Source organism: Chanodichthys erythropterus, chromosome 8, assembly GCF_024489055.1.
Source record: "Chanodichthys erythropterus isolate Z2021 chromosome 8, ASM2448905v1, whole genome shotgun sequence".
NCBI lineage: Eukaryota > Metazoa > Chordata > Actinopteri > Cypriniformes > Xenocyprididae > Chanodichthys > Chanodichthys erythropterus.
The window spans coordinates 238345-354375 of NC_090228.1; the positions used below are offsets into that span (position 1 = coordinate 238345).

Sequence of the window (116031 nt, forward strand, 5' to 3'; positions counted from 1 at the left end):
ATACAGCGTAAGCTTTTTGAAGAATACGGAGAGCGGAAGCACGTGCAAGGCGATCATTTGTGTTTATAAAGCATATACAGTTGTATTTTTTTTTTTGCGAAAATGACTGATTGTTTCGCTAGATATGACCCTTATTCCTCGTCTGGTATCGTTTAAAGCCCTTTGAAGCTGCACAAACTGTAATTTTGACCTTCAACCATTTGGAGGCCATTGAAGTCCACAATAAGGAGAATAATCCTGAAATGTTTTCATCAAAAACCTTAATTTTTTTTCGACTGAAAAAAGAAAGACATGAACATCTTGGATGACATGGGGGTGAGAAAATTATCAGGAACATTTTTTGAAAGTGAACTAATCCTTTAACACATTAATATAGAACATAAAACACCTCGTAATGGGGCATTCACCTGCATAGCACACACGTGATTTTTAGTATCCAACACATTCTTGCTTGTAACTGACCTACACTTAGTAGTATTACACAAACTGGTTATACCAGGATACTTTCTACTTTTCACATTTAATACACCACAGTAAGCTACTTGTAGCTCGCAATTCCTCTCACAAACTTTACACCACACAATGAATTTCTGTAACATAATTTTCAGACTTGATACTGTTAAATGTTTTCCTTTTATAATAATCAGTACACAGTGTGATTTTTGGCTGCATTTATTGTAATGTTTGATATTTAGAAAAAACGTCTTTAGCTACAAAAAGAATTTGACTTCTAAAACGATCATATGTCATACAGCTAGACATTACTTCAACTACTGTTTCTGTAGCTGAATAACTGGTCTACAGGTTTACATGCAAACTATGCTCATTTCAATATAGGAACACAGTGTGAGTCTACCAGAGTAAAAGATTATCTGATTGCGTAGTTCAGTACAAAAAAAATCATCTCTTTATTGTTGAAACATGTATATTTGTCAAATCATAACTGAAGACCTACTTTAATCTTTGCGTTGGAGTTCAGATGTCTCCTTCTGATTCCAAAACTCCAGGAAAATAAGAATAAACTATATCAAACATATTTCAAATGCTTTTTTTTTCAGCAACAATATCTGCCCATGAAAGATGTTCTTTCTATATAATGTACAGCCTTCGGTTTTTATAGCCGTCAAATCACTGGATGTTGCTTTTGAAGGGCTGTTGTGACAGCAGCATCATGTGGTGTGGATCAGTCACAGCGACGGAAGAACTTGAAGTGGTAGTCAGTAAATAAAATTTCTGCGTAGTTGGGATCGGTGCTACAATCAGCCAAACCCTGTGTAAAAGGAATGTCCATACTGTCAAAATAGTCATACCATCTACATTGCCTATATGTAAATAGACTTTGGTGTTTAATTAGACACTACCATAGACAGAAGTACAGTCTGTAAAATATTACATATTGTTAAAGGGTTAGTTCACCCAAAAATGAAAATTCTGTCATTAATTACTCACCCTCGTGCCGTTTTACACCCATAAGACCTTCGTTGATCGTTGGAACCCAAATTAAGATATTTTTGTTGAAATCCGATGGCTCAGTGAGGCCTCCATAGTCAGCAATGACATTTCCTCTCTCAAAATCCATTAATGTACTAAAAACATATTTAAATCAGTTCATGTGAGTACAGTGGTTCAATATTAATATTATAAAGCAACGAGAATACTTTTGGTGCACCAGAAAAAAAACAAAATAGCGACTTATTTAGTGATGGCCGATTTCAAAACACTGCTTCAGAAAGATTCGGAGGGTTATGAATCAGCGTGTCGAATCATGATTCAGATCGCGTGTCAAACCGCCAGACTGCTGAAATCATGTGACTTTGGCGCTCTGAACCGCTGATTCGACACACTGATTCAGAATGCTCAGAATCTTCCTGAAGCAGTGTTTTGACATCGGCCATCACTATATAAGTCGTTATTTTGTTTTTTTGGTGCACCAAAAATATTCTCGTTGCTTTATAATATTAATATTGAATCACTGTACTCACATGAACTGATTTAAATATGTTTTTAGTACCTTTATGGATCTTGAGAGAGGAAATGTCGTTGCTCCCTATGAAGGCCTCACGGAGCCATCGGATTTAAACTAAAATATCTTAATTTGTGTTCCGAAGATTAACGAAGGTCTTACGGGTGTGGAACGGCATGAGCGTGAGTAATAAATGATAGGATTTTCATTTTTGGGTGAACTAACCCTTAAAGCTCACCTCTGATTTTCACAAGCCTTGTGTTTTTGTGACTGTACTTCTGTCCCTCACAGTGTCATTCACATCAAATTAAATATGGTGTTTACCCTGACTAAAGTCTTTCAATAAAGACAGCATACATTCAAAGACTAACACACAAATACATAGCACAGGAACTCACAGCAACTGAAGAGCGGAAATGGTAAGAGGAACGATAGTGATTCGCCACTGCCAATGTCCACCTATGTATGTAGCCCTATCAAAAGAAGAAAGATAACCATTAACCATAACCAATAACCATTTTAATGGAAATAAATAACATTTTATCTAATGCATAGAATTTGATTCTGTTAATGAAAATGATGGATAATCATATAATGAGGAAAAATCTCTTGAGCAACACATAAACATTATTATCAAATATAATTCTTGTTATAGAATTACTAAATATATTATATATTTAAACTATTATGAATATATAATATTATTATTACATTCATAATGAAATGTTTTTCTAATGCATGTTGCTTTGAGTGTATAAGTGCTGAAGTACCTGTGTGTTGAGAGCAGTGTTTGACTCTGGGCTGCTGTAGTCGAGTACTGAAGAGCACTGTTCACTCTCATCATGTGAACACAAGTGGATCACCAGCAATTCAGGTGTGCTGCTCAATTGGGGAAAAAAAAAAAAAATTATATCAATGAGAATGTGATCCACGCAGACACAGTTTTTCACATACAGTGGGTACGGAAAGTATTCAGACCCCCTTATATTTTTCACTCTTTGTTATATTGCAGCCATTTGCTAAAATCATTTAAGTTCCTTTTTTCCACATTAATGTACACACAGCACCCCATATTGACAGAAAAACACAGAATTGTTGACATTTTTGCAGATTTATTAAAAAAGAAAAACTGAAATATCACATGGTCCTAAGTATTCAGACCCTTTGCTGTGACAATCATATATTTAACTCAGGTGCTGTCCATTTCTTCTGATCATCCTTGAGATGGTTCTACACCTTCATTTGAGTCCAGCTGTGTTTGATTATACTGATTGGACTTGATTAGGAAAGCCACACACCTGTCTATATAACACCTTACAGCTCACAGTGCATGTCAGAGCAAATGAGAATCATGAGGTCAAAGGAACTGCCTGAAGAGCTCAGAGACAGAATTGTGGCAAGGCACAGATCTGGCCAAGGTTACAAAAAAATTTCTGCTGCACTTAAGGTTCCTAAGAGCACAGTGGCCTCCATAATCCTTAAATGGAAGATGTTTGGAATGACCAGAACCCTTCCTAGAGCTGGCCGTCCGGCCAAACTGACCTGGGTAGCGTTTCCCAAAAGCATCGTTAGCCTAAGTTGATCGTAGCTCCATTGCCACCAATGGAGCTACGATCAACTTAGGCTTACGATGCTTTTGGGAAACACAGCCCTGACCAGCACAAGGCCACAGTTCTTCATATTAACATGAACATGCCCAAGGCTTTTTATTTTGAACAATATGTGACTCTGGACCACAAAACCAGTTATAAGTCGCACAGATATATTTGTAGCAATAGTCAACAATACGTTGTGTGGGTCAAAAGGATCGATTTTTCTTTTATGCCAAAAATCATTAGTATATTACAGTTTTTTACAATCACTTTGCTACTATTTTCAGAACCTTGATGTCATTTTTCACAACTCTAGACACAAAACTCACAACCAATGATCAAACTGCACATTTTTCAAAACTCTTACCCTTTTCTCAATTGCTTGGATACAATACACATAAAAGTTAGATCATTTGTTCATTCAACAAAAATCACCTGTTCAATATGACACAACTTAACATCAAAGTACTAATATTTCAAAAGGCAATTCACCCATTACATTTCAAATGAGTGTCTATTCATTTCCTTACAATGATCTAACTATCAATTGATACAACTGTTCAAAATGATAAGTAACTGTTGCATTACTCTTAATGCGTAGTTGTATGGAAACAGAAAAACAATCTTCCATATTTACTGTAAATCATGAAAGTTTCAGGTTAATGAGATTCATTGTCACCAATTAGACTACAATATCCATGGATGTAGCCTAATATTTTATCATAATGCTTCATCAGACACTGTGTCTATGGCCCCAAATACTGTACCACCTTCTCACACTGCAAAAAAATGCTGTTCTTACTTAGAGTTTTTGTCTTGTTTCTAGTCAAAATATCTTAAAGTTCTTAAATCAAGAAGCATTTTCTTAACAAGTAAAAAATATTTTCTTGTTTTCAGGAAAAATGTAATTAATTTTGACTTATTTTTCCTGAAAACAAGAAAATATTTTTTACTTGTCAAGAAAATGCTTCTTGATTTAAGAACTTTAAGATATTTTGACTAGAAACAAGACAAAAACTCTAAGTAAGAACAGCATTTTTTTTTTGCAGTGCACTCCTGTTTTGTTTCTTACAGTACAAGCAAGCAAGTTGAGGAACACTGCATTTGATGTTTTACAGTACTGTCTTTTCTTTTCTATTTCATAGCTAATTATTTTTGCTTTGATTCAAATAAACCTATGTTGTGATTGTATATTACAAACTTTGTTCAATGATTCCACTGTGTATGTAGTATTCTCTCTACTACTGCAGTACTTTTACAGATTTTGTTCTACAATATTTAATGATTGTACGAACAATGACACAGTGAAACTATCGGTTGCTTGTGTGTTGGTGATCTATAGTTATGTTTCAATGGTATTTCACAGTAAATTTGTGTTTTGAACCAATGATTGTGCAAGTGCAAGATTTCTTTAAAGATGTGAATGCACAATGCAATGTTTTGAACATTAGACAGCCTGTGTTACAAGTGATAACCGTTTTGAGTTTTGTGTCTAGAGTTTTGAAAAATTACATCAAGGTACTGAAAATAGTAGCATTGAAAATAGTGATTGTAAAAAACTAAGTAAAGATCATGTTCCATGAAGATGTTTAGTAAATGTCCTATCGTAAATATATCAAAAATGTATTTTTGTGAGTGGATATGCATAGCTAAGGACATCATTTGGCCAACTTTAAAGGCGATTTTCTCAATATTTAGATTTTCAAGTAGTTGTATCTCAGCCAAATATTATGGTATCATAACAAACCGTACATCAATGGAAAGCTTTCATCAAGAAAACATCAATTCATTCAGCTTTCAGGTAATGTATAAATCTCATTTTCAAAAAACTGATTTTGACTGGTTGTGATACAGGGTCAGATATACAGTTGCTATAAAACGTTTGATCTCCCTTGTTAAAATTACAGCTTTTTGAGTTTTCCTCCTTTAATGCAGTATTATCACAAACAAAATTCAAATAATTTTTTTTTAAAGAAAAAACAAAGAAAAATAAATAAATTAAAGGAACCTGGTTAAATAACCAAGAGACGGTATAATGAAGACAGTGTGGAATATGAACGGCCTACTTACTTCATTTGGAGGGTTATGGGCATGTTGGGTGGGGTGTTTTTACTGAGGGGAATGAGGTATGTGTAGTTTCCCTTCCTACAAAATATAGATCAATGAGTAAAATGCAAATTCATTACTATAGAACATTCTTTCATCACTTTGGTTAAGTCAAGAAATACCCATGTGCTATAAACATTGCTGTATATACCAGTATGGTTCCCTTTTATTGACTATTTTAAAATTTTTACAATAATCAGGGTTCTTGCAGTAATATGTTTACATGACATGAGCCTCTTCACTACCGTTTACAAGCAATTTTCATTATTCTGATTACTCACTAAGAATTGGTGTTATTTTTACCACCATAATTCATGCCAATGCACAGCACAAATGAACTCATATACAGTAGGTGTGTTACTGGCCAGAATTTTGAAGTAAAGTAAAACATAATTTATGGTTGCCATGATTATGAGCTTAATCAAATCAATTTTGTTGAAGTATTATTTACATGAGGTACAGTTTCATCACAGTATTACCTAAATCTCATAACAATTACATTATGAGGGTGCTAGTAAAAATAATAATTGTTGTAATGTCTTCCTTGCATCAATAAATTACTCTAGTGAATGCCACCCAGGACTGAAAATCTCTGAAGCCATATGTTTATTTTGTAATAACAATCAGCTGGCTGTACATCATCATGCTTTACATAAACCCCAACAGGGTGATCAGGACCCTGATGTGAACATGATCTTCAGAAATACCTAATTATGGAATTTATAAAGGGAAACATAATAAATGGTCACACCATGACAAGTGTTATACTAAAAGAGAATGAAAAATAAACGTCCTGTTGAATATCTATGCATATTGAAGATGTAAGTTTGATACCTACCCACAGTTCTCTTGCTGACAGTACTGCTGATCTATAATTTGTTGATTTTGCGTTATTCGGATGGAACGTATAGTTGTGTTTGTCCCTGCGGAGAAGACATAAATAAAGACGTAAAGTGTGAATCATTATTGCGGCCACACCTCCACTTCATTCTGGTTTTAGGAATAAGGAATGTTTTGACAAAATGGATTTATACTAAGCAGACATTCACAAACTATTAATTTAGCACAAAAACTATCCACACTAAGGCCATTTGTTGATAAAAGCTTAGATAGCTGAAACAAAGTGGTGAGTAATGAATGAATGAGTAATGAATGAAGCCTCTAAATAAAACAATGATGATCCAGATGACAATATTTCAGTCTCAGTGTAAAGGAGGTACAGTGATAAGAATACATTGTTTCATTTTAAAATGAAATTGGTTGTTTAATCTTGGCATGTACATGCTTTTAATCGGTTAACTTACAATCAGTAGAATTTTTGAGTTTCTCTGGCAGGTTTTCTAACCATTTCTCTGAAAGGGAACAAATAAAAAAATAAAAAAATTACATGAAGACAACCAAAAATATATCATAGTATATTTGAAGACTGAATGCTGCTACTGTCTCTGACCTTCAAGTGATTGTCTCAGATTGATGGTTGCGAGTGAAAGAAAGTCAAACGGGACGGTTGTTTCTGTCAGTTGGGTGTTATGATTATTAATTAATGTTGAAGGACAGCAGTAGACCTCATCTGAATAAAACACATTGGAGAAATCGATGTCTGGAGGCCTGGGACCAGGAAGGGTGGTGGAGAACACTGCAAACAGTCAAGATTAAATTCACCAAATAAAATAAAAAAATGATCAGAATATACAGACCAACCCAACTCACAAGCGCTTTTCACACTTTGTTTAAAGACATACTTTTTGTGGCCCATACTTTTTGTGGTGAAATTTTAATACTTTTTGTGGTGAAATGTTAATGAGTCCCAGTGACTTTCAATGGACATTCAATGTTTTCTTGCAAGGGACTTGTTAATGTTCTTAAAGTTCTTTAGATAATTCTTGAAAAGTTTGTGTTTTGCCTCAAACAAAAGGAGAGGACCTATTTTTGAAATGCATTAAAGGTAAAGTACCATGAAATGGTGTTGAGGTATTAAATGTTGATTAGTGTACACAATTCGGAAAATCTGGTGCTGCTCCTTGATTCGATGTTTAAGATATACAGTCATGCCATAACAAAACTCTTGGGAAAAACATAGTGTTGATTATTTGCCACAAGAGAAGCAGCAAATTCCAGTTTCTATTGACTTGTGGCACCACATCACCAAATATTAATGGGCTATTCTTAACAAGACACAGAGTTTGAACAGAATTCAGACCCAAGCTGTTGCTACTGTGCTCCAGGTTAACATATTGTAGGGTGGTTTTTGCATTTCAAGTAACCATAGTCAAAAGAATATATGCGAGAAAGTAAAGTTGGACATGCAGAAAACATGCACAGATGAATACAAATTAAACCCTGCGGCTTATGACGACACATTGATGTCCTAAGACACAAAACGATGAGTTTGTGTGAGAAACCGAACAGTATTTATATCATTTTTTACCTCTAATACACCACTATGTCCAACTACCCAGTGCATGAGGTGTGTACGCGCTCTGGCAAAAGTGATTTCTCGCGCATATACATCACTCCTTTAATAGGCGTGTTGATATCCAGCCGAAGAGCAGGCTCAGAAGTTGGGAATACATGGAAAGTCACCACTCCCGAATGAGTTTGCACGAGAGAACGTAATCTTTTAGTTTTAAGTTGGTTTGAACAATCTGGACAAGTGCAAGTAAGTACCATTTTGATTAGCCGTCGTACCTACAATGTTTGTGCACGGTGTAAACAATGAGTGACGTATATGTGCGAGAGATCACTTCCGGCGGTTGCGTAAACTACACCAGAGTTTGACTGTCCAACCGATCGTTTTGTGTCTTAGGATATCAATGTATTTTCATGAGCCGCGGGGTTTAATTTGGATTTGTCTGTGCATGTTTTTTTTACTCTCATAGATTTTGTTACCATTGCCATGCATTATACGGCTGACAGACGGCAACGGTTGGAGTTAAAAATCATCATTTGTGTTCTACTGAAGAAACAAAGTCACCTACATCTTGGATACCCTGGGGGTAAGCAAGATAAACATCACATTTTCATTTTTGGGTGAACTATCTGTGAAACTATGCAGTGTGAGAATATTAGCAAGATGCTTAGCAACAGACACCAAATAGAGTACCTTATATCAGTGGTTCCCAACCCTGGTCCTGAAGTACCCCCAACTCTGAACATTTTGTATGTCTCCCTAATCAAACACACCTGATTCAACTCATTAGCTTAAAGTAGAGTCTTCAAGACCTGAAATGGTCTTGATAAAAGAGACATCCACAATGTGTACAGTTGGGGGTGCTCCAGGACCAGGGTTGGGAGCCACTGCCTTATATTCACATGCTTTGTACAAAAAGTCCATTCAGGAAAAAGACGATGCTAAAGTCTTTATGTAAACAGGTTGCATGCTGCATTTATCTAATCTGTGACACTGACACCACAAATAATAACATTAACCCAGGGAATACCCAGGAATAATTGTTAATCTAGTCTAAATTATGAGCAGTGTGAAAAGTGAAGCAAGATAACCGAGGATTCCATTTTCCTGGGGTTTAGAAAGACCCAGGGTTAACCATTTAAAGTGTGAAAAGCCCTATACATTATCTCTAAATATCGACATACAGTACCTGTGGTCAGTGCTGTTGGTGTAGTGTAAGGCGGTATAGTGTTGCTGTTGTTGAGACTGTATGACAAGAAAACAAAGTTAAATCTCACTCCAAATAACAGTCAATTAAGCAGCAGTAAAAGTTACACAACAAGCTTGGCAATCAATGTAATTTAACTGAATCAATGTGCACCAAACACAATAGTCTGTAGTGATGACATTACTGATGATGGTGATGACGACATTGTACCTGTTATTGAAGCCAATGTCCTCTTGTAATGTTAACATATAGAGTGCAGTAATACAAATGACACTGCAAAACAACAGGACAAAATAAAGTCACACACAGGCTGATCTTTTTATGTTTGGTGAAATATTCGGTCAAGATCCAGTAGAATTTCATTTGGTCTCAAACTGTCCTCAAGACCTTAATTTTAAAGACATATTCCAGGTTAAATACAACAATGTTTGTTATTTTAGCTGTAAAAGTCTCTAAATTGTCCAATTGACATGGGAATGCATCTCTAGACATGCATTGACAAATTATATTTAACTTGTAATATTTCTTTTACTTGCAAGTATGGAGTTTTGCACATAACATTCAAAAACAAAAACCAAAACAAGATATTGTGGCCACTAATAAAGAATTTGTTCCCATGACTTATTAATCTTTTCCCTCATTTTAGGTAAATCATGGCCACGATGTACAGTAACTACATTAAAATGAGTGAACAAATTAGTACAGTGTGGCCACAGACTAATTATGTGTTCCCATTTTATATTAAGTGGCCTTAACTACTATGTACTTACATTTAAATTAATCATTTGATACAATGCACTTATTGTGTACATACATGTTTTTACATTGTATTTATAGTTTAAAATCACCTGCATGTAATTACATCTAATTAATTTCTGTTATTACATTTATAATTACACTGTTGACCCATCCCTTACACCTAACCCATACCCTTAAACCAACCCATACCACCAAAGATTTTCCCTAACCTTACCCGTATCCCACCTGAAAAGCAGCAAAAGTGATTTGCAATTCAATATGAACCCAATAAGTACATTGTACCTATTTTTTGGTGTAAGTTCATAGTAGTTAAGGCAACTTAATATAAAGTGGGACCAATTATGTCAAGAATTTTAACTAAAAGGGTCATGACATGAGAAATCAAATTGGCCTTGATCTTTTGAATATAAAAGGTATTTGCACCATTAAAACATTCTGAAAATTTGCATATGACTGCATGCAGTGCAAGACATCGACAAATAGATTGCATCATAGGCACTGTCCACTGGGATTCAGTCCAGGATTGCTTTGGAGGATTAAATGTTTGTTCGGAGCATTTAGTTTGTAAACGAGGCACAGTGTAATGGAGAGTTCACAAAGAAACTTTTGTTGAAAGATTAAGCAGCAAACTGTATTGGATCTGACAGTAGCTCCATTACAAACCGTAAGTAAATGATTTCATAATGATTTGTCATTAGCCAATCAGTGGACGTTTACTGACAAGCCTTAAAGGAGCCGCCCCTTAAAAACTGATAATTTCAGACTGAGGTTTTAAAATGATCAATTTTCCACATATGTATCGATTTGTTTTGTTTGTGTGCAAAAAACAATATAAGTGAACCTCAAAGAACATTAAAATATTTTTTAAAAAATCCCTTTAACTAATAGATATCACAATACTTTCCCCAGTTAATTAATCACAGTGCATTAAGACAGCTGTTTTGTATAGCAAGTTTTCTGAAATGTTTTGTTTCTATATGCAAATTAGGCATTATCTAATGAAAATATGCATAAGTATGAACATAGGATAAAACCAGGGTCAAAATTCTTGTTTCACTGCATGTCCATTTTTGAGTCAAATGTTTTTACAGGTGAGATTTTTCTTGTATATTTCTTTTTATCACTCCATAAATCAGAAAATACTGTCAACAGCCAGAAAAAAACAAAACAAAAAAAAACAACAACAACAACATATTTTTGGGAATAAAATGTTAACCCTCTACAGCACAGCATTGCCCTCATGCAACTTAAAGTTTTCTTAAGCCCTATGTTTAGTAAATTTTTCTTTAAATGATTACAACCAATTATAAAGTACCAAATAACAGTCCAGTAAGTGTTGGAGTCAACAACAAGCACCATTAAGAGGTGGGACGTCCTGTTCTGACACATGGTCACAGGAGCACAGGGTGTGAGGAGAAGGCAAGATTATTTGCTTTAGTAATCTTATTTAAAACGACATGAACTGTACATAAAAAATATGTGTGCGTGTATGAAGGTGTAGAGAAGCCTTTGATCAGGTTTTATGAAGTTGTTCAGAAATTCAGTTTTTCTTTTCGTTGCCTCAGGGCAACGTTGTGCGATAAGGGTTACTTTTCGAGGATGTTTTAGACAGTACACAAGGGGCCACAATGTATTATAAGAAAGGAAGATGCAGGGTTCCTGGGTGTGCAGGAACACCCAAAGTGATGTGCAAAAACTGGAAACATACACCACTATGTCACAGCAGAGAAGAAGTGCTTTTTGAAGTTTCGTACAGAGTGAAATCTTATTACATGAAGTACATTATATGGCATAGCACACTACATGATACAGACCTATGCATGTATCAAATTCAATATATCAATGTCTTTCAAGTGTTTTTCCCTTTTTACTTGAAATAAAAAAAATAAAAAATAAAAAATTGATTTTGATGATAATTTTCTCAATGACTCTGTACCATTGTTGCACAACGGAAAAATGTTTTGGGGTTGGGAGAGGGTGGGGGTCATTTTTTTTTTTTATCGATAAAATGTTCCAAAATGAACCAAAAAGTGACGTGGAATATTTTTTTTCATGTGCCATCAACGTGTGCAGTAGATTAAAAAGTCATTTTGAGAAAACTTTCTTTAAAAATATGTATTTTTAGTGAAAAAATCAAACAGATAAAGTGCAATAAAATAAACAATTAAAAGTATTTTCTTTCCTCTATTCTAAAAGAAATATGTGGAAGCAAAAAAATGACCAGTGCCTAAAAAAACCAATGGATTTTCCTGTATTGTTTTGCCTTAATCAAACGTGGGCAATGAATTGATAAGTTGTGGGAACAAATTCTTAATTCATGGTCAAAATATCTTAAGGTGTGTATTTAAGACCATCTCACCAAAGAGCCATGGTTGTTACTAGCATGATGATGCTAGCTTGGAATACTCGGTGTTGAAGACAATTATGATATCTCCCACAGAAGTAGTTCTGGAAGAAAAATATAATGAGCAGTCAGATTTGTCTGTGGTGACCGGGAGTGGACATGTTCAGTTCACTTCAGTTTTGTCGTGGCCATGACTTCTTTATGAATGACCTCTATTTCTCATGGCAACGAGTTAAATGCGTAAACATGACCATGGCAGCCTGGAATTATTAGAAACAGATAGGCCTATAATACTGTAATATTTATTTTTAATTAAGAATGACAAAATATGGGTAGATTGAAGAAATGTTAATACTAATATATTATAGCAGTCAGCAAGGTACAAGGAAGAAGAAAATGATCAGGAATAAAGTTCAAATGCTGAGTTCAATAACAATCCAACAAGCAAGTCTACAAACAAGTGCTAACACAAATGAGACTGGACAAACACTGACTGAAAGTGAGGAACTTATATACACATAGTGATTAACTAAATTATGAACAGCTGTTTCATGAAAATTATGAATGGTGGGAAACTCAAACAAAGGAACACATGTGAAAGATAAAAACAAAATCAAAGTCCATTAAAACAGAATCTAAGAATAAACAACTGAATGAGTGTGACAATAGCCTGTTATATTGCGCCTATAGAAAGCATTCAAATGAATTTTTTTTTTTATCTATAAGTGATAAAATAATATAGGCCTAAAAGAAAAAAAATGTCTCCATCCCATCTCACAGCCTTTTAAATCCATTCGTTGCATCTTTACTTATTATTATTATCATTATGCCTATTTAACCTAATTAAAATGGAATACATAGCCTAATATGTTAAATGCAATTACAAGTTATCTTATTGGAAGATAAACTGTAGATTAGTAGAAGTAATAAGGTAAACCTTATTCTGAATTCAACAAATAAATCGAGCGATTATTGGTTATTAACTGATATCAGCTATGCAAAATCTAATGCAAATTAGAAAATCATATACTGACAATATGACAAGGCCTCTGGAAAGAGGTTTGTTAAAATTATATTTATGTTCTGCCTGGTTACTTGCTGAATCTGAGTGGTGGCGTCTTCCACTTGCTGACCTGCGCCACATTGCAGTGGGAAGAAAGGAGTTGGAATACGTTTCACAGCCTTGAACACAAAGTACTTGTGAATGTAGAACTCCTGGAGCACAAAAAAGGTCTTTATTCTGAAATATGCAGAAGTAGGAGCCTTGAAGTTGAAGGTTCTAACGTCTGTGCAGATGATCCTTATAATCTGAAACACACAGATGAAGGATCTCTGAAGAGAAGATTCTGAAGTTGGTGCAGAAGATCCGGGCAATCTGGAACACGCAAATGAAGGATCTCTGAGAAGATTCTGAAGTCTGTACAGAACATCTGGAACATGCAGATCTGGAGGATCTCGGAAGAGATTCTGAAGTTAGTGCAGAAGATCTTGGAAATGGGGGGCACTGAGCTTATGGTTGTTGATCATGTTGCTATTTTCATAATCCCCAAATTCACTTCTTGCAGAACTTCTTTGAATCTCTCTTTCAAGAGGGAGAGAGAAAGAACTTTTTCCTTCAGCTTAGTGCATCTTGGAAATGGAAAATCTTGGGACTGGAACCAGAAACTGCAGCTGGAACACTGAACTGGTTCCTTGCAATAGAACCAGAATAACTCTTTGTCTCATAGAGAACCTTTTTAAACTCTCCTGAGAAGGAGGGATTTGCAAATTGGCAGCTTTCAGATTCAACATTTGATTGGCTGATGCCCCTCTCTGGCATAGGGTTCATATGCATGGCTTAAAGTTCATGTCTTTAAGGTTTTTTTCTATGCATAATTCACTTTCCAAACCAATTACAGATTAACCAAGACATTGTGCTGAAAACGTAAAGACATCATTGTATAATATTGAACTTTTACCCTTGCATTTATGATCTATTTTGTGTCCATTTTGTATAGAGAATACATCCTTTGTGGCTTCAAATCCCACATGGCAAGCTGGTTTGGTGAGTCTAAGGCCCTGTTTCCAACAAGTATTAAGATGCATTTTGGTCGATCTGATCACAAGTGGATGAGGGAGACACATACTTGACAGCCGCAAGACCAGCCGAAAGAAGTGAGTGCATTAGGAATGGTGAGAGAACATTGTGCTTGGTTTTTCATCTTCAAACCAAACTTGGGTTTTCATCCGACAAAGTTAAGCATGCTTTTCATAATGTTTACACGTTAGGTCAATAGGCGGAAAGTAGGTGGTCTTTAGTGGCTGTTCGAACACATTTGACCACATGAGCGTTTCCACTACAAAAGCAATCCGGTCTAATGCGTTTTCGACTACCTCTGGAAGTGGTCGAAAGTGGACAAGCTCAAAACGTTTTACACCCCATTTACACCTGTATTTAGCATCGTCCACTTGTGATCCGAACTACCAAAAAGCATCTTAATAACAGGTGTAAACAGAGCCTGAGAGTCTGTGGTCATTCACCCCTTGGTCTCAGGACTGAGGGACTGGGGTGAACAATGGTGCAAATGGGATCAGTCTGTAATCAATGACATGCTAATGTCATCATTCTTCTACAAATGGTACCTGGTAATTGTCTTTGCAGGCTTTTACCATGCCTCAGAGAAAAACTATTTTGTCAAGTAGCTAACATAGCATAATCAGATGCAGCTTTATTTTTATTAACAGTAATACATTATTTTCTCCATCATACAATATGTTTTAAAATGAATTGCATGCCATTTATCAACACAAGCCATCCATAATTTAATATAATCTAAAATCAATCTATCTTACTGCAGTGTCTCTCAAACAAGTGTCTCACAGCAGCCGCCGAGTGAACGCACAGACTAACGTTATAACATCATTTTCAACACACTCAAATGTATCTAATATGATAAACAGAACTGCGTTACCTCATACTCATGACCAGAATAGCGGAAGCGGCACCGGCGACTGTGTCATAATAAAAGTTCTGCTGCTCAATCGCTCCAGCTCCTCGTTCAGCTCCCACAACACTCGGTCCTGCTCTGCTTCATACTACAGTAACGTTAATAATCGCATCCATGAACATGATTTCTTCCTAAGTCCAATCCCTATTCTTTTTCACCGTTGTGGAGACCACATGTCCCAAGATTCAGCTCTCAGAGTTGGCGTCATCAAGCTACGCCTTTGTTTTGAATAGGCTTCTAGCGACCTCTAGCAGAGAAAATTATTACATATTGTACCTTTAAGTAACATAATGTACAGAAAGATAATTAAGTAAAGAGATACCGGAAATGAAGGGGAAAATAAAGCAAATTAAAAATGTAAACAATAATAATAATAATAATAATAATAAAATATTTTTAAAAAATTAAAAGACTGTTGAATGGGATAGATAAAAATGTATAAGCCATATTCTTTTAACATTTACTGATAAACTTCTTTTGAATGCTGTCTTTAGGAACCATCATGCGCAATACAATATAATAGGCAATATTAATGTAATTATTTCATAATTCCACATTTTTTCTTAATCAAAAATAAATATTATGATAGGCCTATCCATTTCTGATAATCCCAGGTTGCTATGGTCATGCAGTTTGTTTATGCATTTAACTCATGGCCATGAGAATCAGATGTCGTTCTCTCAACATAAATATGTCGTGGCCACAAGAAAATATATTGTTCCCTCAACATAGGATCTTGAGGCCCTTTAAATCGAATGGCCATGACATAAGGATGTTGTTGCTTCAATAAAACGATCTACGACATTCTCACTAATTAATATCGCATGGCCACGTCATATTATCACATTCCCATGACAAAACTAAGTGAAACAATCATGTCCCCTCCCAGTTACCATATTTATCACATTCATTGTAGAAAATTATAATTATGTGATTTTCATATACTTTGCTAGACTGCAGTGGCGGTGACTTTGTTGGTGGAAGTTCTGAATGAGGTGAGGTTTTTTTGTTGTTTTTCCTGTGACAAAGATTTCAATAGAACAACAAATTTCAGATGATTACATGAGAGCACATACATCATAAATCACACATATTCACAGAAACTGCAACAAATGTTAAGCAACAGTGCGAGTTCAAGTTTTCAAATTGGAATATCAGCAGGCAGCAATTATGGATCTAAAAAAATTAGAAAATATGGTTGTAAAACTATGTTCCTATGGAGTTAAATTTGGGTTGAATACAGGAAATGGATTCTAAATTTCCTGTGTATTTATTTCATCTCTGCCATCTTGTCTCCCAGGACCTCAAATTGATCTTCACTAGCTTAAAAATATTTACAAAATTAAAAATAGCTCTCAAAAATACTCACAAAATGAAATAAAAATTCCCATAAATTAATTTTACTTTAGGTTTTTTTTTTTAATACATTATAAAACTGTATAACCTGCCTGCATTAAACAATGATAATGGCGCTAACCTTAGACTAGCAATAACACTTGACTGTGCAGGGACATTTAAAATGTTTTTAAATGATACCAGTTAGTGCATTAACTTTGGCAGCCCTAAAAAAATTCCTAAACTAAACTGACAAGTTAAGAAATTCCATACCCTTTAGCAGGAGCGCCGCTGTTGGAGCGCACGCTACCCAGCGTCTTCAGTTTGGCTAGACGAGTGTTCCAGACCTCAAGCTCTTGAATACGATTCTCAAGGTTATCTGTGAGTTTACACAGCTGCTTCACAGCACCCACGTTCTCCATAAAAATCTGCTCCTTTAAGACAAACCGATCAAAATTACTTCACATACTGTCCATGTCTAGAAAAATGTACTACAATTAAGAACAAAAATCTGACAGACTCACTTTGTCCACCATAAGAAACTGATCAATATTCTCCCCGTTTATGCAAGTGATATCACCCATCTCTCTCACAGCCGAAGGCAGGAGTTCTCTGACTTCCTGTGCTATGATTCCTAATCAAAGAGAGAAAGATAATGGTGAGTATCTGTCTTCAGAACAGTTTTATATAAAGTGTATACACTAATTTAGGTTGTATACCCGTTTCATGACGTTGGTCAATCCCCATCCTTGAGGCAAACTCTGGTTTATAATCATACTCCACAATTCTCATCTGAGCTATCCTCTTAAGCTGCTCTGTTGAGTCCACCTACAACATTGCAGACACAAGATATAATTCCTTTTAAACAGACAGTCCTACTAATTGTACTTACTGTACTTACTAGTGGTATATACATGGTAACTATGTTGTATTCACCGACAAGTGTGGACACATAATGGACACTTACTTAACTACTGTGAAACAAATGTTCTTACCAAAATGATACTCTGCAGTAACTATACAGCACTTCATAGTGTTAATACTTATATCATCCAGTACTCAAGAAGTATCTTGTATCATGTTTATACCCCCCTCCCAACCTAAGTAATGTGTAACTTACGAATGAACTAACTGGTATATTCACTAGTACGTTCATAGTAAGTACATGGAAAAGGACTGTAAAATAAAGTGCACCCTTGTACATAAACATTACATAGGAATTACCAGCTCTTTAACCTTTGTAATAATAAGATTAAGCATATTAACTAGTAAGGACTGTAATAAGATGCACTGTTGTGGAGAGCAATTTACCCTTAACAGTTCATGAAACACTACATAAAGTACATACATGGTGCAGCAAAACAATTTCCTGAGAATTTGTTTTTTAAATGGCATCAGTGAGAAAACACTATTTGGTAAGCCTCTGTTTTGTACTGTTGTTAACATGAACACACTGTAAGTAAGTGTCCGTTATGTGTCCACACTTGTCGGTGAGTACAACATAGTTAGCATGTATATACCACTATTAAGTACAGTAATGTGTCTTACTAGTTACCACACATAAGTGTCTGTTATTACCCACAATTGTCTGTGAGTACTATATAGTTACTGTGTATATACCATTAGGAGTACAGTAATGTTTCTTACTAGTTACCACACATAAAGTGCCTATTACCCACACTTCATAAGTACAACATAGTTACCATGTACATACCATTAGCTAGTACAGTAATGTGTCTGTTAGTTACCATATACGGACAATATAAGTAAGCACCTGTTCCCATTCAGTCGGTCACGTTCGACGTACGTCGGACAGACCGACGAATAGGAATCTCGCTAGAGAGGCCAATCTACTTCGAGTGTAACTAAAACGAGCCAATGCACATTGGCATGCAATCATATGCATCAGCTGCTCGCCTCGCAGCATGGGTATATAATGAGCAGCAGGTGCGTTGCATCTTTAGCTTTTCGCTTCGGAGCCGAACAGTGTTTGTTCCTGTTCTCTGCAAGCAATGTCTGCTAGAAGACGAGTCAAGCTTTTTGGTTGAACTTCTCTTTTTTTCCGAGTGCAGGCAAACAGCACAGCAGCGGGGTCGAAGTCCTCTCTTTTTCTGTTTTTGTTTTGTTTGCCGTTTTTGAGCAAATAGCTGTTTGACAGCGTCAGAAGGCTGTTCTCACGGCCGGTACGGTGCGCTTTTGAGCGCTGAAAAGCCGTTTTTACGGCTGGTAAGAGTGAGCGCCTTCAAAGAGAGAGAGCACACGACAGGCTGCACACAATCCCTGTCTGTGTTGCGGTGGCCGTTCCCCTGCGTGCTTCAGCACTTCTAAAAGAGTAAAGTCCCTGAATGAGCTTACACAAGTAGATTCGCGTCTTTTTAATGATGACATCCTACTTGTGTTTCTGGATGCGGTCGTTCGTGTCCTCACTGACGGCCACGATCACCGTTTCACATGTCTGGGCGCGTGCTGAAATGATGTTCGTGGGTGTTCATGTTTTCATATGAGAACATGATCACGTCGACACGCCGGTTGTGACTCTTCTTTCTCCGGGAAGCTTGAGTCCCCTCTGTTGTTGGCCAGCTGCCGCTTGTGTGTAAAAGAACAGCCGCGGGTCTGCCCGACACTCTGGGAGACCGTGGAGATCAACGAGAGCAAACCTCTCGCTCCTCTGCGTGTCGTGTGCCGTCGAGCTGCCGGGCTGCAGCGCGGGTTGTCACAGCGCTCGCTCGGCGCTCTAGATGCGCGGACCCCTTGCATAATCTCCATTGTAGCGCCCTCTCTGGTGCACCAGAAGAGGTCTACTTTGCTGATATGGCTTGGGTGACATGAGGTTGAGGGGTTCCTTCAGGGAACCAACCCCCTAGGGCCCCTCCCTCTCTAGCGCATTGCAAGCTGTGCAGTTTCTGGATTGGATTGCTGGTCCTTCTCAGTTTACAGCCATGCTTTCCTGGGTCTTCCAGATGTGCATGGAAAACTTGGCAGTATGGGGGTATATTGATGCCATAAATATGGAATGCCAAAGGTGCCAAAATCTGCCAAAGTTTTGCCAAAAGTTTTTCCTCTCTCACTACCCTCTTGGATGGGGTGGCTGTACACAGACCACACCCACCCTGCATGTGAGGCCAAGGCACTCTTTTTGCATGAGGGTAGTTCTGTGCTGGGGTTGAGCTGCGCTTGTTGACTAACCGTGATCAAAGTCACAGCGCAGGCCCTCAGCCAGACGATGTCCACCTCAGTGGTCCAGAAGTGCCCCCTGGCTTACCTTGTGAGGTGTGAGAGGCTGTCAAGCTAAATGCTTTCTCAATGCTCGCATCTTACGAGGTGGCCTTTTCGGTGACACTGTCGAGGACTGAGCCCAGCGGTTCTCCTCAGTTAGTAGCGGATCGGGGAGCTTCCCATGACAAACCATTGAGTTCCTCTTGGGCCGCCCCTCAGTCTGCTCGTCGCCAAGGGTGTCGTCCCCTGCAAGAAACTCCGGCCCAGCAGGCTCTGCTGTGTCCATTGCGGGGAGATGACGCATTCCGTCTCTGCAGCGGTTTAAGTGGTTGGTGAGAATCACCCCTGAGACGGGCGACCCAGAGATGGGTGGGGCTGCTCTTTCACCCCTGGAGGAGGGCTAGGTGGTAAATCCTTTTATTAGGTTTGTTTCTGTTCCGCCACTGACCCAAGAGGCAGCGTTACCCAAATTTAAAAGAGCAGTTCCTCCATTTCCAGGTCTGGAGAGGGTTTGGAGAGCAGTGGGAGGAGAAAAACCTCACCACTCTCATCCCCCTCTTCTTTCGCCAGCGGACAGCAGCGAGCAGCAGGCAGCCAAAGCCATCAGGTTCGGCTTTGCGATTCAGTTCGCCCGGCATCCCCCCCAAGTTCAGGGACGTCCTCTTCACTACAATGAAAGATGCCGATGCCCCTGTCCTGCGTGTGAAGATTGCAGTCCTACTGGCGAAGGACGCGATAGAGCCGGTCCCTCATATCAGTACAGAGTCCTACCCTTCGGGCTGGCCCTGTCTCCCCGCGTCTTCACGAAAGTCGTGGAGGGAGCCCTTGTTCCCATGAAGAACAGGGTGTTCGCATTCTCAACTATCTAGACGACTGACTCATTCTAGCACAGTCTCGGGATCAGTTGTGCGAACACAGGGACTTGGTGCTCAGTCACCTCAACGGCAGGACAGCGGTCCCACTGAAGTTCTTTCAGAGGCTCCTGGGGCATATGGTGGCTGCAGTGGCTGTAACACCGCTCGGTCTGCTTCATATGACACCGCTTCAGCACTGGCTTCATGGCCGAGTTCCGAGATGGGCGTGGCAGCGCGGCACGTTCCGGGTGCCAGTCACTCAGGAGTGCCGCCAAACCTTCAGTCCGTGGTCGGACCCTTTGTTTCTCCGGGCAGGTGTGCCCCTAGAACAAGTGTCCCGGCATGCTGTGGTTTTCACAGATGCTTCTGCCACCGGCTGGGGTGCCACGTACAACGGGCATGCAGTCTCAGTGGTTTGGACGGGACCCCATCTGCATTGGCACATCAATTGCCTCGAGTTGCTGGCAGTACGCCTTGCTCTGAGCCGCCTCAAAGACCTGCTTCGGGGCAAGCATGTACTGGTCCGTTCGGACAACACTGCAACCGTTGCGTACATCAACCGTCAAGGTGGTCTACGCTCCCGTCGCATGTCGCAACTCGCCCGCCATCTCCTCCTGTGGAGTCGGAAGCATCTGAGGTCGCTTCGCGCCATTCATGTTCCCGTGTGCTCAACCGTGTGGCCGACGAGCTATCACGAGCTGCGCTGCCAGGAGAGTGGCGACTCCACCCCCAGGTGGTTCAGCTGATCTGGAGAGAATTCGGAGAGGCTCAGGTAGACCTGTTTGCCTCACCAGAAACCTACCACTGCCAGTTGTTTTACTCTCTGACCGAGGGGACACTCGGGACAGATGCACTGGCTCAAAGCTGGCCCCGGGGCCTGCGCAAATATGCGTTTCCCCCAGTGAGCCTACTTGCACAGACCCTGTGCAAAGTCAGGGAGGATGAGGAGCAGGTCTTGTTAGTTGCGCCTTACTTGCCCAACCGGACCTGGTTACCAGAACTCTCACTCCTCGCGACAGCCCCTCCCTGGCCCATCCCTCTGAGGAAAGACCTTCTTTCTCAGAGATGGGGCACTCTTTGGCACCCGCGTCCAGACCTCTGGAAACTCCATGTCTGGTTCCTTGGACGGGACGCGGAGGTTCTAGGTGACTTACCCCCTGAGGTACTTAACACCATCACTTCAGCACGTGCACTGTCTACAAGACGTGCTTACGCCTCGAAGTGGAACCTGTTCGTCGAGTGGTGTTCTTCTCGCCGGGAAGACCCCCGAAGATGCTCGATCAGAGTCGTGCATCCATACTGCTGCTATATCCGCTTACCACGACCACATAAATGGCAAATCTGTTGGTCAGCACGACCTGGTCATCAGGTTCCTTAGGGGGGCGAGACGGTTAACCCCTTTACCGCATAGTGTTGCCTTATGGCAACATACTCTTTATGTTCATTTCCTTGCCACCGTCTCTTTAAGAGAACATTCTAGTTTTTTTTATTGGTAAGAGAAGACCTTAATTTAGCCAATGATGTGCTTTGGTTAAGTCACATGACATGCAATTTTTTCTGTGACGCGATATCTGACAGACTGCCATCTCTTGTCGGTAGTTGCTGAAAGCAAACTAAAACGTCAGTAACAAACAAGGACCTGCCCATGTCACATTCACAAAAAAAAAATGTTAAAATCATCTCAGGTAAGGTATGATGACATATTCACCACTCAAAAATGTTTTTATGAAATTAGTTTTTGGTAAATCGAGAAAATGTCTGTGTTGCCATATGGCAACACTGCGCAATAATGGAATGGCATTATTATAATAGGTTAGATAGCTAGCAAAGATCAGCTGCAGTCTGTTAAGCTATAACAATAAAAACATTAATGCTAGTGATATAATGTTGATTAGTCGTATGTTAAGGACTGCCGTGGCATTTGTATTATGGATTAAATCAACATCAGAGATCTGCCATCACAGCCATGTATACTGGCCCAGACCTACCACTTTCCTATCATGGTGTCTCAAAAAGGCAGGTGCAAGTGGCTGTAAGTGTATTGTAAGTGTGAAGAGCACCAAATGTGATGTCTACATGTGTCTCACCTTTGAAAAAAAAAAAAATGCTTTTTGAAGTTTCATACAGAAAAAAGGTGAAATTTAAAGAATATAAAGCATTATTCAGCAAAAGAGAATGGAAAAACACAAGATGTTGGAAAATAAGTATAAGGTATTGTTTATAATTACTGCTAAAATTGATAATAGCACTAATTGATTCAATACAAACAACATTTCTGAGGAAAAATATGAACTATATACACTTATACTTATTCTAAGTTTTTCCACTATTGTACGTTGTTGCCATATGGCAATGTATCATAAAGTACCTTAAAATAATATTTTTTTCCAATTTTTTTTTTACAGCACTTTAAGTTAAGCCATTCTAAGAAAAGGAAAAGAGTCAAATATTTTTTTTTTATAGATTTATCATAATGCGTGCGGTAGAGGGTTAAATCCTCCTCGTCCCCCCTCCATACCCTCTTGGGACCTCACTCTGGTGCTGAGAGCACTTCAGATTGCTCCCTTTGAGCCTTTGCTGTCAGCAGACTTAAAGATTCTGTCTATGAAGACTTTGCTGCTGGTGGCATTGGCCTCTGTCAAGAGGGTAGGGGACCTGCAGTCATTTTCGGTCGACGAATCGTGCCTGGAGTTCGGGCCGGGTGATAGCCACGTGGTACTAAGACCCCGGCCTGGCTATGTGCCCAAGGTTCCTACCACTCCCTTCAGGGACCAGGTGGTAAGCCTGCAAGCGCTGCCCTCGGAGGAGGCAGACCCAGCCCTGGCTTTACTCTGTCCAGTTTGCGCTTTGCGACTGTACATAGATAGAACCCAAAGCCTCAGGACCTCAGACCAGCTCTTTGTCTGTTATGGAGGCCAGCAGAAGGGAAAGGCTGTCTCCAAGCAGAGGATGTCCCACTGGATAGTGGATGCCATCGCCCTGGCTTACTAAGCTCAGGGCGTGCCCTACCCGCTCAGGTTGCATGCTCACTCCATGAGAGGTGTCGCATCCTCCTGGGCGCTGGCTCGTGGCGCCTCGCTGACAGACATTTGTAGAGCTGCGGGCTGGGCGACACTTAACACGTTCGCTAGATACTATAGCCTTCGTGTCGAGCCGGTCTCCTCCCGTGTTCTCGCCACAAGGCAGACCCTGTCGAGTCCTCCGATATCCCTTAGGCAGCCGACGTGGCGGAGCGTCTGGCGCCAGGCCTATACTCCGTTGTATCCTTGAGAACCGGGTTTAGGCTGGGTTCCATATGTGTGACCCTACGGGGATCCCATATGCTTGGTTCCATGGTTGCTCCTAAACGAAGCCCGTGTCTTTCCCTCTGGGAGAACCTATCCTTCATCGGGTTGGAGTCACCCCAGCTCTTTCATATGTAGCACAGCCCTACAGGGTTAGTCCATATGTACTTCTCCACATAACTCCTTCGGAGAAGGATGTGGCTTCCGCAGCGTTCCTTTCCCAGCAAAAGGGTACGCTTTCCCAGCATTATCCAATAGTCTCACTGAATGGGTTTTGGGGAACAGCAGTGATAGACTCTCTCTGTGTTAGCCCTGTCCCACCATCCTCAGGCAAGGGGGTTCAGGTGGCTTACAACAGAGCGCTGGAAGGGGGCAGCTCCTGTGGCGCTTTGGTAGGGATTCCTATTTGTCGGTCTGTCCGACGTACGTCGAACGTGACCGACTGAATGGGAACGTCTCGGTTACAAAAGTAACCCTCGTTCCCTGAAGGAGGGAACGGAGACGTACGTCCCATCGCCACAGTCGCTGTACCCCGCTGATGCTGCCGCCTATCCGGTTCGGCTCCTCAGCGAAAACCTAAAGATGCAACGCACCTGCTGCTCATTATATACCCGCGCTGCGAGGCGAGCAGCTGATGCATATGATTGTATGCCAATGTGCATTGGCTCGTTTTAGTTACACTCGAAGTAGATTGGCCTCTCTAGCGAGATTCCTATTCGTCGGTCTGTCCGACGTACGTCTCCGTTCCCTCCTTCAGGGAACGAGGGTTACCTTTGTAACCGTGACGTTATTACCCAACACTTGTCTATAGGTACAAAGTAGTTACCATGTATGTACCATCGGAAAGTACAGCAGTGTTTCTTATTGGTTTCCATGTACATACCATTCCATGTCAGGTAAGTACCTTGTGTTACCACTCTTTTACTTGTATGTACAACATAATTACTATATATGTACCAGGAAAGTACACGTACTGTAAAATAAAGTGCTACCCTCTGCAGTTACTATTGAGTACTATAGTGCAGTACCTGCAGAATTTTACTATTACGCTAATTTACCTGATTGGAACTGGAATAGGGACTGATTGGATCTCTCAAGACAGAGATTAATACTGGTGTAAACATTTGGAAATTTGGATTTGAGCCCATTTGGAAAAGCCATTAACACTGCTGTCTTAACCTTTGTATAATCTTGTTCAATTTGTCTTTTTATTAACTATCAAAGACACACTCACTTCCTGAATGTTTTGTTTGGCCCTTCTGTCTGAGGGATGCATGACGTTGCCCATTATCTTGGCGTTCCCACAAACCACCAAAGCCTCATCGGGGCTGTCTGTGTTGATGCCGATCCTCCCGTGACACACCACAGACTCTGGGATCTGTCCTCTTTGCCAGAGCACGTCACTATCATTCTCAAACTGACCTGGATTGGAGGCCTTTAGATGGAGAAATGATAAAAGTTTGAGAACCACTTTTGTACACCATCAAGACACACTGACACACACACAGCTTTTAAATAAAAGGGGTATTTAGCTGTTGTTTACACTGTCATATACACATTGTCTTAATCAGCTCCCTAGCTCTGAGGCTGTGAATTAGTATATCGTGTACACAAATTCGGCCACTGGTAATGACAGCAAGGACCATAAACTGGTCCTGAGCTGGAGCTAGTTGTTTAGGACCAGCTTAAACCAGCTCATGACCAGCTAAGGATCAGCATAAACCAGCTCAAACCAGCTTCCATGCTTCAAAACACACCTAACCAGCATATGCTGTTTTTTTCAGCAGGGAGATGGATTCTACAAGGAGATTTATCGCTATATACGTAATTTAGTTGCTTTTTAATTCTTAAGGACTGCAGTCCAGCCCAGGGTTATGGTACAACAGCAGGAAGACTTACCCTGACAATGATTCTTTCAGAAACATTTGCAACCAGCAGAAAACTGTCTTCTTTCACAGTAGCGTACAGACCAACCACCATCATAAAGTACCTATCAAGCATAATAACATACAGTACAGCTAGTTACCATTAAATGGTCAAGTAGTATTGCAGTTTTCAGTCAATAAATTTAATGGATGCAAACTCATCATGAGTGAAATTGGTAACAATGATGTGATCCCCCTATTGCCAAACATGTAAAAACATGTCCCCCCAGACATGTTCGAGAGTTTGCAAATGCCTTGGTGGAAGAGTGGGGTAACATCTCACATCAAGAACTGGCAAATCTGGTGCAGTCCATGAGGATGAGATGTACTCTGGTATTTACTACTAAAGCGGCTAGTGGCCACACCAGATACTGATTTATAATTTTTATATTGGAAATTAGTTGATTTTTGTATATTTTATGTATGGACACACACTCGCACAGAAATGTTTTGTCAGCACTGCTCTGATTATTTAATCAGTAAAATAGTTTAGCAACTTAAAAGCTACATGACATTTCTCACCAGGGAGGTAATAACTGTGTGGTTCTTGAGGTAGATAAACAAATAGTTTCGCTATTAGTAGAGACACTGCTGCCATGAGAGACGCACAGACTCAGGTAGGCTAATTCACATATGCTTATTCTCTCTCATTCTCAACTGCGTTGATAACTGTATCAACTGGGTGGGGTGGGTGTAGTCGTTAATAAAAAAAGAGTTTTGCTAAATGGAAATACAAACCCAATTCCAAAAAAGTTGGGACACTGTACAAATTGTGAATAAAAAAGGAATGCAATCATTTACAGATCTCATAAACTTATATTTTATTCACAATAGAATATAGATAACATATCAAATGTTGAAAGTGAGACATTTTGAAATGTCATGCCAAATATTGGCTCATTTTGGATTTCATAAGAGCTACACATTCCAAAAGAGTTGGGACAGGTAGCAATAAGAGGCTGGAAAAGTTAAATGTACATATAAGGAACAGCTGGAGGACCAATTTGCAACTTATTAGGTCAGTTGGCAACATGATTGGGTATAAAAAGAGCCTCTCAGAGTGGCAGTGTCTCTCAGAAGTCAAGATGAGCAGAGGATCACCAAATGAAAAATAGTGGAGCAATATCAGAAAGGAGTTTCTCAGAGAAAAATTGCAAAGAGTTTGAAGTTATCATCATCTACAGTACATAATATCATCCAAAGATTCAGAGAATCTGGAACAATCTCTGTGCGTAAGGGTCAAGGCCGGAAAACCATACTGGATGCCCGTGATCTTCGGGCCCACTGCATCACATACAGGAATGCTACTGTAATGGAACACAACATGGGCTCAGGAATACTTCCAGAAAACATTGTCGCTGGCTAAAACTCTATAGGTAAAAAAAGAAGCCATATCTAAACTTGATCCAGAAACGCAGGTGTTTTCTCTGGGCCAAGGCTCATTTAAAATGGACTGTGGCAAAGTGGAAAACTGTTCTGTGGTCAGACGAATCAAAATTTGAAGTTCTTTTTGGAAAACTGGGACGCCATGTCATCCGGACTAAAGAGGACAAGGACAACCCAAGTTGTTATCAGCGCTCAGTTCAGAAGCCTGCATCTCTGATGGTATGTGGTTGCATGAGTGCATGTGGTATCTGGAAAGGCACCATCAATGCTGAAAGGTATATCCAAGTTCTAGAACAACATATGCTCCCATCCAGACGTCGTCTCTTTCAGGGAAGACCTTGTATTTTCCAACATGACAATGCCAGACCACATACTGCATCAATTACAACCTCATGGCTGCGTAGAAGAAGGATCTGGGTACTGAAATGGCCAGCCTGCAGTCCAGATATTTCACCCATAGAAAACATTTGGTGCATCATAAAGAGGAAGATGCGGCAAAGAAGACCTAAGACAGTTGAGCAACTAGAAGCCTGTATTAGACAAGAATGGGGCAACATTCCTACTCCTAAACTTGAGCAACTTGTCTCCTCAGTCCCCAGACGTTTGCAGACTGTTATATAAAGAAGAGGGGATGCCACACAGTGACAACTTTTTTGAGATGTGTGGTAAAATTTAAAATCAACTTATTTTTTCCCTTAAAATTATACATTTTCTCAGTTTAAACATTTGATATGTTATCTATGTTATCTAAACTTCCCCATCATTGCATTGTTTTTATTCACAATTTGTACAGTGTCCCGACTTTTCACATTGCATTTTGATTTGTAATGACAGTCATACGTCATTTCATGACGATAGACGTAACACGACACTGTCATTATTTTTACGCCCACCAGAGGGCGCATGACTTTAAAACGTAAATATAGGTCGTAATAAGGTGCTTGAAAAACAACCTATAGGGTCATTTTTTTGGAGGACAGTCTCTCTTTATCAGCTCTTGTAAGCTTGATTTTCTCTTAGAATCACTACAGATAACCAAACACCTGACCAGAAATCATGAAATATTAAGGATTGGCCTGCAAAAGTGAATGTTGCTTATCTAATAAAACTGTACATGAAAGTGCTAATTGTTTAGTCCAGATTTCACTGGATCTTTGTTGGTAACCTCTTGTTTCTAACTCGTAAAATGGTAAACTTTGTATGTCCAAATGTTAGACCTTTAGAAAAACTTTATTGAGCAAATTTGACTAAAATTGCATTGAGAGATGATAGCGACTGTGTAACTAACCTCTGATCAGGATTGGGTTTGCCCTTTTTCCTCATGTTATTCGCCGTAGTTTCACTAAAGTGTAAGCGTCCTAATGTCACCTTGGTGATTTTGTCTCCTGGCAAATTTACTCTAAAAGAAATGGAAAAAAACAACAACCAAAAACCAGGATAAAATACACATTATAAACAGTTTTAGTTTTTCCACATGCATAGTTTTAAGTATCCTGATACTCACCTGACCGGCAGAAAAGGCTTTTTGCTGCGATCCGACTGAGACTGCTCGATGGTGATGAAATGATTCTGTGCTTCAAGCTACAAAATGGGTTAAAGCGTCAAAAAAACATCTGCATTCAGATCATAAATGTTTCCATAAGGTTTTTCAGCCATGTTGTCACTACCTTGACCCCAAACACCTTCACATGGAAGCTCTCCACGGGCATAAGACCTGCTGGGGTTCTGACAAATCTGGGATCTCCAACCATCCCTATGTGAACCGTCACCTGGAAGTGGTTCTTCTTCTGGCAGACAAAGGCTTCATCAGCTGTGGAGTAGCTGAAGCCCTTATCAGTGTCTACATGGTAACCTGGAGGTGGTCTACACAAAAAAGGGGTATAAGATGTCTACTAATAATAAATGCATGATCACATGGGCAAGCGTGCAGTTTTTTTTGTGAATATTGTGATTTACATTTTAGGCACAGTATTGTAAATATTGTTTGCTTTTGCCAACGAAAAATATTTGTAAACAAAGCCACAGTGGAACTGTTGTGTGTGTCTGAGTAACACAGTGGTGTTTTGTTCCTGAATTAATCAGAGTTTATTAACCAATCAATGATTTAGTGATCCTTTCATAAAGACAGTCACTTGCTTCTTTCCTGAATTAATCAGTCAGATGAATAAATGACTCACTCACCACCTACTGACAGATAAAAATGTAATATTTAAGGTATCATTTCATAAATAAAAAAAATACTTTTATATCTATATAATCTCAGAATTTTTTATACAATTGTAACTGCAGTGTAAATACGTTGTTTTAGTTGCAGCATTTGGTAACATCCTATTATTATTTTTATTAGTATTATTATTATAACTGAATTTGCATGCATATGATGATGCATACATGTAATAAGAGTATAAAAAATTGCACTTATAAAGGCACTGTTACTGCTGTGAACTAACCACTGGACAAAATTAATTTAAAAGCAACGCTTTTATTATTTAGATGAGTGCAGGTTACAGCGGCTCTGTTCACAGTAAATTCGTCTCCACACAAACTTAGATCGAACTTACATTGCAATTTCTAAAAAAATTTAAAACCTCACCCTGAGTTTGAATGTTTAGATGTCCACATATTCTTATTCAAGAAATTACAGTGGTTGAAGCATTTCTATTGTAAAGAAATGGCCAAATAATAAAGATTAAGTGGGCATTTGAATTAATTGTTTTTTTTGGCCAATATTAAACAGGGATTTGATCATGCTGTAAAGTGTAACAACAACAATCACCAAGCTGTTGGTGCCCTCTTCAGGCATTTGTTATAATACATAGTATTAAGTGTGTAACATAAGTTGAATTATGTTTGTTATGTATTATTACATTATGTATTTTAACAGTGTTGTTCAATAAAACTATACAATTACTTGCTTTTGATGCTTTATTTGAACCAACTATTATTGCCTCATTGTTATTATTTATGTATTTTAAGTCATTTTAAAGGCAATTACCACAAAAAAAAGAAAGAAAGAAAGAAAGAAAGAAAGAAAGAAAGAAAGAAAGAAAGAAAGAAAGAAAGAAAGTCTTGGTAGCTACTCACAGCGTTTCAGATCTGCTGTTGTGGAGAGAGCACCACTGACTGGGCTGATACTGGTCCCATGTGAGCAGCTGGTGCACACTGCTTGCTGGACTTCCACCAGTGGCATCACTGTCATAAGACTGTGCTTCATATGATCCACTCTCTGAACCTGAAAACAACACAGACATTAAGCAAAGATATACACAAAATGATATGTTTAGGCTGGAATATACTACATGACTTAATTGCAGTCTGAATAAGTCGACGCTAGCTGCCAAGAGTCAGAAACAATGTGCAATTTAGGCACAGTCTGAGTTGACAGATTTCACAGAAAATAGCATAGTGTATGATAAGCACAGACTTCAGCTTCAGAATATGAGTCCACCCAGCAGAAGGATATAAAACATATTTAGAGATAGAGTCATTCTATAATTCAGGGTACAATTCACATCAGCAGAAAAGTGAAAAAACAATATGTTTTCTCAATAAAACAACTATTGGTGTCGGTTTACAGTGATTGCTTTAAAAAAACTCCTAAGAATGTTATGTTTTGCAGATATTTGTGTAAATTCACAGCATGGTCATTAAGGACAAGAACATTTTATCATAAATCTATAGGGGTTGTACAATGAAACTGAAACACCAGGTTTTAGACCAGTCATTCATTAGTATGGTGTAGGTCCTTCTTTTGCAGCCAATACAGGATAATTTCATCAGATAGAAATCCTTCACAATGGCCAGAGGGATTTTGAGCCATTCCTCTTCCAGAACAGTAGCTGTAGCTGAACAGTATCTTGTCAATGTGCAGGACATGGGAGATGTTCAGCTTCACTTTCATGTTCAACAAACCATTCTGTCACAAGTCTTGTGGTGTGCTTTTGGGCATTATCATCGTGATACATGGCACCTCCTTTAGGGAACAATGTTAAACCATTAGGTGCACATAGTCCTCCAGAATAGTTTGGTAGTCCTTGGCAGTGATACACCCATCAAGCACAGTAGGGAATGCCATGATATTGCATCACTGATCCACCCCTTTTCTTCACTCTGGACACACAACAGTCTGGGTGTTAAGCCTCTTTTGGGCTTCTCCAAACTGTAACTCCCACGGATGTGGGAAAGACAGAGAAGGTGGACTCATCAGAGAACAAAACATGTTTCACAATGTCCACAGCCCAAGATTTGCACTGTTGGCACCACGAGTGACCAAAAGTTTGGCTATTGCAGCTTGACAGTGAATGTTGACCCTGTGGAGCTTCCAACAAACAGTTTTGGTGGAAACAGGGGGGTATTCCAGAAAGCAGGTTATGTGACATACCTGGGTATGTTTAAGAGTAAGTAAGCGGATAACCTCAACTTTCGGTTCCAAATACGGAGGTAACTTTTAGGGTATATAAGTAGCCATAGCAACTTGCTCTCTGAACATAACCTGCTCCGGAGTAGGTTATGTTCAAGGGTTAGTTAGCTTAAGAGGATATCAGATGCATGTTATATGATCAATATGGTTATATTAATGTATCTAAATTTGTTATATAGTTACAGTTATATACACAATGTTATATTATACAATATATAAATGTTTATTCAATTCTAATATATTAATTTATTTTATTGTCACACATGGATTAATTAATTTATTTAATTTATTAATTTATTAATTTATTTTATCTCACACATGGATCTGCTTTTTATCCTTTATAACAGGACATTTTCTATGCTATAATTTCTATAATAAAATACATATCATATATGTGATATATATTAAATAATTAGCATCAAACAAACAATATTAAGATTAAAAAATTATTGCACAACCAACCAATAGGTGGTGATGTGCACCAAGTAGGTTATGTAAATCGCCATTAAACAAAAGAAGAAGAATAAAGTAGAACGGCGCGCATTTTCTTAGCGTCTGTTTCCATGGTGAATCATCGATTCGTCGCTCTGTTGAGAATGTCTTGTGTGTTAACCGGGAACATACTCTGGGTTGGCTGAACTTACTCTCGGACGCATTTTTGGAACCAGCATACCTCGAGTAAGCAAGGTTTGGGTTAATCAACCAAGAGTTCAGGGTATATGTGACAGTAAGTTAACCCTGCTTTCTGGAATACCCCCCAGGAGTGTCAAGGTACACATTTCATTCAATGAGTTTGACAACTGTGGTTTTATTTTTTTTGGAAGACTGTCCTCCAAAAAAAAACAACCCTATAGGTAGTTTTTTAAGCACCATATTACGACCTATATTTACGTTTTGAAGTCATGTGCCCTCTAGTGGGCGTAAAAATAATGACAGTGTCGTGTTACGTCTGTCGTCATGAAATGACGTATGACTGTCATTACCAATCAAAATATATGTTCATTTATTAATGACCACACATACCCCATCCCTAAACCTAACCTTAGTGATTTATAGTGCATTTAAACTTTATGAGCACATGTGTTCCCTGGGATCGAACCCACGATCGCATGATCACATGATTGCATCTTGTTATTGCAATGCTCTACCAGCTGAGCTATGCGAAAACCAAAACCTGATGCAGATAAAAGGGAACAATGCATTAAAATGAAAGCAAATGCTCCTATGGGTCGTATTTCATGAATTAAAATGAAAGTGTCCTGTTGTCGATAGGGGCGCCACTTTAGTAAACGCTCCTATGAGTCGTATTTCAGGGAAGTGACAAACGACCTATATGGTCGTATTGGTTGGAGAACATGTTGTTTTTTGGATACAATCCAGTACCTGGGCATCACTTTTAGACATCTTCTTTTTGTGTCAACATTTACTCCTGTTGGATATGTTTTTTTCTACATGGTGGTAAGCCAACATTACCCAGGATACCATATCACTTGATACACCACAAAGACTTGCTGTCCTGGTCACAGAAGAGCCAGCAGGGCTCAGATATGTCTCCCATTATGTTGTGTGGATTGCAATATTTAATGTACAATGCTATTGCTCTGATAATTTAACCTTCACACTCTACTCTTACTGATGGAATGTAAAATCAGTGAAGATTGGCCACTAGGCCATGCATTTATATAGGCGTGAAACCTCGAACACTATTTTGGCTGGTGTTACTTTACAGATCATTTTGATAGTTTTAAGAATGTCATGCAAAACTCTAGTCCATGTGGATTTAAACTATACCCTGAAGTAACTATATCCTGAAGTAAGTATTAAAGTATATATATTTAAAATGTAAAAAATCAGTCAAAACATAGTTAACAATGACAGTAACATACAGTGGCATGAAAAAGTATGTGAACCCCTTGTAGAATCTGTGAAAATGAGAATTATTTTAATAAAATAAGAGGGATAATAAAAAATGCATGTTATTTTTTGTTTAGTACTGTCCTGAGTAAGATATTTTACATAAAAGATGTTTGCATTTAGTTCACAAGACAAAACAATAGCTGAATGTATTAAAATAACCCCATTCATAAGTATGTGAACCATTGATTCTCAGCACTGTGTGTGGTTACCTGATGATCCACGACTGTTTTTATGTTTTGTGATGGTTGTTCATGAGTCTCTTGTTTGTCCTGAGCAGTTAAACTGAGCTCTGTTCTTCAGAAAAATCCTCCAGCTCCTGCAGATTCATCAGTTTTCAAGCATTTTTGCATATTTGAACCCTTTCCAGCAGTGACTGAATGATTTTGAGATTCATCTTTTCACACTGAGGACGACTGAGGGACTCAAACACAACTATTAAAAAAGGTTCAAACATTCACTGATGCTCCAGAAGGAAACACGATGCATTAAGAGCCGAGGGGTGAAAACTTTTGAACAGGATGAAGTTGTCACAATTTTTCTTATTATATTTAAATATCATTGTTTTTCATTTAGTACTGCCCTTCGGAACCAACAGAAGATACTTGCATGTTTCCCGGAAGAAAAAGTAAGTACAATTTACCTTGATATTTGAATTCAAAAGTTTACACCCCTCGGCTCTTAATGCATCGTGTTTCCTTCTGGAGCATCAGTGAATGTTTGAATGGGGTTATTTTAATACATTCAGCTATTGTTTTGTCTTGTGAACTAAATGCAAACATCTTTTATGTAAAATATCTTACTCAGGACAGTACTAAACAAAAAATAACATGCATTTTTTATTATCCCTCTTATTTTATTAAAATAATTCTCATTTTCACAGATTCTGCAAGGGGTTCACATACTTGTTCATGCCACTGTAGCTGATGAAAGTAACATAATTGACAGGTAACATAGTAGACAATTTCACTATTTTGCCTCATAATTTCAATGGCAGACCTTGTCTGGCCAACCAAATGTTATTTTCTTGATCAAGTTAACTTTTACATTGAATCGGACCAATATATTGCAAGATGTAATGCTACAAAGCAACATTTATAGACTGGAAAATAGACCATGGTCACCTCAGACAGGAGTAAAATATACTTCATATGATGTAATACTCACAGAATGACGGTTTGGCCCAAACCGTGTCGGTGCACATGCGCTGCTCTGTCTGCCCATCAAAAGAGTTTGACCTTCTTCTTTTTTTATTTTTGTGTAAGAAATTTCTGTTAAAGCAAGCACTGCAGACTGTGAATATACTGAATAAACTTAATAAGGAAGCAAAACAGCACATGCAGCACATGTATCTTACCCTATATGTTGGTCGTGTTTTGGGGGCATATAAGGGTACACAGTCTCTGGGTGGATAGCATTGGGCACACATGAGGAGGCTGCAGCAACATTAGTTGGCATATGTCCTGCTGAAAGACCCATCGGTGAGCACTGAGTATACTGCGGGATACCATGGATGTTTGCATTATGGGACGTGGTTGCCTGTATGTAACTCTCAGCTGTGTTGAGACAGTACTGAGGTACCGAAGCAGGTGAAACGGCTTTGATGTGGTTCCCAAGGGTTCTGCCAACATCATACATAAGTCCTGCACCACCACAGTGCTCTGGTTTTCTGTCTTTAAAGGAACAAGGTGGAGGGAAGGAGCCTTCTGATTGGCTATACATGTCCTGGCTGCTTTGTTCTTCTATTTGTGGTGGAGAACTACGTTCTGATCCTGAATCTGGTGGCGACTCGGGTAACATGCTAAGAAATGAGAAAAACATGTACTCAAATGGACATTAAGAAGAGATTCTGTGGACTTTACTTGAAAGTTAATTTGAATATCTGAAAAAAAAAAAAAACTCACAAAGTGGGATCTGTCTCATTGCTCAAATACTGTTCCAGAATACTGGTGTCTACTACAGCACTCTCCAACACACCACTCACATCTTGGCCTGAAAAAAAAAGAAAAAAAAAAAAAAAAAAAATGATGTTAAAATACTTTCTACTGTTGAAATTTCACCTCATGTGATAAATTTGATGAATGAAGTGCTATAGCAGCTCAGGACCGGATTTCAGACTGCAGTGAGCTCTGGAGTTATGCTACCAGTCTGCTGTTGGATTTACATATTTTCTTTATGCTGATTCACTTTTGTTTATCTTTAAAATATATAAGATGGCAACCGTAATCCATATTAATCCAGTGGTTTAATATAAGTCTTCTGAAGAGACACAATTGATTTAATTAAATGATTAACAGAATTAACTTTTATTCAGTAATTTTATTCATTGGTTCTCTCGGTAGATTTAAGGGTGGGTTAAGGTGTAAGTGAAGGGTCAATTGTGTAATTATAGATGTGATTACAAGAATTATTTACAGCTGTAATTACATGCAGGTATTTATTTATTTTAAATATAAGTACAATGTAAAATGTACACAATTAGTGTACTGTATCAAATGATTAATTTAAATGTTAGTACATAGTAGTTAAAGGCACCTAATATAAAGTGCGACTCTGCAGTTTACCATAAGTTAACCATAATTAATATTTGCAACAACATCAAGCAGCCTTACAGACTGTTGTATAGCTAAAATAACTGGAAATGGCTGGCACCATGGGCTGGTTGCACTGTAAAATGCACCTTCAGTCTTGTGTACCTGTTGCACCATCTAGTTCCATGTCTAAGACTAAATCTTATCCCTAAACAAAGGTAGGCATAAAGTGAAAAGTCATGACTTGTTTGGATGGGATTAGTTTTTAGGATTCATGTCTGCGAATGAATTGTTACTGCGGACATGAACTGTAATGTTTATGCTCAATTCACTCATTATATGTGATAGCTTATACAGTAGGGGTGTAACGGTAAACGGAAGCCACGGTTCGGTATGTACCTTGGTTTTGGGTTCGCAGTTCATTACAAGTTAGGTACAACAGGAAAAATTCAGAGATTCGTTTTTGCACTCCTGTAGTCTCTAGAGATTCCTGATACCTTAAAATAAAAAATTGTATAGCCTACACTATCATTTTCTTTGCACGTGAGAGTTCATTAACATGCAATGACAATGGAAGATGCACAAAGTTTTATATTACACTTTTTCAAGAAATCATGGAAAGATGAGTGAGAAGGAGAAAAAGAGCCTTCTTCACCTTTCCACAAAGAGACAGTGAGTGAAGCGGCACCTGAGGCTTCCCATTTCCAGGACACAAATGATGTTGTCCCATTATAACAGCATAAACAACCTAAAATACTTTCCAATTCCCATCCTTCCTTCTCCACTGAATTTGTGCAGTCACCAGGCCATGACCCCTCTTCAGCCTTCTGCTCCTCCAGCTCCCCTCAACCCTCCAGTTCCACTGACAAAAGTTTCCAAACCCATGACTCTGCTTTGGCCCTCTGATCTTGCGGCTCCACCGTGGCTCATCAATCCCTCGATTTCACCGTTGTCCATCATCCCTCTAGCTCCACTGGGCTACCTCGTTCCTCCAACTGACTTCTGACTTGTGGTGCCAAATGAAACATAATCACATTGTGCTTGTTTGTTGGCCAGAGGATAACTGGACCACAGACTGAGCCTGGTTTCTCCCAAGGTTTTTTTTCTCCATTCTGTCACCTAATGAAGTTTGGGTTTCTTGCCACTGTCATCTCTAGCTTGTTTAGGGCTGCCCCCTAATAGTTGACTAACCATTAATCGACGAGAAGAGGCTTAGTTAACCAAAATTTTATTAGTCGCTTAGACGCAGGGGAAAAAAATTGGCGAAGTTACGTAGTCTGTGACGGACAGATCGTTAACAGCTGGTCCATGTGGTAATTATAGTACATCAGACAGGACATCCAAATGCTCGTCTATCAATCATCGACCTCAAATAATGCTTATCTCAAACATGCAACTTTACATGGCCACTTGCTCTAACATTAACCTAGTAAAATGTGCAATCACTTGCACTTAAAATACTACATTTTTTGGTCATACAGATAAGAGTAATACATATTTTAAATCTGTGAAGAGTCTTATTTATGAGCACTCACAATAACAAAACATTGTGCTTTTGTAAAATAATAAAAGCAAACAGCATGCGCTTTCTGAACCGAAACTCCATATAAACTTGCCTCACAGACATAAAAAAAAATATCTATAGAAAGTGAAATGTGGCAACACTTTATTTTAGTGTCATTGTTACATGTAGTTACTATATTAATAATTATATATTATGCATAATTACATGCAACTAACCCTAAACCAAATCAAACCCTACTCCTAACCCTATGGTAAGTACATGTAGTTAATTAATATTACTCAGTACTTAAATGTATAATTACAGTGTAACAAAGACACCTTGAAATAAAGTGTAACCCAAAATGTCTGCTTTTAAATGAACAAATTTAAATGGAAAATGTAATCCATATTAAACATGCATATAGGTAAAGCTGGTAAAGCTGCTTTTAAACAATCTGTATTATAAAAAGTGCTATATAAATAAAGGTGACATGACTTAGGAATGTACAGGGAGAGAGACTGCAGATATAAAAACACTGACTCATGTTTATGCATTGAAATCAGTGTTATGTAACATGGTCCTTAAAAATGCACACAACAAGGAAGAATTCTAGAAGGCAGACTTTAATCATCAAACACAAGGTAAAAAGCAGGAGAAAAACCACATTACAATCAACGAGAACCAACCGAGACTGAGGGAGACTTTAAACATGAACAAATAAACCAAACATGTAACAATCAGATGGCACGGTGACTTTAATGAGCAATTCAGTTCTTTATTATTACTAACTAGAAGTTTGTAAACCATAACTACGTGAATGGCATCTCAACTATAAGTGGGCTAGAATGAATTATCATGGATGCACATCATCTGCACTGGGCGTAATTTCGACTTATTTAATTGGTGCAACAGATAGAAATATTTTTTGAAAAGCTGGACGCAACTAAGCCCAGCACAGGGCTTGCACCTTACTTTACATCCAGCTGGTGCAACATGCCCCAGAAGTCTTACACATTCCAATTAAAAATGGCTTTGATCGCTCTTATGTTTGAAATAGGTTGTATAGTTCTATGTTCAAGATTCCTAACACTGACTGCAACCATCTACCTCTGTAGACAAAATGCTATACAGACTTTCTGGCTTAGACACTTTTGAGAAATTTCAAATGATCATGTCTCACTGCATGTCTCACCAATCATCGAATACCTGGACATCACAATAATGTCAAAATAGGAGAGACATGAAGAACCTTTCACAATACACCTGATCGGATCCAGAGACCAGCTTCCAAAAGCCACCATCCCAGATAACTAAAGTATTGACTGACACTTCAGACAAACAACCTGATAATGGACTGCAAAACAAATCTCAGAAAAAAGCCACTCTTAGAGGATAAGAAGGTTGAACATGAGGTGCCTCGGCAAGACAAAACAGGCTGAACACACAATCATCATAATATCAGAGATACTTATATCAGGAAATGACACAAGAACTTGACAATTATTCAACTGACTTAAATTAAACACAGATGATGATGGTACAAAACTAAACAATCAGTAGAAGATTGAGAGAGCTTCATAGCAGCCAGAAACTGATCCGCCACAATATTAAAGGTGCTATAAAGGATGTTTTCGATGACTGAGAAACCAAAGACTGCTACTGAGTTTTTGAAATGAGCGCATGAGTAAGAACAACCCCCCTCCTGGAAAGTTACTGGAGTGCGCACGTCTCTCACAAGGAACGTAGTGGCAGTGATTGACAAGCCAGAGGGTCAATCATTTATGCGATGATCACACAAAAAATTGGCTGAGGTTTTTAAGGCCCTATCTCGTGCACAGATGATGTATATTGATATTATTCCTTTCAGTGCACCTAATAAATAGTCAGTAGTAAAGACAGTTTCAAGTAATATTGCAAAAATGTATAAAACAAAACATCCTCTATAGCACCTTTAAAACCACCTGCCACATAAACATGGTTATTCAGACCAGACAAACTTCTTCCATTGCTCCATAGTCATGTTCTAATGCTCACATGCCCATTGTAGGCACATTTGACGGTGGACAGGGGTCATCATCACCACTTTCTCTGATGCAGTCTATCCATCACTATTTGGCCCTTATCACTCAGATATTTGCCCATTTTTCCTGCTTCCAAAACATACAATTTAAGAACTGTTCATTGTTGCCTAATATATCCCGCCCCTTTACAGGTGCCATTGTAATGATATGAACAATGTTATTCTCTTCACATGTCAGTGGTTTTAATATTGTGGCTGTATAATAAAATACATTTAAATTCTAAAATTCCAGAAAATATATACTGTATAGCAGTGGTCACCAACCTTTTTAAGCCCAAGATCCCTGACCTCGACCTTTTTTAAAGACAAGATCTACTTCATAGAAAAAGACAGCCCAGATTGTATTTAGTATTTTTTTCGTGGTCAATGTAGATTCTGATTTATTTAGCCTTTTTATTTATTATTTTTTACAAGTAAATTGGCTGATTCTGATACTGGTTGCAGATATTTATTATTAATATTATTATAATAAACAAAAAATATATAGCCATTTCAAATTAGAGGGAACCACTGCTTTTTAATCACAATCCAAACAAAGATGCTACGCACGTTGCATGAGCAGTTGTTTTCCCTCCTGACAAATCAAGCTGAAACCAGCCTAAGATGGTCAAGCTGGTTTTGGCTGGTCTCCCAGCCTGGTCATAGCTGGTTTTAACTGGTCTCCTAGCCTGGTCATAGCTGGTTTTAGAGGGGTTTTGACTTTTGACCAGCTTAAACCAGCTGAACACCTGCTAACCCAGGCTGGGAGACAAGCTAAAACCAGCAACTTCCAGCTTAAACCAGCTAAAACCAGTCAACCAGCTTAGGCTGGTTTTAGCTGGATTTTTCAGCAGGGTTTTTATTTGAATTAGATTTAGTTTAAGGATTTAAAGCAAAAACAGTACGATCTGACTTTATCTTTGTGAAATTATAAAAAAAGGCACACAAAAAAGACATGAAAAAAAAAAAAAAACCAGCAGGCTGAATGAGACGCAGATTCACTCTCTGACAGCAGGTGTCGCTTATGGAGCAGCAGTGATACAGTGTTTCCTTGGTTACCGCTGTAAACAAAGCTGAAATGCGCTAATAATTAGCTACTTTATTCGGAAGTAAGAGGAAAATAAAATGCCATTGCCATCGAAATCTTCCTGAAGACTGATCTCCTTTTAGAGATGAATTCCTAATCCCTCACCCCCAATTCAATATTTATATTTTCTTCGTATATTTTGAGCATCGTGAACAGTGAGCTGCTCTGCCTGCTACAGAATTTTCTCCTCTTCGCGTCCGTCTTCAGCGTCTCTGGCCTCTTGTTAACGGCCGTTTACAGACTCGGACATTATGTGGGCTATTTACCTTTATCTGTCTGCCCCAATAGTTCCAGAAAATAACAAAAATAAATACAAAAATACAGTACAAAGACTGGAGAAATGTAATGTATTTTTGTACTTACAGTGAGGAAAATAAGTATTTGAACACCCTGCTATTTTGCAAGTTCTCCCACTTAGAAATCATGGAGGGGTCTGAAATTGTCATCGTAGGTGCATGTCCACTGTGAGAGACATAATCTAAAAAAAAAAAAATCCAGAAATCACAATGTATGATTTTTTAACTATTTATTTGTATGATACAGCTGCAAATAAGTATTTGAACACCTGTCTATCAGCTAGAATTCTGACCCTCAAAGACCTGTTAGTCTGCCTTTAAAATGTCCACCTCCACTCCATTTATTATCCTAAATTAGATGCACCTGTTTGAGGTCGTTAGCTGCATAAAGACACCTGTCCACCCCATACAATCAGTAAGAATCCAACTACTAACATGGCCAAGACCAAAGAGCTGTCCAAAGACACTAGAGACAAAATTGTACACCTCCACAAGGCTGGAAAGGGCTACGGGGAAATTGCCAAGCAGCTTGGTGAAAAAAGGTCCACTGTTGGAGCAATCATTAGAAAATGGAAGAAGCTAAACATGACTGTCAATCTCCCTCGGACTGGGGCTCCACGTAAGATCTCACCTCGTGGGGTCTCAATGATCCTAAGAAAGGTGAGAAATCAGCCCAGAATTACACGGGAGGAGCTGGTCAATGACCTGAAAAGAGCTGGGACCACCGTTTCCAAGGTTACTGTTGGTAATACACTAAGACGTCATGGTTTGAAATCATGCATGGCACGGAAGGTTCCCCTGCTTAAACCAGCACATGTCCAGGCCCGTCTTAAGTTTGCCAATGACCATTTGGATGATCCAGAGGAGTCATGGGAGAAAGTCATGTGGTCAGATGAGACCAAAATAGAACTTTTTGGTCATAATTCCACTAAACGTGTTTGGAGGAAGAAGAATGATGAGTACCATCCCAAGAACACCATCCCTACTGTGAAGCATGGGGGTGGTAGCATCATGCTTTGGGGGTGTTTTTCTTCACATGGGACAGGGCGACTGCACTGTATTAAGGAGAGGATGACCGGGGCCATGTATTGCGAGATTTTGGGGAACAACCTCCTTCCCTCAGTTAGAGCATTGAAGATGGGTCGAGGCTGGGTCTTCCAACATGACAATGACCCGAAGCACACAGCCAGGATAACCAAGGAGTGGCTCTGTAAGAAGCATATCAAGGTTCTGGCATGGCCTAGCCAGTCTCCAGACCTAAACCCAATAGAGAATCTTTGGAGGGAGCTCAAACTCCGTGTTTCTCAGCGACAAGCCAGAAATCTGACTGATCTAGAGAAGATCTGTGTGGAGGAGTGGGCCAAAATCCCTCCTGCAGTGTGTGCAAACCTGGTGAAAAACTACAGGAAACGTTTGACCTCTGTAATTGCAAACAAAGGCTACTGTACCAAATATTAACATTGATTTTCTCAGGTGTTCAAATACTTATTTGCAACTGTCTCATACAAATAAATAGTAAAAAAATCATACATTGTGATTTCTGGATTTTTTTCTTTAGATTATGTCTCTCACAGTGGACATGCACCTACGATGACAATTTCAGACCCCTCCATGATTTCTAAGTGGGAGAACTTGCAAAATAGCAGGGTGTTCAAATACTTATTTTCCTCACTGTATATTTCTGTTATTTTCGCGAGCTACTGGAACAGTGATAAAGATCGACCGGTCGATCGCGATCGACGGGTTGGCGACCACTGCTGTATAGAAACAACAAGGTGACAGTGAACGTTTGTGTGTATTAACATAATGGGCCTTGATCTGTTTGCTCTTCTGATTTCGTTTTATAGATCTGTGGCCTTGAACTATATGGTGAACTGTACCTTCATACTGTAGATTACATGCTTGGAATGCCATGAAGACCATATAAAACACAACCTCCATGAAATACTAACATTTATAGTTCTTAAACTACAGTAGGTTGTTTGAATAGAATGATAAATACAAATTCCTGGTTTGTGACCAGATTTCAATCTTATGTAATTTTGACAGAAATTACGACTGATAGTGACATACATTTTAAGAAGCAAACAGTTACAGTATCCAAATTATTCAAATATGCAATGGTTTACAGTATATGTATTATTTACACTATGTAAGAACATGAATTATGCATTAATATATTTTATATTGCATTATTATTATGTCATTTAGTTATGGTAAAAGACAAGAAAACATAAAAAAATATGGTCCGAGGTAAATCAGGTGAATGTCCTGTAGGTGACTTACCATTAAAAAACTGCTGCAGTGCCTCATTTTCCCCAAGAACATCCATTAGATCAGCTCCAGGTCTCCTGAATTTCTTTTATTGCTGCTTATTTCAAACCTACTACTGTAAAATCCCTGTATGAAACACACAGGACAGGTATCTTAGACATGGAGAGATAGCATGAACTGACCCAAATGCTAATCGCTTTACCTTTTCCCCAATTCAGAGAAACTGAGAAAGATCAACAGCTTGTTTGTGTCAAGCACATGACTGCATTCGTTTTCTTTTCGTTGTGCTTCTAATGTAATGTGACAAACAATCGTATGATCTCACACAAAGTACATTCAGTTTATACTGATCTACCTCATAATATGACACTTTTCAATAATACTGTTGTAATCATTGAATAGCGTCATATCTAAAGTTGAACATTTTAAAATCAACGTAGGGCAAAACTGTAAATGTACGCCCTGTTAACACAGGCTCACAGTGATCATGAACTGGAATGGCGGCAGCCAGTTTTGCTTCATAATCTTCATAATGTAATGTAAGGTGCAATTCAAAAACCATTACTGTAAAATCATTACTACTACCTGCTAATTTAATATACATGACAACAAAAATGTAGTTAAACTGACCATCCCCTTAGATTGATAGCAATACATTTCAATTATTTTTTTTCTTCCAGTTTATACAAAAAAAGATTCTACCTTTTCTCCCAAAATGTAGACATCGGTTCTTTTGGTTTCGACCCATTAAAGCGAGCAGCTTAAGTGTAATCCATCAGTTACTCCATATACACCACAGATAGATGGTCTTTAGTGAAGGCCCATATATATTCCTACATTACAATAATAATTAATAATGTAAATCGAAAGAGAAAAAGAGATTCTTATTCACTGAAAATGGCAGCTGTTACACAGTCTCGCATGTACTTTGTTCACTGACCCTAGAGGCAAAATCCACCCACATCCGGGCAAACACCTGAAGGAGGCCATAAAGGAAGCTTTGCTTTATGAGGTAATTGCACACAGACGTGCTGCGAGAGCTGAAGGGACTAATGGGTGTGTTTCTGTGCAAATAGATCAATGATTTCCTGGACCTATGGTTTTGACAGGAACAAATAATCGAGCAAAAATGTTCTTCAACAGCATTAATAATACAATGAGAGAAACAAATATATCTAGTTTGAACCTATTCAAGACAGAATCCTCATGGTTATATAGTTTATCATATAGTTACCAGGGTTTTGGCTCATTTGGTGCCCTATAAGTGAAATCAGACATGCCAATCATGGAAGTCTATTCTGATTGGTTTATAAGTTCTGGCACATTATTCATGAGAGAAGAGAATTCTAGAGTAAAATCCTGTGACGACTCATATTTTGTGGGGTTTTCCCTGGGATGGTTGGCTCTGCTCTCCCAAGTGTCTGTTCTTGGGACGAAAGGCCATAAGGGAGCTGCAGATTGGACTTGATTTCGTTTGGTTTCCTTTAAACTTGTTTCTTAATGTACATACAACATTCTTACAGCATACATCGACATTTGCCATTAAAATAACGCCTAGGAAACTACCTCAAATTAAAGGGTTAGTTCACCCAAAAATGAAAATTCTATCATTAATTACTCACCCTCATGTCGTTCCACACCCATAAGACCTTCGTTCATCTTCAGAACACAAATAAAGATATTTTTGATAAAATCTGATGGCTTAGTGAGGCCTCCGTTGACAGCAAGATAATTAACACTTTCAGATGCCCAGAAAGCTGGTGTCGGCAACTTTGGACCCAGACGCTGCCGACGTGATCCAACCCCGCTGTCTGCTTTCGTCGCTACTAATTCGTCAACGTCGGCTTGGTGTTGTGTTCCAGGTTTTAAAGATTGTCTGTGGCGACCAGGGCGGATGAGAGCTGTGAGGGAAAGGCGCGAGGCCGGTGGCGCGAGTGTTAATGAGCATCACCTGGGAGGCGCACCGGCCTTGAGTCCCTCACGGAGGAGCTCCGGGAGCATAAAAGGAGGAGCGACTGCAGTGAAGGACGAGAGAGGACCAGGCCTGGATATTATTTTATGTTTTATGTTTGTGTGGCCGGCTGACGTCTGCGAGGGTCTGCCGGCATTACTTTCGTTTTGTTTATTTTATATTAAAGTTTTATTGAATGTTCGCCGGTTCCCGCCTCCTCCTTCCCACATCTACTAACCGTGTTACATTGTCCCTGCTTTGCCACATACCGTACAGTGTTAACAATTTTCCTCAAGCAATATTTTTCAATATTTTTATCTCATGCATTGGATAAATGGGCACTGATTGGGTTTGACTGATCTGCACTCATAATGAACATAATGTTGGTGGGCTTGGGAGGTCTTGTGTGTTTAAATGTTTCAATGGCTTTTCTCCAATATCTAAACCCTGTACTAATGAAAGCAGCATCAGCTCTATGACCTAAAAAGTACTGATTTGATACACATTTGCTGCAGTAAAAACACAAGACCCCTTTAACTGATGGACTGTAATGTAGCCATGGAAAGTCTTGGTACCATTTCTCTTGAAATGCCAATGACTTGTTTGGAAGTATTTGTTTTTCGATAGACTAGGGATGTGGTTGGTATGGCTTTGTGCAGTCACTTCTTTGCCTGTGACACTGTGACATTATTTCCATAAGCACCCATTCTTATAAAGATATGTTGCCTTAATTAAGGGCAAGTTGTTTAAACTTTAAATTGTTTATAAACTTTTTGTACTTACTTGGCATTTTGGTGCACTGAAAAATTATCTTATGTTTGTTTTTCTTTTATCTGACCAACAGCACAAAGCAAAAGTTATTTAAATATTAATTAGTTTCATAGGTTCACTGCGCGGTCATATTATAATTATTAAATTATCTTGCATCCTCCACATAGTATTTTAGGTTTCCTCTGGGACAGAGAACGTGTCTTACTTACTGCAAGATATTCAACTGCAGTTGAGCAAAACCCAACACAAATGTAAAAATTAGCCAAATATCAGTTCACACATGTTAGTTGTAGTGGTTAGTCTACACCGAATGCAAGCGGACAATTTGACTCACTAAAAGACAACAGAGCCCAATATAATTATTGATATTGTCTACACTTGATGCAGTGCAACGGGACATGACAAATCCCTGACAGAATATGAAGGGAGCATTCATTGCTCAGTTTTTGTATATAATATTATCACAATAGGGTGGTGCAGGGTTGACATATTTTTGTAGGCCAACTCCATATGTTAGCATACGGAAGCTCAATATTTAACTTCATAACTTGATTAAATATGGATTTTTTTTCTTTTTTTTTTTTTTTTTTACACAAATGCTTCACTTCAGAAGGCCTTTATTAACCCCCCGGAGCCATGTGGAGTACACATTTATGATGGATGGATCAGCTCATACTCGTGAACCCTATTGAGTGCCACAGGGATGACGCGTTTTTGTAGGCAAAACCCGGAAGCGAGTTAGCATTTTATGACTTCCAGTTCCAACGCCCTAAAGTCTATGGGTTTTTTGAATGGGTTTTTGGTAAATCGCCTGAAATAAGGTCTGTGGTTAACAAAGCCTCTAAATACTTTCACGTTTTGATCTATGACATAAAACACACCGGTTATAACCCACTTGTGATTTGTGAACTTTTACTGTGTCTTAAATTCGGCGGTTGCTAACAAATTACTAAAAGGGACTACTTCCTTTGGCGGGGACTTTAGACGTCATCATTAAAAACAGGACATTTGGACAGCATTTCTCATGAAAAAGTGGATAAGTATTCATACACAGCGCAGATCATAATCAGTGAGCGTGTTTTTAAATAGTTTTTTTCTAAATAAAGTTTGAGGACGCTTGGTGGTGACGACGTTGATCCACGACCATGGTGTGCTGTAGTCCGTTTATAGCCTACTGTTAGCCTTTTATATCTGACGACTTTATTTAGGCTTCAAAATCTATAAATGTTGTGTTAATTTGTAAAGATTATCTTGATAGGCAAAACGTGTAAGTGTCATAACACTTTGTTAAACACAGAGCTTATTTTCTGCGATTTTCCAAAAGTCTATGGGAAAAAAGAATAGGCTTTCAGTCGAGGGAACCCGTGCGACGCTAACTTCCGGGTTGGCCTACAAAAACGCGTCATCCCTGGGGCACTCTATTCACTGCCATTATAAAGCTGGGATGTGTCTGAATATTTATTAATATTTCTTCAGTTATGTTCATCAGATAGAAGAAAGTCATATACACCTAGGATGGCTTGATGGTGAGTAAAGCTTGGGCTAATTTTCATTTGAAAGTGAACTAATCCTTTAAATGCTCAAGCTCTTTAAAGTCAGGTGGTTTCTGATTGGCTGTCAATGTTTTATCATTCATCAGCTGGAAAAAAATAGTTCAGAAAGTGATTCCAATGATATAATTTCTTTGTGCTGCTATCATTATAGCTGTGGTGTGGACTTCCCTGTTCTCATGGAATTAGAATGATTATTACATTTTTCGTCCTTGGTATGAACTGCCCTTAAAGGGTTAGTTACCCAAAAATGTCATTAATTACTCACTCATTCATCTTCGGAACACAAATTTAGATATTTTTAATGAAATCCGAGAGCTGTCTGACTCCTCCATAGACAGCAATTAAACCACCACTTTCAAGGTCCAGAAAGGTACTAAAGACATTGTTAGAAGAACTAAAGACAGAACCTGGAAGTAGATATAGGAGAATGACACAGAAGAGAATATTTTTTGTTTTGTTTTGGCGCACAAAAAGTATTCTCGTCACTTTATAAAATTATACCTTGAAAGTGGTGGTTAAATCGCTGTCTATGGAGGAGTCAGAGAGCTCTCAGATTTCATAAAAAATATCTTAATTTGTGTTCCCAAGATGAACGAAGGTCTTGCGGTGTTTGGAACGACATGAGGGTAATTAATGACAGAAATTTAATTTTTGGGTGATCTAACCCTTTAATAGCATAGATAGTCTTCAGGTATTCACATGCAGTGACTCTGAGAGGTCACTGCTTCATGAGGACAAAAAACAGTGTTTATACTCCTCTGGAGGTGCAGAACTTTATTCAGGCTTCCAGAAAGGCACTAAAATCAAAATGAGGGAGGCTAGATGAGACTCATGAGGAAATATACATGTGGTCTGAGAGGGTACAAACAGAACATTCCAGATACACAAACACAACAGCACACAGCTAGCTACAGCACTGAACATATCAATCTAAGAGCGGTTGAGACACGTTTATTTGAGTGCGTTTCGTCCTTCATTGTAGATTCTTCAGAGAGAACACAACCTCCAGCTACAGTTCATGCTTTAGTGTCTTCTCGTCATTCTGCTTCAATAAATATTATGAGGTGTGGTGGTCCCTGTGAAGCCACTCTGACAGGACCTGTAAACTCCATCATGTCAAGGAGTGGCCGAGTTAAGACGATGACATTCCCAAGACTGTCATAGCTCGGTTCACAGTTCGTCTTTGTAGTACCCCAACTTGGCGTTGGACATCTCCTTACGTAGCTGCATAACCTCCCAGAACATCTGCTCTGCTTGGAAAAACACAGCATCATGTACAAATTAGAGGAGAAACCTCCATAAGAACAAACATCTGCTTCTGCATATTTATTTTTACCATTTGATGCATTTACATGGACCCTAATAATCCAATTGTAATCAGACTAGTAGCACAGTCAGAATCAGTGCTGGGGCTATAGCTATGTGGGTTATGATTTTCCTGTTTTTTACAGAATCAGTGTCACTTTCATTAAAAATAAAGTGTTTACATGAACGCTAAATAAAGCGATCAGGTTGATATGCCTGTTTAAGCGGAAATGACTTTATATATATCTATATCTTTATATATATATATATATATTTATATTTAAATATATATATATTTATAGAGTCCTAATTGGGAGAGAACGAGCACATTAAACTTTGTGCTGTGCTGTTATTTAGTGAGTTATTTAGTGAACACCCCCTTCCCGCACCCAAATCAAGGAGAGTCCGAAGCAAGGGCTGCTGTAATGTTCTATTTTCACTTGTTTGTACATTGTAACACATACGTTTGGTTTTTACATTCTGCTCAGTTTTTTTTTTATTTAGTTCCTGGGGTGCGTTTCCCAAAGGTAACTATGGTCGTAAGTTCCGCTATTACCAATAGAGTTCAATGGGACTTTCGACCATAGTTGACTAACGATGCTTCGGGAAACGCACCCCTGTTTAGTTTATTTGGTTACTTATTACTCCTTAGTTTGTTTCTATGGTTACTCATTGGTTATTTGATAATGTCCACCTGTTTCTCATCTAGGTTTCTTTGTTTGCACCTTGTACATACACTCCTTGTGTTTCAGTTGCTCCTGGTTGGTTCTCATTTATGTAAAGTGTGGTTTATGTTCCTGAGCTAATTCTAGTGTTCTCCTGAGTGTTTGAGTTTAATAAAGACTGTTATTTGAATCTCCTTCATCTGCGACTACTACCACTGCATATAACACACACTTGAATTAACTTAAATGTATATTTTAGTATACTGAAGTTTAATGTTTTGATAATGTATGTTTTGGTATTTAAATAAAAAAAAATAAATAAAAAGTAGTTTTTACAGGAGTACTATTTTATTATGGTCTCTGTAGTTTTACACAAATACTTCATTTGTGTACTTCGTCAGTGAATTTACTTAAAACTTAAAGGTGCAGTGTGTAAATTCTAGTGCCATCTAGCGGCGAGGTGGCGATATCGATTGCAATATCGATTAGCTACGGTGTCCAACATAGGACAAAGATGTTGTCGTCTGAGACAGCAGAGAGTAACCAGTCAAGCAAATGCCCTCTGTAGAGCAGTTTGTGTGTTTAGGGCTACTGTAGAAACATGCCAGCACAAAATAACAACTTAATATGTTAAGGTCTTGGCACAATGAGTTCGAAATTCGCATCTGAAATTTTCGCACGTTAAAAAATAAATACGACCTCACGTTGTGTCAATCATGTTTACACACTGCCTCCGTCATAAAAAAATTCAGATCAGGTTCGATTTTCTGTTTTTCACATCCGTAGCATGCATTTTGAGACGTTTTGACAATTCAGAGCCACCGTACAAGCGAACGCCAAAATCCAGAATGCCATCTGACAAGTTGATCCACCGTCGCCTACAGCACAAAGCAATAGCACTGTATGACAAACAAAGTGCGGAATACAAAGAGACAGAATATAAAGACAGATTGTGCCAGTAGCAAAGCATCAAACCAAGCCACGGATATCCTGAAGTAAACTTTGAAACGCTCGGGATAATCACAAAGCTGCTTGATGAGGTGAACTCTCCTTCCTCTCTCTCTCTCTACGCAATCTTGGGATTGGATGGACCCAATATTGACTCTTTTTAAGAAGACAGGACAACTATTCTCACTGCTTGAAGACTCCTTTTTGTATTGTTTTGCTAATTTTTTCGCAACAGATTCATTAATACGCATCGGACTCAGTGTGCAGTGCTCTTTTTTTTTAGGATCACGAATACGAAGAAAAAAACATACGAAATTTTCGGACCCGCATGGCTCATTCTAAGGTAATAGAAACATAACGGTTCATTATGTAAGGTCTTTATACGCCACTGAAAACAAGCTTGGATACTGATATGTAGCTTTGAATGATATAGGTCTATAAAAGAGATAATTTATTAGCTTACCATCTTGTTGTTTGACTAGTCCTTGGAGGATGTAACGGATGTAGGTGAAGAAGTTGCAGACAGACGTAATCTGAGGTAGGTAGAGAAGAAAAATGTGTCATTCACATTCCAACTTCAGTACTACACATGAAAATAATGTGACAATAACACTCAAAGCTGAATAAAATGCTGACGTGGCCTGTCATATTACAAGCCTTGTAATAGCACTTAAGAGTAGGGTTGGGAACCAAGAACTGGTTCTCATCCGGAACCGGTAGTGTTTTTTTAAAAGAACCGGAACCGTGCTAAGTTTCTAAGTTTTTAAGATTTCTAAGTTTCTGTTCTGAAAAAGGTTCTGGTGTGATGGGTGGGTGAAGTGCAGGGAGCCTTTAATATCCTTTAATAGAGACATCTCATATCATGAATATTATAGCAATGAATGCACTGAAAAGCCCACGCGCTACTCGTATACGTCAGATTTCAATGCAGATAGAGAGGTGCCCAAAGCTGCACGATTAATCTTTAAAAGATTGCGTTCTCGATTTCATCACCCACATGATCTAATTCCTAAATGACAATGATTCGCCCGTGTATATTAAACCTTTGACAAAAATAAAATCATGACATTTAAATCTGTGTTCGCGCTGCCGTTGATCTAAAGAGAGTTGTAATGTGTATATAAACAGCTTCACAAACATTATTTTCAAACGCACTGTATCATTATTTCTGTGTGACAAATAGGCCTATTCCAATTATAACAGAAGTATACAAAAGTTTATTATTCAGATAGAAACACTGATGTTTATGTATAATAAATTACCTTCTGAAAGTAACTGGACTTCAAATAACGACTGTATCGATTGCATTGTTACGCCACTAGGTGGCAACAAATTTACTGTTAAAAATGTGTCTATCACTGAATCATTCTTTCAGAAACAAGTGAAGTCTTTATGAATCCAACTTACAAAAATATTCTTTTTCACCTGTCATGTGTGTTCAAGCATCTTATCTAACTTGTGGAAACACTTTACAATAAGGTTCATTTATGAACTAACCATGAGTAATACATTTGTTACTGTATTTGTTAATGTTAGTTAATAAAAATACAGCCGTTAATAGTTTGTTCATGTTATTTCACAGTGCATTAACTAATGTTAACAAATACAACTCTTGATTTTAATAATGTATTAGTAAATGCTGAAATTAACATTAACAAAGATGCATAAATGCTGTAGAAATGCAGTTCATTATTAGTTCATGTTAATGTAGTTAACTTATGTTAACTAATGAACCTTATTGTAAAGTGTTAGCACATTTGTTGAGATTAACAGTCTGTTCAATTCATTTTACAAGAATAATAAACACAAAAAGGACTGTTTGAGTCGAGTATTGTGCATTTTTCCTTACTACTATTTTTATTAGTTGTTTAATTATTTTAAAGGAACCAGAATCGTTAGGCAGAACCGGAATCGGAACCAGAAAATTTCTCACGATTCCCAACGCTACTTAAGAGCGTTATGATATTAGATGTACAGAATTCAATTCAAGCTGAAGTTTTATTATGGGTTAATTTTCTTCATAGATATCCATTATTTTTCAGCTTTATGAATGATATACTTTTCTATACATATTTCTTTACTATGACAGTACCATCATGATCAACAATGGAAGGATTTGACTAATAATGGTTAAGTAAAGGTCATATCATGTAAAAATAAAAAAAATCAAGTAAAGTAAAAATCATGTTTGGGAGGACCCTAATCATTCACTCCAGCCAATCACAATCACAAGCAAAAGCCAAATTCATTCACAATTAAAAAATTCTTATCAAATTAGTTTCTCTGACATTTGCAGGCAGTTTTCACTCAGTTAAGGGCATATTTACATAGCAATGTTTCTGCAGATTTTGCTATAAGTTTGTATCTCAGTGCATTTATTTGTTAAACTTCCAAGAAGAAATTATTTTTTACAGGTTTCAATACATTTATGAACCGCTATGTTGTCTGGGTTGGTTCAAATGACGTCAGATGAGGATCTTTTTCCAAGCAAATTGTTTATTAAAAGAAAACAAAACAGAAACAAAGAAACGCAGGAGAGCTGGAGCACAGGATCACAAGGAAACAAAAAACAAACAAACAAACAAACAAACAAAAAAACTAAACAACATTAAAAACAGACAACAAACAAACCAAACTGAGAGATACACAGACTAAGGGGCCATTTACACAACACCGTTTTAAATTAAAATCTGAAAAAAAAACAAAACCAAAAAAAAAAAAAAAAACAATGATTTTTATGAGTTTTGGTAGATCATTTACACAGCAACAGCATTTTGGGGGCTGAAAATGCAAGCTTTTCCATTTTTAGTACAACGTTGTCATATAAACGTACCCTAAATGATAGGTGAAACAAGGAGCAGGTGAGGGTAATTAATGAACAAATGAGTAACCATAGCAACAAATAAACAGGAACTAAACAAGCAAAGAAACTAAACACAAAGAACTAAACTAAGCAGACTAAATATGACATACGTAGGGTTGCTTTGAATCAGATATGACTTTTCTCTCCATAATAATAAAACAACCTCAAATAATTTCAACAGAGATGTTGTGAAGCCTATCCAAGTTATTTTTAACGTAAGAGTGGATATGGCTATTTTTAAATTCAATGTGTCTTGGATAACAAGCCAAAAGTGTGATACTTACCCGATAGCGGCAGAACGGAGACACGTAATAATAATTGCTGGAATCACCAAACTTGATTCTGTGCTTGCAGGTTTTGGTTTGACCACACAGGGCACATTTCCTGCACAGCAGGAAAGAGATTGAAAGCATTTAGAAATATTTTATACCACAAACCTGATGGACATCTGACAAGGGATTTACAACTATAAAACCTGGGTGAATAACTAAACAACAGATCTGAGACACAACATCCTGAAACACAGACACAAGGGAAATCAAGAGAGGGATCAGGACACAAGGTGGTATGGGCCAGATCAGGAGAATTGAGGGTCCAATCACGATTCACTTACACGAGAGTCTGTGCCATCCTGCTACAGGAAGAGCCCAGCAGAATAAGAACAAAACCAACAAAAGAACACAAATAAAGAAAAAAAAAAAAAAGAAAAGAATTGACATGCAGTCATGCAGACAGACATGAAATAAACTTTTTGTGGCCTAATGGCTAGAGAGAGTCACAGTACCGGCAGGAAATGTAGGTGGGGAGAGTGAATGAACAGTGCTCTCTTCCACTCTCATTACCCTGGAGGTGTAAAGTCCAGGTTCAGAAAGTAAAAGTCCTCCTCAGTATTTTGTTCCAATCACCTGGATTTGCTAATTAGCACAGTTTTTCAGCCAGAAAGTAGAATTAATTAGTGAAATCAGCTGGCTGAGTTCATGGGTGGAATATACATATGGCAGGACTTTTACTTTCTTTTTTTTCCCTTTACGTTTTAATAGTAATTAACTAAATTTACACACATGATTCTGTTTAAAAAGCTGTTCTTATGTGTTTCCTCCTGCAGCATCAGTGTCTGTCAATATTTTATGTGATTGTGTATGAGTCTCTGGTGAAGCTGCCCACTGTTCATCATAGGTCCTGTAAGATCTGCGGCTTCCCAGCATGCTCTACAAGTCTAAATTCTTCTTTCAAGTTACCTTGATGAATATACATTATTTAATATCTGTTGTGTAGTATCTTTGGGGCGGTGCTACAATACTACAATAATAGAACGACGGGCATCATGTCAAGTGAAGTCGGCCACTTACTTGGGTCCTCCACACTCGACAGCAGATGCTTTGACCACCGGTAGCGGCTGGAATCCCACCGGCTCCACGCTCAGTGTGTTCTGCTCCACCGCCTCCAGGATCGCCGATCCAAGCTGCGGATCGCACAAACTATACATCAGATCAGCACAAATCTAAATTCACATTTAAAGTTTCCTAACCCCAAAAGACATAAGTGTGTACTGTTTACATGTGTGTTGGAACATTTTTGGCTAATAACTGAAACAAATATGCTTGGTGTATTCTAATGTTCTATTCAGCAATATATGACTACATTATCTGTTATGTATGTTTTTTATGTTGTTAAACCTGAGCAAATAAAATTAATATAAATAAATTTAAGTCCATACAGAACATCATACATCTCAGATTCTTTTACTTAATTATACAGGCTTGGGAACACATTACTTCACTAAACAAGGTACCTGCAAGTTTAAAATACTCAAGACATGTGTTAATCAATATATTGCATACATAGGTATTAAAATTGGTTTATGTACTAATATATCATACATATGAATTAGAAGTCAGTCGATATTGAATTATCTGATACTATAATAATGTCTTCAAAGAAAAGGAATATAAAGATTTGTGACATAAAATCCATATACTGAGTGTGTAAAATCTATATAAAGTTCTTAGACTTTCCTTCCTTGACGAGGCTTCCCAGAGATAATTTACAAATGTATATATTGAATTAAATGCCAGATACAATGTATAGTATAACTAAAATAAATAAATACAAAAATAAAACCTTTCAACTATAAGGAAACCTAAAATACACCAAGACTCTTATTTTGACTCTTACTATCTACAAGACATACATTTGTGGTATTTGTTGATTAATAAACCATAAGCCTGTAGAATGTGCAACAGCACCGTGTTTTAACTACATTTATGTATTAATTCATATGCCTTTAAAGTTTAATAAATCACAATAGGTCATTAATGCCATTTCTGTTTTTCCATCTCCAAATTTAACATCTCTTAAAATTTCCCCATTGTACAGCTTAAAGCTGCAGTCCGCAACTTTTTTTGGTTAAAAATTATCCCAAATCAACTTTTGAACAAGTACATAACCAGCCAGTGTTCAAAACTATCTAATTATCTTGTCTCGATTCACAACAGTAAGCTTGTAATAATGTTTTATAATAAGAGTGACATGACGGATTTCAGCGGGAAATTCAAGCATGCAGCAGTTCGTCTGTGCGTCATTATGTCACGTCCGTAAACAAAGGAAGGAGTCCCGTCCAGGCTAGTTGGTTTTATCATGTGAGGAAGCTGCCGGTAGCGGCACATTTATAGCCTTTTCTCAGCAGCTGTAATAATTATTATTTTGATGGCAGATTGTAATTCAGAATGGTCCAAATGACAATCATCAGTGACAACTGAGATTCAGCCGTAGACAAAAAGCAAAAGACTGTGGACTGTGGAGTGGCTACAGAAATTTAAATCTACAGGTAACGCTAATACACACTAAATACACAGTCACGCAATGCTGATGTTGTTAACAATAACAATTTGAGAACAATATAACAGTAATAATAATTTGCACGGTTTGACGTGATCCGAACTAAGCGATCGTTAGATTTAATCACTATTGGCAGCGTGATTTATTGTAGGTCTAATGCTTTTTTCCTCAGCTGGTCAAAACAAAAGTGGCAGACATGTTACTTACTTGTTCAGATGACATTTTCCAGTGAAAATTCTTATATTGGTCATACTTTCAAGATGTAGAATCTGTGATTCTGAAGTTCAGTATCCACACTGGTGCGGTGACTGACAGCAAACATTAGATTCATCCGCGCTGACGACTGTGCCGAGGCACAACGCATGTACAGATAACTGTTCCGCATATGACTGCAATCGCATGTTTCAAACAGAGATGGCGACAAAGAGGAAAAACTGAGGACAGCAGCTTTAAGGCAGTGGTTCCCAAACTGGGGTATGCAACGTGAGTAGTTCATTTAATTCTACCTTAAAATAATATTAAAATCGAGCATGTATTTCTAACTGTCAAAATGTCGTAAATCCGGTACATTTAATTAGATTACCTCATAATTTGCAGTCAAAAATAACTGTATCCACACAAGCATGGCATGCATAAGATAGACTGCGTAGACTGCATGCTGCCTTAAATCGCGCTAAATTACTGTCGTTCTCGACAGTGCACCTTTGTGAAAGTGGGGTTTAGCACTTACTCGCATGAAGAACAAATATAGACACAGATAATGGATTAATTTCGATTTAAGGCTCAAACTTTCTCTGATACAAAAACATACATGATAGTTGTATTTAATGATGATAACGAGTAAGAATGCAATTGTTCCCAAATATCCACAATAAAACGTACATTTTAAACACAGTACTGTCATATTTACTCTATTTTGCGATGAAATAATAGTTCTAACGAAAACCGCAGCAGAACTACAAAACACGTCTGTTTCGCGAACAATTCTGCAGCTTTGAATGAATCGTGAGAGTCAATGGTTCAATGATTCATTCACAGCCACTTTCTTTGTTACTGAATGAATGACTCGATGACTCACTTATAAAAACAGTGACTTGGTGCCATCTACTGGTGGTTTTAGTTTAATATTTAAAAGTTGTACTTAATTTTACCAACATTGCATATTTCTCTATTGAACATTTTTTATTTAAAACATTATAAAATAATATAATCATAAAAGTAAAAAAAAATGCACTGGAAAATCAATTTAGGGGGCAGATTTTGTCCCTTAATGGTAAAGGTGTGACTGCAGTAAAAGTGGAAGAGAAGGGGTACGCAGAAGGATGGTAATCCCTTCAGGGGGTACTCCAAGCTAAAAAGATTGGGAACCACTGGCTTAAGGCAGTGCCTTTCCATTAGTTACATGCAGTGTACTGCACTACGTTTTTTAATTCGGTAGCATGACTAGTGAATTACCTAAAGATATGGGCAGCATGTAGCTTTGTAAACTACACTTTCATATAGCTGACATGTTTTCAGCCATTCATGAGTAGATTTAACCACCAGAGAGCAGCTGTAGATCTGTTATTAGCCTAGATTCTCAACCATTAGCTGAGCTGCCATGTTTGTTTAGTTCATTACAGCTAATCATTTACAGAAACTAATGTCCATAAAATACAAAAAGTAGAAGGAGGTGCTCATAAGTCCTGCAGAAGGATGACATACCTCGCTTTTAGAAAACGTCAGACATGGGTAGATGTCTTCTCTGTAAATGCGCTCGAGGAAGGAGCAACTTCTCTCCAGGTTCGGCTCCTCTTTCCACGCTTTGAACTCGGTAAAGAGCAATGAATCCACCTAGCAAATGCCAAAAACACACATAAACTATTTAATAGCCACAATTATAACAACTTTTATAGTCCATTTCAGAACCCTGGATAAGAAGAAGGTGATCAGCGAACTTTGAAGTAAGTTTCAGACTGTTCTTCACACAGCTGTAGTATACTGTGTAGCTTCAGTCACGCATGACTTTCATTATATGGAAAACAATGCCAGTATGTAATATTTAAATATCTTCTTTTGTGTTCCTCAAAACAAAGTAAGTCATACAGAGGTACATTTCCCAAAGCACTGTTAGCCAATGATGAACGCAAGTTCTGTCAATGATTTGATGTTTCCCGAAACCATAGTTCCATCGAACATTAGCAAACAACTCTGCAAAGTTGAACTAGAGCTCTCAACCTGTGGTTAGAAGTTTGATAATATGATGTGGACTTAAAAGATATCATGGCAAAATGTAAACTATATTATCGATCAGCAATATATTAAAAATTGGATATATAGTACCTCCAAATTTGCCAGTATACTTTCAGGTAAAGCAATATATAATATACAGCAAATCTCAACTTCTTGATAGTTTATTTCATTGCAAAATATAACTATATTATCACCCAGCCCTTTATATAAAACTGGATATATAAATATGTCCAACTTTCTTCGCATACATACAGTATATATGTGTAGGGTGATTTATAATATATACTGTAACTTGACTTCAGTTGACTTGACTTTTCCTGATTCAACCCAATAGCCTGTAAAAACTGTTTGGCATGCTATGGTGTAACCCCTTCTCAAAAACTTTAGTCTTAAAATTAAAATTTCAGTTGGGTTTCAGATCATTACATAAAACAATCTGCCCTCCTTAACTATCTAATGACCTGTTACTCTCTGTCGATTCAGGCAATTGTGCTGTACAAGTCTTTCTTGATCTTACCGCAACCTTTGACACTATACTTCATGGAATTCGTTTTTCTGTAGAATTGGGAAATGTTGGGTTCCTCAAGGCTCTATTCTAAGTCTCCACTTTCCCTATATGTGTTACTCTCATAGATTTATTTGTCAAAAACACAATGTTGCTTACTGTAATGGTGACGACACAGCTATTATCTTCCTTTAAAGGTCAATGGTAGTTCTGCATTAACGTCCTTGCTGGACCTATCATTTCAACCATACATATAACTAATAATCTAGGCACCCTCATATCTAATTGACATAATCAAGCAATGAATCTTGGTGTGATCAGTTCAGTCCTCACGCACTCTATGAGCAACGGCTTCATGTTGCGCATCTTTCAGACGGCACTGAGAAACAGTCTCTTCAGAGAGCCACTTGTTTAAAACCACTTCTTTTTTTTTGTGACTGCGCAGCATAGCAACCTCACGTGAGCGTGACCTTGACAGAGATGATAGTCCAAAACTCTCTACCAGTTGACAAATTTCAACCGGCTAATCATGTCTACAGGTTATCACCCACCGCTACTTATTGTGCTTAATACACTTTAACATCGAGCACGTCTCTAATTCGCGATCGCCTTCTGGGAGAGGCAGGTTTCATGCGCGCACTTTGGCAGTGTGCCAGTCAGCACGAGTGCTGCACCGAGTTCCTTTTCAGGATATATTGCGCTTATAACTCTTTTAACATCAAGCACGTCCCGCTCTTTATATTCTCATTCATGCATTTCATCACTCTAAAGTGTCAATAGTACAATATATTTACTATGATATATATACGATATAGCAAAATCTCTAACGATAGACATTTTATTTTGTGGTAACGATATATATCGTCATATCGCACAGCCCTAGCCAAAAGTATTGGGACACCCCTCCAAATCATTTAATTCAGGTGTTCCAATCACTTCCATGGCCACAGGTATATAAAATCAAGCACCTAAGCATGCAGACTGCTTCTACAACCATTTGTGAAAGAATGGGTCACTTTCAGGAGCTCAGTGAATTCAAGCGTGGTACTGTGATAGGTTGCCACCTGTGCAATAAGTCCATTCGTGAAATTTCCTCACTACTAAATATTCCATGGTCAACTGTTAGTGGTATCATAAAGTGGAAGCAATTGGGAAGAATAGCAACTCAGCCACAAAGTGGTAAGCCACACGGGGTCAGCGCATGCTGAGGCGCACAGTGCGCAGAAGTCACCAACTTTCTGCAGAGTCAATAGCTACAGACCTCCAAACTTCGTGTGGCCTTCAGATTAGCTCAAGAACAGTGTGTAGAGAGCTTCATGGAATGGCTTCAGCATACCAATACATTTTGGACAATTTCATGCTCCCAAATTTGTGGGAACAGTTTGGGGATGGCCCCTTCCTGTTCCAACATGACTGCGCACCAGTGCACAAAGCAAGGTTCATAAAGACATGGATGAGCAAGTTTGGTGTGGAGGAACTTGACTGGCCTGCACAGAGTCCTGACCTTAACCCGATTGAACACCTTTGGGATGAATTAGAGCGGAGACTGAGCCAGGCCTTCTCGCCAACATCACTGCCTGACCTCACAAATGCGCTTCTAGAAGAACGGTCAAAAATTCCCATAAACACACTCCTAAACCTTGTGGAAAGCCTTCCCAGAAGAGTTGAGGCTGTTATAGCTGCAAAGGGTGGGCCAACTCCATATTAAACCCTACGGATTAAGAATGTGATGTCATGAAAGTTCATGTGCACGTAATGGCAGGTGTCCCAAAACTTTTGCCAATATAGTGTAGTTCACCCAACAATGAACCCTCATGGCATTCCAAACCAGTAAGACTTTTGTTCACCTTCAAAACACAAATGAAGATATTTGAATGAAACCTGAAAGATTTCTGTCCCTCCATTCCACCCAAACTTTGATGCTGCAGAAAGTTCATAAAAATATCATTAAAGTAATCCACATGAAATGTATTTTATATAAAATGTGCTAAAGAAATAAATGTAAATGACAATGTATTTAAGCAATTAATTAATTTAGCAAGGACAGTATTCAATTGGACAGTATGTTTGGTTTAGTGTGCAGTCAGAAATATTGGAAATATTCTCAACAGGTAAAAATACATACTGATGCTTTTGATTAATAAGTCATCATGGTTGACATGAAACAAACCCCAGGGGTATATAGGAAATGTCTCTGGATGCGAGAGTGTTCCTACACACACAAACATACACAAGCAGATACAAACCTCTTTACACTCGCGTACAATGGGCTGCGTTACCGCAACCTCCTGCTGGCTGCCCAACATGGCGCTGCTCGTGCTCTTGTTGCGAGCGTGGCCTTTCTTAAAGGGGGCTTTGGGTCCGGGGGGCATTTCCATACAGGGGGACGTGGGAGAGGTTGACAGGACCAAAGTCTTCAGAGCAGCCACCTCAGCCTGCAGAACATCGATCTGAACCCAGGGGAAAGAGAAGGACTTGTTAGATTAGATTTTTGTCTTTCCTACCTTGATAGCCATTGAATTTTTCCTAGTGGATTGTTTCTATCTTTTGATTTTGCTCATGTCATTTCTGTTATATTAACCCAGCTTTATTTACTCACCAAAGCATCATTTCACTCTCATTTGGTACGACAAGCATTCATTTTGAACCCTGACGAGAGCATCTATAATGGTTATGATCAGTTATATCCTGTTTTAGTTTCATTTTCACTCTGATCGTTTTCCTGTTACCTAGTTAGTTTCCCTGACTGTTAATTAGTTCCCACGCCTGTTTCTGTTCTACTCATTATCTCCCTGCTTTTATATACCATTTTTTCTTTCTTTAGTTCTTTGTCTGATCTCGACAATGTATACATGTTTGTTTTATTACTCTTGCCATCTCCTGTGTTTTCATTTTGGATTTATTAAAGACTGTGTTTTTGTTAATAGTACTGCATTGTGCACTTCATCAATGCCACAAACCCTGACAGTGTCACAGTGTGCAGATGTGTACATATGGGTTTTACACATGGTTCATCGTCATATTTATAATTTTGTTTATTTCAAACTCAAGTGTTTCCAAATGTGAAGAAGATTTCGCACTTAATCATTGATGTGTGTCATGATCAATTCAATGTGATTTAATTTTTAAAGAAAGGCACTAGATTATCAAACAATTGAAAGTTTTTATCTTGTTTCCAGTCCAAATATCTAAAAATTCTTAAATCAAGAAGCATTTTCTTTTTTAGAACTAGTTTTTAGACTATTCTAGATTATTTTGCTTGTTTTAAGCAAAAACTCACTTAATTTTGACTGAAAACTTTTGACTTTTGACATTTTTATTTTTTCTAAAAATAACACAATTTTTAATGTCTAGAAATGCTTCTTGATTTAAGAATTTTTAGATATTTGGACTGGAAATAAGACAAAAAAATCTAAGTAAGAGAAGCATTTTCTGCAGTGAAAGAATAGACATGACTATATGACCAATGTGATATACAAGGTTTTGGGGTTAAATCTACAGCAACAATAACTATACTGCAAAATATAGTGTTACTCTCAAATATTTGACTGACTCTTAAAATCAGAGTGATATTAGATTTTGGTCATAAGACCCAACTTTTGCTAGTGAACATTTATTGATAGCCTTTTTTTATTTTTGCAGTGGCGACAGCGAGCAATTTTAACAGTTTAGCAAGATGTTGATTAGCTTTGTTTCTTCTCTGAGTTTAATGCATTCTCTCATTTAGCTCATTGATTTGTTGTCATATAGAAAGTGCTGTCTTGACATTTGAGTCATATCAGCATAACTCACCTTTCCCAGCGCTTCCTGCAGCTGTTTTTCCGCAGTGGCCTGCTTCAGGTTTGCCTCGTGTACCATCTTATGAGCCTCCTGTTGAGAATGTCACAGATCAGATCAACGCCAATGTCAAACTCATCTGTGAAAACCCTACACCAAGAGACACCTCTACAACAACAAACCAGATCAGAGGCAGCTCGCAGAGCAGCGCTAGAGGACGAGGACACTCAAGGACTTTGACTAACAGAAAAAGAAAAAAAAGGAAAACAGAAAGAAATACATGAAAAAGGAAAAGTATGAAATGAGGAGAGGAAGTGAGACTTTAGAACAGGTTACCTAATCACTCAGCACATCTGTATTCATATGGTATAAAGATCTACATAATGTAGGTATGTCATATGTTGACCCTGTCCACATAATTAGAAGAACTTCAGTTAAAGTATTTGGAGTTGGACAATTCAGTAAGATTCCTAAAGTCCCCTTGTGGTGAAAATCAAGTTTTTAATGTTGTTTATGTGTCTATGTGGTGTTTTTAATATGCTTTAAAGGATTAATCTACTTTCAAATAAAAGTAACTTCCTCACCCTCATGTCATCCAAGATGTCCATGTCTTTCTTTCTTCAGTTGAAAAGAAATTAAGGTTTTTGATGAAAACATTCCAGGATTATTCTCCTTATAGTGGACTTCAATGGCCTCCAAATGGTTGAAGGTCAAAATTACAGTTTCAGTGCAGCTTCAAAGGGCTTTACACGATACCAGGCGAGGAATAAGGTTCTTTTCTAGCAAAACGATCGGTCATTTTCCCCAAAAAAAAAAAAAAAATTATATGCTTTATATAAACAAATGATCGCCTTCTAAGTGGTTCCACCAAAACCGCACTTTCGTATTCTTCAAAAAGGTTACGCTGTATGTCCTACGCCTTCCCTATTCTACTTACAGAACGAACACAGCGCCAGTTACATTAATTATGTAAGTACAATAGGGAAGGCGTAGGACATACAGCGTAAGCTTTTTGAAGAATACGGAAGGTGGAATGGAGGAACCACTTGCAAGGCGATCATTTGTGTTTATAAAGCATATACAGTTGCATTTTCTTTTTTAGAAAATGACTGATTGTTTTGCTAGATAAGACCCTTATTCCTTGTCTGGTATCGTTTAAAGCCCTTTGAAGCTGCATTAAAACTGTAATTTTGACCTTCAACCATTTGGAGGCCATTGAAGTCCACTATAAGGAGAAAAATCCTGGAATGTTTTCATCAAAAACCTTAATTTCTTTTCAACTGAAGAAAGAAAGACATGAACATCTTGGATGACATGGGGGTGAGGAAATTATCAGGAAAATGTTATTTGAAAGTGAACTAATCCTTTGAGGCAAACCTTGTGCAAACTCATTAATAAACAATTTGAGTATTTTCTATTAAAACTGCAGTGAAAAGAAAACTCAAAGTCTCGAACCCGCAGTTTGAAATCGTTGGTATCTGTGATGTCACAAACTACCTTGTAACCAATCACGTCAACGTGCCGGCAGGCTTTAGCATATAATTAACCATCAGTGCTCTGAAGCAGGACAGTTTCAAGAAGCCATCCCAGTACATTTTTCTGTTGATATAAAAAATTGGGTAGATTTAGCAATATAGCGGGTGTATGATGGATATCATGATGTTATGATGAACTATATGCCTTTCTCCACTGACGTTCTAAGGTGTTCAAAGTGTTTCTAAGGATACTGATTGTTAGAAGGCAGCTGTCTGACTCGCAAACGGGAACATGGTTTGTGTAACATTAGCAACACATTATTAGCAGCTGTTTGACAATGTAGTCAAGCAAAAAGCTAATCATATTAATTACCATCATGTGTCCAACGTTGTAAAAAGCGATACCTTTGTGCAGCGTTTACCTCAGTAAGTTGACCGAGTGGATCCCTGAGCTTGTGCGAGTTTAAGGAGGTGGGGGTAATTAACATATTCATAGATCCATAATAAATGAAGCAAGGGTGTAGGGTTACATTCAGGGTTACATTTACATTTTTTTTTCCCACAGGATCTTTTTTTTTTTTTTATGTGACATTTAGTGATCAAAGATGAGTTTTAAGGGATAAAATTATTGACTACAGGGGGACTTTACATAACTTATGGCTAGATATTGACACAGGTTTTACAATTTGATTCCGATTCACAAGTTTTCAATTCATTTGATTGTGATCTCGAATCTATACAAATTCATTTTGAAATTAAAAAAAAAAAAAAAAAAAGAATTTATGATAAATATACATGTTTATAATTGAGTTTGTTCATTCACTGGGTTGGAACCTCAAATGAAACTTAACTGTGCTTTATTTTGCAGATTATATAACTCTGAATGACACAGTAGTTTGTGCGGTTGAACTTTAGTTTTGTTTTATAAACAGCTAAAGCATTGTGAACTGGACTAACGTCTGCCATACTCTAGTTTTAATGGCACTCTAAAAGCAAATGATGCAATAAAACATGTTGCAATAGTTTCAGCCAGATAACGATCTTAATATCAATTTCTGGGTTTGTTATGAAAGCTTGGAAAGAAGAAAAAACTGATGAAAGATTTGATGTGAACTGCTTTACAACCCTTACAGCACACACAAGTCGCAGAGGCGTATTCAGTGGGTGCGGTTTTATAGACAATGTAATATATGGGGCTAGTGCTATACTAGACTTTGGTCATTTGCTTATTTAAGATGTTTACCATTTGTACACAAATATGTCGCCTTTGGCTGCCTTAGTTGGGGACACTTAATATTCAGCAATATTACTGACTTGTCAGTACTGACACTATTAGATGAGAAATGAACTGAGCTGGATGATGACATCACTGTTATAGATGAATTGAACGCATTACATTATTGAACTTTACACAGTCATTGAACAGAACTGATTTCAGCTGAACAATGACACTATTGTCTTTTTTAGAGCTGCTTTTACAGCAGAATTGAACTTTGTTTGCAGCATTGAATTATTATTTTCTTGTCCATTGCGATAAAGCTGCTTTGATACAATCTATATTATATAAAGCACTATATAAATAAAGGTGAATTGACTCGAATTGACACTTTAAAAAGGGCAATATATTAAATTACATATTGGTATTATTTATGGCCCTGTTTAAACCTGGTATTAAGATGCATTTTGGTTGATTGGATCACAAGTGGATGACGCTAAATACAGGTGTAAACGGGGACTAAAATGTTTTGATGTCCATTTTTAACCCCTTCCAGAGGTAGACGAAAACACATTCGACCGGATTGCTTTGGTAGTGTAGACGCTAATGTGGTCGAATGTGTTCAAACAGCCACAAAAGTCCACCATGCATGCTAGCCAGATGGGATTTAAACTTTGTCAGCTAAACAGCCAAGTTTGATTTGAAGATAAAAATTGTGCAAAGCACAATGTTCTCTCACATTCCTGATTTCTAACATGCATTTACCACGTTTGGTGTGGTCTTATAGCTATCAGAGCAGAAACGAAAGCTTATGTATGAAACCATATGTTTTTCCATCGTAGAGTGAGCTTATTTCATCCATTAGATTGAAAGATCTGAAAAACCCATACATTTAACCGCCCATAGATCCTACCCTCGAAGAAATCAGGACAGAAGTGGTCAATAGTGGACAAAAGAGACAGATTAAAATACCAGGTGTAAATAAGAATGTGTCTCCCTTGTCTACTTGTGATCTGATCGAGCAAAACACATCTTAATACAAGGTGTAAACTGGGCCTATATATATGGCAACAGATTTAGGATATTTGTGAATCCTGTTTTTTCAGAGTTTAAAACTCTGATCAACACTCAAAAATGTTCACAACTTTTAATATATATACACTCCCAGTCAAAAATTTGGGGTAAGATCAATTTGAAAGAAATATGTTTATTTAGCAAAGATGCAATAAATTGATCAAAAGTGACTTATGTTATAAGATTTAAATTAATAATGATAAATGTTTCTTGAGCAGCAAATCATCATATTAGAATGATTTCTGAAGGATCATGTGACACCGAAGACTAGGGCTGGGTAAAAAATATTGATTTCTCGATTTTAATCGATTCTCATTTTTATGAACCGATATTGATTGTTAAATCTCAAGAATCGATTAGTCTAGTCTGTTTTCAGTTGATGAATGATTAGAATATGTAGCGCCTCCCACCAAAAAAAAATCACAATAATCTTTGTGCTTTGTTACTTTTGATATGAAGCGAAGTCTCGGATTTCAAATGACCTCCATCTTATTATGAGATTCAAAAAATAAATACCATTTTGGCTCTGTTTAATGTGATGTGACAGATCGCTTTAGCGCCTTAAAGAGAAGCGGCAGCACGAGCTCATGTGAACATCCTCTCCTCTGCTTTAATACCAGTTACAGCGCGAAATAAACATGCATGAACATCTGAAGGTATGTTAAAATATACAGTACAACCAAAATCCGTATCATGTCACATGAAATCGCTCAATCAGTGTTTCAACCACGGAAAGACGTCAATAAAACCATAAACTCATTAGTCAGCTAGAAAAATGTACTCTAGAAAGCAGCATTCTGATATATATAGCTATGCACCATTACATATTCATTGTAATTTTTAATGTTCTTAAATATTTGATGCCTGTTTGAATGAATCAGTTATGACAGCCACGATTTAAATGTTTATATTTAAAAAAAAAACAAATTGGAGTAGAAATATGTAATATGTAATTCTAAACTTTATTTATAATAAAAACATAATTTAGTGTCATTTAAGTGTTTGTATATAAATAAGGTTAACCTTCAATATTATTATAGTAGTACCAACTGACTCACATGTGTAGTTTACAGCGTTAGTTGATTTTTTTTCCTCTAGAAAATTTGCCATGTACTGTAACTGAAATACCACATCCAAAATAACTGATATCGAATCGAATCGAAATCAAATCGAATCATGAAAATTGTGTCAATACCCGGCCCTACTGAAGATTGAAGTAATGATGCTGGAAATTCAGCTTTGATCACAGAAATACATTTCTAAATATATTATAATAAAAACACAGCTATTTTAAATATAATAATATTTCACAATATTAATGTTTTTACTGTATTTTTGACCAAATAAATGTAGTCTTGGTGAGCAGAAGAGACTTCTTTCAAAATTATTAACACAAACTTTTGAACGGTAGTGCACATTTAGGTATATCATAATGTATTGTTAAATAGGTGCCTATAAATGGAAATGATTAAATGGGAATTTTCCTATATAAATATATATATAGTGTGGACAGAGTCTGATACACAGATGTGCCATCAACAATTGCTTTATGTTTGTCTTGAATCATTTGTCTATTTGAGTTGACCCATCACAGTGCTGAATGTTCAGAGTAACTCGAGACGGTCAAGTGCTCACAGACACACACAGATCTGCTCCGTCATTTGGCAAACAAACCTCAAAAAGGCTAGCAGTGAGTTCCTCCAGCTCCTGCCCCAGCTGGTCTCTCACTTTAGAAAGCCTCTCACACTCCTCGTCTTTTAACTTAAGCTCCTTCAGACACATGCAATGACATGAACAGAACACACAAATGAAAAACAGAACAAAAAACAGGGAATGTATGGCTCAGTCTCTCATTTAGCCCATGGCATCAATGTAAAATGGTGGATGATCCAGCACACACACACACACACACACACACACTAAAGTATTCCTTACTAACAAAAAAGTACTGTTGGAAGATCTGGTAAATGTGCAGTTTCTTGAGCAACATTTTACTGACAGTAGCAAATTTAGATATAGTGATATAGAAATAATTATAAACTAAATTAAAATAAAAATCTGAAATTATAAAAAATAATTCAAAATTCTCTGTACAGACTTCAAGCGTTAGAAAAGAGTGGAAGGTTTTTTTTTTTTTTAATGGCATCCCGGATTGCATCGGTGGATTAAATATTTGTTCAGAGCATTTTGTTTTGTAAATGAGGCACAGAGTAATGGAGACATCTTTTGTTGAAAGATGAAGCAGCCAGCTATATTGAATCTGAAAGCAGCTGTTGCGACCATAGTACTGTTGAGCTCCTCAACACAGTTTGTAATATCACTTGCATAACAATACATGGATCTTTTGCATTCAGTGCATTTATGCGAACGGTGCAACAATATTTCAAAAGGAATGAAGCTCACTGTAACTCACAATCCAGAAGTGCCCAATACTGCTCCTTGAGAAACACTGTCCTGCAAAGTTTAGCTCCAATCCTAATTAAATTGACCTGAATCAACTAATAAAATTCTTCAGAATCACTAGAAACTTCTAGGCAGGTGTGTTGGAGGTAAACCTGAAAAAAGGCCCTCCAGGAGCAGGATTGGACACCCTTGACTTAAAGGGATAGTTCACCCAAAAATGAAAATTCTGTCATAATTTACTCACCCTCAAGTTGTTCCAAACCTGTATGAATTTCCTTCTTCTGCTGAACACAAAGGAAGCTATTTTAAAGTACAGGGGTAACCAAACAGTTAATCAGCCCCACTGACTTCCATAGTATGGAAGAAAAAAAAAAAAGAAAAGATTTGGAACAACATGAGCGTGACTACACAATGACAAATTTTTCATTTTTGGATGAACTATCCCTTTAAATCATTTATAATAAACAATGAATTATTCCATAAAAATATTAATTTGTTAATTTTGATTTCATGGTAACAAACTAACATAATGACAATTAGTCCTTCTTTAGAAGTGTCAGTGTAGTAGTAGGGACTAGTCAACATAACTATTTGTCCTAGTTTACTAATGTTAAAGCACCCCTATTATGCCATTTTTTCTTGCATCCAAGTAAAAAAAAAAACGAGATTGGTCTACGGCTTACAATGCGTGTCGGAAACCAAACAGCCATTATCGTATCTGAATTTCAGCTCTGGAGTCTTCCTCAGAAATTGATACACAGTGTTATGAACAGTAAAGATGGAGTCGGTTAACTCATTGCTTCCAGGTTGTACGTCCGAACGCCGGCTCAGTATTGGCCAAGGCTGTTTACGTGAGCAGCACGACGCATGTGTGTGATGCCAATGCAGGAGCCAATACAGAGTCAGCGTTCTGACGTAGAACATGGAAGCTCTGCAATGTGTCTTCAATGTAAACTGTGTGGGAGAAAGACATGGTGGAGAGGAACTAGTTGAATAAGTCATTATTTTTGTTTTGTTTTTGCACACAAAAAGTATTCTCATCGCTACATAACATTAAAGGGTTAGTTCACCCAAAAATGAAAATTCTGTAATTTATTACTTAACCTCATGCCGTTTCACACCCGTAAGACCTTCGTTCATCTTCGGAGCACAAAAAATTAAGATATTTTAGTTGAAATCCGAATATGTTATTTTGTTTTTTTGGTGCTCCAAAAATATTCTCGTCGCTTTATAATATTAATATTGAACCACTGTACTCACATGAAATGATTTAAATATGTTTTTAGTACCTTTATGGATCTTGAGAGAGGAAGTGTCATTGCTCCCTATGGAGGCCTCACGGAGCCATCGGATTTCAACTAAAATATTTTAATTTGTGTTCTGAAGATGAATGAAGGTCTTACGGTGTGGAACGGCATGAGGGTGAGTAATAAATGACAGAATTTTCATTTTTGGGTGAACTAACCCTTTAAGGCTGAACCACTGTATTCACGTTGACTATTTTAACAATGTCTTTATGACCTTGAATGTGGTAATTTTGTTGTTTTCTATGGGAGAAAAAAAACCCTTCTTGGATTTCATCAAAAATACAGTGTTATTGCTTGTTATAGTACAAAAGAGATCAGTGATACTCGATACTCGAATGACGTTTGTTTAGAGTCTCACCCGTTGTGCTTTGGCGAGCTCCTCCTTTAGCTTCTCGTAGCCTTTCTCTCGGACCTCCATAACTGACGGACTTCTGAGACGGGACAGACTGTCTGTGCTCAGGCCCAGGACCTCCTCTCCATCAGCCGACGGGATGCTGCCATCCACCAAATCCGCAGCGGCTGCGGGATCATTTCCACTGTGGAGACAAACATCAATTTGGTTTCTAAACTTCCTCTGGTCTTAAAGTGCAATTACTGAAACTGAAGTGGAGAGAGATTATTGCCCAGCCCTCGCACCAGTGCACACATGGTCAGACAAGAAATGTTGTTGTGCATGAATTAAAAAAATATATATATTCAGGGTGCACATAACTGGTGCACATGCATGGTAAAACTAAACGATTTGCACCAGAAGACATAGAGGGAAGTGCTTTTGAGTACCAACATGTTTGGGGACCGGTTGACAGGGACATGTTTACTTACTGGAGTAGGATTTTTCTCCATGTCTGGTAAGATAGCAATCATGATGATAGGTGTGTTATTTAATTATTAGGGGTGCAATGGATCGCAGTTAATCTGTACGGATAAGGCCCAACGGTTCGGCACGCATGTGAGTGAAAGTTTATCATTTGGAAGTGTTTTGTCTTGCCAATTAACACATTCAAATGATTTTAAAAGTGCAAGAAGAGGCAAAAATCAGAACTCGTGAGCTGTTATCTGTTCCACACCCAAAGCACATGAGAGAGAGAAAGAGGTGCGTTTCAGACAATGCTCGAACACAGAATTTATTCCTCTTTTGCTTAAAGGGACAGATACACACACAATTATGTCAAAATAATAACCTGTATTCTCTCGGTTATGACATTAGCAAACAGTTGAGAAAGAAACCGGATGTGTGTCAGTATATTCAATCCGTGTGTGCATTCCTTCTTAAAGTGACAGCAGCCTAAAATTCTTGCTGTTGTCTGTCATTCATGTTAATAAAATAATAAAAAAAAACATTATTATCATCATCTACCATGTTCGAGAGAAAAGAAGCAAAGTGTGAGTACCAAGCAACATCTTCAGGTGCTCCCTTGAGAACCAGACCAAAAAAAGTTATGTGCGCCCCTGTATATATTAAATTTTAAAAATAATGATGTACACGGATTAATAATAAACACTACAACTTTTCATAAAAAAGTATGAATTGTCAATTTTAATTTTATGTGACTTTAAAGAAATGAATAGGATGGTTTGTGGTTTGCTATTGTTGTGATGTCATGTGTGTGACAGGTTGTCCCGCCCTCACACCAGTGAACGTCATCAGAGAAGAGAAGAGATGTCACTGCAATAAGGTTGCAATAAAGTTTACAAGGAAACATGAATTGATGATGTGCACAGATAAATATTTAAATTTTGCAATATTACATTTAAAAAAAAATGTCAACTTTGATTTCATGGTGACATTAACTCCATCAGCAGACCATCATATATAAAACATTCAGGTACATGCATCATATTCACATACAACAGCTTGTGATTATAAGCTTTTGATGGCACCTCCTCAAAGTAATACAAAATACTTATTTTTGATACTATTTTTGTCTTTTGACAAATACAGTGGGACAGGAAACAGAAATGGGACTGGGACACAGTGTGGGCAGGACTCAAAGCAGCACTACTGTATTTCTAGATGACTAGATAATTTGATCTGCGGATACAAGGGTTATTAATTTGTCATTTTTAATTGAGTTATTATTGCTTTTTTAATGTTATAGCTTTAATTTATTTTTGTTGTTATGTAGCTTCCATGTAATTTCAGTTTCTGTATATTTAGTATTTAAGTATTTTTTATTAACTTAAAGAGTTAAAGGGATAGTTCACCCCAAAATAAATATACGGTCATCATTTACTCCCCCTCATGTCATTACACACCCATGTATGACTTTCTTTCTTTTGTGCAACATAAAAGAAGATATTTTGAAAATAGAATGAATATATATTATATATACATTATATATACATTATATTATATATATATATATATATATATATATATATATATATATATATATATATATATACACACACACACACATACATATATATACATACATACATATATATAATTAATTTGCCGAGGAAATAAACTGACTGGAGCTTCGTGTTTGGTTCTACACCTGCTGTCCCATGTTGTAGTGTTACCTGCCATTAAGGGCGTCCTCTGTGCCCAGGTGTCGCGGGGCCGAATACACGGGCTGGGTGGGCAGCTGGTCGGCTCGGAGAGCGTTAGGTGTGTTCTGGCTGGAGGTCAGCGAGTGTGTGCGGTACAGAGTGCTGGGGGGAGCATTGTGCTTTGGTGGACTCGGGTCGATAACCCCATGAAGATCTGGGGTGGTGGGTGACGCCAGGTTCACCTCATGGAAACCTTCGAGCGGTTCACTGGCCATAGCCACAGATATCTTCATACAATACTCTGTCAAAACATCAGGAGAGGACAGGTAAAATTAGGTTCAATTACAAGAACAAATAAAAGCAAAATGCAATGTCTGTGACCAAAACCATTTCATTAGGATTCGCACAATTACACATTATTAAAACCGGTTAGTCTGTGATAGTAGCTAACTAGCCCTTAAAACTTTTTTAAAGGGATAGTTCACCCAAAAAATTAAAATTATCCCATGATTTACTCACCTTCAAGCCATCCTAAGGGTATATGACTATCTTCTTTTAGACGAACACAATCGGAGATATATTTAAAAATATCCTTAGTCCTCCAAGGTTTATAATGGTCGTGAATGGGGGGCTGCGTTTTGAAGCCAAAAATAATGCATCCATCCATAAAAAAAAGCAATCCATACGAATCCAGTAGGTTAATAAAGACCTTCTGAAGCGAAGCAATGCATTTTTGTAAGAAAAATAGAAATATTTACAACTTTATAAATTCAAATAACTAGCATACAGGATGTTGAAGTATTGTAAGCTTAAGACACCTCTTGTGGTTCAGACATATAGGGCTGTGCAACAAATTTAAGCTCCTCTTCTCTTATATTGAAATTCTCTAACATTTCTCTTTAAAAATTATAATTTTAGACTTATAATCCGTGACCGATGATTTGTTTTCCTCCGCGTTCATCATTACGTTGTGCATCAGGGTCAAAGGATACTCTTCTGCCGCAAATCGACTTGCGCATTCTGTGTTTGGTCGTCCTCCGGAAGCTAGTTATTTGAAGTTAAAAAGTTTTAAATATGGAGATTTTTCTAACAAAGACGCTTTATTAACGCCCTGGAGTCGTATGGATTACTTTTTTTATGGATGGATGCATTATTTTTGGCTTCAAAACTGTTGGAAAGCACTCGGACTACGTCAGAGATGGAACGGGGAATCCGTTTACTGTGGGGAATTTGTCGCGTTGAGTTGCATCCAGTGTAGACAATATCATGGATTATAATGGGTTCTATTGTCTTTAGACGTGTTGCGTCATGCTGTTCGCATCTGGTGTAGATCGGTGTAAGGATATTTTAAATATATATCTGATTGTGTTCGTCTGAAAGAAGATCTATATAGATATATATATATGGCTTGAGTGTGAGTAAATCATGAGATAATTAGCATTTTTGGGTGAACTTTCCCTTTAAAGGTCAAAAGTTTTCTGTAAAGGTTTTCTGGATAGTTCACCCTAAAATGAAAATTTTGTCATCATTTACTCACTCAGAATGTTGGTAACCAAACAGTTGATGGGCCCCATTGACTTCAATAGTATGGGGGAAAAAATACTATGGAAGTCAGTGGGGTCCATCAACTGTTTAGTTACCAACATTCTTCAGAATATCTTCTTTTGTGTTCAGCAGAAGAAAGAAATTCATACAGGTTTGAAAACAATTCATGAACAAACATTAGCAAAATTTATAATAAATATAAACTATAAGGACACATTATCATGATAGTAGGGAAATATGAACGTACCATTGTGATGAAATAATGTTTAAAGCTTTAGAACATAAGTCAGCAGGAAAAGCATAAAGTTTTCATAAGTCTTCATAAACCACGTCTGATTCCTGATTTGTCTTCACCTACAGACACACACAACAAGATCACAAGCCAAAGATGAATGGACAGTCAATCCCAGAATTAACAGAAGAATTATGAGCAAAATCTGAGGGTAAATTACAATGAACATAATGAATATATATATATATATATTAGACGTGCCGATATTCAGTAATGCGATATATCACAATAATGAATATGCACGATATTGTTATCTTGGGCACTTCAAAATACCGTAAATTATAATTTATTACCAATTATTACAATTTTTATAATGCATTTAAGAATACTTTCCCCATCAACCATAAAATGCACAACACCGCTGTATGCTGCGTCAAAACAGACACCCGCACCCGTAAACAAACACAACGTGCATGAGAAGCACATGGCGGAACCAGTGAAGGAGACGCAATGAATGAAAGTGCACGTTCACTCTCTGACAGCAGAGGGCGCTGATGGAACAGCAGAAGTGCAGCGATTACCCCGGAAACCCCACAAACAAACCAATTGCGCTAGTGAAGTTTTTAAAAAGCTTCAAATAACCATTCATTTTTTTTGTAATCTCAATGTTGTTCATCACAGCACCAAATAATTCATACTTAAAGACTTAATAGGCGATTTATTATCAAACTTTTTTTTTATCTGGACTACAACATGCCTTAATGATTAGAAATGTTGTGATTATTTGTTATTGTTCAGTAAGAATTTGAGACATACGGCTTCATTAGTTAACATGTTAATTCATTATTACCAAACTGACCATGAAAAATACTTATAAAGCATTAATTATTCTTAGTTAATTTCTTAGTTACTGTTTAATAACATTACTAAAGTCAAAATAACTTATTCAATGGACCTGAGATAAAACTAACAATGATCAGTTGTATTTCTTAACTAACATTAACAAAAAATAATACTTTCTGTAACAAATGTAGCTATTGTTAGTTAATGCATTAAATAATGAGACCTTATTGTAAAGTGTTACCTGTTGTTCTTTATAGCCTAATTCTTCTGCACTTTAATTTTAAGTTATATTTTTTGTGTATTGTATTATTGTATTTAAATATTCAGAGTTCTTTTTATTACAAAAAGAGTTCTTAAACCTGTTATACTATGACAACACTTTTTTGCAACTTATTTCAATATCGTGATAATACCGTATACCGTGATAAAAGCTTCAGCAATTAATCGCATGAAAATCTGATACCATCACATGCCTAATATAAACACACATGCTCTGTTGCATCAATCTATGTTTATATGTGAATAAAAGTAAATTTTATCCATTATCATAAAGCAATTGTGTCTTCTCAGAAGACTTGTATTAAACAACTTAATTCATATTCCTTTTACGATGCCTTTATGAACTTTCTGAAGCATCAAAATTTGGTGGAATGGACTTTCAACGGAGGGATAGAAATCTCTCATATTTCTTTAAAATATCATCATATGTGTTTCAAAGTTGAGCAAAAGTCTGACTGGCTTGGAATGACATGAGGGTGAGTAAATGATGACAGGATTTTCATTTAGGCGAACTATCCTTTTCATAACATAATAAAACTGTAAGCAGAAATGACTCCAGACTGAACACTGATGTGTGTTACTGGTTTAATGTTCGATCATGTCAGAGAATATGATGTGGTTATTATTCTGTACAAATAATGCAAGTAAACAACTTAATTTAAGAAAGTTGGTAAAAGTCACATAGCAAGCTACACAACAATGACACGAAGAATGCTAATGACATAGTGAAGAAAATATTTGAGTTTCTTTTAGATTCTGGACATTTATAAGCCAACTTCATGAGGTTCATCCTGGGATGCTTTTAAACTGTACTGAAGGAGGAACATGTGTGATGAACACTTCATGATATTTCACCTGGTAGAATCAATAAAGCTGGAAAGTTCAAGTTTAAGATCAAGAGAAACCTTTGTCAAAACGTTTTTGCTGATCAATATACATCATGAATGAATAAACTCAACATTTAGATGACATTCTGTGGAGAAGGCATGTATCTATGCTTAGCGTCCACACTTGTGAATGCTGTAATAAGCTAAATGGATATCTGATAGGCTAGAACTGTTCGCTCATGAAATATTGAGTCCTGTTGCTGCTGGAAGTGCTCCAGCCTATCTACACTAGCTCTAACTTTCACCAGTGGAAAGATCACTAGCTATCTGGAACATGAGTGTTTATAACTTTACATAGATTTTTATGAAGTTATTTTGTCATTCAACATTGCAGTCCTATAGCACCTCCCCCTCCACTATGTAATTAGAACTGCAACAGTTGAGGGCTGTTATTGTTGGCATTTTATTCTATTTAAATATCTTTTAGGTATCAATCTGCATATGCAATAGACATCAGTTATGCTCATCTTTGCTCACTCCTTTGAAGGTTTCTTGAGTAAAACTAGTCTATGTTTACTGAAATGCATACAAAAAACCTGAGCCGGAAGCAATGCGACCTGTTTAACAGAATATGGAGGTTTGTTGTTCACAACTCCCATTGTGTAAATAATACAAAAATGCAAGCTTACTGCAAATAATGTGACCATTGATTACATTTGCATTCATTCTTGCGATCACAAGTCCTGGATGGACTGATCACTTCTGGGAATGAGGATGCAACACAAATACTAACTATGAATTTGCAATTGCATTTGAACTTTGATTGTAATGTTTCTTTATATGGTGCCCTTAAAACGTCCAGGAAATACCCTGGACAATATTGGCACAGATCATTATCATTCTGGAATTATTTTGAAATGATGAGAGTAACAGAAACTATGAACACAGCAATCTGTGTTCTGACTTGTCTGTTGTGTATTAATCTCAATAGGTGCGCTGAGACAATAATCTTTGCTAAAGTAACCTTGGCCTGTTTAATCCAATAATCAGGCATCATGTCTGACTGCCACATTTATAATAATGACATTATTATGGCATCAAAAGGAAATCATTATTGCTTCTCTTGAATAAAAACAGCTATTTTTAATGCATTAATTCCAAGAAAAGAATGAATGAATGAATAAAAATGAATGCTGATACTCTTTAGAGTGTTTCCAAAAATTTAGATGACGCTGTACTTCATTGTGTTTGTTGTGCTATTGTGCTCGTTGTTTAGATTTTTAAACGCGTGTTTCAGTCCACAGAAGAAATGTGCTCATCACATCTATTGTAATCGTGACCTCTTTTCTGTCCACATGCAATTCATCATTTCATCAGTTCATACTACAGAACAAGACCAGTGCTTTTGACCCAAATCATTAACGAACAATACACAAAACTGTCCTTAAAATTAAACACTAACATTTATTAATATTAAATAATTAATATTAATCCTGTCCTAGGAAGATTTACTTTAGTTTTAAAACTTCTTCACAGCTAGCGTACACCTGTTTTGTGTAGTTTTGTTGTTGGTCTTTAGAGGACTAGGACATCACTCAACCAGTCCACGTTCACCTGTCTAATTTGATGAACTTATATCGAGTGAAAGACAAATTTGCACTGACATACTGTAGAGTTTGACCAAACGTGACCTTTGACATCAACAGAAGATGTGGGAAGTGTCCTATTTTATAAACTTAGCAAGTTTTATAATATTTGTTTTGCAGTTCACAACCTATCAGAACAAATCTGTGGTGTGTTTTGAGAGTGACTAGTTTAGTTAGTTGTTAGTCCTTGTCCAGGTTTAGTCAGTCTTTTCCAACCTTGTGATTGAACATTGGGTTTTTAGTTTTGCCCTTCTGTAGAGGCACTCCAGGGGCCAGTTGCATAAACTATGCCACTATGTATTAAAGGGGACCTATAATACCCCTTTCACAAGATGTAATATACAGTGCTCAGCGTAAATGAGCACAACCCCTTTGAAAAGTAACATTTTAAACAAAATCTCAAAAACAATTTCCAAAATGTTGACAAGACTAAGTTTTATATAGCATCTGTTTAACTTATAACATAAAAGTGAGGTTAATAATATAACTTACAGAACAAAATTTTCAGTTTTACTTAAATTAGGGTGATGCAAAAATTAGTACACCCTACTGAATGTCTCTGGAGCAAAGCTAAATTTTAGACTACAAATGTCTAATTTAACAAGAATTCAACCACAGGTGAGTCGAATTATTCATTACACAGGTGTCGCCATTTCATGCTGTCAGCAATGGCACCACATGGAAGAGAAATGTCACAAGACCTGAGAAAAAAATAATTTCTTTACACCAGAAAGGTGAAGGCTACAAGAAGATCAGCAAAGCTTTACTTATCAGTCAGAAAACTGTAGCAAAAGCGGTACAAAAATGTAAAAAAGATGGACTGCAACCATCTCACAGGAAGTTAACGCCTCGACAGGAGTGTCTTCTGATGAGAAGGGTTGAAGAAAATCGGCATGCAAGTTCACTGCAGTTATCTAAAGAAGTAGAAAGCCAAACTGGGGTGACTATTTCCTGTGACACAATGCGGCGTACACTGCAGAGGAATGGCATGCATGGGTGCCGTCCACGAAAGAAGCCTCTCCTAAAGCCCAGGCACAAAAAAGCCCATCTAGAGTTTGCCAGGGCCCATTCTGACAAAGATGAAGACTACTGGGACTCTATACTCTGGAGTGATGAGACCAAGATAAATGTTTTTGAAACTGATGGCTTCAAAACTGTATGGCGTCGCAAAGGTGAGGAATACAAAGAAAAATGCATGGTGCCTACAGTGAAACATGGTGGTGGCAGTGTCCTTATGTGGGGCTGCATGAGTGCTGCTGGTGTCGGGGAGCTGCATTTCATTGATGGCATCATGAATTCACAGATGTACTGCTCTATAGTGAAAGAGAAGATGCTTCCATCACTCCGTGCCCTTGGTCGTCGTGCACTTTTCCAACATGACAATGATGCTAAACACACACCTAAGGCCACTGTTGGATTTCTGAAGAAGAACAGGGTGAAAGTGATTCAGTGGCTGAACTCAATCGAACACCTGTGGGGAATTCTGAAGAGACAAGTTGAGCATCACTCTCCATCCAGCATCCAGTCTCTAATAGTCATTCTTGAAGAATGGAAAAAGATAGATGTTGCAAAATGTGGCCAACTTGTTAATTCCATGCCTAGAAGACTTGGTGCTGTCATTAAAAATCATGGAGGCCATACAAAGTACTAGATGTAGTAGTTTTTGTTGCGGGGTGTACTCATCTTTGCATCACCCTAATTTGAGTAAATATGAAAAATGTGTAAACTAAGTTATATTATTAACCTTACTTTCGTGTTACAAGTTAAACCGATGTTGTATTAAACTCAGTCTTGTCAACATTTTGGAAATTGTTTTTTTGTTTATTGAGATACTGTTTAAAATGTTACTTTTCAAAGGGGGTGTACTCATTTACACTGAGCACAGTAAGTCTCTGGTGTCCCCATAATGTGTCTGAAGTTTCAGCTCAAAATACCCCACAGATCATTTATTACAGCTTGTCATATTTGCCCCTATTTGATTGTGCGAAAAAAAGAAGAAAAAAAAAAAAACGCCATTTTTGTGTGTGTCCCTTTAAATGCAAATTAACTGCTGCTCCTGGCCGCTTACCAGAAGAGGGCAAAGCTTTAACAGCTCACGCTTCGGTTGCTCAACAACAACAAAGCTGGAGAATCTCACGCAGCCAAAATGAGGATTGTCCGTTACAGTCTTCAGCCTTACATTGTTCAAACCGGAGTTGACACTGATGTAGAGACTCAGGAAGAAGTTACAACTTATAGAATGCAGCTAGACGTTTCTGAATGGTTAGTGGATAAATTTATGTAGTTGCTGTGGAGTTGATTCAACTCATCGACTAGCATGTGCCGTCATGTTAATCTTTTGTGCAAATCCAGTGTTGAATTGACCCTTGTTTGTGAAGCAGTCCGGCATAAAATGATAGCATGGTAACTACACTCTACAACAACTCTTCCTCTTCTCTAAAGTAGCCCAACATGGCCTCATCCCCTTTGTTGCATGTTCTCGAGGGTTCACTTACCCGGGAAGAAGCTTGTTGTAGTCCTTACCAGCCATTTGTTGTATTCTTTAAACAGAGAATTCTTTAAAATATCCCCCTTTGCATTGAACTTTGAGCGTTGCAAACTTTGCAGACATTGTTTATGCTCAAACAGCAAAATTGAACACTAACTAAAGTAAAAAAAAAAGAAAGAGAAATCATAATCAACCACCCCTTTAACTAGTTTGACTAACTAAGTGTGGTCAAAGTCATCAGAAATGTTAATTAGTAGCTTCCCTCCCTTGATTTTCCTCAATCTTTCTGGTGAGGTCAGGTGTAGCAAACGTCAAACATGCACAAATCACGCTAACAGTGTCTGTTTCACGTCCATCTTTCGTGGTTTGATTTTCATTCTAATCTGTAATGTAAACATTGACAACTGTGTATGAAACATGCTTCACTGTTTTGGTGCAAGATGGCAACATAGGATGCAGAGTACAGACTGTGTTTATGTATTGTCACGTAGCAGCATTATTTCATCTTATTGCTTAACCAGAGTCATATGAACACAATCACCTACATTCAACTACCCAATAGAGGAATGTATCACTCTAGCAGACACACACAGACAGTAGGTGTGATCCTGAGACTAAACTACTGCTGAATGTGTGTCTGACAGCATGCAGCTCAATATATGTAGCTTAAAGGTACAATTTGTGATATTTTTTCCGCTAGAGGTCGCTAGAAGCCTATTCAAAACAAAGGCGTAGTTTGATGACGCCAATTTTTAGAGCGGAAACTTGGGACATGTGGTCTCCATATCAACGGACGGTGCAAAAGAATAGGGCTTGGAGTCTGGAAGAACTCATGTTCGTGGATGCGATTATTAACGTTACTGTAGTATGAAGCAGAGCAGGAGCGAGTGTTGCGGGAGCTGAACGAGGAGCTGGAGCGATTGATCAACACACGCCTCACGAGCAGCGGGACTTTTATTATGACACAGTCGCCGGCGCCGCTTCCGCTTTTCCGGTCATGAGTTTATGGGAGCTGTCCTTGTCGACAGGAGCAGTGGCAGATGGTAAACAGTAATTATGTTCCATAAATAAGTAACAAAATCCACCATAAAACGTGCAAGAAGTAAATAAGGAACTGCTTGAAGCAACTAGTGGTTTGCTGGACGCTAGACACTACTTCCGCATTTGTCCACGACACGGTTTTCATGTGGTTTCTACGTCAGTAAAGGCGGTAACAAAGGTAACTGACGTCATTGACAGGCGACTGCACTGCCCCGTGTCACTGTTTAGAATGGGAATTTTCTCATGATTTACAAGTAGTTGAAAACATTAGAGATATTGTTAGTAATCAGCTGGACAAAATATATAACACTAGGCTAGTGGTTTTTGGATATTTTACTGCAAAAATTTTACATATTGTACCTTTAATGTTGGTCATTGTGTTCACGTGGTTCGTCCTGTTGAGGAGATACTTTACTAAGTGATCAGATTAATTATTACCTACTGGACAATAAAATGAGTGAAAAAGTCCTAGAGAGTTACAATGAAGGAGGGACCGGATCCATATTTGGAGACCAGAAAGATACTTGAAGGTGCAGGTGAAAAACTGCATTCTCACGCGAGCATAACCCTACCTCTGCGTTGCTAAACATACAGTATGTTGGGACGGGGGTGCCAGAATTGCAACTGACAGAATGTGTGCTGTAGCATGATACTAAAATCTTCTTCAAATTGTGGAGACATTTGAATCATTCACAATCTAATATTGGGATACTGCACACCCCTAATTGTAACCACCCAGTCCATGTAGGGGTGTAACAATATTCAAACCAAACTGAAAAACGGGGAGATACACCACCCCACGATACATACCGCGGTACTCTCATGGCGTACCAAACGTCCCCTGCCCTTGCTGCCCCAGCCCAGCCCTGGCCCATTGTTGAGCTTGACCTCACTTTACCTTGTGTCACAAACATAATTTTGCTTCTTTGACATTTGATTCCATAGTAATTGGGGTGTAACAGTACACATATTTGTCTTGCAAATTTTCGGCATGTGTACACATAATTTACTTATGTGTACACAATGAATACAGTGTTGCAGCCTAACCAACATTAAACACCAATAATCGCAATAAGCTCAGTCTTTTGTTACTTTTTATAAGAAATAAAGTGTCATCTTTAAAATTCTGTCCATTTTATCACAGAATTAAAAAAAATATGCAGTTTTGCTGCTCTTTAATGTGGCGTGACAGATCACTGTATAGGTGCCTCAGCGCAGAGAGCGAGTGAACACGATCATCTCTTCCTCTTTAATACTAGTAACAGAATAAACATGAATGAACATCTGAAGGTATGTTGAAAGATACAGTACACTGGTGGAAAGACATCAATAAGACTTGTAAAGCTTGTAAACAATATGTCACATAGCATTTACCTCAGGCAAGTCATTCAGTGTCCACAGCTTGTTAATTCAGTAGCAAAATAAACTATAATTTTTATAAAAATTAAAAACATTTAATTCAGTTGGATAATTGTCACTTCAACTCTAGTTATGTATTTCGTCATTGAGGAAAATACTATGCAAACATCTCATCTCGGTCTCGTCTCGTGAGCTGTCTCGTCACACCCCTATTGCATACGATTTGTTATTTGAGGGTTGATTATTATTACATCTAAAAATGAATAGCAACTGAATTTAGGCTAATGGTTTGGGCTTTATTGTTAAACTTTAATAGTATAGTAATGTGCATGATTACAGCATTAGCAGAGATAATGTTTTCTATCCTTGAGAAATTTTCAATTATAATTGAATTAATTTAAATTACTGTAACTTACACTAAAGTACGAACTGCAACTGACAGACGTCACGTTCACTGAGAACTATTGAACAAGTGTATAGGGCTTTAACCTATGGTTTTACCTGATCTCTGATCAGTTTTATACATTTGTATATGTTTTAATTATACATTAGAATAATTAAAATGAATAATGGTAGTTATTAATCTCTTATTGGCCTGTTTAGCTTGAGCCATGGAACAAAGAAACAAGCCTTTAAAATTGATAAAAGAACACATATTATACAGACACTCTATATTTAATCTTATTAGATGATTATTTAATTCCATTTGATTGATTTTACTTTCAATAAAACTTTTGCAATACATTTGTTAAAGAGTATTTTTAATGCATGTTTGGCCTGAGTTTTGTTGAATTTCCACTGTTCTGACCACTAGGGGTCATCGTGGAGACGGGTGTTAGATTGTTTCGAAGCCTTGAATCATTACGGCACATTTGCTTCAACTGTTTCAGTGTTTCACGAAGCCTCGATCTGTCCATCACTACCAATTACTTAAATCAATCAAAATACTACATAGACTGCTACCAATAAAATGTTATCATTAACAAAAACCTGAGATAAGTCAAGCTGCATCTGAAATAGCATAAATTTAATTTACACAGACTGTTTAATGTTACTCATAAGCTATAAAATTAACAGGAACTCAATTACATGGTCATTATTAGCTATGTTTCCATCCAAAATTGCGTATTTATCTTATGCGCAGGTGTCACTCGTATTGTTTTGAATGGGAGAAAGTGCAACACACAATATGGCGGAATAAGTCCTGCCTTCTAAATAAGGTCCAATTGCCGACTGGTAAAATCATTGCGTCACTGCAGTGGCCGTTAGAAGCTCAGTTTTTTGTCAGACGGTTGTTGTCAGATTTCATTGGTGATTACAAATATGAAATTTAATCGAAAGCTTGGCAAACAGCTTTGGAGAATTTGATGTTTCCCCATTCAAAGAGATAGGAGCTGCACTTGGATGCCCGAGAGGCGTTTCAAAGATGGCCGCCGAGTGAAATGACTTGTCTTAAGGGACTTTGATAATGCTCAACGCTGCAAAACGAAATCTGATGGAATGCCGCAGTCGGATGGATTGAATGAACATTAAGTATTGTAGTTTGTTTAACCAATTTTATCACTTAAACATATATTCTATTATATAAATATTTTGAAACAAATTTCCATGACTTTACCTAAACTTTCTCTGTTTATTTAGTTTTCCAAAACTTTTCCAGGCCCGGAAATTTCCGTTTGAAAAATCCATGCCATGACTTTTCCAGGTTTTTCATGACCATACTGGTATACGGTCATGAAAAGCATTACAAGCACCATGCTTAACCATTTGATCTACAGTTCCACCCATAACCTCAAAACACCCTGGCATCGTGTGGCAGACAGCTTTGCACAAAACTGCATTAAATAAAGGATGGAGGAGCCGTGATGAAATGTAATATGTTTGATTCTCTGCTGGCCAAATCACACGAACCTCATCATAAATAGGCCTGAGGTTCTGCAGGTTTGTCTATAGGCCTCCATCAGTAACAGCACGAAGGATCTAATGTGAATTTTTTTAACTAACTTGGACATCTTTGAGCAACATTAGTTTAGTCTTCTATGGGAGATGCAGTAGATGACACTAATAACAATGGTTATATAGTAGGTGCACAATGACTCCACTGTCACCAGCACAGGGATCAGGTATCCCGCCTGACCTGAAGGCATTCGACCCCCACATGCTGTTTACTACATAGGGCTCACGAAGAGGGGGGCTGAACAAATTCCCTCAGGAGCTCCCCAGCAGACACTGCTAGTACACTACAAAATAGAGCAAGTATGCTGCATACACACTGTCAGTATGGTTATATTAGGCTTTCAGAGCAAGATGGACCAGAAATGCTGGATACAGAAACAACTCCATATTATTATATAAACACACCTGCTATTTTTATATGCAGAGGGGAAATTAAGGCCTGTCATGTTATTATATTTATGCTTTCAACAACCCCTGAGGAGTATGATATTGTAAAGCACTGCAAGTGTGATCCTCAACATCATGTCATAAACTCCTTATGAATAATGCATCAAAGCCTCATTAACACAATGACATAATACTCTGGATTTGGCGTTGATGCAATGAATAAAAGCAAGAATCATTGTTAAAAGCGCAAGATGGCTGTCTAATGTAAGTACACTCACATGTCCTGAAGGGATTGTGTGTCTGTCATGTATCCCGCTCCTCCTTCAAGAAAATACACGAATATAATTAATATTAATACATTAACGCTTGCACGGTTAACGTTACACGGTTCGCGCTTTTCCTCTCATAACGCATGTCTTTCTCGTAATAAACTAGTGTTCGGTTAAAGACAGTAACCAGGGACAGACAAAGAGACAAACAAGAGCCACCGGCAGCCACCATCCCGCTTCATGATTGTGCTGTTCAATGTTGAATACGATTCCTACTATGGCGACGGTTTCTTCATGAATATTAATTAGGTCGCGCTGACGTTTCTCAGGTACTTTCATTTGGGGTCCAGACACGTGATCTAATTAATATTCAAAAGCTTCGTTTATTCGTCAGCTGTCCAGCGCCCGCCTACCAACGCCTGCCTTTCATCCAATCAGAACGACATATTGATCGATTATGAAATTACCTAATTAATATTTCACGAGCCAAGCGGTTGCCATAGTACGACCGTTCATCCAACAATCAATCCTGTCAGATTAGGCGGAGGCTCAGACCGGCTCACGCAAGCGCTGTTAAATCGCTTCTTTTATAAAACATTTTAATAAACATAAAAAAAAAATAAAACAAACATGACTTATTAACCTTAAGTAATAATAATAAATCCCACTCAGGTGTTTGTTTATGATTATAATTATGTACAGCAGCGCCGCGCATCGGGCAGTTTGAATCATAATTTAACTGACAACGATGATTAATAATACTGGATTGTGTGTTCTCTCCATATTACTGTAAATATCAAATTTCTTTGGATGTTATGTCGACCTTGAAGAACAAAACTTTGTTTTTGTGGGAAATATTAAAGGGTTATTTTACCCAAAAATGAAAATAATGTCATTAATTACTCATCCTCATGTCGTTCTAGAACTGTAAGACCTTCGTTTATCTTCAGAACACAAATTAAGATATTGTTGATGAAATCCGATGGCTCAGTGAGGCCTCTCAAGGTCTATAAAGGTACTAAAACCATATTTGAATCAGTTCATGTGAGTTCAGTGATTCTAACTTAATATTATAAAGCGACACAAATACCTATTGTGCGGCAAAAAGAAAAAACAAAATAATGACTTTTCACCAATATCTATATGGGCCGATTTCAAAACACTGCTTCATGAAGCTTCTGAGCTTTTCGAATCTTTTGTTTCAAATTAGTGATTCGGATCTCCTATCAAACTGCTAAACTGCTGAAATCACGTGACTTTGGCGCTCCGATTCACTGATTCGATTTGTAAAGCTCTGAAGCAGTGTTTTGAAATTGGCCCATATAGATATTGGTGAAAAGTCTTTGTTTTTTTGACGCACAAAAAGTTTGCTTTATAATATAATATACATATATAATAAGTATTCGCTTTATAATATTAAGATATAACCACTGAACTCACATGAACTGTTTCAAATATGTTTTTAGTACCTTTATGGACCTTGAGAGTTTCAATGGCATTGCTCTCAATAGACGCCTCACTGAGTCATCGGATTTCAACAAAAATATCTTAATTTGTGTTCCGAAGATGAACAAAGGTCTTACGGGTGTAGAACGACATGAAGGTGAGTAATAAATTACATTATTTTAATTTTTTTAAATTTAAAATTTAACAAGTTTTTTCTCGTAATTTAATGAGTTTATTCTCACCATTTTATCTCGACTTTTTTCTCAAAATTTAACGACATTTTTCTCATAATTTAACAAATTTGTTCTCGTAATTTAACAACGTTTTTCTCGTAATTTAATGACTTTATTCTCAACATTTATCTCGAATTTTAACGAGTTTTTTCTCGTAATTTAACAAGTTTATTCTCAACATTTTATATCGACATTTTTCTTGAAATTTAATGAGATTTTTCTCGAAATTTAACAACTTTGATCTTGAGATGGTTTTATTTTTTTATTATTGCTTGGCCCTAATCCTCTTCCGTAAGTCCCTGGCCCAAAAAAGGTTTGAGAACCCCTGGTGTAAAGCACAACAAATATATTTAAATTCTAAGGAAGTACCTGCAGAAATCACTGTGCTTATGTGCGATGAATTGCATGCCATCACATGAAAAAACATGCATAACTGTTATCCCACACTATACTTCAGTTTGTAGGCGAACGCAAGTGGTCCCCGTCATTTTGCCAAGTAAGACAAGTTCCTGGATCAACATATTTTTGTTGATCCTGGAACAACATTATTGTCCAAAAATTTAGTCCTAACCCTATCCTTACCCCTAAACCTAACCCTACCCATAAGTTATCACTAAAATCAGAGGGAAATGATAAGAGAATAACACTGATGTAGACGCATATACTGGTTGTAAGCCTAAACTAAACTGTGTACTTGTCCCTCAGATCTGACTGGTTGATTGGAATGTTGATCCAGGAACATGTACTTCGTGAAATCAGTTCACTATACTTAAGTTTATGCATTTAGTGTATGACATAAATTTCATCAGCAAAGCCAGATTTTTGTAACTGTGCATAGTCTGTGCGCTCAGCTTATGAACATGCATCTTGAATTTATTAGCACTTGAACACTACACTGTAAAAAAAAATCAAAATCTTACAGAAAATAACTTTCATTACAGTAGTTTTCTTTTATTTTGAATTTGTACTCAAAACTGTAAAATTACAAACAATATCTGTAAAATTAACAACTCGGCTGTTATTTGAAGTATTATGCCATTAATGGCAAATTATAGTAATTCTCATTTTTATACAAAAAAAATTACTGTATTTCTATTTAAATTACATACAAATGTATGTAAAACTACAAAAATAATGTTGATAATAATTCACGAAATCACCACCAGATGGTGCAAAGGTTGGCACTATTGCTCACACTATAAAAAAAGAAAGAAAATCATATAAAAAAAAAAAAAAAAAACAGTTGGCAATGGCTGCCAAGCAAAAACTGTAAAATTTAGGTTAAATATCCCAATGTAAACAAATATCAAAAACTTTGAAAGAAATTTTCATTAAACATTTTACTGCAAAAACAATGTTATTTTATAGGTATTTCCTGATTTATTATGATCAAACACATTCACTGTCAAAAAATCAGTCAAATGACTGGCAGCCAGGGCATCATGCACATAGTATTTTTGAGGGGGCACCTCTACGGGGGGGATGGGGTGTGACAGCAGAACTGTTTGTGTTTTATGCGGAAAAAACTAACCCCCAAATAAAAATAATTACCTAGTTCTGGCATGAAACTCTAGATGGCGCAGGCTTATAGATCTTTATTTTGTAGTGAACATGTCATTATCTACATAGCACAGCTGATTGGTTGCTTTTGTATCAGCGGCCAATGAGCTGCGGCTCAACACTTTTGGAATCAACATCTAAGATAAGTGAATGATGTTTCATTCTCTGCACATATTGTGTCGTCCGGCTATTAATTCCTAAATGGAGCAATCTTTGATTTGAGCAAACAAAAAAGTTTTAAACTAGCTTAATGTTAGAAAAGTTTTAAACTAGTGTCACATGAACTGTTGCAAGAGCGAATTACTGAAGCAGCAGTGTTTACTGCATGTGTTTATGCAGCAGCAGCAGTCTATTGTATGTCATTGCTATTTTATATGCTGTTAGGTATCAATATGAAAACAGTTAAAGTGATATAAGCATTTGTGCTTTAAATGGCATTCTCCATCTTTAGCGGTAAAACTTCAATGACACATTCATTTATTTCCAGAGCATGTTTTCATTAGCTATGCTAAATATGTGTGTCTGAGTCACTCTAAAAACAATCAATACAGTTAAACTAAAGTTAAAATAAAGATATTTACAGTCTTGTGGTGTGATTTACTAAGCATAAGCTGGAGCATTATACAGTTTGTCTATCCAGCAGCAAATGGTCTATTGTATCTCTGTGTGTATACGTTGTCTAATATATATAACAAGGTTAAAGTAAAATAATATTCACATTCAACAGGGTTATGTTTAGCTGCATAAAATAATTACATGTTCTTTTATTTAAAGGGTATATGTTTTCATTAGCTATGCTTAACATGTTGATGCAGCATCAGAGCACGTCATACCTGTCATTCATTATAGCTCCTAATGGCTTTTCAACTATCAAACAAGAGAATAAGGGTTATGTAATCATTATTAAATGACTTAATTGATAATACTTGCTCAGGTGGTTGCTGGGTTTCTTATAACATGCGTTTCTAGTGCTAAGTCAGGTCGGCAAGGTAGCCCAGGCACACATAGCCTTAGGTCATTAGTATTACGTTGGTTGGCAAAGCAGCCAAGGCACACATAGATAGTAAAAGAAAAGAAAAAAAAGGGTTTTGTCCTATCCCTTCTGTCTATGTCATCATTGTGCAGTTGTACAGTACCTCACATAAGTGAGTTACATTTTTGTAGTTATAATATTATTTCTTCAGTGTTGTCACATGAAAAGATATGACACTTTGCTACAGTGTAAAGTAGTGAGGGTACAGCTTGTATAACAGTGTAAATTTGCTGTCCCCTCAAAATAACTCAACACACAGCCATTAATGTCTAAACCGCTGGCCACAAAAGTGAGTACACCCCTAAGTGAAAATGTCCAAATTGGGCCTAAAGTGTCAATATTTTGTGTGGCCACCATTATTTTCCAGCACTGCCTTAACCCTCTTGGGCATGGAGTTCACCAGAGCTTCACAGGTTCGCACTGGAGTCCTCTTCCACTCCTCCATGACGACATCACGGAGCTGGTGGATGTTAGAGACCTTGAACTCCTCCATCCCACAGATGCTCAATAGGGTTTAGGTACCCTCAGCTTCTTTAGCAAGGCAGTGGTCATCTTGGAGGTGTGTTTGGGGTCGTTATCATGTTGGAATACTGCCCTGCGGCCCAGTCTCCAAAGGGAGAGGATCATGTTCTGCTCATTCATGGTTCCCTCAATGAACTGTAGCTCCCCAGTGCCGGCAGCACTCATGCAGCCCCAGACCATGACACTCCCACCACCATGCTTGACTGTAGGCAAGACACACTTTGTACTCATCATCTGGTTGCCGCCACACACGCTTGACACCATCTGAACTAAATAAGTTTATCTTGGTCTCATCAGACCACAGGACATGGTTCCAGTAATCCATGTCCTTAGTCTGCTTGTCTTCAGCAAACTGTTTGTGGGGTTTCTTGTGCATCATCTTTAGAAGAGACTTCATTTCTGGGACGACAGCCATGCAGACTAATTTGATGCAGTGTGCGGCGTATGGTCTGTGCACTGACAGGCTGACCCCTACCCCTTCAACCTCTGTAGCAATGCTGGCAGCACTCATACGTCTATTTCCCAAACACAGCCTGTGGATATGACACTCAGCACGTGCACTCAACTTCTTTGGTCGACCATGGTGAGGTCTGTTCTGGTCTTGGCCACCGTGCTGCAGCTCAGTTTCAGGGTCTTGGCAATCTTCTTATAGCCTACACCATCTTTATGTAGAGCAACAATTCTTTTTTTCAGATCCTCAGAGAGTTCTTTGCCATGAGGTGCCATATTGAACTTCCAGTGACCAATATGAGAGAGTGAGAGTGATAACACCAAATTTAATACACCTGCTGCCCATTCACACCAGAGACCCTGTAAAACTAACGAGTCATATGACACCGGGAGAGAAAATGGCAAGTCACATGACACCGGGGAGAGAAAATGGCTAATTGGGCCCAATTTTCACTTAGGGGTGTACTCACTTTTGTGGCCAGTGGTTTAGACATTAACAGCTGTGTGTTGAGTTATTTTGAGGGGACAGCAAATTTACACTGTTATACAAGCTGTACACTCACTACTTTACATTGTAGCAAAGTGTCAATTCTTCAGTGTTGTCACATGAAAAGATATAATAAAATATTTACAAAAATGTGAGGGGTGTACTCACTTCTGTAATATACTGTATGCATATCTGCCGATGCAGCAGCTTTTTTCTCACTCAAGCTTTTTATTCTCACTAGAATAAAACTTTACTTTAGCTTTCACAGTAATAATTACTGCAGTGTCATCATATCCATTTATACTTTTGAATTATTGAAGTGAGAACATACATTATTAATGCATTTATTGTCACTATTCCAGAATATTAAGATTTTTAGGACTATACGTCCTGCATTGATTCAGTCTTCCATGCATTTTGTAGCTTATAGAAACAAACTAATTTAAAGCATATAAGCACTGACACTGCAAGGCAAAAAATGGTTCTGCATGAATCACCAATGGCTGTGTGACATATTCAAAACTAAGATATTCAACAACTTTGGGGCACTATTCATTTTGTACCTAAAATATTCTAAGATTAAAGTAAACTTTATAGTTACCTACACAATGTGTATATATAAGATGTCAATAAAACACGTTGTCAAATTAAATTTTAAAGGATTATTGCCGCATCCATAGACATCAGTGTATATTTTACAAGCTATTAATGTTTTTTTTCTACTTACTGTATTTAATTGTCAGAAACATGAAATAAAAATTATATGGTTGAAAACATAACCATATATCACTGTTCAGTCCGTCCGTCTCTGGCTCGGCGCCAGCCAAAGCACAAACACAGATTTGAATTTAGTAGTTGATAACGTGACTCACATCATACATAATGTGATCACATAACGTGATCGTATGCTTCAAAGGATTAATTATCAATTTTTTTGTCTTTTGGAAGCTGCATTCAAATCTATTTGGTTCAAACATCTGAGGTGCCCCCTCCATTTGACATGATGCCTCTGCAGGCAGCAACAGAACATTAAAGACAAACAGATCTCTCGAGATCTCAGCATCTTCAATTACAATCCAGTCTGACTATTTATTTAATACCAAAGTTTATATTGAGAATTAAAAAAGGTTTAGATGGTCTAGATCGCCGTTATTGTGATTGTGACCCTATTCCTACTATTTTTTTCTCTGTTTGCTGTAATTGTGTGTTTCTAAACAACATTTGTTATGGCAAATTTCTGATTAGATGAAGTGATATAGTCATCATGTATTTGTGATATAGTCATCATGTAGTGGCCTGATTCACTAATATCACCTAATGTATATTAGCTGTTAATTTCACATTATTTAAAACAGCCTTCCAATATTATGGCATCAGTGTCATGGCAATCATATATTCTGAAAAAAGCTTCTTTTTGATGTTCAGAGATGATCTTTTTATCTGAATATTTCGACTGTCACCAATGTTGAGGTTCATACACTGATTCTTGATATCTGTGAACAATGCTACGGTGAACAAAGTGAAATTAATAACTAACAAAAATATGAAATAATTTAATCATAGATTAGACTCTGGACAAGACCAGTCCACTACATGATGGCTATATCAAGAAGTGCCAACTTCATCTGATCACATTTTCTTTTGCCATACCAAAATGTGCTTTAGATATACACAGTTTCAGCAGCCAGAAACTAAATCAAACACTGATCACCATAATGATAACTCCAAACTTATTATTTTCAATAAAACATCAACATCTAAACCTCTGTTAATTGCCAATAAGAACTTTTGTGTGAAAGTCAAACTAGATTTTAATAAGTGAAGATGCTGAGATCTTGAGAGATCTGTTAGTGTTTAATGTTCTTTAAAGGGTTTCTGTTGCTGAGTTTTGTTGGTCACCATGTGGTGAAGAGCTTCAGTCCAGGAAGAAAACATTGACAATATTTTGCTTTCTATGTAGTCACTTACACAGTGATGTTTATATACATTAGCATGCATGTGTACTATTACTAGCTAATGGTTAACTGCAAGTGATTTCCATTTTACAGTGAAAGCGTTTGATTAGAATAATTCAGGAAATACCTGTAAAATAACAGTGTTTTTCTGTAAAGTGTTTAATGAAAATTTCTGTATTTCTGTAATTAGGATATTTTAACTTTAATTTTACGTTTTGTAATGTTTTTTAAATTATTTATATATTTATTTTATAGTGTAGTTTGTCCACAGGGTGGCAAGGTGGCCCAGGCCATTGTTTTACATTCAAAAAAGAAACCGAATAGATGGAACAACAACAACAAACTACTGGAGACGCAGTAGATGCCTACGTTGATGAGCACTAGTTTAAACAAGTACAAAGACATTTTATCACTTATAACTTCTAAAGAGAAACAGTGCAGACAATGGACAAAGATAACATTTTCTAGTGTCCATGTGTTGACTGCCTGTGTTTGCGCATGCTATCAAATGGAGTATACTTTAAAAGGCCATTAGTTTGGCTGTACAAATAACTCTAAACATTTTATTTAAATCTGATGCATACTTTGGCCTTTACAGCTATTTTTTTTAAAGCTGTTTTATCAGTGTGCATTATGTAAATGAAATAAACTTGACTAATTGATCAGATAAGAAACACCTAGAATCAGAAGTGAGAGATGTTTAGCAATTACACAACTCACAGCTGGAACTAGCTTCCAGTGTCACCAGATGAGCCTGAACAATATCCATGTTGAATTCCAGACTGACAACATATGCCTGTGCATTCTCTCATTTAAGATGACTAAAATAATGCAGTTCAATGTTCATTACTTCATGTTATTTTGTTTACAGTCTTTCCTTTATATTGTGACAATTCACAGCAAGAAAGAAGTTTAATATTTTGATTCTGAGAGTTCCCAATTAGAGAGCGTCTACCGCAACCACTCAATATTTTAAACTAGGGATACACCGATACCGATACCAGAATCAGTATCAGGCCGATACCAAGCTCATGTACTTGTACTCATACTAGTATAAATACCCCTGATACCAAAGACCGATACCTCACGTGACATAACTGACAGAATTTTCTGTGCACAGAGACACCGACGGCAGCAGCAGAAACAATGTCAGCCTCAGAGTTATGGAAATACTTCAAAATTAATGATGACAACACACACATTGCAAACTGCATGCTTTCAATCACAATTCGTTATCGATTAGTGAAGGCGGGATAGGCGGAATCGCGCTGAATGACACAGACCAGAAGCGCTCTCTCTCTTTTTTGCGCGGGATCCCAGTTCTCTCAGACAGCACGCGATCGGTTCTCCTCGCGCCTGAATGGTCAAATTCACACATAGTTGTCCAAATGTTCATCGTGTGGAGTATCTCACGTAAATACAATCGGTTATGGCTTAAGTCGACGTAAACATTTGAGTGAAAGCAGGATATGTTTCAGTATCCATGGATTCGGTCTCAAAGGGACCGTAGCCTATATTTGTCATTAACGTTAATAAAACAACAAAATATGTTAAATAAATGTATACATGGCAAATAAACCTACTGTATCTGAAAAACAAGTTTATTTAATTTGTATCTCTATATTATTTGTTGGATTGTTTGTCATTTGTTTGTAAAATTTCTTTTATATAACAACAAATATATATATTGGTAATTATGCCCTTTGAAGGTTATTGGACACTTTAAAAATTTTTGTTCAAGTTTGTGACAAGTACGAAATTATATTTTTTTTCATTAGAGTAATAATAAAGAACCTGTCCTACATTCATTAGTCTCACTGTGTTGTGCTTGGAAAACTGCAACATCAAAAAAAAAAAAAAAAAAAAAAAAAAAGAGAGAGAAATTACGGAAGAGGACTAGGGCCAAGCAATAATAAAAAAATAAAATCATCTTGAGATTAAAGTTGTTAATTTTCGAGAAAAAACTCGTTAAATTTAGAGAAAAAAAGTCTAAATAAAATGTTGAGAATAAACTCGTTAAATTATGAGAAAAAAATTGTTAAATTTCGAGAAAAAGTTCGAGATAAAATGTTGAGAATATACTCGTTAAATTACGAGAAAAAAAAAAACGTTAAACTTCTAGAAAAAAGTCAAGATAAAATGTTGAGAATAAAGTCATTAAATTATGAGAACAAATTTGTTAAATTATGAGGAAAATGTCGTTAAATTTCGAGAAAGATTCTAGATAAAATGTTGAGAATAAAGTCATTAAATTCTGAGAAAAAAGTCGTTAAATTACGAGAACAAATTTGTTAAATTCTGAGAAAAATGTCGTTACATTTCGAGAAAAAAGTCTAGATAAAATGTTGAGAATAAACTCATTAAATTATGAGAATAAGTCGTTAAATTATGTAATTTAACAACTTTATTCTCGTAATTTAATGAGTTTATTCTCAACATTTTATTTTGACTTTTTTTCTCTAAATTTAACACGCTTTTTCTCTAAATTTAACAACTTTAATTTCGAGATGGTTTTATTTTTTTATTATTGCTTGGCCCTAATCCTCTTCCCTATATCGGTATTGGCGAGTACTAGAAAAAAGTATCGGTACTCGTACTCGGTCCTTAAAAAATGGTATCCGTGCATCCCTATTTTAAACTATAGAAAAAGAGATGGTGAGGTGTGGCTGCAAAAGTTCATATGTACATGACAAAAGAAAATAAAAGCCTCAAGGCAACGTATACAGAGGTGAAGGATGCAAATAGTCATGAAGGTGGATAATGAGATTTGCCCCACATTCTGCTACGGGGTGAACCTAGACTTAATTTCACACAGATCCGTATTTTCTGGTGCCATTTTAAATTGCTGGGCCATTTAAAACTCTTTCCACACAAGGAACACAAATAGGGTCTCGCATATGTATGACTTTTCAGGTGAATTTGTAAGTGTGATGGCAAAAGAAACTTTTTATTACACTGATCACAATTAAATCTCCTTCCTCCAGAGTGAATGCGCAGGTGATTGTTGAAATTGCTACTTTTTCCAAATGTTTTACCACACTCACAACACTGCATCTTCTTTCCGGAATGTGTTTGCAAATGACGTTTCAGGTCTTTTTGATATGTGAAACTCTTTTCACACTCAAGACACGTAAAAGGCTTCTCTCCAGTGTGAACTCTTATGTGAGTCTTAAGATTTCCTTTAAGTGTGAAACTCTTCCCACACTGAGGACAGGTGAAAGGCTTCTCTCCAGTGTGAACTCTTACGTGAACCTCGAGATTTGCTTTGTTTGTGCAACTCTTTCCACAGTGATGGCACATAAAAGGCTTCTCTCCGGTGTGAGTTATAACATGATTCTTAAGGTTATTCCTGTCTGTAAAACTTATTCCACACTGCTGACATATAAAACAGTTCTCTTTTGAGTGAATCTTCATGTGGTAATTAAGGTTTCCTTTACGTGTGAAACTCTTTCCACACTGACCACATATGAACGGCCTCTCTCCAGTGTGACTTCTCACGTGGGCATTAAGGGTTGCAGTATATGTGAAACTCTTTCCGCACTGAGGGCATGTGTAAGGCTTCTCTCCAGTGTGAAGTCTCATGTGAGTCTTAAGGCTTACTTTATGACTGAAACTCTTTTCACAGGAATTGCATTTGAAAGGCTTCTCTCTGCTGTGAATTCTCATGTGAGCCTTAAGATTTTTATTGAATTTGAAACCCCTTCCACACTGCTGACATTTGAAAGGCTTCTCTCCAGAGTGAATTATCACATGCCTGTTAAGGCATTTCATATCTGGGAAACTCTTTCCACACTGATGACATATATAACAGTCTTCTCTTGAGTGTATCTTCATGTGGCAATTTAAGGTTACTTTACGTGTGAAACATTTTCCACACTGAACACATATGAACGGCTTCTCTCCAGTGTGAATTCTCATGTGAGTCTTAAGATTTCCTTTTAGTGAGAAGCTCTTCCCACACACTTTGCAGCTGAAAGGGCTCTGTCCAGTGTGACTTCCCATATGGGAATCAAGTGATGCTTTAAAAGTGAAACTCATTCCGCAATGAAGACATGTGTAAGGCTTCTCTCCCGTGTGAAGTCTCATATGAGTCTTGAGGCTTACTTTATGACTGAAACACTTTCCACAGTGATGACATATTAAAACGTTCTCTCTTGAGTGAATTCTCATGTGGTAATTAAGGGTTACTTTACGTGTAAAACTCTTTCCACACTGATCACATGTGAACGGCTTTACGCCATTGTGAATGTTCATGTGATATCTAAGGTTTGGTTCTGCTGTGAAGCTCTTTCCACACTGTTGGCAGGTATAAGGCTTCTCTCCAGTGTGAATTCTCAAGTGGCTTTTAAGGTTTCCTTTTTGAGTGAAACGTTTTCCACACTGTTGGCAGCTGAAAGGCTTCTCTCCAGTGTGAATTCTCATGTGGACTTCAAGGTTTTGTTTTTGATTGAAACTCTTTCCACATTGACTGCAGGTAAAACAACTGTTAGGTTCATCAGTCTTTTGAGCTCTTTTTCGTGAGGAAGTCTTTTCAGTCTGTGTGGATTTTTCTCCAGTTATGATCTCATGATGTTTCTCATATTGATCTTTTTCTTCCATCAGTTCTTGATTTTCTTCTTTCAGTACTATCAGGTCTAAAGCAAAAAGACAAATACAGTTTATTGGAACAAAGCAACAGACATCAAAATCAACACAAAAGCACTAAAGCATCAGAGCAAACATAAACCATTGAAACCTATAGAAAAAGAGGTGTTTCCTATAATCTCAGCACCTCATCAACAGTCACGTTTAGCTGAACAAATTGCCAGAAGAAACCATGTCTTCCAAGTCAGCAGAGATGGACTGGGAGTAAAAAACAGCCTTGGATTTTCCCCCAAATAATCCCCACCACAACTACAAACAGCTGCTACTATCTCACAATATTACAGCAGTCAATGTATCGCATTTATGGCAAATAACATCACAAAAACAATGGTAATTAAAATAAATGTATTATTGTATGAACTAAAATACACAAAAACGGCCGTCGACCTGGCTGGTTCATCATCAAAGAAAAAGTGTCAGATTAAAACCGTGTCCTAACCAGACATGATGCGATAAGATTCCAGCGACAAGCAATTTGACTGTCCACACTTGACGCGACGCAACAATGAGAAGCGATAAAATCAATCAAAAACCACAGCCAATCAGAAGAGCGTGTGGGCGGGCTCTCTCGGCAAGAGCACAGCAGACACAGTGAAATGGGCAAGTACATAGTAAAGTTCATAAATATTACATCATTTAAACATTATTTAAAGTATTGAACCGATCTTTGTCATAGAATACATTTGTTTGTTCGCATTGAGTTGACAGTTTGAATGTTCTTGGGCCCATTTATTGATTTTCAAGATCTGAGGTGAATTAGCCAGTGTTTTCATTACAGCTAAAACGCTTTTAACATTAAATAAAGCACATAAACAGTACCTGAGTTTATCATTGTCATACTTTGTGCTGCTGTTTCAGCCGCGGCATCGCAGAGAAATAGAAACCGTTTCTAAAATAGAATATTCATGTGTCGCCTTCATGGCTGGTTAGGACAAAAACTCTGATTAACATGGAAAAGATACGTTTTATCGCGTGTTGTGGCGTTGCGTCACGTCTAGTTAGGACACGGTGTAAGTGACGTTGACGGCAAACAAAAGGGGGCGCTAATGCAATCTTTTTTCCTTATAATAACAGAAACTGATGCGAAGGAGAGTGGGCTCTTGATGACAAGCGTAAAGACAAAAACGTAAAGATAAAGGTGGTTGGGAGAAGCTAAAAGAAAAAAAAAGTCCTTAGAGACTGACGCTACAAAATGCAAAAAAAAAAACAGGGATGGGACAATACATCGATTCTGATATTTTCAGATGTAACGCAATTCTCTCTCGAATCTTTTTCTGAACAGAGATTTTTGGCAACAGGTCTGCCAGCAGCAGTGCAACTCTAGCTAGCAGTAGCCCTAATCTTGAGCCTGATGAGGGAGAGACAGGAGCAGTTGCTCCTGAGCCAATGGTTCTGGTGAGTCGCCTCACATTTGACAGCTACTGAGTTAGAAAATAGAGAAATTAGAGCATTCATGCCCTTGACATTGACACTGTCATAGACCGAGTTGCTGAGAACAGTGACCTGTTGAAGAAGCTTTTACTCCCCCAACATTAAATGCACGCACACACACACACATATGAATAATCAAATTGTAGAATAGTTCTGTTATTTCAGGTTTCTGCCCCCGCATGTCAGGGACTTGAGATTGGCTTGTTTCAAAGGTTCAAAATTGTCTTTGGTCAGTGACTGTAAGACAACTGTAAGATCCGAGTAGACCTCAGAACGCTCTTTGGGCACAATCAATATGTATCCTTAAGAAGGGGGGGGAAAGATCTGCTCACTTTAGTAATGGCCAACGCAACCAGGAACCAGATTTAACCAGACGGATTTAAAGGTGCCCTAGAATTGAAAATTGAATTTACCTTGGCATAGTTAAATAATTAGAGTTCTGTACATGGAAATGACATACAGTGAGTCTCAAACACCATTGTTTCCTCCTTCTTATATAAATTTGACCTCTGAAGAACAGGCAAATCTCAACATAACACTGATTGTGACGCAGCAGTCAGGGTCATTAATATGTACGCCCCCAATATTTGCATATGCCAGCCCATGTTCAAGGCATTAGACAAGCCAGTATTAATGTCTGGAGCTGCACAGCCGAATTAACAGACTTTATACAGGTAAGCAAGCAAGGACAATAGCGAAAAATGGCAGATGGAGCAATAATAACTGACATGATCCATGATATCATATTTTTAGTGATATTTGTAAATTGTCTTTCTAAATGTTTCATTAGCATGTTGCTAATGTACTGTTAAATGTGGTTAAAGCTACCATCGTTTCTTACTGTATTCACAGAGACAAGACGATTTTCATCATTAAACACTTGCAGTCTGTATAATTCATAAACACAACTTCATTCTTTTTAAATCTCTCCAACAGTGTGTAATGTTAGCTTTAGCCCTGTTAGCTGCAGCCTAGCTACTATCAAACTCATTCAGAATCAAATGTAAACATCCAAATAAATACTATACTTACATGATCTGATATGCTGCATGACGAACACTTTGTAAAGATCCATTTTGAGGGTTATATTAGCTGTGTGAACTTTGTTTATGCAATGTATTATAGAGTTGTGAGCTTGGGGGCGGGGAGCGTGAGCATTTAAAGGGGACATGCACTGAATCTGCGCATTTTTAATTATGGCCCAAAATGGGTAGTTAAAAAATTGAGTAATAAAAAATCTATGGGGTATTTTGAGCTGACACTTCACAGACACATTCAGGGGCCACCTTAGACTTATATTACATCTTGTGAAAAAGGGTTCTAGGGCACCTTTAACCGATCTATGAGATTTTGCTGCAGTCTAGGAAGGAGTCGGACATTTTCTGCTTTCTGTAGTGATGGTCACACTGTGTTTGTGTATTTTATCACAGATGAAGTGGATTAGATGCAATATTTGTTAAATACATAGACATTTTCATGTAGCAACAGAAACACTTTTCATTCAGAAGGATATTGCTTAATACAGCACCTGTATGTACAAAATTAAAGTTCAAAATAAGCCTATACAACTCAAATACCAATATTCTATATTCTTTAGCAGTTTTATTTTGATAAATTTAACATTATGATTACATGAAAATAGTTTTACTGGAACTATAGTATTGCTGTTATTAAAAAAAACATGGAATTGTAAGCATTAGCAGAAATCAAAGGATTAATTTACTTTCAAGTAAAATTTTCCTGATAATTTCTTCACCCCCATGTCATCCAAGATGTTCATGTCTTTCTTTCTTCAGTCGAAAAGAAATTAAGGTTTTTGAGGAAAACATTCCAGGATTATTCTCCTTATAGTGGACTTCAATGGACTCCAAATGGTTGAAGGTCAAAATTACAGTTTCAGTGCAGCTTCAAAGGGCTTTAAACGATACCAGACGAGGAATAAGGGTCTTATCTAGCGAAACAATGGGTCATTTTTGAAAAAAATACAACTGTATATTCTTTATAAACACAAATGATTGCCTTGCACATGCTTCTGCTTTCCGTATTCTTCAAAAAGCTTACGCTGTATGTCCTACGCCTTCCCTATTCTACTTACGAAAAAAAAAAAAAAAAAAAAAAATGGCGCTGCGTTCATTCCATGTATTTTATTACATGTAGCCAAGTATGGTGTCCCATACTTGTAATTTGCGCTCTGTGTTTATCCCATCCCAAAGTGCACACACAGAGCAGTGAACAAACACACACACGTGAATTTTTTTTTGCTGCAACACCCAGGGAGCAGTTGGGGCCTCAGCGCCTTGCTTAAGGGTCTCACCAAGGGTCTCTATTGAGGGTGAACAGAGTGTTGTACATTCACTCCCCCCATCGACAATTCCTGCTGGTACTGAGACTCCAACACACAACCTTTGGGTTACAAGTCCACCATTACGCCATGACTGCCCCCTACTTTAATTACCACCACTTTCATTACCACTCACGTGACATTCTTCATAAATATATTCGTTAAGATGGAAACATTTTAATAAGGATCAAATGACTGAGTTCAGCTTTGAGAATGAAACCAACCTGTTTGTTCCTCAGTATCTTCTTGTTTCACTCTGAATGTTTCTTCAATCCTCATGTCTTCACTCTCCTCTTTAATACAGGCCATCTTGGTAATAGTGTGTCACGTGGATCTCAGTTTCTCACCAGGAGTTCTTCTGTGTGTTTGGACACTCTGTCGTGAATAATTAACAGAAAGAAAAATAAATCCAAACTAAATATATCGGTGCATCTCAAGCAGCTCCTAATTCTGTAGTCAAAGCACTGGCAAGGGAGTGAGTCAGAGACTTATCCATGATTATCCAAGCCTTCCCAAAAAACTCTCAAAACTAGCACTTCATATTAATACAAGACAACAAATTATACAGACACTTCATATTTATTTAAATTGGTATTTAATGATTTGCAGATACATTTATACGATTACATTTTCATGAAAACATTTGCAATTTCATTGTAATCACACATTGTAAAAGTTGCATTAAAAATATTCAGAGTAGCTTGTGTCATCAGTGTGTTGCATTTTGCCAAGCAATATATTCAATTGATTTAAAAAGCTCCTGTGTTTTCATTTAACTGGTGTCCATGTCAAGTTGTAACTTCTACTGCAAAAAGTATTCTCTGGGAAAAGTATTCTAGTCACTTCATAACATTAAGGTTGAACCACTGTAGTCACATGGACTATTTTAACAATGTCTTTGTTACCTTTCTGGTCCTTTAAATTGGTTATGATGTTGCTGGTCAGAAAGCTCTTGGATTTCATCAAAAAATATTAATTTTTTTGTTCTGAATATGAACAAAGGTCTTACGGGTTTGGAATGACATGAGGGTGAGTAATAAATGACAGAAATTTAATTTTTGGGTGAACTAACCCTTTGATTCGCCTGGTATATAAAATACAGTTAGTGCATGACATTGCAATTAGAAATGCTCATAATTAAAGGATTAGTCCACTTTTAAATACAATTTACCTGATAATTTCCTCACCCCCATTTCATCCAAGATGTTCATGTCTTTCTTTCTTCAGTCGAAAAGAAATTAAGGTTTTTGGATTTTTCTCCTTATAATGGACTTCAATGGCCTCCAGACGGTTGAAGGTCAAAATTAGAAAAAAAAAAAAAAGAAGCTTATGCTGTATGTCCTACGCCTTCCCTATTCTACTTATGGAACAAACGCGGTGCCAGGTTTTTTTTTTTTTTTTTTCGTAAGTAGAATAGGGAAGGCGTAGGACATACAGTGTAAGCGTTTTGAGGAATACGGAAAGCTGAAGCAAGGCGTTAATTTGTGTTTATAACGCATATACATTTTCATTTTTTTGAAAATTATTGTTTCGCTAGAAAAGACCCTTATTCCTCGTCTGGTATTGTTTAAAGCTCTTTGAAGCTGCACTGAAACTGTAATTTTGACCTTCAACCATTTGGAGGCCATTGAAGTCCACTATATGAAGAATAATCCTGAAATGTTTTCATCAAAAACCTTAATTTCTTTTCAACTGACGAAAGAAGACATCTTGGATAACATGAGAATGTCATCCAAGCCATCACAAAAATGAACCGAAACTCAGTATATACTACTTGTTTTTTCTTTTCTTTTGTTAATCTGGTAATTAAGTGAAATATATTTAACGTATTTATTCCTTTTATATATGATTTTTTTTACTTTTTTTTTTTTTTTTTTACTTTTTTCGTTTACAGGAGCGCTGCATGTGTGTGATTTGACAATGAATCCTCATGGTCTGTTGTTTATGCTGCTTTTTGCTTATGTAAAACGAAACCACTGGAAAACTAATTTTGTAATATCAATTCTAAAAAAATTAATTCTAATTTAACAATCTTGTCGGTTAAAGGTGCTCTAAGCGATCCTGGGTGGAGTAACTTCCTGTTGACGTTCGAAGTGTTGTCAAACAAAACAGAGGCTAGCTAGACCCTCCCCCTCCCTAGCGGATAGTGAGGAGATGTTTGCTGTACGTGACAAAAAATGTTTTGGCCTAAAAACACGTGACTCCTTTAAAGGTTACCACGCTTTGCTTGATCAGTTAGGGAAAAAAACAGAAATGAACATCCCTAATTGCGATTTGATCATCATTCTTTGAATTCGCAAAAGGCGATCAATAGGAGCCTTTGTGAACAATGCAATCAAAGGTTTATGGTCAGATTCAACATCAATATATTGTCCTGAGACAACTCAAAGAAATCTCTCACAAGCAAAGATAATGCTGGGAAATTTAATTTTCTATTTGAGCATACCTGCATTCCGCATGCCATTGAACATGAGCCATATGAAACTTGTTGCCAATTTCCATCATAATTCTGAAGAAGAATCCTGTTAGTGAAGTATCCACTCAAATTTTAATCATGTGGTCACCCACATTTTTAAAGATCAGGTTAGGGTTGCATCCACTATTTGTAGGTTTTAAGTTTTTACTTAAATTGGAATGTAAAGTCCACACTAGAGGCTTAGTAACTACTACTAGCTTGTTTATAACTAACTCTGTACTTTTTTCGGTATACTTTATCTGGTTGCACCATTTGTTCTTTAAAGGGATAGTTCACCCAAAAATGAAAATTATGTCATCATTTACTAACCCTCAGGTTGTTCCAAACCTGTATAAATTTCTTTGTTCTGTTGAACACAGAGGAAGATATTTTGAAGAATGTGGAAAAGAATGATGGTTTTGCAATCTGTTCCCTGAGTTTATAAACCGTGCTCACAAATTCTTAAACTGTTCCCTCGGTTTAACAAATCGTGCCAACGGATTAATAAACTGTACCCACAAATTTTAAATTTGTGCGCTCAGATTTTGCAAACCGTACCCTCGTGCAGATTCAACCAGGCCACCTATTTAGGTGCGGGATGCATAGGCTATTGTAAATAAATAAAGTGAGAATTTCCTGAACTTCCATTCTGAATTCATTTGAGAATTTCTATTATTTTTATATTTAAAATACATTTTACTCTTTCATGAACACCAGATTCAAGGACTTTTTAAAGCACCATTTATTTTATATCAAGCACCTATCAAATTCACATCACATATGGAGCGTCATGAAAGACCTCTTACAATTCTTAACATTTTAATCCTCCTATTGCATTTTTATCCATTTTAACCTGGAAGAGGTACAGAATCATTTGTATATTCATTTTGGAAATACATTAAAACCGTTTGCAGCTTTCTTATCCCTAATGTTAACAATTATTATACTAGTTTTGGTTTTCATTTTTTATGAATCATTACTTGAGTAAAAAACATTATAATATAGAGAGAATATTATAAAAATACATTTTGCAATTGTGTGAAAAAAAAAGTATTATATGAATCGTAATTGTGGCTTAAAGTCAGAATATATACAATATATTATAGATATAAGCTTGCAATTCTGAGAAATGAAAGTCAGAATTGAGAGATATAAATGAGCACTTATATAAATGAGAAAAATATCAGAATTGCAATTTTTATATCACAATTCTGACTTTATAAGACACAATTGTGGCTTTATAATCATGCAATTTTGACTTATTAAAGGGTTAATTCGCTCAAAAATGAAAAATCTGTCATTTATTCAACTTCAAGTTGTTCCAAACCTGTTTGAATGTCATTGTTCTGCTGAGCACAAAGAAAGATATTTGGAAGAATGTCAATAACCAAAAAGATCTCGCCCCCCATTGACTACCATAGTAATTATTTTTCCTACTGTGGTAGTCAATGGGGGTGATATCTGTTTGGTTCCAAAACAATATTCCAAAACAAATACACTAGGACTAAGAGGGGCATGTTATAGTTTTCACAAAATTTATTTCAGATTTAATTCAAGCACTTTCAAGGACCAATATTTGTTTTCAAGTACTTTCCAGGCCTTGAATTCATGTGTCTGAAATCCAAGTACTTTCAAGGAGCGTGGGAACCCTGTATTATTATTAATATTAGCCTATTGTTGCATTTAGGCTACATGCATTTAGAAGAAGAAAAGAGGAACAAAAAAATTAAAAGTCAGTCATAATACACAATGTCAGGTTTATTAAGCAATAATAATAAAGTGCTAAGATTATCACAAATAAACAAGATTTTGACGCACATATTTCTTATTAAATCGGTGTATTCCGCTACCCGTTGATAGAGAATCAATATAATATAATTTGATGAATAATACACAATAAAACAATAAAATTCGTTAACACGTACCTGGCCCAGGTGAAAAAATACTAAAGTAATTTATAGTAAATAGTGTTTTTGAACCATACTATAGTAAAGCAGGCCTACTTGTGGTAATTCTATAGTTGCTGTGATAACAACTATAGTAATATAAACAAATTACTTTACCCAATACTGTACTAACTTTTCTACAACTTTAGGGTATATTATACTACAATATACACTGCAGTTTACTGTAGTAAAAACTAAAGTATACTACAGTATTTATAACGGTTTATCAGTTCACTATACAGTATGCTGTAGCATTCATTAACGAAGTGTTGTAAATACTATAATATATACAGTAGACTACAATTTATTATAGTATGCCAAAGCAGTCTGGTTACAAACTTTCTTCAAAATATCTTCCTTTTATGTTCAATTTTGATTAATAGCTTAATCACATAATATACAGATACTAAAAAACAATCAAAATGACATTTTTTTAATGACAGATTTCATTTGACATACACAACATGGACCAATGCACACAGAGGCACGCTGTTTAGGATGGGTTAGTGTTGAATAGCTGCTAACAAAGTAATTTATTCACATATTGTTCTCTCTCTTAAATTGTAAGCGGATGTAAATGCCAGCATTATCATTTATGTCTAAAGCATTGAAGTCTGTCAGGTAAAACAAAAGCTTATTGATGCAATTAAGTCAGTCTGCTATTTTATTGCAACTGTTGTAGTAGTCAGAGGCTTCCGTACTCTTAACATAAATTGAAGAGGAACACAGACAGATCAAAATGCAGTAAAATAGTGGTGTGCTGCCAACACGCACACTAGGCCATCATCTCCTGTTTACAATGTGCCCATACATAACAGGCAGGGTTATACCACTACCTAAACAAACCACTATCATACAGGTGCCATTGTCAAAAATAAGTGATTTCATTACCTGTAACAACATAAGTATGTTTATCAAAATAAACACCTATAAAGTTGTCCTTGGTACGAGGCTCAAACTCATCCATCAAAACTGAAATCAACAAAATGTTTAACTGTATGGACAGCAACAAGCAAAAACATATTCTCAGTGTTCAAATCATTATAGGTCTGAGTTGTTTCATTGTGGCAATGGGCTTAGTAAGGGTTTAATTTTTTGAGGTGTTTATATATGTATTTAAAATATTATTTTAGCAATATTTTATTAGTTACTATTGGTTTTCATATAGAGATGTTTCACTTGTTCAAGTCATTGTACTTTATTTTGAATTTCATGATTAAAGGATTAGTTAAATTTCAAATTAAAATTTCCTGATAATTTACTCACCCCCATGTCATCCAAGATGTTCATGTCTTTCTTTCTTCAGTTGAAAAGAAATTAAGGTTTTTGATGAAAACATTCCAGGATTATTCTCCTTATAGTGGACTCCAATGGCTACCAACGGGTTGAAGGTCCAAATTGCAGTTTCAGTACAGCTTCAAAAGGCTCTACAAGATCCCAGACGAGGACTTAAGGGTCTTGTCTAGTGAAACGATCAGTCATTTTCTTCCGCACGCATGACGTTATCATGTTACAAAGATCATGCGTCACGTAGGTGGAAATACCGATCAAGTGTCTACAAAGCGAACGTGCAAAGATTAAGCCAAATGCCCTTTACAAAAAAAAGCTAAAATAACAATGTTGGACAATTTTGAAGTTGGAGAAAACGAAATGGAGTTTTTCACGCGTGACCTTTCTAACGTGATTATGTCATGTGTGGCGGATCGTAAAGCACTGCAAGACGAGCATTTAGGTTTAAAAAGTATATAAATTATTATTTTTTTTATAAAATGACAGATCGTTTCACTAGATAAGACCCTTATTGCTTGTCTGGGATCGTGTAGAGCACTTTGAAGCTGCACTGAAAGTCCCCGTGTATCCGACTGAAGTCCACTATATGGATAAAAATCCTTGAATATTTTCCTCAAAAACCTTAATTTCTGTTCGACTGAAGAAAGAAAGACATAAATATCTTAGATGACATGGGGGTGAGTAAATTATCAGGAATTTTTCTTTCAGAAGTGAAGTAATGCTTTAAAACTATGTGAATGTGACGTTGTTTCTGCAACATCTCCAGTTCTTTTATTTACACACGAGTGATCGACTTCAGACACAGCAACGGAGTCGATTCCTTCCGACTCCTACACCAGGGCTAAATAAGAGTCGATTCTTTTGAATTCGACTCCCCATCACTAGGTTCTGCAGCTGCTGGATATGAGACTTCTGCCGTTACATTTAATGATATCACAATTAAACTTTCTCAATACATGATGTTGATAGTATAGGAGAGATCAGAAAACTCTAAAATAATACATTATATAGTTTGAAAGGTTCATTTTAATGGACATATTTTGCAGGTTTTTCAAAATTGATGAGCATGCGGCCGATCGTTCACATCTGAAATAGAAGCAACTGAACACGGACACCAGATAAACATCAACAACGTTTCTCCCATTTTTAATTGCCAGTGCCCGAATTCGTTTTTAAGGTAAAGTGATTCCTGATACCGGGAGCTAAGTATATGGAGCGAAATGAGACGCACCTTATGAATTACTCATGTGCGGATGTGCTTTACTCACAAAAAACACTGTTCAAAAATGTTAGATAAAGCATTGCAATCTTACATTCCATAATAATTATTTTTACACCTATTTAAACCTTGTGTGAACGATTTGTATTGATTTAAACACCTTAAATGCTTAAAAACACAAACCTTTCTTCAGCCGAATCACAACAGACGCAGGACCACGACGCAGACATATGACGTCACAACGACTGAACAAACTAAAAATGACATTTCACTAAAATGATAAAATAGATGTCAAATGAATTGTATTTCTTGATGAAATAGTTATATTTAGCATATTTAAACATGTTGTCCAATGATGTGCTGAAAATATAAAAATTACTAGGCTAGTGGAAGAGTGTGGGATGTTTGGATGCAAAAAGTATTTTTACAAGGGCTCAGGAACCTTTTGATGATACTATGTACAACAAACAAGCTTTCTCTCTCTCACACACACACACACACACACACACACACACACACACACACACACACACACAAACAAACAAAGAAAAACTTTATAACACTTTATTATGGCCACACAGATTACTGTTACAAATTAAAGTTACAGTAAAAACAAAGTAGCAATAGTCTTTTCTTTACTGTGAAGTATATCTGAGTGAAATGGCTTCTCGAACAAAAAACAAAAGTAGGGTGGTACTTAATTTTGTCCATTGAAATTGATTGGCTCGTTATAGTTTGATTACATGAGAGACTAAATAGTAATGATGTGTATGGATAAATAATTTATAATAAGATAAAAACTTGGGAGGAGACAATTTATATACAATTTATACAATTTATTTTTCATTTCTCAACTATCCCTGTCACTAGAAGCTAAAAGCAATTTCTCTGTAGGGTTCTCTGATGATCAATAATATTAGCTTTAACCATTATTTTAGCACATGCATAATTATCTAACATTAATGAAAAACAAAATCCTATGAAAATCATCCGCTGATGTCTATTGCAGATATAGATATTCATACATGCATATCAGAGGTGTAAAGTACTTGAGTAATTATACTTGATTATTATACTTAAGTATTATTTTTGGGGATCTGTACTCTACTCGAATACAGTTTAAACTGAATATGAAGGGTGTAGGGGTAAAAAAAAAAACTCTTTTTTTGGAACACACTTCTGCGTCATCTTAATGAGACAATCAAGGAGGAATAGATTGTGCAAGCTGCACCCTTTGTTTAATGTTAGTTTATATATTTATTTATTTTTGGTTTATTGCACCATATTGTATATTGTGTCTATGTATTTTAAATATTTGAATGGACTGATAAAGAGAGCTGTAAAGTAATTTTGTTGAAGTACAGTGTCGTTTTGACCATAAAATGTACTAAATCTAACTCGTATAAATATTACAGTAGTATAGAAAAATACTATACATACCCACTGATAGGTAAAATCGAACTCCGAGCCTCCTGTACCCATTCTGTGACATCAAACAACTTCCCTGTGCAAAGGACATTGGGGGCCCGAATTGTCCATCAGTTGTACTCTCGAAATCCTTCATTTCGAAGGGCCCTTTGAAGTGGCCAGTTTTGAGCACTTCAGTTTGGAAAGACCCTTCAATATGGCGGACTTGATTATTTTCACTTCGAAGTGCCCTTCAGAGGGTGATATATCCCGTTTGGAATGCACCACACGAGCACCCGTGGCCGTACCTTAGTGAATTTTTTTCCTTTAGTGCCATTAATGAAGATTCATACAGATTGAAATGTCTCCCACTCACCCAAGGACATTCTGCCTTCAAAAATTCACCATCAAATCTAAAGAACCATATTGAGGAAAGTTATTTTGTTTTACTGCTGGTGTTATGTTAAAAAAAATATAAAGTCTATTGATCCCAACAAGAAAACTGGACTGCGATTTTAGAATTGGAGTGCCCTAGTTAGCCACCAGAGGGCACTCCAACCCGGACTGTTCCTCACCACACCCGTGAACTCCATTTCCCATAACACACTTCCCGGACTCATTATCCTGTTTCATTGCACCCAGCTGTTTAGTGTTTCCTTGTGCCATGTGCTCACCTGTCTATTGTCTGGACCCCGCTCATCTTGTTATCTGTTCTTTGGTTAATTTGCTCCACCTGTTCCACATCATGACCTGCCTTGTTTGTTCCCTACTTATTCTCCTTGTGTTTGCAGTCCTGTGTTGATTCGTTGTTGTATATTCGGTCGTCGTGGTTTCCCATGTGTGTTCACTTTTTGTCAATTCAATTCAAGTCAAGTCTACCCTAGGTCAAGTCTGTTTTCCCCCATGGGGTAGTTTTTGTTGTTGTGTTTTGTTTTGTTTTATTTTTTATTCATTTAATAAAGACCCTGTGACGAGCAGGGCGGGCGAGAGCCGCGAGGGAACGGCGCGAGGCCGGTGACGCGAGTGATAATGAGCATCACCTGCGAGGCGTGCCGGCCTCGAGTCTCTCACGGAGGAGCTCCGGAGGCATAAAAGGAGGAGCGACATCAGTGAAGGATGAGAGAGGACCAGGCCTGGACTTTATTTTATGTTTTATTATGTTTGTGTGGCCGGCAGACGTCCGCGAGGGTCTGCCGGCATTACTTTCGTTTTGTTTGTTTATTTTATATTAAAGTTTTATTGAACGTTCGCCGGTTCCCGCCTCCTTCTTCCCACATCTACTGACCACGTTACATTGGTCCCGAAACCCGGGAGGAAGGAGGGACATGCTGTCGGAGAGCCCTCGCTGCTGAGGGGGATCGCGGTGCTGCGGAGTTCGGGCAGCGCGGAAGTGAAGACCGCGAGAGGCTGCCCGATGCGGTGGTACTGGAGCCTAGTGAAAGGTGGGACGGAGACCCGGATGCCGTGCTCCTGGGACGAGGTGGGGTGGCTGCCGTCCAGGAGGGAGCGGAGGAGTCGCCGCCGTCCGCCGTGGGCCGGAGCCTGCTGCCGTCCGCCATGAAGGGGAGGAGCAGGGGACGGGGGACTCGCTGCCGGCTGCCCTCAGCCGGAGGAGCCATCGCCGGCCGCCAGGAGGCGGTCGAGGATCGGGCCGTCCACCAAGCGTCCAGTGCCATCGCATGTGGCACCGCGAGGAAGAGCCTCCAGGCAGGCTGAGGACCGAGCGGCAGTGTGTCTGGGAACCGGACCCAGAATTTTTTTTTCCTCTTTCTTTTTCCTCTCTCCCCTCTCTCGTCCTGTCGCTCCCCTTGCTTCCGTCTCCTTTCTTTCGTCTCGTCTCGTCTGTCCTTACCCCCAGGGCTGCGGCCGCCGAGACAGGCCCCGGGGGGGAGTAGAGCGCAGTCTCGGGAGTACCCCCTGGCCTGCGAGGGGCGTTGGGGGTATGTGACGAGCAGGGCGGGCGAGAGCCGTGAGGGAACGGCGCGAGGCCGGTGACGCGAGTGATAATGAGCATCACCTGTGAGGCGTGCCGGCCTCGAGTCTCTCACGGAGGAGCTCCGGAGGCATAAAAGGAGGAGCGACATCAGTGAAGGACGAGAGAGGACCAGGCCTGGACTTTATTTTATGTTTTATTATGTTTGTGTGGCCGGCAGACGTCCGCGAGGGTCTGCCGGCATTACTTTCGTTTTGTTCTTTGTTTATTTTATATTAAAGTTTTGTTGAATGTTCGCCGGTTCCCGCCTCCTTCTTCCCACATCTATGAACCACGTTACAGACCCATCTTCTTCCTGCATTTGAGTACTCGCCCCTTCCAAAACCTGACAGAATTACATCGTCACCAGAGATTTTCCAAAGGAAAATGTTTGAGCTATTGAGAGGCCATGAGGGTACCACTGTATATATGGATGTAGCAATAATTCACCATTTACCCAGATACGATTATAATTTATGATGTATGTTGTCAAAAGAATTAATGTAAGGTCATAAGAAAATTAGTTTTCTAGAAAGTTTTTTCATAGGTGTTTTTTTTTTTTTTTTATGTACAGTGCTCAGCGTAAATGAGTACACCCCCTTTGAAAAGTAACATTTTAAACAATATATCAATGAACACAAAAACAATCTCCAAAATGTTGACAAGACTAAGTTTTATATAACATCTGTTTAACTTATAACATGAAAATAAGGTTAATAATAGTTTTAATAATAATAGTTTTACTCAAATTAGGGTGATGCAAAAATTAGTACACCCCCTGCAAGTCTCAGGAGCAAAGCTAAATTAGATTACAAATGTCTAATTTGACAAGAATTCAACCACAGGTGAGTCGAATTATTCATTACACAGATGTCCAGCAGACAGTTGACTATAAAAGGGTGTTAAAACCCCTTCCCATTTCATGCTGTCAGCAATGGCACCACATGGAAGAGAAATGTCACAAGTCCTGAGAAAGAAAATAATTTCTTTACACCAGAAAGTTGAAGGCTACAAGAAGATCAGCAAAGCTTTACTTATCAGTCAGAAAACTGTAGCAAAAGTGGTACTTGATGGAAACTGCAACCATCTCACAGAGACGTCCAGGTCGTCCATGGAAGTTAACACCTTGACAGGAGCGTCTTCTGATGAGAAGGGTTGAAGAAAATCAATATGAAAATTCACTGCAGTTATCTAAAGAAGTAGAAAGCCAAACTGGGGTGACTATTTCCCAGTGTACACAATACGGTGTACACTGCAGAGGAATGGCATGCATGGGTGCCGTCCATGAAAGAAGCCTCTCCTAAAGCCCAGGCACAAAAAAGCCCACCTAGAGTTTGCCAGGGACCATGCTGACAAAGATGAAGACTACTGGGTCTCTATACTCTGGAGTGATGAGACCAAGATAAATGTTTTTGAAACTGATGGCTTCAAAACTGTATGGTGTCACAAAGGTGAGGAATAGAAAGATAAATGCATGGTGCCTACAGTGAAACATGGTGGTGGCAGTGTCCTTATGTGGGGCTGCATGAGTGCTGCTGGTTTCGGGGAGCTGCAATTCATTGATGGCATCATGAATTCACAGATGTACGGCTCTATACTGAAAGAGAAGATGCTTCCATCACTCCGTGCCCTTGGTCGTCGTGCACTTTTCCATCCAACATGACAATGATCCTAAACACACATCTAAGGCCACTGTTGGATTTCTGAAGAAGAACAGGGTGAAAGTGATTCAGTGGCTGAACCCAATTGAACACCTGTGTGGAATTCTGAAGAGACAAGTTGAGCATCACTCTCCATCCAGCATCCAGTCTCTAATAGTCATTCTTGAAGAATGGAAAAAGATAGATGTTGCAAAATGTCGCCAACTTGTTCAGTCCATACCTAGAAGACTTGGTGCTGTCATTAAAAATCATGGAGGCCATACAAAGTACTAGATGTAGTAGTTTATGTTGTGGGGTGTACCGATTTTTGCATCACCCTAATTTGAGTAAAACTGAAAAATGTGTAATCTAAGTTATATTATTAACCTTTCATGTTATAAGTTAAACAGATGTGATATTAAACTTAGTCTTGTCAACATTTTGGAAATTGTTTTTGTGTTCATTGAGATATTGTTAAAAATGTTACTTTTCAAAGGGGGTGTACTCATTAACACTGAGCACTGAATATCGGGATCAAAGGGATGTGGATGGGCAAGCCATCTAATGCCAGAGTAAAGTATGCCACAGGTTACATTTGACAATAGCGCTCTTGTCATCTTTTCTCCCCCCCCAAAAAAAAGGTAATATCAATATTTCCATACTCTGAATGTAAGCTTTTCCATATTCCAAGCTAGCTTGCTGCGATGGTAACGTCATGTGCAAGGGTGAGTTATGAAGTTTACACAAATTAATCTAGGGATAATTGGATTTTTGTCTCTTTAGTTATTAGTTACACAACTAGTTACTGACAAAAGTGATATTATTACTGTAACATGTTACTAGTAATGTATTACTGCCCAACACTGAGTGGGTAAATATAAAAGGACTGTGTCAAAGTCATTTGAATACGCCACATTTACAGCTGATGCACAACTGAACTATGCCTTTATTTCGTTATTAAAACTGAGAGAAAAAGAAAAGACCTAAGAGCTTTCTTATCCTGTAATGCAGGCAAAATAACACTGCTATGAATGAGTTAAACTAAATGTCACGATCTCTGCCTGTGTTAGTGATGTGACATTTGAACCGAGGCTTCGGAGCTTGTGCCGAGCATAAATGGGCATGCCAAATGAAGCCTTGATTTGAGGCTTGTGCTGGTAAAGTAGAAATCATGATGTACTTTTACAATAACATGACCAATAACAAACGAAGCCTCGCTTTCTGTCCAATCACGTGCGCGATTCACTTTCACGTGTTGGAAAGTTCGATCCCCCAGATCTTACTTTACAAGTAGGTTTTCATTCAGGTTTATTCAATTACATGTTTTAAATACCCAGTCATACAACAGGTTAATATTAAGAATACAAATTATTTTAAGAAAATAAAATATTTGCCATGTATGCAATTCATATAGGCTATGTGTACATTATTCTTTTATTACATCATATTGATGTTCATACTGGCATTAAATGCCACAGTTTTTTCCCCCGGAACAATGAGGGGAAAGCCTCAGTACTTCATGAGGCTTCATTTGCCCATCACTAGCCTGTGTTCCCTGTGTCTGTTGTCATGGACTCTTATTTTGAAGTTCTGTGTTTCCATTGTTGCTTTGTTCACCTTAAGTTTCCCTGCTGCTCTGTTCCCTTGTTTGTTGCCATCAGAGATTGTATTTACAAAAGGGAGATGAGAGGGTCTGTATCTCTTACCATTGGAGAAAGCATAACTTAATCATGTGTGGCACCTCTCAGCCTATCGTGTAATGGCAGTGACGGCATTCGCAACATTCCCTAGTCTGCCTTCTCTTAAAAAAATAAATTTTTATCATGCTAAAATCTACATATAGATCCCAACGACAGTATTGTTTTGTGGAAAACATGCTGAAGATTAGCAAACAGGCTGTCGATTAATTAAATGATTAGCTATTTCCCCACAAAAGCTGTTTAATCAGCATAGTGAAGCCTCTCATCCATTGACATCCATTCAGAAAACAGCCTCTGGTCTCTTCCCTGCCTACCGCCAGAGGCGGAGCGTTAGCATTAGCCGTTAAGCTTTTTTGACTAAAGGTTGCAGGCTTGCCTTCCAGTGGCTTTGCTTGCCATGGAAACTCATTTGGCCACATCCATCTCCATGTCATTTTTCATAGTAATTCAGTAGTTCATTGGTTCTACTCAGCATTTATAGCTCTGCTTGTCACTAGTTTTTATTTCTTTTAATAAATCTAACTACACGTGGATCTTCTTCGAAGCCTGCTCCTTTGCCTGCCTAAATGCCACTTACATTAAATCATCAAGAGTAT

At 37.6% G+C, this 116031-nt stretch overlaps 3 protein-coding genes across 5 annotated transcripts; all 3 read right to left on the bottom strand.

The window, feature by feature from the left end:
• Positions 1-669: 669 nt before the first annotated feature.
• Positions 670-44400, bottom strand: LOC137024112 (myelin regulatory factor-like protein). Its single transcript, XM_067391267.1, has 25 exons — positions 44156-44400; positions 43466-43579; positions 35607-35694; positions 35060-35503; positions 34870-34973; positions 30453-30600; positions 29036-29231; positions 28873-28949; positions 28657-28767; positions 25957-26047; positions 25292-25492; positions 17423-17531; positions 17228-17337; positions 16977-17137; positions 16314-16386; positions 12397-12485; positions 9489-9551; positions 9261-9316; positions 7112-7297; positions 6966-7013; positions 6500-6584; positions 5626-5700; positions 2734-2842; positions 2362-2436; positions 670-1270 (listed from the first exon to the last, which is right to left on the bottom strand). Exons 2-25 carry the CDS (start codon positions 43509-43511, stop codon positions 1184-1186), a joined length of 2832 nt encoding a protein of 943 aa, XP_067247368.1. The 5' UTR covers positions 43512-43579; positions 44156-44400; the 3' UTR covers positions 670-1183.
• A 4097-nt stretch (positions 44401-48497) lies between these two features.
• On the bottom strand, positions 48498-85933 carry rab3ip (RAB3A interacting protein (rabin3)). Of its 3 annotated transcripts, none has more exons than XM_067390771.1 (12): positions 85714-85933; positions 74625-74731; positions 72863-73133; positions 70695-70872; positions 68301-68396; positions 62877-62954; positions 61331-61534; positions 58052-58180; positions 54859-54971; positions 53794-53893; positions 51110-51179; positions 48498-48978 (listed from the first exon to the last, which is right to left on the bottom strand). In XM_067390771.1, the coding sequence occupies exons 3-12, from the start codon at positions 73123-73125 to the stop codon at positions 48899-48901; spliced, it is 1311 nt and encodes a 436-aa protein (XP_067246872.1). In that variant the 5' UTR covers positions 73126-73133; positions 74625-74731; positions 85714-85933; the 3' UTR covers positions 48498-48898. The 3 variants fall into 3 exon arrangements, with proteins under 3 accessions (XP_067246872.1, XP_067246871.1, XP_067246873.1); XM_067390770.1 differs by having other exon boundaries at positions 48498-48981; XM_067390772.1 differs by lacking the exons at positions 68301-68396; positions 70695-70872; positions 72863-73133; positions 74625-74731; positions 85714-85933 and adding an exon at positions 63044-63101 and having other exon boundaries at positions 48498-48981.
• Positions 85934-96135: 10202 nt separating this feature from the next.
• On the bottom strand, positions 96136-109646 carry LOC137024302 (zinc finger protein 585A-like). Its single transcript, XM_067391669.1, has 3 exons — positions 108900-109646; positions 102031-102181; positions 96136-98024 (listed from the first exon to the last, which is right to left on the bottom strand). Exons 2-3 carry the CDS (start codon positions 102113-102115, stop codon positions 96136-96138), a joined length of 1974 nt encoding a protein of 657 aa, XP_067247770.1. The 5' UTR covers positions 102116-102181; positions 108900-109646.
• Positions 109647-116031: the final 6385 nt, after the last annotated feature.

Coding starts and splice junctions, on each gene's coding strand:
- LOC137024112 (XM_067391267.1), bottom strand. CDS start 43,511: ATGGATGTTCTTGGGGAAAATGAGGCACTGCAGCAGTTTTTTAATG. Junction 28,950..29,035: donor TGAAGGTGTTTGGGGTCAAG/GTAGTGACAACA, acceptor CCCATTTTGTAG/CTTGAAGCACAGAATCATTT. Junction 17,338..17,422: donor TGACCAACGTCATGAAACGG/GTATACAACCTA, acceptor CTCTTTGATTAG/GAATCATAGCACAGGAAGTC.
- LOC137024302 (XM_067391669.1), bottom strand. CDS start 102,115: ATGGCCTGTATTAAAGAGGAGAGTGAAGACATGAGGATTGAAGAAACA. Junction 98,025..102,030: donor AGATACTGAGGAACAAACAG/GTTGGTTTCATT, acceptor TTTTTGCTTTAG/ACCTGATAGTACTGAAAGAA.
- rab3ip (XM_067390770.1), bottom strand. CDS start 73,125: ATGAAGATATCTGTGGCTATGGCCAGTGAACCGCTCGAAGGTTTCCAT. Junction 61,535..62,876: donor TGCAGGAAGCGCTGGGAAAG/GTGAGTTATGCT, acceptor CCCTGGGTTCAG/ATCGATGTTCTGCAGGCTGA. Junction 58,181..61,330: donor TTGTACGCGAGTGTAAAGAG/GTTTGTATCTGC, acceptor GGCATTTGCTAG/GTGGATTCATTGCTCTTTAC.